Source organism: Melopsittacus undulatus, chromosome 1, assembly GCF_012275295.1.
Source record: "Melopsittacus undulatus isolate bMelUnd1 chromosome 1, bMelUnd1.mat.Z, whole genome shotgun sequence".
NCBI classification, from domain to species: domain Eukaryota; kingdom Metazoa; phylum Chordata; class Aves; order Psittaciformes; family Psittaculidae; genus Melopsittacus; species Melopsittacus undulatus.
The window spans coordinates 130,184,895-130,329,073 of NC_047527.1; the positions used below are offsets into that span (position 1 = coordinate 130,184,895).

Genomic DNA, 144,179 nt, shown 5'->3' on the forward strand with positions numbered 1-144,179 from the left:
CCAGAAGTATTTCATGGTATTACTATAGCCATGTATGTAGGGTGCCACCACACAACTCTCCAGTGTGGAATGGTGGTTATTGTAGGTGTAGAGGTAGACAGCACTTAAGCCAGAGGAAGACTTACCTTCTTTAGATTTTGTTGCATAACTCAGCTGCCACCCCCACGGCAGAAAAGAGCAGGACTGCAGGGTAGGGCTCTGCACGGCATCAGTAAAAGCCTGCTGGGCTGCAGAGCTCTTTTTTCAGGTTGGGGGGGGGGGGGGTGTTCCCTCTGAAAAGAGGGAATCACCTCTATGTAAAGCAGCTGTTCCCATACAGGTGAGTTCCACTCCATACAGAGAGCTATGCTGACCACAAAGCAAACTGCACCCACCTGCTACCTATCACCTTCACACTACTCCTCACAGGCCTCTCTAATCACTTCAATTAAAACTAAAGTCCATTGAGCGGCTCAAATTGAAGGTCTTTGCCAATACAGGTCTTTTTGGTTGACTGAATAGAGAAGCCCTTCTCTGAATCAAGATGGTCTGAACGGACACCTTCTGCAGTGCAACAGCCTCTTCTTGTGGCTCTTCTAGCATAGCTAGAGCTGTAAGACAGCTATCCTCAGCTCTACCCTTCCCATCTGCAAATTGTTTTAAAGCTTTCATCACTCTAGCTTCTCAAGACAACCTTCCAGCAAAGGTAATGGACTTTTTTGCAAAATGAGCTGCTTGCATTCACATGTGGCTGGAAGTAATCCAGCTAACTGCAACAGGTTAGGAGATACTCCCCAGGTCTGCTTCTGGGCTACACTGTAGGGAGCAGTGATGAAATACTGGGACTGGAAGTTCTTCGGCTTGCACAGCTGGACCTGGAAAAGGATGCCTGCCTTTATACAGCTTTATACAGCTGTGTCAATAATTTGGGCTTCTACTGTTTTAATTATTACAGTTAAAATTCACCCTACCTGTACATTAACACTGGCACAAATGCTTTGTAGGTCATCCTTAGAGGGTTAAGTACTGCCTATTTGTAAAGCACTTTGATCAGATGTCAGGCTGTAGATACCAAGTGTTATTCCTGTGTGAAAGAGCCAGACAGTCTGACTTAGTGGTTCCCAGGGTTTGCAAGCGGCAAGGTTGGAAGTACAGGACAAGCCTCAGCTGCATTACAGCGTGATACATCATGAACTCTGCCTTCCCTGCTGCAGACAAGTGAAGAGAGAGGAAACCACACCAGCAGGGATGTCTGGTGACAAGCAAAAGCATTAATTGTCTTCAGTAAGAAGATCAAGTTCTGATAAACAGACTCCAGGGTATATGAAGACAGATAAGATAGATTTACTCCTCCCCTCTCGCACTGGGACTTCTCATGGTGGCTCCAGGCCACTCTTAGACTGTGTGTCGTGGTTTAAAACCAGCCATGCAGCTCATTCACTCACACCCCCCTTTGCTCCAACTCCCGGAGAGTTAGGAAGGAGAATCCAAAGAATGTAGCCCCCACGGGTTGAGACAAGAACAGTTTAATAACTAAAGCATAACATAAATCACTACTGCTACTACTATTACTACTACAAATAATAATGATAAAGCAAGTAACAAGTGAAGAGAATACAACACCTCACCAGCCACCGACCCATAACTCACCCTGCCTGACTGAGCACCGACTGATACCTCCTCCAACCCCCCAGAGCACTAGCCCTTCCGGGTAACTCCCGGTTACCTCCTGGGTATAACATGCTATGGTATGGAATATCTCTTTGGCTAGCCTGGGTCAGGTGTCCTGTCTTTGCCCTCCTCTCGGCCTCTCTCCTTCCCTGGCAGAGCATGAGCTCAGAAAAGGCCTCAGACAAATCAAACATTTGAGCAGTAACTCAAAACATTGGTGCTATCAGCAATCGTTCCCAGCCCAAAAGTCAAAACACAGCACTGCACCAGCTACCAAGAAGGAGAAAAAATGACTGCTACTGCTGAACCCAGGACACTGTGTTGTGATGATAGGGCACAGCTGAGACCCCATTAACATCATCCCTGCTTCTGAAACATTGGTACCAGCAAGTGGAGATATATGACAGCTCTGAATGGGGTCAGGCTCCTAAACCTTCACATGAGTTTACACCCACCTTGTAAGTGCAGCAAGGGTTCACAGAACTGAATGACTGGAAGTAAAATATTCCAGTTAGGAACAATAAAGACAGTAGGAACAACTAGTACATGGGATAGACATGAAGGCACAGAGCCCAGATTTCATTAAGGTAGTTTTTATATTTTGAAAAGCAATATTAAAAAACACTGGAAAATGCAAGATAAATGTAACAGTTGCTTCTACAAGTTTTAACCTTGTATTGCTTGGCCATTTTGACATATAAATTATTGCTTACTAGCTCTCATAAATGCACAACACAATAATATGTACAGAGGCAGACAAGCATGAAATATGAAAAGGAAAACATTGGCAACATTGATCCTGGTAAATCAGATTATTTCATACATACCACGTCTCATAATGGTGGATAACTCCTAGCTGTAGTCCCTGAGAAGTTAGGTAAATACCTTAATCTGGGGTTTTCTATTTTATTACTTCTAATGCAAGCTGACAGCCTTATGGCAGTCAGAACAAACAAACAGGTGTTCTTACCTCAGCTCATTGCCTTCGTCCCAATATTTAACAGTGTATAAGATGATAATATATAGGCTATGCAAACAAATATTACTCTGATAAATGTTTGTATATACATCTTTCTGTAATTTTATAGCAGCATGTCTTATTTCTGCTAACACCTTTTCTTTTTTGCCACTGTCATGAAAATGCAATTTATTGCTATCCATGATGGGGCTGGAATCAAAAAGCTATGTCATCAAAACATCTAAATTTGATGCAAAAAATCCCACATCAAAGAGGTATAAAGTGACCAAGCTTTTTCTGTTGTTCTAATTACTCCTCCTAGCTACTAAATAAAATATGCAGAGTATTTAACCACAGGTGTGACTGCAATAAACTGAATTTACAAGATTAATGGATTTTATCCTATGTAAGCTAATTGCATTATTGAAGGTTTGAAAGAAAATCGTGTAATATCACTAGTGCTGAACCCTGGCAGAGGCTGTATAATGTCCTCCTTCCCTTTCACAGGGCTTACTTTTGGTCTTCCCCCCAACTACAACACCTTCAAACTGCTTGCCAGTCTGCAGCCCAGCTCTGCAATTCTCCACCTGTTAAACAATGGGCTTTTTTTTTTCCTATTAGACATAGCTACAGATTTGGGCTATTTGCCTTTCCTTCATGGTAGCAATTATGAGGTCCATATTTTCAATGTAAAACTGATGCACCCACGTTAGCCCCTCAGACCAGAAATTAATATTGGAATTATACAGGCCCCTACGAAAACTAGTTTGTAAAGTTTTAAACAGTAGTCTAAGTAGCCACAACACACATAGTGAGCTTAATGCTGGCTATGTGCCTTCAAACTGGCTTTATGCCAGCAGTGTTGAAACACCTGATTTAGTATAAAAGTTGCAGCAATACAGGTAGCCAGAACCTCAGCTGGCTGAAAGACTACTGGTACAACAATCCATCCACCTACTTAAACCATTACCATACCATTACTTAAACCACTTAATCCAAACTGGCAATGAGGTGCCTTCAAGGGGTCTCTAGCACATTTTCAAATCAAAGCCAGAGCACAAAGTAATTTTTCTTCCTTCAGTTTTCTCTTTCTTTTTTTCCCTCCTTTCATGTCTTTCATTCTTCTCTGGCACTGCTGCTGGTTTACCAGTGGTAACTACCAAAACCATCACAAAGCCAAATGCAGTGAACTGAGAAACAGCCCCACTCTCTCACCCTGAATGCCTTCCTATGCTCCCTCTCCTACACATTTCAAGAGAATCATAGAGTCATAGGGTAGTTCAGGTTGGAAGGATGATCTCAAAGCTCATCTAGTCCAACCCCCCTGCAATGTGCAGGGACATCTTCAACTAGATGAAGAACAACTCGAGGACTACAGTGTTACACCACATGAGCTGAAGCATGCAGGCTAGTCTACATACAGGCTCCAAAAAATAATGCCACAGTAAAAAAAAAAAAGGATTTCACAAGGGGAAGCTCAAGAACAAGCAAACCATCCAGGTAATGCAGCTAGGGTGGGAATTCCTCGAGTGCTGTAGCCAGAAGAACTGCAATAACACAAGCAGCAAATTGCATCTGGTTCGTGTTCTTACACTGTAAAAAGGAGCCCACCGCAGCTAGTATCCTCATCTGAACAGTTTTGGTCTGTTTGCACAAAAGAGTTATTTACAATATGTGCAGTCACATCCACAGAAAAACATAGGAAATTTTTACTCCATGGCCAGCAAGAGTTTATTTTTTTCTTTTTACTGAGTAAAAAGATTTTTTTTCAAAAAAAAATCATATAGTATTTGATAGTAACAAAGTACAAGCAAATACATTTCTGAAACATCTGTTTCCTTTACAATAGATCTACACAGTATTTCACAGACGGGAAAACCAAATGCATTCTACAGATTCCCAGAGACTACTTGTTAAAGCTGTTTCTCTTTTAATCCCTTTAAACCAGAGATAACACAATTATGAAGAGCATGCTGCTTCAGTATTCCCACATTTCAGTAAAGGAGCATTTTCTTGAAAGCCTTCCTCATGTGGAAAACATACAACAGAGATGGGCAAACAGTGCAATGTACTCTCCCTGCTCTGCAAAGGGACTGTTGTCGTAAGTCAGTGTACAAATGCACGCCAGACTGCCACGTTGCCTGTGGCATTCACTAGATTATTTCAGGGCAACTTCTGAGCACTGAAAACCAGAGCTATGGTGATCGGTGATGGTGGTGCTTAGATGTAGGTCAGCTGTAGACAAGACTTTAGAAATGCTGTCTCAGTACATGCCCAGAAGTAGTACTTTTACCTACATGAGAGTTGGCGTGGGGAGGGGTGTGAGAGGGGTGGAAGCAATAAAAGGACTCTGAACTGAGAGCCCAGTCTATATGCAGGTAATTACACTGGTACCCTGTAAGGTGTACCCTTTAGTTCTTTAAATACTAGAAGCATGTGCAAGTTAGGTGAAGTTTTACCTGCTGAAGTAGTATTTCCAGGAGGTGAATTAGGAATGTAGGTGAATCTAGGCATTGCCTCTGAGTAGGCACCAAGGAGGCTGTAATCCAAGCAGAAAACAAAGCTCCTGCTATCATAATTTACAAAAGATTAACTGCAGGAGCTGGTGCTAAATCTCAGATAACTGAAAAGGAAGAAAATAACACGTTTTCAGTGTACAAACAATTGTGTCCATAAATTGCAACAAAAGTGGATTGGCTCTTTCAGTGTGTTTTATAAAGCAGATTCTTAATGGGCCATAACAGTGCTAACTGTTGTTTATTGCTGACTTTCACAACGCACTCTTGAGTTTCATCTGGTGTGCTGTCTTTCTATATTCTCAGTCTTGGTTGTCAGCACTTATCTCAAATAAGATGTTCCAGTGGACTCTGGGGAGCTGCACGGATTGCCCAGTATTTTTGTCAACAATACTTTGGCAGCCTTGAATTAGTGAAGTACATACTGTGGTGAACTGACAATCAATCCCCTTGTGGCATGTTGCTTGCTGAAATGTTTTGCTGCTGCAACACGACCATTCCTTTCATTCTAATACTGGCAGAATCTACATTGAAAGTTACACTGGACCAAACAATATTTTCACACAAACCAAGCTTGTGAGCTCAAAGGATGCTGCTCCACTCCCTCTGGTGCTACTGACCAGTGGGGATGGCACCAATCTCACTCTGCAACTCTGTGAGCAGCTCCTTTGCTGGCTCTTACCTGATTTTCCTGCACATGTTGTATGAGCTACTGATAAAACTCAGTAAACTGTTCTTACATAGGGAAGCAACATGCTTGGCATAAACATTCACTTAATTCAAAGTGCTGGAGTTACAAGGTTGTATGAAGCTGTGTACGCTCACACTCTCGGCTCTATCCTGTGAGAAAGCTCAAACAGAGCTTGCTGGTTGTCAATGACATGCAGGTAATGGACGTATGGCTTCAGCTCGTGATGCTCTTTTGAAGGAACTTCATTGCCTGCAAGACAGGAGAAAGTGGATGGATCAGAAAGCCATGCCTTGCCTGCTTCTCTGTCCTGTGCATTACAAAATCCCTGGTGTGCCAACCTGTCTGGTGCTAGACGGTCACAAGAAACACAGCCAGTAATCCAAGGTACCTGCTGTTTTAAGTGCAGTTCCTGAGGAAACAGCTAGATACAGAGAAGGGGAGAAGAAAGAAAGAAAGCAGCAATGCTGGGCAGCCAGTGTGCACAAAGCAGGGACAAGTGGACTTCAAGAAGCTGACTCTTCCCAAGTGGAAGATTTACTCCTCCCATCTTCTGTAAGGGTGGTTAAAAGTTTTCTTTGTGCTGCTCTAGCAGCACAACAGGACATTGAGCAGGGGTGGGTGGCCCAGCCTGTAACTTTTAAACAACCTTAGCACAAGTACACAAGACAGCAGGCCTTGGATAACTTCCTTTAGAGCAGCTGAAAGGTGACAGTGGAGCAGACAGATATGAAAACTGTTCAAAGCTGCCCTGACAGGCCCCCACCTTTTGATCTATTCTGCTTTTGATTTCTGGTATAGTAACAGAGATGAGAGTCATGCTGTCATTTCATGGGAGTTTACACGGAAAGAGGAATTAGCTGTGTAACAGGCAAATTGAAAGGTGGCTGGAATAGCAGATGTCTTCTGTTATAAGCTTTATGCCTGACATTGGCTTGTGGGAACTTGCTGGCTGTGAAACCCTCTGGTGACCAGCAGAAGTGCAAAAGGAAAAGCTAAAACCATGGCCACCAGACCCACCAAGAAAGGCAGACAAGGCAGTGTTTGCCAAAAAACATTGCTGACTGCTGACAAACAAGTGAAAGTTGGAGAGCTCCATCCTAGTCCATGTCCTCAAGCAATTTTAAACAATATTATCCTAAATTAAAGAAGAAAACCCCTCAAAATTTCCCAAACCAATCAGCTTAATTCCCACACTTCCTCTCTCTCCTTTTTTATATTATCATCCTTTTCTCCATACTCTCCAGCTACACAAGAAGCTTTCCAGAAACTGACCATCCCTTTTGTTTCTGATGACAGCTGTATGATGATGCAGGGGTAATGTGGGATGTCGATACGGCCAGTTCCGTGTGCAGCTGCTAATGGGGCTCCTGGCCAGCTATTTTTAAGAGTTATTTCTGGGCAGCTATCTAACTTGAGAAATGTAGGAGAGAACAGGACACGATGAATTTGTGTTAGGATACAGAGATGACCTTTTTGTTTTGAGGGAACAGAATCCCAGCAGCTGTGCTGAATGTACTGAAAAACATTTATATTTCTCATTAACACCTGAAATAACAAAAGTTTGAATTATATTATTTTCTCAGGCTGCTTTGCCTGTTTTTGGAAATGCTATTATTTGTTTTCAGGATTTAGTGTATAAAAGTGTTATTTCTGTTAAAAAGGCATTTCAGTCTTGCTTGGAACCAAGCCAGTTTCTTAAGCTTAATACACATGATACAGTCCACAAACAATAATAATATTCCTTGCTTAGTTTTGTTTGAATTCTTTCCTACAGTGAGACATCTGATGTTTTTAGACCAGTCTGGAAATTGATGCAGTAGAAAGATTCACATTCCTGAGGGCAAAATAAGCCCACTAGAAAAGGCAACTGTCCGTTAAGTCTCAATAAATGTTCAGTGAATTCATTTTATGCCTAAATGAATTTAAGAAAAAAAAGTGCCTAGAGGGATGTCTGTATAAGCTGCTTTTTAAATGCCAGCTTTACAATAAATCAAGTCTGTGGTAAAGTAAAACAACAACCGGGTACTTCAAACTATCAGATAGGTAAACCTTAGGTATTAACCTTAGATTTATGCTGCAACACTTACAAAACCAATGGGGAAAAAAAAGGCAAAAATGGGATGAAAGATTTGCAGAGAAGCTGGAAAAAAAAATTCACATCATTAAAAGGAACCAATGCTACATTTTATGACACCAAATAAGAGACATTCTAACTTACAGAGGCATTGTTTGAATTAGTCACTATTTCCTTCACTATCTTGTTTCACACAATAAAAACAAAAGGTACGTCCTTCTCCCTTTCCCTCTCTTATACATATTGTCGTGGTTTAAACCAAGTCCCCCAACTCCTGGAGAGTTAGGAAGGAGAATCCAAGGAATGTAGCCCTCACGGATTGAGATAAGAACGGTTTAATAGCTAAGGCATAACACAATAATAATGATACAGCCAATAACAAGCGAAAACAATACAACACCCCACCAGCCACCGACCCATAACTCACTCCACCCTGCCCGGCCGAGCACCGCGTGCTCCCTCCTCCATTTTCCTCTAGAGCTCCCCCTCCAGCTTTCTCCTTCCCAGTATGCATCCTGGGCATCACGTGCTATGGTATGGAATACCTCATTGGTCAGGTGTCCTGTCTCTCCTTCTTCCCGGACTCCCCTCCTCCACCTGGCTGGAAAAAACCTTGAACAAAAACACCCTCAAAAACATGCTCAAACCATGACATTATCCACCCCTTATTCCATACCATTCACGTCATGCCCAGATCCCACATTTTCAATACACCATCACTCTTAAGTCCACCCCTCGATCATGAGACATCTCTATGTTGCATCTCTGGACTGATGGCCTGAAGTATCTGGGCCCACCAGGCTCAAAATCATTCACTGTCCCCTTCAGCAGTTCTACAGCTTGCTGCTGGGGACTCCATACAGCTGCCTTCCACCTCCAATGCTTCCAATCACTGGAGGGGCCCAGTGGATCAGATACCTGGCCATACTCTCCCACATGCCCTGCCACTCATGACTGTCCAGCCTTGGGGACAGTCTCCTGGTGCTCCTATATCCTTGTCTAACCCTAGACAAGACCCAAACCTGACTCTGCTTAACTTTTGGGATCAGACAAAATGATTGTGGATAGAACACACTCTGTGTGTGTGCCACCATGCTGATCCCTATCACAATCAGCAGGCAGGTCCCAAAGGCACCCAAAAGCCATTCATAACCGTCAGAACTCTCAGGTGCTGCTGCTGCACTTGTTACTGGGGCTGATGTAGCTGCCCTGCTTGCCAGTTCTCCCACCACCAGCTTCTCTTCTCCTGAGTCCGGATCTTCCTTCTCTGCCTTGCTGGGAAGTGCTGCGTGGTCTCCTGTATCCTGCTGGGGGTCGGCGGGCGACTTCCGGGGGACACTCTCGGCCATCGGAGGGTCGGGAACGGCCGCGGGACTCACCTCCCCCACTGCCTGATCCTGCTGCTCAGCTACCGCCCTGCTCCGCTCCTCCCCCGCCTGCTCCCGCTGCTCTGCCACAGCCGTTTGGCTCCCCGTGCCGCTCTCCCTGGCAGCCTCAGCTGCCGGCAGCTCCCGGGGCCGCTCCTTCCTGGCTTCACGCAGCCTCACACAGACGACGACGAGGATAAGGACAAGGACGGCGAAGAGCAGCGGGACGACCTGGTACAAGTCCAAGTCCATGGCCACGTCCATCCCCCCCTGCTGCCGGAGCCCCACCGTATTACAAGCCTCCGACACAAAGTACAGTGAAACAAAAGCTTTAGCCCAAGCCTCAAACACATCCAATCCATACACAAAGTACCCGGCAAAATCCCGAAACAGCGAGATCCAGAGAAAAACCTGTAAGAGCCAATAAATCAGCATTGTGACAAGAGACCATAAATCCGCTCAGATCTGTTCTTATCTCAATCCCTCAGGCCCCACGTTGGGCGCCAAAAATGTCGTGGTTTAAACCAAGTCCCCAACTCCTGGAGAGTTAGGAAGGAGAATCCAAGGAACGTAGCCCTCACGGATTGAGATAAGAACGGTTTAATAGCTAAGGCATAACACAATAATAATGATACAGCCAATAACAAGCGAAAACAATACAACACCCCACCAGCCACCGACCCATAACTCACTCCACCCTGCCCGGCCTCGCGAGGCGGCTCCCTCCGAGGGGGCGCTGCGGCCGCAGTAGCGCTTGGGCGGCGGCGGTGGAGGTGGCCGGCGGCGATGGGCTCCGCGCTGCACTTCCCGTTCCTGCTCCTGCTGGGGCTTGCCGGCCCCGCGGCCACGCTCGCCGGGTACATCGAGGTGCTCGCAGCCAATGCTGGGGCAGGCTTCGCGGTGGCAGAGCCTCAGGTTGCCGTGTTCTGTGGGAAGCTCAATAGGCACGTGAACATCCAGACTCGGAAATGGGAGCCTGACCCTTCTGGGACCAAGAGCTGCTTTGGAAGAAAGGAAGAGATCCTGCAGTACTGCCAGGAGATGTATCCAGACCTACAGATCACGAACGTGGTGGAAGCCAACCAACCCGTCAGCATCGACAGCTGGTGCAAGAGGGGGAGAGCTAGAGGAAAATGGAGGAGGGAGCACGCGGTGCTCGGCCAGGCAGGGTGGAGTGAGTTTATGGGTCGGTGGCTGGTGGGGTGTTGTATTCTTTTCACTTGCTGTTTGCTGTATCATTATTATTTGTAGTAGTAAATGGCAGTAGGGGTTTTGTGTTATGCCTTAGCAATTAAACCGTTCTTATCTCAATCCGTGGGGGCTACAGTCTTTGGATTCTCCTTCCTAACTCTCCGGGAGTTGGGGGATTTGGTTTAAACCACGACACATATGTATCTCAAAATAACACAAGAACCATAATACTGGGCAGCCTTTGTTTGAAAAATAGACTGTACAGACATATGGTAATTCTGAATAAATATTCAGCAAAGCTCTTAACAATGCCTGTCATTCTCCAAGGTACATGAATTCATACACAAAAGTATTATTACCATTATTCTTTTTGTGGGAATCCATGTTGAGAACTGCTGAAAATTCAGCTCAAAAAAAGAAGCAATTCAAACCCTTTTTATTTCCCCCCAAGGTTACAGCACAGTTCTGAACTTCTCTTTGGAAAAGAAGCTTTAGTGGCCTCAATAAATTACACGTTTAGTGGGTTTAGCTCAAAAACTAACCAATTCCTAAAGCAGTGTTGTGTTTTCCCCTTTCCTGTGTTTAACCTCTCCATAGAGAATAAGAAATACTGAGGAGAAAAACAAGGTTTCTCTTCTGTAAGCAGCAGAACAAAGTGGGCTGGGGTCTTCTGGCATGGTCCCTTAGGGCTGGATTCTCTGGTGGTTTATGAGGTGGAAACACAGAAAAAAAAGGAACCTTTTGTGCAGCTGATGCACTTGTGGCCATTCCTAAAAATGTAGCTCCTCCACTGTCTAAAGCAGGCAGAGCTCTATTAGCAGAGGTACTAACATGACTCCCTCTTTTCTACCTAGTCAGCAACTTTGATGAAACTCACAAGATCTTGGTATCTTCAAGACTTCTACCATTTTGTGAAATGTCCTTGAGAACCCAAACTAAGCAAACAGTTGCTCTCTGTGGAAAGCCAAATGAAAAGCTGTGGTGACAAATACCATCTTTTAGCTACTGGAAGCCAAGACAGCTGTGAATCCATTACCAAAGCAGCCTAGCAGGGGACTGAGGTAACTCAGTTATAATTGGAAAAGTGAAAAACAAAGCATACACCACAGGCCTTCGTGATTAAGAGCAGTTGTCACAGATCTTAACATGGTATTTTGAAAAGTTGATAATTTTTGCAGGAAAACAATTTGTAAAGATTTTGGAAGCTGTTTCTACAAATATTTTGTAAAGGAAAACTCCATCCAACTGTGGTTTCTGCTATGCGGACCTTACAACAATGATGCCCCCTCTTGCCAACTTGTTCAATAATTGTTGACCACATTTTCCTGCTGTAGTAAACCTGAGCAAGCGGAAAGAAAGCAGAGAAAAAAAACCCACAAAACTTCAAGGCTGTACAAAGGCAAACTAAGTAGCAAATTTTGCCTACTCACCAAGCTGGTTGTTTCTGCAATGTCTCAATGACCGAACAGTATCTGCAATCATGTGCTGCAAAGACAAGATATAAAACATCAGTGCAAAAATCTGACATGGATTTTGGCACTAGAAAAACCTGGAAAAAAATCTCCTTGCCTACACTGTACAGGAGAAAAAGCCCCAGTAGTAAGGTAGAAAATGAAGACAGCAGGAAAGAGACTTTGCTCTTTGTCTTAGTGATAATAAGCCAAGCCACCAACATATGATGAAACAGGGTTTAGAAGATCCTTACTGATATCACACAGATTATATGAAAACAACTCCCTAAGAGCCCATAGAAAGTGGTAATGAAAAACTGCCAAGCAAACAATTGCCTATTTTTGTTCCTGTGACTTTTACTAAAATGAAAGCCTGCAGCAGCATATTTGTATAATGTCTTGCACGATCAGGCAGTTTTCTGCAGTATGATAACCAACACAAAAAGTTCCCCAGCCCATAGCCTAAATACTGCAGAGCAAGTACCCTGACACCTCTACAGGCATGTATCACATAAGACTATTCTGTACGTATACTATGTTAAAAAAAGCTGGTGCTAACACAGATACTGAATGTTTGCATAGATTAAGCAGAGAAAATAAAAGGTTTAAGTTTGGTTTCCTGTTTAGGCTCAGGTCTTAAACTTACGTGAACTGGAATTGCTCACTGTAAATCATTGCAGTGTACTAATTTTCACTAAATGTCGCTCATAAAATTCATAAGGCATTACTTTTTTTTCTTTATTTGACTGTTTTCTGTGGCAACTCTTCATGAAATCTAGTAATTTAAGCAGTTTTCAGTTAGCAGGAATGATTTAATAGCTCATGTAAACAGCTGATGCTCTTTTCATAACTCTCTCAAAAATAATCAAAGGAGGAAAGGATTAAATATCTTGAGCAGAATATGTTTAAGACCAGAATGACACAAAACAGCCCTCTCAACACCCTGGAAGTGGCTTACAAGACTCCTCCACAGAAAAACTTATCACGTTTACCAGAAAATTCATATTACTTTAATCAGTCAATCAAAATAATTTTTGTTACCCGTTGTGCTTCACATGCCATGATATCCTGCAATCTTTTGTGCTGATGTACTTGCACTGATTATAATAAAGTTCTGTGAGATCTAGATTTCATGATCAATACTGTATTAGGAGAGCTAAACCATATCAGAGCTTCTGCTATGCTTTGCATTTGGCTTTTAGAAGTAAGAGAGATCCCAGTATTGCACACAGTCATTCTTTGCTGTTTCTCCATTGTAGTGAGCATGAGGATACATCACCTGAAGGTGATGCTCTGGCAATGGAAGAATCTTTTTGTGTAACACTCTTAAAGCAGAACTCCAAATCCCTTGGCTTTAGTAGCCTAATTAGGCATTTCTCTCTGTGTGTTTTCAACTCTCTGGGATCCAACTGTAATACTGAAAATCAGCCAATTCCAACTGCAAAACAAATTACACTTTCTGACTGTTTGAGCAGGTGCTTGCATACCTTTAGTGTGATGAGTAACACACATTTCTTGAGGCCTTTCAGCCTACCAGCTACCTGGGATCATTAGCACTCCTTTAACTGAGGAAAACAAAAACTCAGGCTTGGGAGTTGCACAGATATTTTGGGGGATGGGGCTTGTGAACCCCCAGTCCTTAGAGCTGAAGGCCCTAGGTAAGAAGGTGTTATCTAAGCTGCTAATGGCCACTGACCTGTATTCAAGTTGGCTGGAGTGTGGCTAAAACATGTCATTGCTAGGATATGGGTGATGGCTGACTGGATTAAAAACCTGAAGAAGCCACATTTTAGTGAATCAGCTCAGTAAATATACTGGAAATACCTTGAAATGCAACAGTGTAATACCATATTTTCATTTATTCCTTCAGATTTAGTTGAGGAAGTGGGTATGCTACTGTATATTGATCTAACACTATCTAGACTAGAGTTTACCCAATACAGAGTTAAATAAACCACTGCAATCCCTTAAACTTTAGTTAAAATTAGGCAATATTCCTAAAACAAATGATTTTTTCACTTTCTTCTATTTGCAAATTCCCTTCTTTATATTTTGAATTAACTTTCTCTTCACTGCAAATATCTCATGTCAAACCAAGTTCAGTCACGTAGGATTGCTGAGGCCAAGATGGTCTAAGACTATAAAAAAAAAGCAGGAACTGGAGGGAGAGAGAATATCTTGTACTAAACTAGCTGATACAGGTGGAAAAAAAACAATGGTTCAGACTAAAAGTGTGTCCTTCGGGTGAGAAGTTTAATGAGAAATTAAATATTTGCAAATACTGATCCAAATAGAGACACAAAAAACCATCTTTGCTTTGGAATTTGTAAGTAGAAATTATATGCATTTATGACAGTACCTTTCTTCCCCTAAGCAGTAACCTGCTATGGTAGAATAATTCTTTTCCTCTTTTTCTGCAACAGCAAATTTGCAGGTGAGTTTCAGTGGCTCGATTCAAAACAAGCAGGAGCCAGTATCAATCCTAATTTTTCTCAGCAGAGGCCAGAAAGTGCTCATCACCCAGGACGGAACACTGAGGAAGACATTCTTCCTTGCTACAAAGCCCTTATAATGACCATGTGTCATGCATCTTGTTAATAAGTTAACGTCCATTGACTAAATGACTTAGCATCCAAATGAACCAGCTTAATACATGTACTGCCTGAGTTTCCACTACACTCATATTTAAATCTCTCCTAAATCCCTGCTTCATAAGCTTGTACTATTGCCTGCATTCATATGTATTCGGGGCTCTATGAAACAGCATGCTCCTGAGGGTATGATCTGACTAATAAAATAGAGGAAGTGTCAATCTGAACAACCCTAATGCCAGCATCATCACCTCAGACTCTCCCCTCTGCCATTTAAAATGCCCATTATCTATTTGCATGGAAAAGGTGAAATCCTGGCTCACTGAAGTCAATTTGCAAAGCTGCCACTGCCTCTGGAAACACAGTGGTGACAGAAAGGATGGGAAATCTTAGCCAGCAAGCCCAGCATACATTAAACACATAAATGATTAAACAACAAACAAATGAGCAAGGTCTGACTAAGAGTGGAATAAGAATCAGATCCTACATATTCACTAAATAAATATATGGGTCAGTGGGGGGATTTTAGTAACAATTACTGTGTATTAAGGGCTAGTTTAATTTACACGTTAATTGGACGTACTTCCAAGAGACAATGAAGAAGAATATGCTAATGCATTTTATGCAGACACTTAAAGGTCGTACAGTTAATGGACTTGGGACCAGAAAACCTTCCATTAAATGCAAATGCTTGTTCTTGGTAACTCTGCAACAAGAAAAGGTACAGAAATAAAAAAGAAGACACAAAAAAAAGCTCAGGTTCAAAAGTCAAAGTCTACATCTGTTTGCAAGTTGAAAAACAACATATAGTATGACAGGATGTGAAAATAAGTTCAGCATCTGATTTGTGAATAAGCCCATGTTTGCATGTTCATTCTCAAACAAGTGTAAGCACATGGAGAAAATAGTTGGGAATGATTCACGAGGCATAGCCATCTGGACTAACAGTCCCGTGGCACATATAGAGCAATTGGGAAGAACATTTCTTTTCAAATACTCCAGGCCAACCAAAAAAAATATTCAAAGTTTCTCTACTCCTCCACTGTTCAGATATACAAACTGTGGATTTCAGTGCTATGAAAATGTTATCAACAAAGAAATAAAATATGAAAGCTAAAGAAATCAAACCTCTATCTGTAATACGCCAGAGTAGGTGTCATCTGATGTCTAGAGTAGATGTGGTTAAAGATACAATGTCAGTAAGCGCCTTCTACATAAAGTTAGTATAATGGCATTTGCAGTCAGTTTAATCCATATTTTAGGCATTATTTTCTTCATCAACTAACCCAGATCAACAATTTTATTTTAATTTAAGATCCCTGGAATTACCGTACCAGTAGCAAGTGATTAAACTAGAAAAACCTTTTCTTCAGTGCCTTGAGGGGGAAAAAAAGGGAAACCCAATTCAAGGAAAGCTAAAACAGGAGAACTCAACTGAAGAGAAATAGTCTATGAGGTGGTGAAAAGAAGTAGACAACACGGGGGAAAAGAAATGGCTGTAGTATGTGGCAGTGATGCTGGCCATTACTGGCTTAGCCAATTACACGAAAGTAGGGGAGAAAGGAGTGAGAAGTGAGAAGAGCAGAGGAAAAGGACAGGGAAACAGTGCTGGCTGTTATATCCTGATTGTTCTTTTGTATCCCTGATTCATCCATAACAAAGCCTTTTTAGTCTTACAAGATAAGGAAGGGAAAAGGAAAAAGGAACATGAATCTCTTTGAAAAACAGGAAGTACAAAATTTGCTTACCAGCTTCTCAAAGTTAACAAGGTTATCCAGAAAAGTTTTATTTCCTTCATGGATGAATGTTACATCTGAAAAAAAAAAGGAAAAATAATTATTTTTCATGGCTTTGTTATACAAAGAAATAAAATTAATAAACAGCAACAAAAAAGCCTGGTATAATGATGACATGAAGAGATTCTTAGATAACACTATGTACGTGTAGCCCCAGCTGGGACCGGACAGTCCCTGAGCCCAGAGCTCTGTGGGGACATAGGTACCAGATGCTGGAGAAGACTCTGACACCCCTTCATCTCTCTCTGTGAGACACAATGATTCTGAAGTCGTCCCCAGAGACAAAGGGCTACAGCAGCAGCCAGCTGGGGAGGTTAAACACAAGCCACTGAACTGAAGTTCAAAGCTTTGAAATAAGCTTTATGGCTAGGGAAGAAATGCTTTTTCATAGTGTTGTAGGAGAGATTTTGCAAAGGCAACAAAAAGGTCAGTGAGAGGAAAAGGCTTATGTTTGGCTCCTGGAAGGGAAATGAACACAGTGTAATGAACTGGGGTGCACAGGGAGGTGAAGGAATAACAGGCAAAACAAAACAAATGTTGCTAAATCAAGATTATAATTAAAACAGTAGCTTGAGGTCATTTTCTCCACTTAGGACACAAAGTGAGACCTATCTTGGACATGAAGTACCAAGGACATGGATAGACTCCCCATGGTGACTGAAGCTGCTTTGACTCCAGTAATGCATCCTCCTGGTTACTGAAAATACCTGGATACTAGGAGTATCAATATTCAAGTACTACTCCATACTACAAGCATCGCCTGTCATGTCCCTGTCAGCTCTCTCCTGGATGTGCAAATCTCCAGGAGTACCAGGAGGAGAGAGCAGTACTGTAATACCTTTGCTTCTTAAAAGTCACAGTTGTGTCTGCCAGCAGGTAAATGGTACACAGTACATGTGAAACACCTCCTTCTCATCAGAGGTGCCAACCTCATCTCTAGGTCTCCCTCTGATGCCCACTTGGTCTTCCTAGTTTCATGGGACTTTAGAGCACCCCTGCAGCTAATGCTGGGGTTTGGTTTGTAACCCCCCAACCACCTTCATTCTTCCCCATAATGGCCAACCTGACTTATTTCCTTCTGATTCAAAGACTCACTCTGGATCTGAGAGGCATTTTGTAACCCTTCAGAATGGAAATGTTAATGGCTTCATATGCTGGTGGAAACCGGGAGCTTGGACTCATAAGGCAGAGCTCTGTGAAAGGTGATGGAGAGTTCCTGTGCCCTCAGGGCAGATGGGCTGGGGTCTGCCTCAAGGCACCCCAAGCCCAGCTCCAACTTCTGAGCAAGGGGAGCAAGCACTAAGCAGGGCAAAAGGAGGAAGTGGGGCCCTCTACACCTCCTCTGCTTTGAGGCAGACAGGGAAAGGGACAGAGAAAGGACACAGATTCAGGACACATACATTACTTGTCTCTGTATCACTGCAGTTAAAAACTATCCATCTCTTCCAACAAAAAACTTACACAGGAAGCAGAAATTTCCAGAGAGCTTTTTAAGTCAGTAACAACAATGTGTGTATCTCTGAGGGTGGAAGGAACAGAAATTTGCTTTGCGGCCACAACTGACAGTCTAGATAAATTCAGCAGAGCAGCGGAGCATCTGAGCTTGGTTATAAGAGTACATCACAGTACTTTATTACACATTTGAAAAATCTGCCTGATTTTCCAAAGCTGAGAGAGAGCTCTGCATTTAAATTTAATTAACTTTGAAAGAAAACTCTAAGGTTATTTTTCATAATCAAAGAAAGGTTATTCATGATTTTCAGTTTTTTTCTTGAAGCTACTTTTGTTTGTTTTGTGTTGAAATGCAGTGATTTGTTGAGTTACTAATGATTTCTCTGCTACCCATGCTTATTTTATTGGTCTTGGAAATAATGTTAATAATGTTAATACAAATGTGCTTGACATGGAATAAAGTCCTAGGTACTATGTGATACTTTGGGAACTACCAAACTTGGCAATATCTCCTTATGGATCACTGTACTTGTCCTGGGTTCAGCAGTAGCAGTCATTTTTTCTCTTTCTTAGTAGCTGGTGCAGTGCTGTGTTTTTGACTTGCAGCCTGGGAACAGTGCTGATAACACCAATGTTCTTAGTTGTTGCTCAAATGTTTAGTCTGATCAAGGACTTTCTGAGCCTCATGCTCTGCCAGGGAGGAGGGGAAGCCGGGAGGAAGCAGAGACAGGACACCTGATCCAAACTAGCCAAAGAGGTATTCCATACCACAGCACATCATGCCCAGGATGTAAACTGAGAGTTACCTGGAAGGGCTAGTTCTCTGCTGGGTCGGGCAAGGTATCAGTTGGGCTGGGTATCACCAGGTGGTGAGCAGTTGTATTCTCTTCCTGTGTTATTTCCCTTATCATTATTATTACTAGTGGTAGCAGTAGTGGTTTGTGTTATACCTTAGTTACTGAACTGTTCTTATCTCAACCCTTCATGCCCCATGTTGGGCAACAAAAAGAACTGTCGTGGTTTAAGTGCAGTCAGTAACTCAGACCCATGCAGGCCATTTGCTCACTCCCCCCCTTCCACCCCACCCTGCTCCCAGAGGGATGGGGAGGAGGATCAAAAGAATTTTAGTCCCATGGGTTGAGAAAAACACAGCGCTGCACCAGCTACTAAGAAGAAAAAATGATTGCTACTGCTAAACCCAGGACAGTACTGAGGAAAATTATTGTATTAATTTGCGAAGTCTCCTTGTTATTTCCAATACATTTTAAGAGACATAAATGCTGCTCACGTGCATGTTTTTATACACTATATTGTACTGCTGTGCAAACGTCATTGCTACAAGTTACTTGTTTATGTTTGCTGCCTTTTGTTTGCAGGCAAGACATACTCGAGAACACAAAGAAAATATTGATTTTGAAGCCTTGATAATTGTATCCATCTGAATTAATGCAAACTCCTTTGATATGTGCAAAGAGGGGAAATGCCTGATGGCTCCTGAGCTGTCACCGACCGATCTGGAGAGCTGCCTTCAAACATTTAAAACTCATAGCAGCAGCAGCAGCAGTTTGGAATAAACAGCCTAAAGAGAACATTTTTGGAATACAGGAATAATCAAATAGATTTGCCATGTTCAAAGACAATCAATTCATAATTTATGATTCCAAGACAACAGAATATTTGAAATGCCTACCATTTAACCAGCTGCCCAGCTCACTGCATTAGGCACATCGCTGTGTTTTATTTTAATGATTTTGTAAAAATATTTTTTTAAATTGTAAGATTTTGTCTCTTTCAGAACTATAAAAGACTTGAAACACCCTTGTTCTCAGCAGAAAGACAGGGCAGGTTCTGCCTTCAGGGTGACAGAGGGTAGGTTCACCCTGTCCAGGCAGAACAAGCATCACAGAACAGCAGCATGACTGAGGCTGCTTCCATGGGTGCAGCCAGCACAGCTGGGCATTCAAGGGTTGCAAGGTCTCACTTCTCCACTGAAGAGCATGTGGCCAAAGCAATGGCACACTGCTCTATCCACAACTGGCAGGAAGATACTGAAAACCTGTGTGAAAATTGCCATCTTCCCCCTGTATTAGTAAAAAGCAGACGTTTATTATCCAGACCATGTGCTACCTTGTAGACACCACTACATATGCCACATGGTTATCATAAGGCCACCTGCAGGAAAGATTACCTTGCACTTATTTTAATTAACCACAATGAATAAGAGCAGCCAAGTTTTAACATTACCTTTCAGAAGTAAGGGCATGAAGGGGATTTTTGGTGATTTCATTTTCTTGAATGCATCTCTGTAAGCTTTGTGATTCAAAGAAGGGTCCTGCAAAACCATTAGGGTAATAGAGAGTAAAATCAATATGCTATAAAAAGAGCAATTCTAAATCCATTAAGGGCTTATGATCTGAACATAATTTAGATACAAAAGGTTTCTTTAGAAACAAGGTAGATAAAGTGACTAGATAGGTGACTTACTAAACTGAACAGGAAATGTAAACAGTGAAAGGAACAAAAACAATTGCATTCTTCTAGATGAAGCAGCGCTGAAATAGGAGTAAGCTGCAGAATAGATTCCACTTGCACTGCTCTGTAATTTCCCCACAAATTCCTGTTAGCAAAATCTCTTGTGCTTACTACCTAGCACAAAATATATCTCTGAAAGTATTACTGATCAATTTTGTCTTTGAAAAAAGACAAAGCCAACAACAAACATCACTGAACAAGAAAATCCCAACAAAAACTGATCTCAGATCAGTGGAGCATATTAGAGATTTCAAAAGAAAGTAAGAGCATATGTTTCAGTGGTGTTGTGTAAGTAATTCAAAAAGGCATCTCCATTTCCCATATAAACAAACATTTTTGTGCACAAGCTCATACACAATCTTGAAAACACATTAATTTATAAAAGACTCTTCAGTACAGAAGCATGGACAGCCATTGGAAGGCTAGGTCTTGTGTTCTCCGCACCAGGCAGCGATCTCACCAGGCATCCGCCTTCATGACAGCCAGAGGAAACACTTGTTTATTCAGCTTTGATAATGCTGACAATGGCCTTGGATTTTGATTTTTTTTTCCAACATCAGCTGTTCTCCTTTTCTCCTGATCCGCAGCATGTTGCTTCAGATAAAGGCCGATTAACCACCAGAGTAAAAGAACAGCATCCAAATTGATGCTGGGGAACCAACACTACATTCACCTCCCTGCCTTTCTTCCAGCTGTCAGGAATACAGCTGCTTTCTTTTTGTGTGTTGAGAGAGCTGCGTGGCCTTCAGCAAATCACAGATCTGACATGACAAGCTCCAGCTCCAGACAACAACAGGCAGCCTCCAAATAAATTAGGCAGAAGGAAGACAGGTAAATGCAAGCAATGCTGTTCTGCTCTCAACACTGTACTTACTGTCAAACTTTCAAGCTCAGTGAAAAGTTTCTTGAACTTCCCAGGAATTTTCTGAAGTGGGGAAAACAGAGAGGAAAAAAAGGAAAGTTGATTTAGGCAGAAAAATGCTGATGTATTTTTATGCCATGAGATTGCCGTGGTTAAGTGCCTGCTTAAAGTACCAACAGGCAGTTAACCTCCACTCCTCAGCTCCAAGAGCCCTAATTACAGACTATGTTATGTTCAATGCCAGTGAGGCTGTGGAGCCTAGAGCCTCATCTCAGGGATCTGCATCCTTCTCTCATGGAAACTGCTTGTTATCAGCTGTTTTAATTTTCTTCCTTAGCTTCTATGTCTGCTGTGTTTACCTTAATATCCGTATCAAGACAGAAGCAGTAACACAGGCTGAGAATTCAGATACTGTGATTACATCCAGGTTAAAAATATTGTTATCAGTCTTTCCTTAAAACAAGGGTTCTAGAAATTAATAGCCATCATGCTTGGTGCTGTTTGTTACACCATCCCCAGTGCTGACCGGTGCTAGTGCTGGCACATGCTCGTGCCAGAGAGAGGTAATTTCTTAACAAACAATTAATTCATCTTCGATTTCTCATCCTAATCCTACAGGGAGGTGCACAAAACACCTTCCAAGAGAGCTCAGACACAGACTATCTTCTTGCCTTACATGCTAACACCTGCTCTACTCTACAAGCATCCGCTTCCTTTATCTCTAAGATGTTTTAATGGATTCACCTCACTGTACTCAAAGCAACTGTTCTTCTCCAACTTGAATTTTGCTGCTATTATTTCAGATTTGAAGTAGGGTGTGTAGACCCTTCAAGCCTATTTTTTTCCAACCATACTAGTTAGTCTAGTAAAAGATACCCCTCTTACTACAAATCCTATCTTGTCTGTACTTAGACTCTGACAGCCACAGTGACCCTAAGAGAAAAGAGATTTAGAACAATAAAGATTAAATGGATGTGCTGTACGATTAAAATGCTAAAATAACAGAACATGGAATTGCAATTGCACATTTTTAACATCTTCAATCAGGGAAAGTTAGGCTCATTAGAACACTGCATAATATCACAGAAAAAGAAAAGGCAGAAGAGGGAGTTTGGGAGGATACTACTTGTTTTAAGAATTCAGGTGCAGAGCCAATGTAGTTTACCGTCTAAATGGTTGCTTAAATTTAGATTGTTTCATTTACAAGTGTAAGTTAATTATAATTAATTTATAAATATTGCTCTACTTCCTAGAAGTCACATTACTAATGCAAATAACCTTCTGCTTTTGAAATTTCCAGTGCAATAAAGTTGTGGGGTTTTGGTTTTTTTTTTTTTTTTTTAATGCATATGTCTTCATAACTATTTTACACACAGAACCATGGCATATTTAAAACAATACGTATGCATATGCACTCCTTGTTCTGACAAGCAGTATATTCCACTCTTCCTGAGAGAACTCCACCAGCAGCGCATGATCTTCAGAGGTCTCATCACACAGCAGAGTTCTACATGTTTCTTTGCGGGACAGATCTACGCCATTGCCACGAGGTGCCTTTGAGACATTACTTAAAAAATTCCACTCTCCTACCAAAGCCCAGAAAAATGGAATGAAGGCAACCCATAAGAGTAGGCAATGGCATGTCCCCTAGAGAGGCATTTTAGAAATAGGAAAGACAAGGGGTTTCTGTATCGTCCTCAGGTGTGTATTTTCTCTAACATTTTTGCTTCACCTGTTATGTAAAGTTTGCTCCTCTTTGCCTATCTAAGTCCCTGGAAAATCGTCCCTGCAGAAGCAGTCACTGCCCTTGCTTCTCCATGTGCCAAAGCCACTGACTTACACAGCAATATTTCCATAGGCATGATTTCAGCTAAGGGGGAAGGCTTTGCCTGGACAGTGGTCAGCAGGTTTGTAAGTCTCTGATAGCCATTTGCCTTCAGCTGCTGGTGTTCACAAATCTCCAAGGCAAGAGATCACAGCCATTCTCTGTCACTTTGTATTACAGATTAGTATTTTTTGAGTACTGCCCACTTGTGGTGTTGGGGATGTGGGGGAGGGATAGGGCTTCACCCCATCACACTAAATTGCTCCTTCCCTAATTTTCAGTTCATCAGCAGATATAGTAAGATTGCAGACACTACCACTCAACAATTTACTTGATAGAAAAAAAATAAATCCACAATACAAGCACAGATACCAGTGGGACCCTCCTCTAAATATCCCATGCTCTGTGTAGGCACCAGTAGCTTCTTTAGCAGATAATGTCTGTGCTCCAGTATGCTCCTTATTCATGGCCCATTTCCTAACTTTGCTGTCAAGATGAGCAGCTGCAAAAGAGCTGATAAAGCAGAATTAAAGAGGGTTTATTTCTACTTTGTGGGGTTTGGTTGGTTGGTTGGTTTAGGTTTAAAATTAAATTATTCCACGATTGCTTGTTTTGAGCCACCTTTATGAGACTTTCTGTTCTGACATCTACTTAAAATGCTAGGATTTTTATTTCATCTTTTAGAGGGTAAGATCTCCTTGCTTTGTTCTTACTTAAAAGCTCTGGAAGGACAGTTTTATTTGAATAACTCTGTAGCTGAAGTTTCAGGTCACAAAGAAATTTCTCTGCTAACACTCACTCCATGTTTAATTTCAGCATAAAAAACCCCAATAATTAGACAGAAAGGGTATTTCACCAGTATACAGCCTTTGTGAGAAATGGTTTTGACAGGGTCTAAAAGATTCAAAGATGCATCTTACCTCCCAGGTCTGAGACAGCCGGCTGACAGATGCAGTATTGAGACCCATAACAATAGCGAAGAATGAATTCAGATTTCTTTGGGCTTTACAGCTGTGGAATAAAGATATGAATGTTGTATTCTGATTTTTTGTACTCAGAATTATAGATAAATGGAAAGCACAGGTATCCTAGGTTACTGAGTCTCATTTCAACCCTCAGCACTAACATACAATCATCTTCCACATAATGAACTCATTAAATGTCCTCTCATGACCACCTGCAGTCTAGGCGATGGGGTCTTTCAGAAGTTTTTTAGCAAATGTTCTACTGTCTCATCAACCCTGTTGTTGGCAGGTTATTTTTTCCCTTTGCTGTCAAAAGTAATTTTCCCTTTTCAATGTTTAAGTTACTCTCAGCTGTCCTTTACCATACAGAATAATTGACCTCTATTCTGCTGTATTATAAATATTTTCACCCCCTTTTACATCTTCTCTGTAAACTGCACATCATCAGTTCCTTCAATTCTCCCTGTGATCATGGCCTGCAATCTACTTTTCCATGTTGTTATTATCTTTCATTGAATTCTTGCAACTTATTTTAACTTTTCTTCCATTTGTTTCCTTCTTACCAAGGAGATACAGTGAGACAGTGGGGAGAGAAGGAGAAACTTACTGGTTTGGCTCTAATTTCTCACACCTTTCTTCTGTGCAAGTGAAAAACAAATAGCAAATTATTTATTTGGAACAGCATCACACTTTGTCCTTGCCTTTAATTTGTCATCTATTATCACCCAAGGACCTCTGTCACAGTACTATCCTTTACCATCATGCATTTATTTCTTCATCTCAGTATTAGCATTGCCTAGCTGAATTACTTTGCATCTATCTAAATTAAATCTTATCCTACTGTTGTTTGCACATGCCACTAGACTCCTCAGATCATTCTTTTTTTTTTCTATTCTCCGCAGCATTTGCAATCCCTCATCACTTCTATTGTCTAAAAATTTGAGTAATGTTCAATTTATATATCCCTATAAATCAGTTGCAGTTAGCACTGGTTCCAATACAGGTCCCTACAGAATTTGCTTGATACATCTATGCTTTGACATTTTACTATATACAATCAGACCCTGCTTATTTCTAGATAATTAGGATATTTGAAATCCTGAAATATTGAGTCCTTTTCAAACAAGATTCCCCTTTCCCTTGCAGATTCTTGAAGACCACAATAAACATATGTGTGCATGTGTGTGTGAGTGAGAATCCTCTTTGAAGATAATTTTACATACAAACGAATCCACTGCTTTCACTGGGATTTATCAAAGAAAAGCACATGCCAAGGCCTTAGTCTGGAAATTTTCCAGCACTTCTTACAAGTTTTATAAAAATTGCACTATTGTACTATCTTGAGACTGTATTTCTCACCTCACTTCAGCTGTCTTAAAGTTAATCATAACATTGTTGCTCAGACTCCTTCTATCATTCAACTCAGACAGCTCTCAAATGTAATTTGTTTTGAAACAAGAAAGGTGTCCAACACAGCTCAAATAAACTGTCTGTTGGGTGGGCCCATTTCACACAACGAACTGTGGAGAGGAGGCACATCTTTTCAAGTCAGCCACTGCTTGGCAAGCGAGAAGGCTGCTGTTTTATTCCACTTATTCTAACCCTTCTTGACCTGTTTCTGTAACTGTTAATTTCTAACAACATGCTGATTAATTTTCTTTATTAAATCACTTGTTTTCTATTTTAGGCTAGCTCATCAACAGAAGAGTATGCATCTGTGTTTCAAAAACTCCATCTCCCTTTTATGTACTGACACACTTATGTAAAAGCCTTCATCTTCTTCTCATATTCAGCAGTAAAGTACACAAACATTCAACATGAGGTGTTAGTCCTGGTGCCTTCCTGACAAGCTGAGAGTCATAGACAATGATTCCTGGCCAAATCTGGGAGCAGAGAACAGGAAGCAGCCAGAGCTGCTCACAGATCCCTACCTCTGCCTTAGCCAAAACCAAAATAGCAGGGCTTCTTAGCTTGTGACTCATGATGAGAGTCCTGTGCTAAGCACACTGCCCTTCTACTCTAATTGTTCCTCTTTTATCAACTCTTCCAGAATTTATAAGATATGATAATGTCTTCTTTTAGAAAGCTGCTTTTCTGATTACAAAAGATCCCAAGCAAACCACATACCCACTTATTCGTGTATCCATTATTTCATCATCTATAGGCTACAATGACGCAATGCACTGGGAAAGCCAGTCTGCTCTTTACTGACAACTGTATTTAGTCTCCATAGCTTTGGCTTTCCACTTAATAGAGATAGGATTCAAATAAAGCAACATTTTAGTCTGGTAACGAATATATCCCTATTCATGTAGAACAGACATAAAACTTTTCCTGGAATGCAAATTAATGCTACTGTGGTGCAAGCAAGACACACAGAACCAACCAATCTTGACATAATTTGACCAAACTTATCCATTGATAAGGCAGAAAATGAACCATATGGATACCATACAACTTGCAAACTAAATTAATCACATTTATGAGTTACACTAGATCAGATTAGAAGAATTCATTTCACCAAAGGCACTGCTTCAGAAGAGAACAGTCTTTTGTATATAACTGCCTTGCAAATTAAAACAATGCAGTCGATGAAGGGAATAAATTACACATTTTCCATGAACATGTACATTCAAATATTACAGAAGACCTACAAGTGGAAAGAGAGGCAAGGAGAATGGTTGCACATATTTAAACTGCTCAATTTCCCTGGTTACTAAAATAAGAGTGATTACAGAGAAAAGAACTCTCTGTATAGTATATATTTTTATTCTGTTCAAAGGCATAGAAGAAACGCCAGCACTATTTAGTAGCAGCACAAGAATATACTATCAAACCTAATTAATAAAGACCCTGACCTCCAATAAATTAATGAATAGTCCAGAGAAGACTGCATAGGGCAGCAGCTTATTGTAGCTAGTTTCCTCTAATGGATTATTTTTGGTTTCCATGTAATCTTTGGTGAACAACAGTGTTGCTGCTCAAACAGTTTTGTAATATGGTCCTCAGGTTATCTCTGCTAAGAAAGAAGATATCTGCACCACCAGGGATTTTGCAGTTGATCCTGCAGATACAGTGGCTAAGTTTCTGGGGAAGACTTGAGCAGCATATATTCTGCCATGTCTCGTTTTGGCCAGTATTTATTGTTATTTATGGACTGTTTTATCTAGGTGTGCTTACAACACTATTAAAATACAAGGTGACAAATTAGTTTCCTTTCTTTGCTTTTGCACCTACTCCCACCAAACAAAAGATGTGAATTCAAGTATTTTTGTTGCTTTGCAATGTTAGTAACTTACTGGGCGGCAATCTTGATGAACTTTTTGACTAGCTGTACACGTTTGCAGAGCTGGCTGCAGAGGAGTATCTCAGTGGCAACCCAAAGTTGGACCTCGTTGCATCTTTGAAGCAGAAGACTGAGATTCTCAGTGTTTTCAGTACTGCCCTGTCTGCCAAATGTGAAGCATATCAGCTCTTGCTGGAAGACATTGGCAACATTATTATGGATATAAAAAAGAATTAAATGTAAATTAATTACAAATTATTTAGAACTATGTTTTTGAAACAAGACTTGGGTATAAAAGGTGATCAAGGAAAGCACATGATGAGAAGCAAGAGAATTTCCCCTTCATTTTCTCAGAAAGCCAACATGCTTTTCAGTGAATGGTATTTTTAAGTGACATTTTGTGCTGTTAACTGTGTATTTTAGTCAGCAGCTCACACCACAGGCTATAAAAGTAATTGAAACAACCCAGTGGACACTGAAGTGGGCCACTATCCCATTTTATAACGCCTACCCAGTATTTTTTATCTCACTGAAGCCTAACAAGAATAATAATGTGACCATCTAAATTGCTGAAATGGTGATTTTTAATTTTTTTTTTTTTGTGGTTAAACGGATATCAAATACACCTATTTGTGGAGTCCTTTATTTACTGGAACATTATCCAGTGCAAAAGACAATTGGCATATACAACATATTCGTACAGGCCAGTCTTAGAGAATAACCATGCTCTTCTACTCTCTTTAGGCAAATCTCAATAAAACCCACCAGATACAGAGGGAACATAAGAGATGCTCCAGTATAGGGAAGTTACAAACTTTTCACAGTTCTTTTCTTTTCAGTGTCATGGATTGCAACACATCTCTTGGACCCGACTCAATACCACCACTACTGAGTGCTGCCAAATCATTCTGTCTTGATGGTGAACTGAACATCAAGGAATACCAGTGCTTCTAAATGCACCACAATGATGCATAACAGTAATATACCTGGAGGCATTTCTTACCTCATGAATTGCATTGAAGAGGCTCCAGTCAAAGTTCGTTAGTTCTAAGGCAAGATCCCAGGTGTTGATTCCCAAAATTCTTACAGACCTTTGCTGCAATTCCTCATTTTCACCAAACGGATGCTAAATCAAGAGCAAAGAATCCTTAGCAAATTCTAAAAGTTCTGCACTGAAGGAGCTACAGGACCAAGGTACAAAACAGAGCTGAGTAAGTAATCTTCTCTAAGTGCACTCTGAGGGATTTTCCCCAAACTAATCAAAATCAAGAGTTATAGCCTATTTAATAAACAGCTTGAAACAGAAAATGGGTCAACAGGATCAATGATTTGCTACTGGATTAGGCCTTCTCCCTCCCTCTCTAAACCTTGAATATAAAACACTGACCAAGCAGAGAGCATAATGAAAATCAAATCCCCAAAACATTCAGAAAACAAAATCTGAATTAAGACACCAGGAAATTTTTGTATTGTAAGATAAAGGAATCATTCTGCAAACACACAGGATTTAGAATAAATACATATAACTTGCCCGCCAATCCACCTTTACAAATAACATAAATACATGCATTTTATGATTAATTTACTCCAAATGTAATCACCAAACAGTAAAGTACTGTGGGTCCAGATTCATTAAAGTTACTTAGCATATTACTGTGAAATGCACTGGCACTGCTGGTGTTAAGGATCATTTGACATTTCCTTTATTTTATTGAATTTTCAAAAGTTTGCATTTCTCTTGCCTTTTTTTTTTTTGATTTTTACCTTGTTAGGCTAAAACTTGGCACATGAACCATCTGCCATGATAAAAGAGTACTCTTACTAGTTAAGCCATTACTTTGATGCTATATGTCTGACAGTTACAACAAGATTTGTGAATTTTGTTATGTAACTAATGAAACTAGATTGGCTGTCACCCGTCTGTGCTGGAAACCTTCCCTTGATATCCTCATTTTTGGAGGTGGCTAGAATGCCAGAGATAATGGGGATGACAGATTACAATGATAGCAACATGTCAGCTCTTCAGGGCACATTGATCCAACAAAATGTAAATAGACATTTTTCATCCCTAGGATAAATGCACAGAATCTTGGTGGTACTGTCAACACAGAAGTCAACTGCAATACCATCCCTGCACTTTCCTTGGAACATCTGCATAACTAGCAGTAAACTATTGAAAGAGTAATTGTTTGAGTGCCTGACTGCTCCTGCCTCACTGAGGTTTTGGGAAATCATGATCAGAGAGAATATTCAATCCTGGTTTCTGAGGACAGCCCTCCCCAGCACCAGCGGGAGGATGGGAAGACAAGACAGACAGGAGGAAGGGAAGAGAACACAACACCAGTGATAAATGCCAGCCACAGACTGACCATGTGGCTGCCACAGCACTGGGGTTGCACTGATGTACAGTAATTTTGGTAGAACTCACACAACAACCATATTTACAAATAGTAATTCCATGGAGTTTGTCCATCACCTTGTATGATTATGTACTGGCCACTTTAAGTGTTACAAAGGCAAAAGGGAGATTTTGGGGGGGGGGGGGGGACGAAGGAAAAAAAGAAAAAAAAGTCACACAGGCCCTGAATAATCCTCATCCCATCCATTTCTGTACAAGCACAAGTCAGCTGTTCCAGGCTGATGTAGACTGAAAGATTTAAGCTGTACAGAACCTTTGGTCTACATGAAATTAGTAAATAAATTCCATTACTGTTGAATCAAATAAGTGCTGTTAATGCATGATACTTTTTATAGAGCTAAGCTCACTAAGCTTTACTAAGGAAGCAAAAAATAAATTCTGCATTGAAAAAGCCCTCTTGAATTAGACAAATAAAAACTGGGAGGTAAACAATACAGATTCTTACCAAAGAATCAGTCAGATCTTTCCTGTAGACAAACATACGACTGGATGACTCCAAAGATTTTGAGATAGCCAAGTCATTTGGCTGTAGCTCATGTTTTTCTGTAAAAACAGAAAATCAAACACAAAAGCTACAGACAAGGTGTAAAAGCTGTATAAGAGAAGAAAATTACAAATGTATTTGTGCAGCCACATCAAGTTTCTAAAATGTAACTACACATCAGATCCACTCCCTGTGGGGACCTGCATCTCCACACTATTTCAGGCACAATAAAGGAAAGATGTCTCTGATGCTGGACTAGAGCACAAAACCTTCCAGTGTCTGCTTTCAAAGTGTACTTCACATTGGATAGAACAGAAAGAAACCCTTGAACCATCCATTCTAACCTCCTATAAATTACAGAACATTCAATTTCAACCCAGTGTAGCTACTGTACATGTAGAGACTTTTGTTGGAACAAATTGTTTCGGCCTCCAGAGACTGAGCTGTTCTGTACCATTAGCAGACAAGAACAGGAGTGGAGATGTAGCCACACTCATTTGATGGGAGGAGAAGTTTAAAGGATCTCAGCACCATGAAATTCACCCCACAGAGCAGGGCTGAAGAGTCCTTTATAGTACAGTATTTACATAACTTCCTCTAGGCATAGAGTAAGTCAGTTAGGAAACACCTGAGTAAAAGAGCAGGACATACCAAACTGGTAGCAAAGAGAAAAGACTCCACTTCAGAGTAGTGGTTCAGTTCTGGGCAAGCTTGGATGCACCAGAGAAAGGTGTTGGGAAAAATAAAGCAAAAAGGTAAAGCAGAACACAGCTAAAATCTGCCCTAGGAAAACTGCCTCTTCCTTCAGGCTCCAAGACCTGACACATGAGATTTGATTACAGTGTCTGTATTATGGAGACCCAAAATCACTACAATCATGTTGACAGCTACCTTGGACTTCACATTACCCATGACAGAGGAGTAGGACCAGGAAGAGTCTGAGAGCCAAACACCATTTCAGACTGTTTTGCCTCTTATCTGTGTTCACACTGATACCAGATACATTTATGCTGGTAAATGTACTAGTATGCTTTTTTAAGGTAATTTTGAACAAAAAGAGCTTGCTTGTTCATTTCAGGAGTACAGTAAAAATTAATTCGCCAGTGCTCACACTGCTGCCCTCCAAGTGGATGGCAGATGACAGTTCTGAGTCATGCAAACACAACAAAAATACAAAGGAAAAGAGAGAAAAGCATGGCAGACTCATATATTATCGCTTGCCGCACAGGACAGACAATGATAAGAACAAAGATACTAAAACTGTGTTATCTCAAATTAATTCAGGCAATATGACTACCATTTTAAGGGTTACAGTGGTCATGAACAAATGACAATCCTATTGTACCTCTATTTTAATAATTATTTCTTATTGAACAGCCACGTGGCAACCACTTCTATTCTGTAGCTTTCTTGGGAATCAGTGTGGTCTAAAGATAATAGTGTGTTTCATTATTTATGAATTGTTGGTTTTCTTTAGCTAAGTAGGCATTTAGCACCAGATTTATTGCTACCAAAGTAAAACTTGCTCTGCTCTTGAACAGGAGCACAAGACCTGAAAAACAGCAGCAGCCCAGTGATTTTGCAATGCTGTAAAATGTACTGGAATGGGCACACACCACGGTAAAATGGGTATGTCTGTAAATGATGTTGCTCAGCTGGTCAGGACATCTACATGTAATGCTGCTCTGTGACTGCTCCGTGCCCAGCCTTTCCATAGCCAGAGCAGTGCACCATTTTCCTGCCACCCACACTGGTGCCCTGCAAAAAAATGGTTATTGAATTGAGCTCAGCGTGGGGGAGAAAAAATGTGACCTTCCACTTCTGAATCAAATAAATACACAGTAAAAGCCAGCATTTGTGTATAGTTAATTGACTAAGAAGTAGCAAAGGTGCATCCTTTGCCCCAGAGGATTGATACCAGCGTTATCTGAGAACACGGTCAAGTATTCTACACTCTTAGCCCCTTTTTGTAGATTCAGCTTCTCATTTCTATGTGCCTAGTTAAATTGCTTTCTTATATACTCTAAGAGCCAAAAGATACCATAATGAGCAAAACAATTTCAAACAGCTTGAGACCTTTTAGACATATAAGGAAATACCTGGGGGGTTGGCTGGTCCTTAGTATCAGCCTACGATCAGTCTAGTTTTCCTTGAAAAAGACAATAAGCCTTTCTGTTCAATGAGAAACACTAAAATAATATGCAAAAAATGTCAGTTGTAAGCAAAACTGCTTACAAAATATTGCTTAGATTGCTCTTAGTATCGCAACTGTGCAAATACATGTCTCCCTCCTTTCTGCTAGGAATATTCATTACCCATGTTGTAAATGAGTAAACAGACACACATATAGTATTTGCTATTCCCTTCATTTTTAAAGCAAACCATGCCTCATTGCCTTCGAAATTAATTTAAATATGAAAGTAGGAGATTTATGTGTGGGGAACAAATAAAATCTTGCAATAGTACTGGAGACTGAAAGTCCTTTGCACTCCCTTCCGAAAAAGGAGATGCCATACCCAATGGTACCCAAGAATGAGCTGTTGCCATGGAAACTACTCTCTCAGAAGCAGCTCCTCATTGTTCCCGTGGTCATCCAGCTGTGGGCCTGCAGAGGAACAGCTGCATCCTTGCACTAGAAAATGTCACCTCTCCCCTACACGATGCACTAAAAGGTGAGTAATCAGATGAAGGGGGTTTATTTACCACCAGAGAATGTGACTGCCACCAGCACCAGCTCTTCCTCCACATACTGGATCTTTTCTGCTACAATCTTCAGTATGTCTAGAGCTGAAGTGGATACTTGAGCTTTCACACTGATATAGGAGTGTTCTGTTATATACACACGGCAGAAAACTGCACAAAGGAAGAAAGACACATTCAGCATTAGACAGAGACATCTGACAGAGCCAGGAGAATCTTGCAGACCCAACCCTGGCAATGCCTCGGCTGCCTGGCTGCTGCAGCTCCTTACCCTGTTGGCATATTTTCTCCCTGCCTTTTAGGTTCAGATAAATCACCATCCTTTCAATACCTTTCATATCTACTGCAGAAATTCTTTTGGACCTCCACTTCCACCTGGAACAAGAACCACTCTCCCTGATTTTCAACATCCCCAATCTTCAACTGCTCCTGCTACCTTACCTGGATAGACATCTAAACTACTTTCATTGCCAGTGTATTTTAGCACCAGTAGAGGCTGCCCAAACAGCAATGCAATTAGTTCTGACAACTCTTTCCCTGAATCACTTGCAGCACATATAAAAGAAACTGGGTTGACGAAATTCTCTAGGTTCATCACTTCCACTGAAGAGCATGAATAGGTTAGGCTCTGGAAGGGAGATTCTCAGCAGCAATGCTATGGTCAGCTCAGATAGTACAGTTTCTGTTACAAAAAGGATGTACGCTCTCTCTGCTTGCCAGAATTTTGTGTTTACACCTTTTGCTTAGTTTGCTGTAGCCAGTTATTTGAAATACAGCTGACATAATGTCCTGGGTTGAACAGTGGCAGTCATTTTTTCTCTTTCTTAGTAGCTGGTGCAGTGCTGTGTTTTTGACTTGCAGCCTGGGAACAGCGCTGATAACACCGATGCTTTTAGTTACTGCTCAAATGTTTAGTCTGAACAAGGACTTTCTGCTCTGCCAGGGAGGAGGGGAAGCCGGGAGGAAGCAGAGACAGGACACCTGACCCAAAGTAGCCAAAGAGGTATTCCATACCACAGCACATCATGCCCAGGATGTAAACTGAGAGTTACCTGGAAGGGCTAGTTCTCTGCTGGGTCGGGCAAGGTATCAGTTGGGCTGGACTTCGGTGGGTGGTGAGCAGTTGTATTCTCTTCCCTTGTTATTTCCTTTATCATTATTATTACTGGTGGTAGCAGCAGTGGTTTGTGTTATACCTTAGTTACTGGGCTGTTCTTATCTCAACCCATGGGAGTTACATTCTTTTGATTTTCCTCCCTGTCCCTCCCGGAGAGGGGGCGGGGGGAGGGGAAGGAGAAAGAGGGGGAAGTGAGTGAGCTGGCTGCGTGGGTTACTGACTGCACTTAAACCACGACAGTTCTTTTTGGCAACCAGCGTGGGGCGGGAAGGGTTGAGATAATGACAGATCTGATCAGAGTGTGTCTAATCATATCTCTGATAAGCATTCATTGTTTTGAATTAATAGTCACTCATCACAATGCTGATTTATTGGCTCTCAAAGTTGTTGTTCCTGATCTCACAGTTTCAGTATGTCGTACCTTACAGCCAGTATTTGCTATGTTAGTGTTTATCAGGTGGGGGGCTTGCGCTAAGGTTCTTGTCTCATTGTACTTTATGATAATGACTTGTAATACAACAGAATCATTGATCCAGAAACTGATCTGGCTTATTTTCCCAGTGTGGTCACCACCTTTATACTTTGGGAGGTATATAATAGAAGTGCTTAGCAATTACACATCTTTTTTCTCCTTCTCCGGTGGTCAGCCTGTGAAGGAGACATTTTCTTATCCTCCCAGCCCGTCCCCACCCCCCAGACCATTTACAGCATCGTTTGAGAGTTCTGAAGGTTTTGAATGGCCTTTAAATACCCTTGGGACCTGCCTGCTGATTATGAAGGGGATCACCATGTTGGCACACATACAGAGTGTGTTTTATCCATGACCATTTTGTCTGATCTCAAAAGTTAAGCACAGTTAGGTTTGGGTCTTGTCTAGGGTTAGACAACAATATAGGAGGACCAAGAAGTTTTCCCCAAGGCTGGAGAGTCATGAATGGCAGGGTGTGCGGGACAATACGGGCGAGTACCTAGTCCACTGGGCCCCTCCAGTGCTTTGGAAGCGTCAGAGATGGAAGGCAGCTGTATGGAGTCCCCAGTGACAAGTTGCAGAAACTGCTGAAGGGGAAGGTGAATTATTTTGAGCCTGGTGGGCCCATGACACTTCAGGCATCAGGGCAGAGATGCAACATACAGATGGACTCATGATCAATGGGTGGACTTAACACTTTGCCCAGGTTATTCATGAGTGTGAACACTGCACACCGTCTCTCCTGCTCTGAAAGACTGTACAAGAGATGGAGCCCAACATCATATACTGAATGGACTCAGCAGCTTCCATGCACTAAGGAATGATCTCTCTCTGTCTGTCAGTGTGTGTGTGTATGTGTATACATGTATATATGTAAGAGCGATGGTATATTGAAAATGTGGGATCTGAGCATGATGTGAATGGTATGGAATAAGGGTGGATACTGTCCTGGGTTCAGCAGTAGCAGACATTTTTTTTCCTTCTTAGTAGCTGGTGCAGTGCTGTTTTTTTTTTACTTTCAGCCTGGGAACAATTCTGATAACACCGATGTTTTTAATCACTGCTCAAATGTTTCGTCTGACCAAGGACTTTCTGAGTCTCATGCTCTGCCAGGCAGGAGGGGAAGCTGGGAGGAAGCAGAGACAGGACACCTGACCCAAACTAGCCAAAGGGGTATTCCATACCACAGCATGTCATGCCTACTATATAAACTGGAGGCAGTTACCCTGAAGGGCTAGATCACTGCTCAGGTTGGGCTGGGTATTGATTGGCTGGTCGTGAGAGGTTCTATTCTCTTCCCTTGTTATTTTCCTTATCATTATTATGATTGGTGGCAGCAGCAGTGGTTTTGTGTTATACCTTAGTTACTGGGCTGTTCTTATCTCAACCCATGGGAGTTACATTCTTTTGATTCTCCTCCCCATCCCTCTGGGAGCAGGGGGAGGGAAGTAGGGGGGGAATGAGAGAGAGACTGCGCGGCTGATTGGGTTTAAACCATGACAAATAATTAAAAGGGAAGAAACAGGGCTGCAGACTTGCTTAAATATTTCAAAGATTAAATCTGATAGTAAGAATTGCCAGAACTTTTGACTTCATACTTACTTCAGTGCTTAATTAAACTTTAAATTTCTTTCTACTCTAGCACTTCTTACTACAATAAAGCTGCTACCATACAGGTATAAGACAAAAATTTTCTTCTCCAAAAGTGCTGGGTTTTAAATGACTTTCATTGATAGATGTATATAGCTCTGTGCTTGTCCTACAAATCTTCATGGCTTCAGGGCACTTTCATTAATGGAAACCATGCCAGAAGCAGTTAGGAACTCTATCCTCAGGAATACCTTTCTTTTTTGTATTGTACTAAAGAAGAAACGCAGATGATAAGGAAGAAAGAACTTAACATATGGCATTGGGGAAGAAAAGTAATTTGATTTTATAATGTTTTCTTAACCTGCCTATGCTTACAGACAGTAAATCAGACGCTCATCCTATGGCAGATTCTCTCTTCAGAATGGTTATAACTCATGAAAAGATAGAGACATCAAAATGCACACTAAATTACTAGGTAGGAAAATAAATTTTAAGAACACTGACAGGAATATTCAGACTCCATGTGCAGTGTGCAACACAGCTTGCTTACAGTGAGTTTGACTGAAATCTCCTCTGTCATTTGGAAGGGAATGATGACAGCGATGTTCATTTATATCCTTTGTTTAACATGGATATGGATATTTGACAGCTGGATGGGCTGCCAGCACTCTTGGGAAGCACACAGTCCAACTACAGGGCTGCTGGAAGAACCAGACAGGGCAAAACCCCCTTGAAAAACTTCATTGTCAAACCCCTGCAGAGTAGGAAGCAGGAAGCTAACTCTACACAGGCAAATCTTCTTCTGTAGCCTTAAGGTGCTGTTCAGAAGTTGTATGGTAGTTAAAAAAAATTACATTATAGGCAGCCCTTGAGAAACAATTGCCCTGTTTTGGAGTTTTTTCTCCACTCTTTCAATCATACTTACTTTCTTCTATTTCATTTATGGTTCCTCTGTGCTGCAGCCAGTTCTCCTTTAGACTGAACTGGTGGAAAAATGTTTTATTCTGTAAGGGAGTTGGAAAAAAAAAGAAATAACATTGACTCTTTGCATCCCTGCCCTTTACAAAGTCATAATTCACAGAACACAGTATTCAGCCTATATGTCTGTCCTAAAAGGTTTCTGTGTAGGACATCTACCCACCCTTTCTTGGATCAGTAAACTGGGAGTTGCCTTACTATATCATGGCCAAGGTGGGATTTTGTTTTGGAGGAAGCAGGACACGCCAAGGCTAAGCAGCAGGCATAATTCAAGGTTCTCTGTAGTAATGTTCAAAGCCCATTTCTTATATACATCTACATACATTTTCTATGTACCAATCAGCCTATTTAGCAATTTCACTGCAATCTCATGTTCTGCCTTCCACACTTCTGCAGCAACATTTTAAGCTTATTACACACTTCAGCTTCAGCCCTGTAAATTTTATGAGCACAGCAAGTCACTTCTGTTCAATTCGTACATCAAATTTCTCCTTTTGCATTTTATCCCTCCAATTAAATAGACAGATTTATGTCCCTCTCTTTCTTTCTCTTTCCCTGTCACAACAAATCCCCCCTACTCTGTCTACTTGATATCCATGTCAATGCCTATGCTCAGCCTGGTTTGTCCAGATTGCTACATCTCTCCAGCCCAGTAGGGAACTCAGTCCCAGGCCTCTCCTGAATTCTGACATCTCAGAGCATCATGTTAAGATGCTAAAATGTCATAGGTTAGCTCACATAGCTGATATCCAGGCTCCAATGGCAGGAAATAAACACTCCTTATGCAATATTGCGGGTCTAACCTCACTGATGTATCCTGTCATATTTTTGGCCACCTGACATTTTCAGTGGAGAAGCCAAGAAAAGAAAGGGAAGTGGGCAGAGGGAAAGAAAGTGCGATAGTATGTTATTTTTCAACCACCAACAATCAGGTTTGCATTACCTTTCGGTGAGGTGAATACTCATCTACAGTGCTGAAATAAAAAGGAAAAGCCAGATTGTTATCTCCAGCCAAAGCTTAGGAAAATTAAGTTATAGCTATTATAAACATCAGAAAACTTTTATTATTAAATAGTCACCACAGACTGGCTGCAGAGCTCCTTCAGGAAAAGCAAGGGTGTCTGGCTTAGCCAGAAAACTTTTCTGTGATTTGCACAATGGATGTAGTGATGAGCAATGCTGCCAACCTGTGAGCTGCTGGAGAACATGGATGCAGCTCAGGCGCTTTGAGTAACCAGTCAGGGTCACCCTCAGGGACATCCACTTCCCCAGTTCCACACCATGGAAATGAACTCCATTTGTTTGCAAAAATTGCCAAGGAAGTACCTTTTACAAAATGCACCACTGTTAGTAAAATAATAACCCCAAGATGACTATTGCAAGAGATTTGCTTCTCAGTACCACAGACTGCAGAGAGAAAATGAGAATGAAGGTACCATCTCAAGTCACAGACTCAACTTCGGAGGGAAATTTTGCTATCTTTTCCTCAAAGTATCACTCTACTTGCAAGTCATCCCAACCAAAATGGATAGAAGTGACTGTTCAAACACACACCACCCAACAAACATCAGAGAAGACTGAATAATCTAGCTTTAGTTTAAAGAAGAGATTGTTTGTAAAAATGAATATAGTACTAGCTTTACTGAATTATAGCAAGATGACAACAAAAATAAATTACACTCTAAGTAAAAGGAGACTTGATCACAAATATAATCATACTCACTGACGACGATGCACTCCCAGAATCTTCTGAAATTCTTTCAGGTCCTTCTCAAGAATCGGATATTCATACACATCATCTAACACATTCCTGTATATTGTCTACAAAATAAAACAGTATCTGTAAACATCTGATAATTCAAACATAAATTTAAGACACCACATCAGCAGTATAAATCAATACAGCCACTAGCTTGCTAAAGCTAATTTCATCACTATATTTACACAAGGGCTATGTAGACAGAATTTTCCTGTTAAAATTTTTAGACTGATCCATATTCAGCTTCCCTTTGGAGAAACAATCTTTATAAGATCACCAAGCAAGAAGGCAAAATGTTAACACTTTTGACTACACACACAAAGATTTAAAACAACACTTGTGGCTGTTACACAAAATCTAGGTTAGGTCAGAAGAAAACATTCTGAACCTTGAGAACAGACTACACCATGATCACCTATCCAAAAGTATAACAAACAGGTTAATTTCATTAAGACTTCCAAAACTGAGAATTTTCTCCTTCACTTTTTCTCATGTTTGCATGCATTTTAAATTCTGTTGCTGTCTCTCAGAAACAACTAACAATATAATCCTAGTTGTAAGCCAATAACCAAATAAATAAACTCTACTTATTTTAGGGGGAGGTATTGGCTGAATGCCATGAATCAGGAACCTCACTCAAACATGAAAGGCACTACCCCAGACAAAAGGTAAATAAACTGAGTAAGTTTTTATGACTGAAATTGTAGGAAGTATTTTCTCTGTACTTTTTCAGAACCTGTGCATAGAGCCTTCTCCTTCCCTTCCAAGAATATGAGGATCATATGTATGAGCTGAATCATCCGGTTTGTTTGATCCAATTAACGCGCCTACATTCATAAAGTTCAGCATGAATGATTCTGGCTTACAATCCTACATACTGGTTTTGCACATCTAACTTCAACTACCATTAACATTACTGCTGCTAAATATTGTACAGAAGCTTCAAGCAGAGAAACTGTGTGACAATACACATGTCCAGAAAAGACAAGCCCCATAACCTTAACTGATGGCTGGAATGATGTCCACTTTCCAGTATAACACTAGTGCCAAATAGCAAAAATCCAAATGTCTCTGCTTCCATATGCAGTGTGTCCTACTCCAAAACCAAAACAATACCTAAAAAAAATGAAGCTCAAGACTTTCTCCAAATTCAGTTCAATATTTTATCCCTTTGTCTTGAATGAAAGATTGAAAAGAACAGTTTCAGACAAAGAATCTCACTAGGAAAGGTGGAAGATCCTGCATAGGCTCCTCAAACACTTTCGTCTTCCAAGCAGCAAGGGGAAAGCAAACAACAAAAAAAACAACCAAAAAACCCCAACCAGGTGGATCCTGGGTCAGCGATGACATGGCTATTTGCAAATTTACAGCAGAATCATAAAACCCTCTGGAGCTCATTCAGAAAGATCAGAAAATCCTCTCTATGAAGTAAATACATATTTTCATTTATTAAAAATACATAAAGCTTTGCTCCTCTTCGTGTACACCTGACAAACACTGTGGAATAGCATTACACTCCTCAAAGTAGCATCTCTTACAAGGACCTCAAAACTTCCTCTTCATCCACAATCCTCTGCGTGCTGACTGTAGCCCCTCTTTTGGCAGACACAATCAGTGTGTCCAAGGAACCTCCACATCTTTGTAGTTTTATTTCTTACCTTCACTCTCTAACTTTTCCAATTTTCTAGAAAGCATGGAGTTCTGTAAGTTTCATATCTGAAAGCAATGTTTTTGACATTGAGTGTATTGACACTAAAGGTCTTCTGTTCAAACTGACTATCTGTAAGGCATTCAAGGAAGACACAGGTAAATAATTTCATATTCTAGATTTTGTGTATAAAATTTAAGTATGAAAAATTATAGATTTGGCTGTTGCAACTTTTTAGACACAGTATGTTAATTAAACAGTGCTGAAATGCACCATAAAGTATTTCATTACCTTTAAAAATTGTTTTAAATGCTCATCTTCATGCAACCAGTCTTTGTAGAGAGAAGTCCACTGTGACACCAAATGCAAGACTTTTCGTTTCCTACAGGACACATCAGAGTCATCTTCTTTACCTTGGTGGTTCTTAGCACAATAGGTACAGCAGGTTAAGGAACAAATAATAAGGTCTCACTGAAAGTTAAGAATTAAGTGGTAAAAAGACTTTGGAATCATCTCACTTGCTAATGAAAGATCTTGTTGTTTTTATTTTTTTTTCCCACATTGCTCAGTTTAAAATGTTTTATCTTATCTGAAAATTTAGGAGTTTCATCAACTTTTTTGAATTAAATTCTCAGTAATAGAAATGTCAGTTCATCTTCTGTGCCAACAGGATTTTTCTCCTTTATAGATTAGAGAGGAGAGCCTAAAAAAGTAAAATCAATTCAACAGGAAGTATGCAATGTTGAGTCATATCTTTTCTGCAGAACTGGGAATGAACCTTTGTCCTGATAACATGAATGTCTGTGGGAAGGAGAGAATCGTTAACAACAAAAATCCCAGGCAGAGGAAGTCAATCTCTTTTTCCCTGCACAAGTTGTATTATCTGAAGAAATTACACTATTAAAATAATTTAAAGGAAGAAGTGAAAGAATCCGTTTCTATCATTGTTCTCTATTCACAAAGCAGTAGCACCAAATGACAGAAGATACCCACTTTGTACATTGTTCCTGTCCCTTTGCTATTCTTTCTTTTATTAGGTCAAAAGATGATGTTTTCACTACAAAAGGTAAAGCTGAAAAAAGAAAAGAAAAAAAAGGTAAACTCATTTTATAGCTACAAGTTCATTCAAACAATGCTCCACAGTGTATGGAAGTAATTGAAAATACAAGAAAAAAAATCTTTTATCTCAGAATGATTAAGATACTGCATCACATGATAAAAGGAGCTGAGATTGTAAAAAACTTATTCTCCATTTTTTTTCTTCACATATTCTGAAATGTATTACACAAATATAGGCATTCTAAGAATTAACATATATGTCTTGATAAGTTTTAACCCTACTTTCAATGTTACTCTTTAACAGTAACAAGAGTTTATCTTTAAACAAATACAGCAGACACAAGATTGCATTGTTGCTATAAGTTAGGTGTCTCTTTCAATACATTTTTCAAGCATTCTTGTGAAGTTAAGTATGCACATACACAAATGTGTGTGTTTTGGATGCAGGTTTATTCAGAGGCACCTTTAGCTTTGTATGTTTCCTCGTATCTAACACAAAACAGTTTTACAGCAATTTAATCTCACCACCTCTTGTGGTGGTGACATCAATATGGGAAGAGGTCCTTCTGTTCCTTTCCTTCCTCCTTAGGTACCTGAAAACTGTCCAGTTTATAGTTTCTTTTTTTTCCAGTAAAACAATCCCAATTCTTTCAATTTGTATTTGTAGGTCTTTTTCTCTAGGATACTGGTAATTCCAATTGCTCTCCTGAAATGCCTCCTGTTCATGCATTTCTTGGGGTTTGATGCCAAAAACTCAGGTGCAGTCCAACTTCTAAGCATGTCACAGTAAATACTTGACAATTGTTCTCTTTTCTCACCACTTTTACACACAACCTCAAAAATAATGAAATAGGTTGTATTTCAATAACATCAACATTCAAAGAACAAAACTAAGTATCCCAGGCATGCAATTTACATTTGATGTAAGGTTTGACAATAGATAAGCCTAGTTCTAAGCATGTGACCCATTAATGCAACATTTAGTAAAAAGGATATTGCCTCAGAAGTGCCTGGCACAAGTCATCGGTTGTCATGAAGACTGTGTACGTGAGAAGGAAGTCGTCCAGGAGAGTTTCTGCACAGGAAGACAAAAAAGCCCAAGGGACAGTACATTAGTGAGGGGAAGAACAGAGTATCTACTCTTGTTAGCATGCCTGGCAGCGATAAGACACCCCTTTCTTCCTCTCCCCAAAAAACCAAAAAAGTCCAGAGCATACAGAATACCTCAAACTTCAAGTTTCAAACAATCAGCAGTATGTTACCACTGGAGAGATCAGATCCTTGATTTAACAAGCACATCCCCTCTTCTCAAAGAGCCAACAAGCACAACTATGCACACAGTAATCCACAGTTTGGGAATCAGAGTCCAGAGAAAGAGTCCTTATCACAAACACCTCTTGGCTCTGCTGCATGCAAAGCAACTTTGCCACCAAGTTGCTCTGGAAATTCAGAAGAAAAGCTTTTAGTAATAGGAAAGAGAGAAAACTGTGATAGCCATAGGCTGTGATTAACATCTACACACAGTAGCTCAGAACCATGAAATAAATAGACTGAAATCTTTAGCTGGTTATCTTATGGGAATCACTATTATGCACTGATAAACCTTCTTTAAGATTTATTTAATTACATTATGGGAGGTGTTTTCATCCACCTGGTTTCTATCAGTGTTATAAAAATGGGCTGAAGATATTAATGAACAGACCATTGTAACTCATTGCAATTGTAGCACCTCAGGTTGCCAGGAGAAACAGCACTGTCAATTTGGAACCCTGTGTAACTTTCTCCTTCCTCATTCCTTTGCTACACCAGTTTTGGGATTTTCCCAAATCTTTACTGCACATAGCAGGAGGCTGGAAGACTAGGTTTGCTCTAGGATGAAGGGCTCAGGTAATTTTACAGTGATCTTAACAACCCAGTGGCAGAGCAGAAATAAGACAGACTTCTCCTGGAGGTGTGCAGTAAAATTATGCGGGCCAACCACCAGAGACTGCACCAAAGGAAAATTTGTCTAAATACAGGGTTTGGGGTGTTTACCTCCTGTGAGGAGGGTCAACCACCAGGCCAGGCTGCTTAGACAGACTGCAAAATCTCCAACATCAGGTATATTCAGGAATTGCCTGGTTAAAGCTCTGAGCATCTTGATCTTAATAGACCTGTTTTGAGCAGAGTTTGGACCAGATGCCTTCACAGATCCCTTCCAAGGAAATTATTCTACAATTCTTGAACAAGTTTGCTTCCAATTTTATTAAACTATTCACGTATGATGTATGATCTAGGAATGAATTTGTATTTGGTTCACAAACATCAAAATCTTTAGTTCTCCAAACAGGCAAGAGAATGATATTGCTCTTTTTAACCCCAAAACAAGAATGTTTGTGTTTTTATTTTTTTCTTCCCAACATGGTAATATTTTCCTCAAGTTTTATGGAGTTCCTGGTCACTGTATTTCTTTGAATTCCAGCAGGTATATTGTGTTCCCTTTAACAAGAAAACAGGTTTGCAACACCTGCATTCTCAGATAAGAACAGGAGCAGAAGCTGAATAAAAGCAGAACTTATTCCAGTTATATAGCAGAGCAAAAAATGTTTTACCAGTATAACTTGTTAGTTGTTAGTATCAGTTAATCAGTTGTGATTTAAGTGGTGGTTTACAACTGTGAAAACTACAACTACAAACAATACCTCAAATGAGAAAGACAAGGTTGAGTCGTGATTTCCGTATCCTGAGTTTCTCACTGTTTGTTTGCAATCTATCTGTTCTAGTCCAAGCTAGTCCTTGTGTACAAGCATGCAACTGAGAGCATCCCAGGAGCTTTTCATGCCAAGGCTGCAATTTCACAATAATTTAGACCAATTTCAGTTACACCTGCCTTGTACGTCCTTGTCTGTGAATTATTGACCTCATAGCTGCAGTGTAGGATGGCAATAAGAATTCACCTGCACATCATTCAAAACCAGATATTATGGGGATATCACATGGATGGATAGCTAATGACATCCCACCCTGTGAGCATGGGATTCAAAATATCTCCACTGTTCTTAAAAGAAAAATAAATCTAGCTAGATCAGTGTATTTAACCAGCTCATCTAGAAAGAGTCCTGACCCAAAGACAAACAGCTAAACCCCTTTACACTCAGGATCAAAACAATTAAATTCTTTATATTTCACCAACATTGTTAAAAAATGGTGGAAATTATTAGCTCTGCATAAAAATAGTATTTTGTCCTGGTAAATGAAAAGACATTGTGGACAGCTTGTTCTCTATCTGAAAGGTCATCTATTCATTCTGTTGCACATCTTTTGGATGATACAATGCCGATATTAAAGTTGGAGGTTTCACAAACATTTATTTGGAATTCACTGATCCTTGAGTCAACAACCACATTTTAGTTCTTTACTAAAATGTGACTGTGCAGTGATTCTCATGAAGTCAGAGATATTTACAACAAATTATTTCCCTGGCTTTCTGTATAGGGGATATCTGAGTTTCAGGAATACATAGCCATGTGTTCAGAAAAGAAATTGAGTACAGATGAAGCAAAACTGCGATGCTTATCAATGAGCTTCTGCAACTGATTTCTTTTTTCTTCTAAATGCAGAAGAAAAGTTCATAAATTGTGATTCCTGTAGCTTGTATATGGGCTAGATCTCTTCAAATTGTCCCTGAACTTGCTTAGAAATTTAAACCCTGAAGGAATGTTTGGAACAAAAAAAAAGTCTGAATTCTATATATGGTACATTTATAGCATCGCTCACCTGTTAAATTACTTTAACAAGTAACCAATGAAAGTGCTTTTGCTAGATTAAATATCTATTACAAGGAGATTTATATTTTTATATATATAATATATATTATGATTTTTTATATATATTTACCTAAAGACTTTACAATAATACTCATATTTTCAAATGCCTGCACTACCTTGAAGTTATTTCCCTGAAGTCCTACTGTTCACTGTAACTATCTTCTGCATTTTCTTCCTAAATGCACTGTAATTTAAAATCATTGCAGAATGGTTTTTCATGCCATAGAAAGGACACAAAACCTGAGGGTGTAGTGATTCTTCAAAAGGAATTTGTTCAAAACAAACAATTGGACACTCCTCAGATATTTTTGGACACGTCCAAAATACATGTCCACAAATAGCGATTTTCTGGTTTTAACCTGCAGAGAGAAAGCCAAAGTGTGAGATAATTTATTCACAGCAAATTATTAATTCTGCTACTAATGGCCACTAAGAGCAGTAAATTTGAATGAGGAAGGGCTCTGAGTATACCAGTTGGGCTGATAATTAGGAACACAGGTCTTTACAGGGTTTTTCTGTCTAGTCACATTTGATTTAAGAATTAAAGAAGAAAAAAAGACAATTCCACTCAAATCATTATCTATTTACAGTGCACCATACCCCCAGAATGGCAGTGAAATACATACCTACCCCTGATTTTAAATGTCACTGTGTCCCAGTTTCTGCATTAACTTGCAATCATCTTCCCCATTCCCATTAAAAAAACTTTCTTTTCTCTTTATAGCAAACAGGGAGAATAAAACGCATAGTAACAGTTGGAAAAGAAAAGCTCCCACTGCAAAAACCTGTGAAGTTATGCTATATTTTTAATTCCCCTCCTTAATGTATTTTTTATTTAATAATTTTCTTCTAGCCATCAATCTAATTTTTCTTTGTTAATCACAATTTTCTTTTATTTGGCTAAGCAATTATTACAAAGTATGCAGTTAGCTTGCAGCTATGGGATATTTAATTTCAAAGGCAACTTTAAGCATTCTAAAGCTTCATAAGGACATGAAACAGAAACATCGTGAGTCCAATGGGCTCTTGTTCTTGCAGCATTTTGGTGGCAGCCCTAGGCAATAATCTGAAACCACACTGAATGTGTACAAGTACCACAGGCATAAAAATAATAAAAAGGCAGGCACTGTGCTTGTTTGTCATTAAATAATCAATTCATGCCAGGTTCTGCTGAGACAGTTTCTCATGGGCTGTATGTGTCCACTCCTTTCACCAGGTGAAATAAGGCAGCATGGACACCAGCTTCACTAGGAGCAGCTGAGTACAGCTCATCCCATTTTTCTGCCATGTACAAGTCCTTCTGCAAGATATATTCAGGGTGGCTGTGAGATGGAAAGAGAATATATATACATGGGATGTTCTCACACATATGAATTTCTGGGGGAACACCTGTTTTCAGCTGGTAACTACAGGACCCTAAAAGAGGATAGATTTAGATTAACTATCAGGAAGAAGTTCTTCACTATGAGGGTGGTGAGATACTGGAACAGGTTGCTCTGAGAAGTGGTGGCTGCCCCATCCCTGGAAGTGTTCAAGGTCAGGTTGGATGGCGCTTTGAGCAACCTGGTGTACTTGAAAGGTGTCCTTGTCCATGGCAGGGGGGTTGGAACTAGACAGTCTTTAAGGTTTCTTCCAACCCAGACCATTCTATGACCCAGCAATTTGTCTGCATGAGAGGTTGTAAGTGTATTGCGTGTGTAAGGTGATGATGATGACAGCAAACAGTAACGATGTGTGTATTTGGTGTGGAAGGGGGATCTAGAGTCTCAGAGACAGTAAATAGTCATATATTTGGATAAACAACACACCATATATGTCCATGTACTTTAAAAATCCAGAAGATTCCCTGCTGCTTTCCATATGCCCATTTACCTCTCTAACCAGTTCATACCCTTTCTCTGAGATGGCAACTCTGCAAATATTAGCTCAATATGATAGCACAATTGTAAATGCCAGGAGGGTAGAATGGGTTTCTTACATGGAATTATATACCAAATTTGATTTTTCAGTGGTTTCTTTTCTCCCTTCTCCACCCTCTTCTCTAAACAGGGTATCAGTTACCAAGCCTTGGGATAGAAACTAATACAGATTTGTAGAGAGAAAATGTCTGTGATGCACATTTAACAAATTGGGACAGGCAGTACGCTTCGTGGTGTTGCCAAGTCTAACATCTGTGAGCTCTTCTCAAACTTTAGCATTTTCTTAAACTACCACAGTGGTACAAAGGCATCAGTGTAGCAGTCTCACATTAATAACTTCTTACATAAACATGAAAAGAGACTTAATCTAAACAAAAGGCCTTTGTCAAATGGAGTAAAAAATTCTTTTAATTAGATATATTTGAGGGCAGTTTTTTAAAAACAAATATTTCAGTTTAGCTATCACATAGAATGAGCAAAGAACAAAAACTAGGGAAATATTTCAATGTTACAGAGAGATATATCTCTGTAACTACCCACCACACAATTTGTATGTCCACATATTATATACTGGTAAGCACATGTACCAACCAGCATCTTTAAACCATACTGTATACACATTTACATTACAAAGATGTTAAATGGATCAAACTGTATTCAGAACATACCTATTGCTCTATTGCTAACATTAGACACCCTGTCCAGCTAAGCCAGCTATAATTATTCCTAATGCCAGTCTTGAGTCATTAATCCCTTTATACCCACAAGAAGAGATAACCTGAGGCCAAATTCCAGTTTGTCCTGGTTTTCTGATCACCCTGTTACATCCTGAATAGTTTTTGCAATCAGGATTTTAAATATGCAGTGCATCAATATTTTTTTCCTATAATTACATGGTTTATGAAAGATAACTTCCTTTATACAGAGGAGTAGAAAAATACAGACTCTATATTGTTTAACTTACAGATCTTCTATGTCACGTACTGTGAGCTGGGGAGAGGATACTGATAGTGAAATCTGTTAAATTGCGAAGAAAAACAACTAATCTGTTTGGGTTTTCCAAACTTATCACCATTCTGAACCCAAATCTCTTCCACTCTGCACAGTAAAAATTCATTATGAATGGCTGTGTAAGAATTGCAGAAAGATTTAAGGGGGTTTCAGGCTTGTATTCCACACTGAATCGGATTATATGAAAATATAGATAAAAGTACTGGAATGCAAGTCTTTTTCCACTTTACGCAAAATAGCTGTTCAGCTTTCTCCAGAAATTTGCTGGAGAAGGACAAACTTGTACGGAGATTGAAAGAAAAAAAGTGGGGAAAAAAAAAGATTGCCTGAATGAACAAGCCACTGGAATTCACAATTAACTCATGAGTTAAAATTACTCTTACTGCAAATTTGTATTGTCAATTTGGCAACCCTCACTCATGCTACACAAGAGTTGTTTTCACCATGAGAGAATTAAACTGAGTAAAAGGATGAAAACTCACGTATTGAAATAAAAATACTACTCCCTAAACTCTGTTTTCCAATCTACTGCTCATTTACCATTCAGAAACATAACAAATAGAAAGAGAAATCTTCTTCATCTTAAAGCATGTTAGAACCTGAGCACTGGTGGGCAGCGTGTAGGAACTCCAGCAGCATGAAATGTGAGCAAGGGTTAGACACACATTTTTAAAACATCAATGCAAAATCTGAGGTTTGTGTCTTAATGAGATGTCTTTAGGCTTACTAAAGGAGGATAAGCGATTGAGAAAGAACAAGTCTGAGAAATAGATGTATTTTAGACAACATTCAAGAAATTCTAAAATTCTTTAGCTATACCATTCCCCTTTTGTGATCACGGCAAAGACAACAGGGTGACCATATAGTCAGCTCCTGACATCCCCTTATGTTAATACACTTACCAGCATCAGCCAGAATTCCAAATTTAAAAATCACCAACAACTTGAAAATTTGCTCTCATTTACATTCACTGCATCATCCCTACGTTGCAGGACCAGCCACTTCTCTCTCACATTTAGTGAGGCTCATTGTCTAGAGTAATTATGGGAGGAAAATAATACCCAAAACCCAACTGAATCCTTTGGGGGTTTTATCTTCCTGCATATGACTGAAAAACTGGGGTCAATAATGCTAATGTACTTAGTGACTTCAAAGCACACACTGGAAATGATTTTTCAAAATATAATACTCATTGATGGGGTTAGCAACTGTCTGCTCAGAAACAGTTAAAACCTGCATTTCTCACAGTCATCAAGAAAAGCAGCCCTATGAGATGGGGTTACAGCTGGGTAAACTGACAGATGAGCTCCCTGTGCCTGAGTAAAATGGATGCTCATTACTTACTATTCTATAGGGAATAGACATTTTCTTCTATTTTAAATATTCACTCATTGTGTTCAAATTAAACTGAGGGCTAAAGCAAAGCATTATCAAGTTTTTCAGTCTCTCAGTGCTGAAAGCTCTTAAGCTTGATAAATTCTTGTCACCTCTCTTACTCCTTTCTGTAAAATGAGAAAAATTATAATCACAGCTCAAGGCAAACAGTGCTACATGTAGATTTCTTGCATGTTTTGATTCATGTATTACTATGCAATGCTCTGAAACCTTTCAGGAATGCAAACACAGGTCTAGAGAGTTGTAGTTGTAATGGGAAAACTGCTTGTTCTGCAGAAATAGAAAAACTATTTGAGGGCAACTGTTTTCAAAGATAGGAGTTCCTCAACAATCTGTAATTCCACAGTAATTTACTAAAAATGTCAGGATGTCTTTGAGTACAAACAGTAAATGCAAATTGCTGTCATTACTATCTGATCTAGCAAGGTATTGCTCATGTCTGAGAGAGTGCTAAGTGGCCCCAGATCTTCCTTGCATTCACCAGATGGCAATGGCACTCAGGACCTTGCAGGATTAGCCCTTAATTCAATATCAGGTCATATAATAATGCTATGCCACCATGGACACAGCATGAAGGAAAAAAAAAAAGAAAAAAAGAAAATTACACTGGAAAAGAAGGTCAATGGAAAAAGGAACATCTATAAATAATGTGCTGCTAATGTATTAAAACAATTACAGTACTTATGTCATCTAACCACTGAAGCACTGAGAAATCAATGCACAAAGGAATAAAGAACAAGTCATTTATTTCTGGCATAACGCTAGAAAAAGGAAAAATACAAGTGCAAGATGTTTAACCTGTGCAACCAGATTCCTTATTAGAGCATAAAAGTGAAAACTAGGAATAATTTCTAAGGCATCTCCCAGAAATTTCTGGCAGAATTTTAACATCTGCAGAACAAATTAAACACATTCTGTCTGGTAAGGTCAAAGATCCTTCTAAAGGTGCATAACAGTTGCTGCTATCACATGTACTGGAGCAGTTCCTTATTTCATCTGAGGGACAGAAAGCCCTGAGAAACCAGAGGCAGAGAGAAAATGTCAAACTTTTCAAGCTTTAACGAGGCACTAATATTTCCACACAGAAATTTGAAGCTCTTTCTTTTTTTTTCCTCCAGGTATGAGGGAGCCCTGGTGATTAATGTGCAGCTATAATGGTCAGGGTTATTTGAAATTATTGGACAAGTCCACTATGTCTTATACATTTTGAAGTATCAGAAATATTGCCTATAGCAGTCACTATTTTGTGACTTTTTGTCAAAAAAAACCCTTCACTACTGCAAATAAAACACTCAAGCTTTCCATGCAGTGAAACCTTGCTTGACAGTAAACTGAGGTATTTTAACATACACATAACGTCCTCATACAAGCCTCACAGCAAGAGGCAGCCACTCCTTGTGCATCAAGCATCTCTCAAAGTACTTTAGGAGAAAAACCCATCCTCCCTTTCCATTGATTGCTTAAAATAAGCCAGCCAAGCCAGGATTGCCTGGAGCAGCAGGACAAAAGATAAAATATTTAATGGTTCCCTTTCATCCTTCTGCCCTGGGGTCCAGCTGTGTTATGGGGCAGGAAATATGGCCATGCAGCAGTAAGGGTCTGCTACTGGTCTGACCTCATGGGTTTTCACCTCCAGCATGCACACCACCTGGCACTCCAGTGTGTCAAAACTGTACGAGCAAGTGCAGGCAAGTTTCTACTTTTCTGCTTCTGTCTTGCACCTGGATGGACTTTTTTGCATCCTTTCAATTACCCTCTTCTTCAGGCACCCAAAGAGATGCAATGCTCTCCAGTCCAGACCCCTCAATGACATGACTTCCAGGTGCCACCAGGAACTGCCACTGCCTCAGCAGCACCATTAAGACCTTTTGTTGCCTGATGGCAGCACAGTTGTCATGCACAGCCATCCTGCAGCAACAGACAGCAGTACATACAAAGGGGCTGCATCACCTGCCCCTCTCCTACTGCAAGCCTGGTCCTTCCAACTGAGTGCTCACAGCTGCTCAAGCCTTTTCCCAGGTCCACAGCTCAGCATAAATTTGAGTCTTTAAAAATACACTAGACATTCAACTTTCTGAAAGTTAATGTAAAGGAAGATGTACTGAATCTTCATTCTTTGCACCTTTGCTGTCCCACACTCGTTAGACAGGAACTGGCATTGAAGAAGAACAAAGTTTCAAGTTCAGCATGTCTTTCTCACTGCTGAATTGGAATAACTATCCCTAAGAAACAATAATCTTCAAATCTAATATTGTATTCAAATATAGAAATATCATTGTATCTTCAAAACTGGCTACGGATGTTAAAGATAACAGGAAGGGATTCTACAGGAATGTAGCGGCTAAAAAACAAACTAGGGACAATGTAGGCCCTCTCTGGAAGCTATCAGAACTGGCTACCCTGGATTTGGAGAAGGTTGAGGTTCTGAATGACTTCTTTGCCTCAGTCTTCACTGGCAAAGGCTCTGACCACACCACCCAAGTCTTGGAAGGCAGATGCAGGCACTGTGAAAATTAAGAACTTGGGCCCACTGTACGAGACAATCTGGTTCGAGACCATCTTAAGAACCTGAATGTACACAAGTCCATGGGACCTGATGAAATCCATCTGTGGGTCCTGAAGGAGCTGGGAAATGAAGTTGCTAAGCTACTGGCCATCATATTTGAAAAATCCTGGCAGTCAGGTGAAGTTCCCTACGACTGGAAAAAGGGAAATATAACCCCCATTTTCAAGAAGGGGAAAATGGATGATCCAGGGAATTACAGACCAGTCAGTCTCACCTCTGTGCCTGGCAAAATCTTGGAGTAGATTCTCCTGGAAGGCATGCTAGGGCACATGAAAAACAACAACGAGCTTGGTGACAGCCAGCACGGCTTCCCTATGAGGAAATGCTCCCTGGCAATTTGGTGGCCTTCTATGATGGGGCTACAGAAATGATGGACAGGGGTAGAGCAACTGATGTCATCTACCTGGACTTGTGCAAAGCGTTCGACACTGTCCCACATGACATCCTTGTCTCTAAATTGGAGAGACATCAATTTGATAGGTGGACCACTTGGTGGATAAAGAACTGGCTGGATGGCTGCACACAAAGAGTTGTGGTCAATGGCTCAATGTCTGGCTGGAGACCAGTAACGAGTGGTGTTCCTCAGGGATCGAAGTTGGGACTGGTCTTGTTTAACATCTTTGTTGGTAACATGGACAGTGGGATTGAGTGCACCCTCAGCAAGTTTGCCGATGACACCAAGTTGCGTGGTTCCATTCATACGCTGGAGGGAAGGAATGCCATCCAGATGGATCTTGACACACTTGTGAGGTGGGCTGATGCCAGCCTCATGAAGTTTAACTACGACAAGTGCAAGGTCCTACACATGGGTTGGAGCAATCCCAGGCACAGCTACAGGTTGGGCAAAGAAGAGATTAAGAGCAGCCCTCCGGAGAAGGACTTGGGGGTGTTGGTCAATGAGAACATGAGCCGGCAGTGTGTGCTTGCAGCCCAGAAAGCCAACCATATCCTGGGCTGCATCAAAAGAAGTGTGACCAGCAGGTCGAAGGAGGTGATCCTGCCCCTCTACTCTGCTCTTCTGAGACCTCACCTGGAGTATTGTGTGCAGTTCTGGTGACCTCAACATAAAAAGGACATGGAACTGTTAGAACAAGTCCAGAGGAAGGCCACAAGGATGATCAGGGGACTGGAGCACCTCCCGTATGAAGAGAAGCTGAGAAAGCTGGGGCTATTCATTCTGGAGAAGACTGCATGGAGACCTCATAGCAGCCTTCCAGTACCTGAAGGGGGCCTATAGAGATGCTGGTGAGGGACTATTCGTTAGGGACTGTAGGGATAGGACAAGGGATAACGGGTTAAAACTTAAACAGGGGAGGTTTAGATTGGATATAAGGAAGAAATTCTTTACTGTGAGGGTGGTGAGGTACGGGAATGGGTTGCCCAGGGAGGTTGTGAGTGCTCCATCCTTCGCAGTGTTCAAAGTGTTGGATGAAGCCTTGGTGACATGGTTTAGTGTGAGGTGTCCCTGCCCATGGCAGGGGGGTTAGAACTAGATGATCTTAAAGTCCTTTCCAACCCTATGAGTCTAAAACAAGATTTTGAATTATTAATTTCTGGGTCTTCAACTTGAAGTACTTTTAAAAAGCCCACTTTTTAGTGACATTTCTGAGAACATGAACTAAAATTTTCTGTTTACACCCCCAAAATATCATGCATATGTATATATATATATATATATATATATATATATATATATAATAAATCTTAACTGGCATTATTTTCAAATAAATTAGGAGTATTAGCCACAAAAGTTTTAACTTCGGTACCTAATGACAGGCTCCAAAATCTACTGTATTTGAACAACATCCAGTCCAGCAGATTATGACAACTGCAGTACAGTGACCAGAATATGTTCCACACTGGTACATAATATGGATGAAGAACAGGTCAAACTACATGTGGCAACGCCACATCAAAAGCTTTGCAGGTCAGGTGCAATGCCTAGACTTCAGTGTGCAGTCTTATCCCCATCACCTGCTGCTAACTGCTTTCCATACCACCCAGAGGGATAGGTCCCTTAAGGGAACAGAAATGTACAGATCTGCACTGTGGATTTTTAAAAGTGTTTAGCAAGAAGCTTTGATTTATTATTTTCCCCCTACAAAGCAGCAAGGGGAAATTTCTTTGTGTTTCGGCACAGGGAAAGAGATATAAGAAAAATGTTGCTTGCCCCTGGGAACCAAATTATCATAAATATGCTAAGCAGTGCAAGCTCCCCAACATATGGCACTGGAGCATGTGCAGAAAACACCAGAGAGGCTCTTCAGGGAAGCCTAGCACAACAAAGCATCCATTGGCGAAACACTCCTGGCTTCTGCAGATTCGGCAGAACTGCCTACAAAGGGAATGACGGCATTTCATCTTAGCAAGAACTATTGGGTATCTCAGCGTAAGATGGCAATAACATGCACTAGACTAACGTACAGACCACGCACTTCATCCAGCACACAGAAGAGAAAAAGCATTGGGTCAAGTGGTAGGACACTTTTGGTGCATTGGGTTGCACACACTAGGTTAGGGTCTTGCATAGGCAGCTGTGGCCCATTACCATGTAACTGCAGAAGCAGTGACGCATTTGCCACCATCTTCTGACATATGGAGGCAAAAGGCCCAGCAAGGGAGCTGCATGGCTGCAATGTGTTACAAGCTAAACTGGCCAGGGGGCAAGGAGGAGGAGTGAATACATCTTGCAAACCTCACAAGAGACTCATACAGGCATTACCATACTGCAATGCCACTGCAGTGCTTAGGGATGCCAGTTCCAGTATTTTGCCTAGGGGTGTACAGTACTTGAAGCTGATGGGCACACACTTCTCAGACCTCTCTGAGCTATTTAATTTATGCAGTACATGAACACCTACCACACACAGCAGAGACCTCCTTGTACTGGCAGAAGAGACACAGCACCCAAAAGAACCCCAAAACCAAACAGGGCCATATCTACATTTGACATTTCCACGCTTGCCTTCCTCACTGCTCGCTGGTGCAGTAAAGAACAGCTTCATTGCATAAAACCAGAACAGGCATCAGAGCACTCGTAAGGCAGCTGCATTTTGCTTCCTCATGTGGTGAATGGGTTAAAAAAAAAACCTGCTGAGTTTCATGATGGTGGTGTTAAAATACAATGTTACATTAATTTTAGATTTATTTACATGATCTATATCCTTAAATTATGAGGCCAAATTGTACTTGCTATACTGAGACACCCGAATTATTCCAATGACAGGTTAACATGTAATTAAAGTAATTAAAGACAGCTTTTCTCATTATTACAACTTAATGGAAGACAGCAATGCATAGTCTGTATATGTATTAAGAACATCTAACAACTTCAAACTATTGAGTTTGTCAGTACAACCCTGCGTTGACCCCAGAATGAAAGAAATAACAGAGGCTCCTCCCTGCACAGCTTAAAGATCATACATGGGTAATATATGAAGAACAGGCATTATCCAGACCTGGATAATGCTTGCGAGTATTAAAATATCTGCATGGGCATATTTCCCTGTGGCAGCAGACCATGTTCTTGCACAAGGACCTTCAATGGTTTGCAATACACAGTAGTTCCACATTATGCTTTTGAGAAAGAACACCTTTATTTTGATAATTCTCAGACTATTCTCTCTCATTGGGGAGCTTAGCATTAGATCTTTGATGCAGCTGTACCATAATTACTCAGGGATTTTATTTGATAGCCTAGCTTATTTCGGTTAAATAAAGTGGAGGCATTAAGCAATTACTGGCTGAAAGCCCAGTGGGGTAATTTTCTAAAGGTATATATTCACTTTTGGCATTATTTAGTGTTATTTATTGATTTTGTGACCAAAAATACACGCAGAATAGAACTGTCTGATAGGTACAACTTTGGACTGGCATAATCCAGTTTTCTTCATTTGTATATTTGTTTCCCAAGTCTTACAAGATACTGTATCTTTCATACACACACTGAAAAGCATCTAATGCAAGAGATGCATTCTCTACCTTGTAAAAAGTGGTTGTTCAGCTTTGCAGGCACAGAGGAATCTCCTCGGTCAAGATGTAAACCCTACCTTTTTGCAAAAGCATACACGAATTTGATGCAGCATTTAGGACAAAGGTAAAAAGAAAATCACAAAGTGCAGTAACAGATAGGACACTGTATTGAACTGGGCCTCTTGGGTCATCTACTCCATGTTTCACCACTACACATGAAAACATCCAGCTGTGACTAGCACTTGCTGCTATCTTTCATTTCTATAGCTCTTTTAGGCCATAAGTGCCAGCACAGCTTTTATAATGCATGCTTTATTTTTCCAGTGTATGGAGAAAGAGAAGGAGACACAGGCTCATCAGGGGCAGAAGGTACCTGCCAGGGCTGAGACTACAAACTCAGTGTCCTCACTCTCATTCTGCTCATCTCTCCACAGCCCCATCCAGATAATACCAGTACATTTGGCCTCCTGACAGTGAGGCAAACACCATCAAATGTGAGATTCAGATGGTGATCCCACTGTGAATCACCCTTCCTTATCAAATTGCCAAACCCTCTTCAAATTAAATACTCTAACAGCAGCATACTTTCTACTTCAGAATTCCTTCTTTTTTCTTGTTCCCCAAAGGAAAACATCTTTTGCAACCGAACTGTCTGTCCAACTGTCCATCAATCTTCCTCCCCTTTAGCTCTGTAACCTTTGAATCTGTTGACAAATTTCAAGCACATTTGAGACAGCGCAGCAAATTCTCAGACCCTATAGTCCTGTAAGTAATGGGAATAAGGGCATCTGTAGGTGATGAGTGAGAAATTATTGTCTCACTGAAGTAAAGGCTGCCATTAAGCACAGCTACGTTTGTAGACCTAAAATAGCTTAGCCAAAGGAGATGCAGAGACAGTGCCTCCAGCTGCTGCTTTATGTATAGGGTTTTTTGATTAAAATATACAATCTTAAACACTAGAACTACTAACATCACTGAGATACCCTCCTTATTTAAAATTATGCAGACTCTGTCCATAACCAGTTTCTCTAACAAGGCCTTCCTGTCACTGCTGCTCCTGTCTCTCTGTTGCGCTGGGTTGCTGGGTCTTCTCTTAGTGGACCCTTCAAATTCTAGGGCAGAGCAATGTCTCTTACTTTGTGTTTGTGTATCACTAGTCATGCATTGTGGCTTCTGAATGCCTCTATATATGTAAAATGATAACTCATCATCTTTCCATATTTGTTTCTGCAAATAAGGGTTTGGATTTTTTTTCATTAAACTGTTTTGTTTATTCAGTAAGTCATTAAGGCCAACTACAAAAAGACATTTTTTTTTTCTGACTAAGAAGCATTATTCTTTCTGTATCAGCCCTGGCTAGTCTATAGAAAATTATCAATTACTTGATGTCTGTCTCAAACTGCAATTACTTGGTAGTCCATGGCTGCATATGCGTAGACACTTCTGCTGGTGCAACACTTCCTATAGCTTCTTTCAGGTTACAAAATTGTAAGCCTGTATTTATTTTTACTAAAGAATGCCTCTCAGAGAAGGTAGAAAAGCATCTTAAAGGAAGACTTCTAGGATAACTTACCAGTCTTCAGCTAGCTAGATACTCCCTATATAAGAACATACATTTAAAAGCAATTTTCCAAATCAGTTTTTAGAAACACATCACCGGTTACAGTAAATATATAGAAGCTGGAATTGATTCCATTAGGAGATGCTATTTTAAAGATACAACAGCCCACATCCCAGAAGAACAATGAAGTATAATATTCAAGCTCATTTAATCACTATATCCAATTACAAGAAATAAATCATCACACACATGCCTACATCTGCATTTTAAAATATAAGTAAATCATGAGTAGCCAAGCTAAATGCTGTGCATCTCTGGATTCACAGATTTGCATGGGAAGTGGTGCATTCACTTCCCATTTGAAATGAGATCATCTGAAAACTATTAACATCTAATAATCTTAAGGTAGTTCAAAACCTGCCCTTTTTTGTTCAGTTTGGAACTTGGTCATACAGATCTGCCATTCTCTGCAGTAGAGAACACAATCCTAATCCTGTCAAATACTGAACCTCAGCAGAGCTTGTATATGGCCTAATGACAGACTTTGGTAATCTCTCTACCTTCATTATCTAGGGCTCCCCTAAATCACAGGGATTCAGAAGAGGAGCTAGCCTTCTTGCTAACACTACAAATAGCAGCAGTTCCTGCCTGTTGTAGGTCTCTCATCACAGACTGACATGACTGTCCCCTCTAGGAGGATCTCAATGCTCTCCATCTATCAAGAAAATCCAATACTGCCATTTCTTGCAAAGCTGATGGCATTTTCATGTTTTTCAGACACTTTTACAAATCTGTTATGAAAGATTTAGCGTTCTTTGTAATCACAAACATGGGTGTAACTTCAGAAATTGTGTCTTACTAACCTTGACTCCCTAAACAAATTTTCAATCCTTTAACCTGAGATGTTAAATCAAATGCCCTGTATCCCATCTGCATGTCAAAATCCTCAAGCAAGTAGATCAGATTCCCATTAACACTAATACAGTCTGTATGTACACATCAAAGAAAAATAAATAAAATGTTCAAAACATTTATATAAGCTGCACAAGCAACCCATAAGATGTACCAAAACACATCACACTGGAGACATTGCCTCAACCCACTAACACCACCTCAGGATAGACCTCAGGAAAGTGCTTTCTTGCTGCTTTGCAACAGAAGAGAAATATCTGGGAGAGTACTAAAGGTCTGGAGAACATATGTGAGAGACCAAGCTTCAGCTGGCAGAGACCCTCCCCGGCCTAAAGGTTTAGACTTGGCTTGCCCAACATGCCAAGGTTCCCCAACTGCCCAGATCCCAAAATCTTGTGTGTGTTTTGGGGCTTCTGTCACAGCAAACCTCAGGGGTCCAGGGGGCCACACAATGGCAAAGTGATGGATGTGTGAACCCCCCAAGGTCTCACACTGCCCTGGGGAAAGACTCCTTCATCACCAAGAAGCCCCGCTGGGCAGAGCACACGAAGCACGTATAGATACCACTTTCAAAGCATTTGCAACCTGTGTATGGCCCAAGAGTCCTACATGGCTATCACAAAGAGAGCAAGGCAGGAGGAGGCAGCTTCCCTTTGCTTCCCAGGCTCTGCTCAGGGTGGACATTCTTTCTCTAGGTTGGAGGAAGAGGACAGTGAGGAGCCTGCAGCATTGCCAGGGCTGCTTCCTCACAGTCAGGCTGGGCTTGAGCAGGCCAGAGGTCTGCATCTGTTTGCCTCTCATAAGAGAAGAATCTGTAGTTGCCTTAATAGGCAAAATGTTTGCATTTGCTTGTTACTGGTGGTTTCCATGCTTTGGGGCAGTGCTGCATGCTCACTGCTGCTTTAAGACTGAGTGAAAAACCTCTTGACAAAACGGATCTGACAAATGCTATTTGTAGTTGCTTTTCACTGTTGTTTGTTTGCTTCCAGCTTGTTGCTGTAAATCACCTATGATGTACTAACAGTAACAACAAACAAGACCCCATGGACAAGATTCTGTCGGGGAGGGAAACGAAAGTCAACAAGGGTTTCATTATTATATTGATTCCAGGGCTCTGAATTCACAACTGGGAAAGAACAAAGGCAGTATCTGGCTTTCTGATTTTAGCTGTGGTGGTTCTTAGAGAGTTCAACTAGCCCTAAATCCTAAGAAGTGGAGGTGGGGAGGGTTAAAGAAAGGCTGCTTGGGTAATTGGTAGACCCTTGTGGGTGGGAGGAGGGCTAATGGCAGGAGGGGGATTCAGGCTGCAGAAAAAAAGAAAATAAATTGAAAAGCAATAGAAGGTGAAGTATAAATGCCTCCAGCACTCCCAGGTCAGACAGCATGATTTCTCCATGATTACATCCCTGATTCTGGCAATTTATATTTCCATCAAAGCTCAAGTTCAAGCAAAGGAATAAAATCACAGTTCATCCCTACTGCTGTCAAAAGAAAGACAAAGGTTTTGATTATTAGCTTTCATCAAAATTAGATGCATCAACACTGTCACTTTATTTACATTGATCTATTTTCCCTGTCCTCTCACCCCAGAATGTTTTTGAGTTCAGTGTCCTTGAAAACAAGCCATCATATTTTCACTTCAGAGAGAGTACTGATTTGGTTTCAGATGGATCTCACAAGCTTTTCTGAGCTGAGACACGGTCATCCCATGATCTCAGCCTGGCTCAGAAGACAGTGATGTGAGCTGCTGCCACAGCTACAACTCACATCAGTATTTTTCACCTTGTCTAAAAGATGGGACAAGCAATTTACTTTATTGCAGTAACTGATGCTATTCCGAGAAGCTCTTTCTGCCAGAACCAGCTATACTTCATGAAGGTAAGTGACATCTCACAAAAACCCTCTGGCTGTCAAAGTGCTGTAATTCTACTCGTATTTCAATCTCTGAAAGGATCAAAATTGACTTTTAAAAAATCAAGCAGGATTATCTCCAATGCCAACCACATGTTGGCACAACAGCTCTCCTAAAAGGTCTTATATACCCTAACTGAAACTAAACTGGATGAAGCTTTCCTTTCTGAAAAAAGTGACAGCAATTTAAAGCCTGCATTACAAGCTTACTGATTGCAGTTAATGCATGAAGCTTCTGAATTTTTGCCAAGCACAATCTGCTCCATTATCTCCTTTTTAGACAGTTCCCTCTGCTCTCATAAAAATATTCCTACTACAACCATCTATTCCTACATGTAACAGCCAATCTCCTGATTCACCCATTAGAATGGAAACCTAGCAAGATAACACAACACAGCAGAATCCCCTACCAACCTCATTCAGCACAGGGCAAACCCAGCCTTCAGTAGCTGCTGCCACAGCTGCTCTTTCCCTTCTTATTTCCTCAGACACGATAAAGACACCAGTCAGCATTAGGGCAAGGCAGAGCGGAGCTTTGCTGCACTTGGTAATCCAGGGTATGTTGGCATCAGTTTGCCAACGTCACAGGCAGGCTTTCTCAAGCAATTGAGTTTATTCAGCTACACAGCAAGTGGAAGAGTTTGTTGCTGTAATGCAGCTCAGGGTTCACAGATATGAGGGAGATCTTAAGAGCCCACAGAAAGCCTTATCAACACTACACATTGGGAAACGGGCAGAAATGTATTCCAATTGATGGTTCACAAATAGGTCTTCTGTGGTGGCTTTTTGTTCTTAATTTCCATGGGTGTGCTCTGAGGACAAGGATTTACAGAAAATGGTAAGATGGGGAAGAAAATAACTGCCTCAGCACACTATACAATGAAGTGTCACCAAAGGGTAGTAACAGGCCGCATGACAGTGAGCTTAGTTTGGCTATAGCCAAAACAGTCCCTTTCTTGCTCACAAAAAGACTAGGGCTGCTACTTTCATAGGACCGTGAAACCATCTGAACTCAGGGCATGTGAAGAAGAATTGTGTGGGAAGGAGGCATTAACAGCATGAGAGTAAATTTAGTTCACAAGGGAGAAAAAAAGCAGCTTTGAAGAACACATTTCTTTCAGATTCTTAATACACAACCTCAAAGCACAGGTCTTCAGTGAATCTATCCTTCTACCCTGCAGTCAGAGAATGAATACACTCTTTATATTCCTCAGATAATGTTAATCTCACAAGCAAATCATTGTATTTTTGAGCCATATAAATTCTGAGCACTGGAAACACTAGAATTCAAACCCAGAAGACAGTGCACAAACTGTATTCTTGGACTCAAAGATGTAACAAGTATGTGAACGTAAATTTTTATGTTTTCAGCATTCTCACAGAAAAACTCCTCCACTTTTCAAAAGTTTCCTTCCAAAAAGTCTGAATTCAGAGCACCATCTCCATGTTTTACAACATTACAGAGAGTCTGCTCTTGGGAAGGAGTGCTTTGTTGTATCCTAAGAACAAGCTTTCAACTTAATAGCCATAGCACTAAGTGCTAATAGCAACACAGAAGTTATTAACAGACAAACACCCCTATTTATGCCGGCAGGTGGTGACTCTTTATGTTGTAGAAAAGCAACCCATAAAAGAGAGCACTGAAGACAACATCCAGTTTTTCAAGGTAGATAGTAGAAAGCCTTAAGAAGGAAGGAAAGGAAAACAAGGCTTAGTGGTGGGAATGAGGAAATAGGTAATATGGGAGATCCATGGTGAAGGACACCACAGTTGAGGTTCCTGATGGTCTGTGGCTCCTGCTGAAGGAACAGGACATGCAGAGCCTTTCTAAGAAGCAGACAACACTGATATTTCAGCCTTTCATTTCCAGTTCCTACTCTTACAGTTAACTGACCTGCCAACCCACACACCATCTGCTGCTGTTCCTCTTACACTACTCCCTTACAAATCAGGTCTCACTTTTCCTCTATTAGAAACAGCAGCTTTGAGGTAACTCTGTTTTATAATTAGTCAGCTATGAGCCACATCCTGGGAAATCAGGAAGACAGAGCTGAGAGGATCTAGAAAGTTGTCTCACCTTCACACTTCGTGGTTTGACCCCACTGCTGCAGAGGAATGATCTCCTGGAGACTGAAGTCAGTAAGAGTTACTATTATTTAGACATATTTCAGAATTTAGCTATGACTTTTTGCTAAGCTGATGTTGATTGACTTTGTTTTTGACATTCTTATGGCTCACTGGTTGCAACAGAACAGACCTGGACTGCTTTATCTCCAGACTTGCAGCCATGGAACTGACTCAACCACCAGTGTAGTGTTTAAGCCAGACAGAGAATCAACCCAAGTGGCTGGTGTACTTCTAAGACATCCCCTTTGTTGAGATATCTTTGGCATCACCACTCTGCAGTGACTCAGTTTTCCTTGGTGCCTTTATGGCCCTCAGTCCCACCCTTCTGACCCTGGAACACAAATAATTTCTGCTAGATTTAATGCTGACCAGATACACTCAAGCAATTAGAAAAGCAAAAGGCAGAAACTAAAAGACAACCTCTGCTACTCTTTTTATCTCCAAAACACAAGCATTTTTATAAAACAAAACCCTGGAAGCATTTTTTTAATCCCTTCCATACTCAGTTCCTGGCTTAACACCATCAGAAAATCAGTAAATATCAAAAGCAACATTCTGAAAAAAGTTCCACAGAAAAATTTCTCAAATACACTAACACGTCTCTTTGTAATCTCAGCTACTTACTGTATCTGTTAATTTAGAGATAAATATGACCATATATCCTTTCATATATTTGAAATACTTAACTCCACTGGTTTGATAATTCGTATCACCCAGAATTCCAATGTCATCAGGGCAAAAGTGATTTTAAAAATAACTGATTATAATGTTTTAGGGTCACATTAGGTTTCCAGAAACCTTACCAAATTCCCAGTATCAAAACAACTTGCCTTCCAAATGTTTTATCACATTTTTTATATCAGTCAGGTCTATTTTGCAGTACAACAAATTAACACATTCTGCCTTTTCTTACTTTAAAAAAATAAAAAAACTAAAAGCCTTTTTCACTGACAAAAGAAAATTATTGATCTTCAACCTTAAAAACATTCTCCTGCTAGAAGTGTGCTTCCCAATTCTTTCCTGTTTAAGCCACTAAGATCATCAAACACCCCTATATTGTCTACAGTGCCCAACTTCATAATAAATGGTTTCACACTAGGCTTTCATGCCGGCTCCTTATCACTTTCTCACATAGCAAAAGGTGACAACTAGGTATAATGATCCCCATAATTACAAAGGAAAGACTGAGGAACTAAGAATACTATGATCTAATTGACTATAATGGTAGCTTTTTCTTCTGCAAATTTGACTCAAACACAAACCACTTTAAACTCTTAGGGCCCTATCATCATCACCTCAAGATATTCTTCCACAGGATATGAAAGAAATCTATTTAGGTGCCTGAGGTGCCCAAAGGTGCCTAGGCATTCCTAGGCATACTGAAACCATGTGTTTGTCTGATGGATAACTCAGTACCTTTTCCTCCTTGAAAGGGCCTGCTTTGCTAGGTGTCCTTACACCATGAGAAGTATTTGTGGTGGTGAACTGAAAAAATACCCTCAGTACCTAGAGTCCTGATAATGAAGACAGCACCCTGATCACTAGATGCTCACCATTCCTCATGCTGTCTCTAGTTTTCCAGTCATTTAATATGACAATCCAGGAGCCTCATCCCCAAACTCTGCCTTTCTGAAGTTTGCCCTAACAAGCCTTAATGCCCAAGTGCAAAAAAAAAAAAGCCACTCTTTTTCAGGTTCTGAGTCCTAATTTCTCAGAAATAACTGCCTGAGTGCCTGGCAAGAGACAGTATCTCAGACCTATTCCCCTTGCTGGCATTTCCTATTAGCTTAACCACCACAGCGTGTGACAGGTTGCCTGTAGTGAATCTCAGGCATGGCACTGTCTGCAAGCTGATTCAGCTCGCTAATGTGACAGAAAGAAGCTCCTGCTTCTCTTGTCCTAGCTCCAGCCCCCACCATGACATTTGCAAAGCCTATCAGCAGAAAACTGTTTGCTGTCTGCTGCCAACTGAACTGATAACTTGGGAAGGAACTAATACCATATTTTAACCTCAGATTCTGATTAATTGCTTCCAAATTGCAATGGGCTTCTTGCAGTACGCTGGGTCACCTCAAACATCCCCATACAATAGAACTAGATGTTTAGTAAGAGGCCAACAGAGGATGCCCAGGGGAAGAAATAAAACAAGAAAAAGACAGAGTTATCATTCTCTGATACATTGTCCTAGCTTCCAGCAACTGACAGTGGAGGCTTTCCAAACAGGAAGTTGTTATCAACCTCACTGCAGCAATGCAGTTTCTGCAAAGATTTTGCCTGATTTGTTTTTGAACCCTTCCAATATTTGGTTACCACAAAATCCTCACAGTAATAAGTTTCACATTTTAGCTGTGCACCATATCAGAAAAGAACTCCTTTTTATTAGTTATAACCCCAGAAATTTGACTGTTAAAAAAACCACTTCCCACATTATGAGAAACAATGAATAATTTTTCTATATTCACCCTCCCCATACAATTCATAGTCCCATAGATCACTATATGCCTCCTTTACAGAAACTATTTTTCTAAGATGACAAAACCTACACTATTCATTCTTAGATGTATTTCACCTATACTTCTAATTAACCTTGCTGCCCTTTTCAAGTTTTCTTTAGTTCATTTACAACCTTTTTGAGCTGGGGCATTAGAAGGAACCATATTATACATACCATATTACACAGTTACACAATTGTATAACTGTGGCTCTTGCTTGTCCTAATTGTCTGAAATAGTTTTGTCTTTTTAATCAATTATGATAAAAAATTTCCAAGAACTATCTTCTCTATCTCTAAAGACCTATTTTCTGCATGATATTAGCCAATTCAGCACCTCTGCTGAATATATATAAGGATTTCCTTTCTCTGGGTTAGAAAATGCACTACTTGCATTTTTTAAATTTGGATCTCATCTGCAATTTTATCATGCAGATTTTTATTCCTTTCATCCTTCTTCAGGCACAGGGCTGGTTTGAGGAGGAACGCTCCTAACTCCTAAAGTATCTTCCCAGTCCTAGACTGCCCTGTTCTTACTACTTCCATGAGGATATTTTTGAGTTAGATCTGTTTCCTATTCTAACTCACCTTGCAGTGACAACCTAAGTTTGTCAATATGGTAACAGGACAACACAACAGCTCAAACAGGCAGTCAGAGGTGGGATAACAAGGTCTACAAGAACATACTCTTGAATGGCCACCAATTTACTATGGTTTCACTTACTACAAGACCCCTAGCCATTTAATATTATCGTCAGATGCCATTACCTCAGTTTTCATCCCACACTCAGCAGCACCTAGTCTTAAATGGCAGCTTCTCTCCATTTTAAACACTGGCAATTTACTCTTACTTTTCATTTTCTCTCTTTTAAGTCATTATCAGTCCTGAAAAGCGTTTTCTTCTTTATTAAAAGGATCCTTACATTTCTTTTAGGATTTTTGGCAAGGGACTTTATCAAAAGCAATGTGGAAATACAAATATAAGATACAGGCACACCAGACCATATACACCCTCATACCCCTTCAAATCTTTAACAGCTCTACAGGCTACGCAAAATCTGACTTATCTCTGAAAAAAACCAAACACCACATTTCCCTTCCCTTAGTATAATATTTCTGCATGCATTTCTTCCTTCTGCTTTTACTCTTTTGCCAGTCAATTTACTAGCATAAAGGCATAGCTTTATACTGCAGTTTTGCATCTAACCAAACTCCCGCAAGCAAGTCCAGCTTCTGAAGGCAAGAGTCCATCTCTCCTGCTATCCCCACCTGCTCACCTCCCATTCCCTGCCACCTTCTCCCTGTATCAAGGCAAACTTTGTGACACTGACAGATAGAGAGGATCAGGAAACTGATCTGCCTTAAAACTAAAAATTGGTATTTCCTACATCAGTATCAACTAGGACTAACTCCCTGCTCATTCTGTTACAGAATCACATGACAGGCTGTCACCTGGAGACTGCACCAAGGGACCAGTGCAGCAACAGCAGTGAGTGGCCAGTGAAGGCTGAGCTGGTTCTTTTGACTACAGTGCCACTTTATGCTGGAATAATGTATTGGTAAAATTACAACCTTATTGCTTAGATGTTCCCCAAATAGAACCACTACTTTTAATTGGCATCACATTTTTCCCCTTCCTCTGTCACTCAAGATGATTTTATGATAGATTACAAACTACTGTTAGGAGCTCAGAAATTTCATATTTGAGCTACTTTAGAAGTCTTTGGGGAGTAACATCTGATCCTGGTGATTTATTACTATTCATTTTATTGATTTATTCTAAACCTACTTCTACTGGCTCTCCAATTTGAAACAGTTTAGACTCATGCTCAATGAAGCAATGGTTCCGCACAAGATCCTTCCCAGGTTCTCTCACACTGAAGACTGAGATAAATGATTATTTTAGCTTTTCTGCTATTCTTCGATAATGTTGCTCCATGCAGTCTGCTAAACTCTTATTCCTCTCCTATAGGCATAACGGTAATATGCATTTAGCCCACTCAGTTTACCCAGTTTTCCTAAGACTTTATTGAAAAGCTTACAAAATCCTCAAAATGATAACAGGCATCATTTTATTATAAAGAACTAGTAAGAGGAAGGGCTAGCAAGCATTTATTTCCTCCATCCTAAAAGCTGGAAGATAGGATCATGAAGTGTGGGGCAAATATTCATTCTTCTTGGCATCAGTCCACGTGCATCAGGTTGTGAGACAATCACAGGAGTACATTTTTTAAAACCTTTTACTCATCAGTAATAAAGCACAGTGAGCAAAACTCCTAACAATGTCATTTATAGCTAAGAAACAAAAAAACAAAATATCAAAAAGCAATCAGATATTTTTTTCTTGGATTATTAAACAAAAAACACACCTAGAAAAGGCCAAGCTGTAACCTTTTTTCACATCATTTAGCAGCTGACTACAATCAGCTGATGCAAGGCAGTACCATTCCTCTAAAAGGTCACATAAAGTTCTGCAGAGGATGCCACTACCCAACATCAAAGTAGATGGGTAGAAATTGAAAGGATTAAACGAAAGTAACCCTCACTCTAGGACAGACGTGGTCTGGAGGCCCTTTCTAAATCCTAAAGCTAAAACTGCTTCTGTGTAAGAGAGAATAATTCTCACTAATTCAAGGATCATGCACTGTCCCAGGTAAGGTGACACAGCATGGTACAAAGGTCACTATTCCTTAATTTTCCTATTCCTAAGAAATCCAGACCATACTTACACCTTTCTGCATGATTTAGCTACATCATTAGGATTCATACTCTTATTCTGTTCCTTCAGTCTTCTTGGGGCTTGGTACATTGCAGGTTAGAATAGGTCTGTGAGAGGAAAACTTTCTCCCTTTGAGATGGAAGGCTGGCAAGCCTTTGTTACTGGCAAGCCCAAATGATGCATTTCGTCACTTGCCATCCTAACTTCCATGATAGCCTAACAAAAGTGTCATGCCTTCCCTCTGCTACAATAATTCTCATCCAGTGCACTAGCCAGACACATCAGTTCAGACCAACAACATCATATTGTTCCAGTCATACCATTCCTCACTTATATCCTTGATAAGGATTAGCTCAGGAGATATGCCTTGCATTTTCTGCCTGGATACTGACATATTTGAAGTGTATTACTTTGTTAAACTCTTAAAACTTCAAACTGCCCTCTAAAGTACACACTTAGCAGAGATTCCCCAGTGATTCCAACAACCTTAGAGATGACTCAGAAAAGCTGTTGGTCAGAGAAATTTAAAATTTCCATCCATGTCATGGTAGGAAACAGAAACAATCTTCTTGGGGGTGGGACACTGAAGGTTATAGTAACTCAGGAAATGAAAACTTTCTCCCTCTGAGATGGCTGGCTGGCAAGCCTTCGTTACTGGCAAGCCCAAATTTAAGATGGCACCACAAGAACTCGCATATACTCCCTGGCTTTGTCACCACCAAAACCAAAAACCCAACCTCAGTAATTAAACAGTATTAAGTATGTTAAGTTCAAAGAGTCTTACAAACCTCAGGCTTTCAAAACATCCTTCCCTACAGAAGTCATCTGAGCAATAGACTAGTCTAGCTATACACACTCCAGTGTCCTCTTTAGTGTCCTCGATTGCTATAACATCACAGACAATGGGACGACTCTTCAATCCAGGTCTCCACCTATTTATTATAGCAGAGGATGTCACAGCAGAGTTCTCAAGATATCTTGTTATAGGTTTAACAGAGCTGAAGGGAGCCTTGAGGTCTGGGCTGAACCCCAGTTACATTTATTCTAGACCAGATCCAAAACTTCCCTTTCACTCTCCCAGCTTCAAGAGGTACCTGCTGACTTAGGCTGGAAAATGGTGGATGGCTGGAAGTAATACATGGTGTATCATTCAGTCACTGTCAGTATTCGTAAGAAGTAGTGTTCCATTACCACACTAGCCTCAGGAGATAGGGGATTTTATTTTTATTTTTTTTTAATGACTGTAGAGAGTTACAGTTACGATTTATTATACAAAGAGTGGGAATGAAAACATGCAGAGAATCCCTCTTTGGGAAGCAGTGCAAAGGGTCAAAGAGAACAACAGCCTCCCATGCACCAGCATATTTAAGAACTGCTCCTTCTCGTGTTCTTTATAGACACAAATAAGCAAAACAGTTTGGGGACTGCAGGAAAAGCAGGAGGCCAACAGATTAATCCTGGAACTGGCAAACTGACAACATGAGCAGCAGCTGGGTACAACAGCATTGTCCTTTTATGTTCTGCAAAGCTATGCCTGCTAAAACACAAGTCTGCAGGACTCTGCAACACGACCGTCCTCTGAGATGGGCCAGACTGGAACTACAGAAAATGCAAAGAGCAAAATCAAACACACAGTCAGCAGAAGGATGCCTTCAGGTGCACACACAAAAAGGTACACATATACAGTCAATATCCCATACTTCCTCATGCCAAATGCCACTAGGTATGCAAAACAGATTGATAAAAAAAATATTACAGGGGCATCTGCCACATAGAACATTGTGAAACAGAATTCCCAAAATCTTCCATTTTGACAAAGTTCTATATTACCAGCTTAATAAAGTCAGAAAAAAAAAACAGTAAGTGAGGAACTACCCTTGAGGAAGTGGAAGGCTGCTGGGCAAGGTTTGGCACACTTTGTGATGGCAAAAAACTGAAGCTACATCTATTTTGTTCTGCCTCTGGGATCCAGTTAACCCTGGCTACAGGGCAGAGCTAATTACTTCTTTCTAAAAGGTCTTAGGATAAGGCAGAAGAGGTGAAGGAAAGCCAATCAACCTTCAAATACATTACCATCTGCTAACAACCAGGCCAAGTAATGGTTTAGCATTTATTTTGAGGGCAGTTTAGCAGTCCCTCTCTGCAACAATGATAACAGGCTTATGAACAATCTCCCGGTGATGGGAGGGAGGGCAGCAAAGAGAAAAGAAAGAAAAGATAGTACACCTGAGGATGCATACAGCATCTAATGCTTCATGTAAGGAATCTTTCATATTTACAAACCCTAAAACATAATGCATATTGCTAGTGAAAATCACATTGTTTTCCAGCAGGTTTGTGAGCTTATAAAGAAGAAAGATGAAGCAGACCAGGAAGGCAGGCAGCTAATGTCTCTCAATTTGCATTTCATAAACATTAATGGGAAATATTCTGGATCCAACATTTGACCTTAAAGGGCCAGGGGAAGACCCTCACTACACTGCCTGAGATCTGGCTCAAGTAAATTGCTCCCAGAACTAGTCTGAGGGCATCTGTGGAAGGAAAAAGATCACACCTTCTCTCTGCACTAAATATTAATGTCTAGGTACACAAAAGCAGCACTAGGAATACTGTAATAATACCACCAACAGACACCCTATATGTTTCTTCGGAGCATTCACACATCAGCATTACGAATATGCCTATTGTCCCACATTAAACTAACAACTTGTTCAGAGACATTTGTCTGGGAATCGCAGATGTTATTTATATTCTCAGTCACTTAAAAGGATTAAAGTGTGTTTATTCTCAGTAATCTCATTTGTAGAGAGATATATATATATAGGCAGCAGCATACATTTTAACCCTGTTGGGAACGATCAAATGCAGAGTGCCATTTAGAGCCAGCTGCCTTCTTCTTGTTGTCAGTATTGGGGAACTCCAAAAGTCTCACCAGCCTGGCCACTTTTATTAAAACTATTTATACGAACTGCAGGTTGCTGGCACTTGTGATAAACAACTTCAGGAGCTCTCGGTGACAATACATACATACATACATCTTGGTGCGTACAGCCAAGAGACCCACCTGAAAATTAAACCACATGCCAAGCAGCCAGATCATAATATTGCTTTAGGCTGGACAAACTACAGTCTCTGGTTGAAGACACAGAAGTACAGCATCCAGCTATACACTGTGCCCTGAGTTATAAGGAAATTTCTAAGCCGGGCTTGAGAAACGGAAGGTGTGCCAAAGTATTGGGGTGGTGGCAAAACGAGTAGTTGGCCAGCAGACTGAAGCGCAGAGCGAGTATTCTGATCAAAATAGTCATAGATTCAGGCTGTGAGGAATGGTAGCCTCTGCCTGAGGAGACACGGGTGCAGGGCAAGGCAGGCCGCAGCCGGCGGCAGCGACAACCCGAGATAAAAAAAGGCTCAAGTTGCGCTAAGTGTGCGGCTGGGGAGCGGCCCTGCTCACCACCGGCACACCTGCCCCGGGCGTCGCGCTTGGACACCTCCCGGTTGCCACACGCTCGCGGTTTTCTCTTGACGTTGCCCCAGACTGAACATCAGGCTAGCAGCCGGCTCTCGGGCGAGGGTGCCTGGGAGAGACCACCGCACAGACCCCTCCGCCGGCACCGGGACCTCTTCCCCTCTCCCGCCCGGGGCCGGGCGCTTCCCCAGACGCCGCCTCCCCGTGGGAGTTGCTCCTTACCGGTTTCTTTGTCCTGGGCGGCTTCCAGGTGTAGGTCGCTGAGTAGATGCTCCAAAATCCTCTCCGGCGTCCCAGACACCACCACGTATCTGTCAGAAAGCAGAGAGTCCCCGGAGTCATCCTCGGTGGAGGACTGCGAGCGGCTGCTCCACTCGTCCTCCTCATCCTCTTCGTCGATGTACTTGAAGTAAGGCACGTCGAAGGTGGGCAGCGGCCGCTGCTCGCCGCGGCCCGCCAGCGCCTCGGGAACCCGCACCCTGCCGCTCCCCATGGCCCCGCTCCCGCCGCACTGCCCCCCTTAGGCACGCCCCGCGGGGGCCATTGCCCAGCCGGGGGCCGCAGCCCCTCCCGCCCCACCGCCGCTGCCGCGGAGCCCGGCCCGGCCGACCAAGACCCGTGCTCCCGAAGCCGCGGAAGCCTTACCTCCCGCGCCGCTCAGGGGCCGGGCTGCGTGACCACACCTTCCGCAGCACCAGCGCTGCGCCGGCCTCCTCCCGCGCTCGCTCGCCACCGCCTCCATCGTCCGCCTTCCGTGCGCAAGGGGGAGAGCAATACGGAGATCGCGGTCATTGCCCAGGGCCGCCCCACACCTCAGGTATCTGAGGGGCAGAGGGGAGGAACCAGCTCCCCTTCGGGAGCAGTACTCAGCAACTTGCGCTGGATTTTAACTCGCAAGAGCCAGGTTTGGGGTGCGGATTTCCGTGTCTCCGAGGTGATGGCTTGTTTAACGCCCAGCCGATCAAATAAAGCAGCGGACAAGTAGCAATAGTCAGAAAGCGGCAAGCGCTCCCAGCACTCCAGTAATACAGAGTCAGAGCACACATTCTGTAAATTTCCTGTACTCCGACAAAGACAATAAACCTAGTGGGATAGGTGTGCAATGTGTGAGCATCTCTTTAAATAATCCCTACGAATCCCTACAAACAACTTTTAAACTTGGAAAACAAGCACCCCACAGAAATTAAGCCCAGTGACCACCCAGTGCGTGAACCTCAGCTAAACTGGGATTTGAACACTGACTTTCTCCCCCTCGGCTTCCTGAAACGGAAGGGAGCTGAACAATCATCCATTTCTGCACACACAGCCCATATCCACAGAGCTGCTAATGCCAGCTGACTGAGCACCGCAGGAGATGAGGGTTTGCTGCTGACTGAGCAGGGCACATTGACACATGGAGATCACCAAAGAGTGGCTCACAGTTCCCTGTGAGACCCTCCCGCCAGTTTCAGTTACCAGAGGGTGAGCAGCATAAAAGAGTTGTGTTTCTACACAAGTACATCCAGTAGTTGCTGTTCCTCTAATTCTGACCTGGTTTATATTTTTCAGTATGTTAAACACACGTATGAAGGCATGTACTACTCAAAGGAGGAAAACCAGCATTTGTGCATCAAATGTAGAGTATCTGGCAGTGACAAAGACTTCAAGAGGGGTAGAAATTGCCGAGGAACAGAGCTTGGCAAAACAAGGGAGAGAAACCACTTCATGGTCCCTCTTTCTATTATTTTATTTCTTATTCCAAAACCAGTGAGTCTGATTGCTGCTTCTGATTGTCACAGGGGTGAAGGTATGTCCAAAGGTGCAGCCCTTGCCCTGAAGAAGTTTTATCAGTAAACAACATGTAGAATTGAGCTGTTAAATTTCTGCAAGGTCAGACACACAGGTACTGAGCCAATTAATGTCAGATATTCATTGTAACACTCCCAGGGGACATTACTGAGCAGCCACAGGAATACTGATGCATAATTGTAATCTTCCATTTCACCGGACATGGGGTTTTTGTTGCCCACATATTAGATAAGATGAAAGTAGCAGCAAAAGAAGAGAGGAAGAACAAGAAACAGGTGCCACATTAAAGCAATTCAGTAACAGGGAGATTTATTCAAACAAATAAATCTTTCAATTTCCCTGCCTTTCCTCTGACATCCTCTGAAATAGCTCAAAACCTCATTCCCCTGTGCCCTCTGAGATTCCCAAATGGAGCACATATGGGGCATGTATGTGATGTATTTGTACAAACCATCTCTTTCCACATATATGAGAATGAATTTTAAGTGTATCCATACATACATTAAATACTCAAGCAGCTGGCAGCAAGTCAACTGGGAGCGCTGGGAGTGCGAAAGCTCTCTCATATTGAAAGGACATTAACAATGGTTATTCTGGAAGACGGTGTTCCCCCTTCAGCATCTCACCAAGCAGACACATTCTCAAAAACCCTTCTAAAAAACAAAGTTCGGCCTTTCAGTTAATTAAAAGAGGAACCAACACTCAGAATCTGTTGCCTCTGCTCTTCCTGTGAGAAGCACTCACTGCTAGAAATAAGAAAGCTGCTCTGCTTTCTAACAGGAAAAAAAAAAAAAAACAAAAAAACATGCTCTACAATGGACATAGTATACTCAGAAGCTGGCTTCACTGAATAGAAGTAGCATTTTCACATAATTCCTCCACAGGACTGGACACCTCTGCAAGGATTTATTTACTTATCTTACCAGTACTGAAGCACCCATTTGGTTGCAACACTGCTAGTTACCAATGCAAACTATGCACTTCCCAATGACAGAACTCTTCTTCAACATCTCCCCACCTACTTTTTTGTTAAGAGACCAGAGTCAGAGCTACTCCAGCAAACCCCAGATCCAGGGACTCTCACATTGATGGTTTCTATGGGTAAAGAAGCAATACAGCTATTAAGAGATAACCTATAAGGCACCTATAGACTTAAGAGAGCATGGAAAATTCAGTCTGCAGACAGATTTTCCTGCTGCCAACCAAGCAAAGGCAAAGAGACTCTTCTTTGGACAACATGCAACAAAGCAAACTTTACACAGGCTACCTGCTTTGAAATCACATTAAGTAACAAAGAAATTGCCTCCTCTAGGAGTTATGGAGGGCAGGAAAATTTTGTTTCCATAGCATAATTTGGTAGAACTAATTCAGCACAATCAGATAATTCCTATCACTTCTGCCTCTATGTCTTCTGATGCTGGTGCCAGGGCATGCCGTTGAAAGGTAGGGGGAAAGGCATACATGAAGGATTCCTGCCTTTGTTTGTGTTCTGGAGACAAGACTGCTCCCCTCAGTGAATTCCTGGAACTTCCCCTCAGACGTGGGAATATGTCCATGTAGGAGGTGTGAAATACAAAAGCTGAGGCAGGAAGGGGCTGAGAAGCACAAGTCTGGAGGGGCTGCCACTGCAGCACAGAGAATGCACTCAAATAGATGAGAGAGCAGGACAAAAGCCACAAAATAACAAGTTCCTCATTTCAGAAGACTAATTGTTTTCCTAGGCAGGTATATTTTTGCTTGACTATTATAATCAATTCCTGGCACATATTAGCAAATGAAGAATTAGGACACTATTAAGACAGAAAGGTCAAGTCTGAACACTGGGAAACACTGAGATATTCTTTAATTTAGCTCCATCCCTACAGCTCTACCTTCATATGCATATGAATGCATATAGCTCTACCTTCAGTTCAGCATATGCTGAGGCTTTGCTTTGGGACTGGGTCCAGGCAGAGACAAAAGGTCCTTGTCTGTTGTACCCTGCTGTACCCATGGCAAAGGTTGGAAGCAACTGCCTCCTCAGTGGGACACTGAGGTCCCCAAACCTGCCCACTGAGACCTAGCCTGGACACAGCAAAATTTATAGAGGTACAGCTGCTTTACGTCAGAGCTCCATCCAGGCTCAATACATCCTACATCATAACAGCTGGGAGATACAGCTATAAAGAAAAGCCTTCACAGCTCAGGCTGTAGCGTGCTCAGAGCTTAGTGAGCCTTCAAATACTAATCTGCAGAGCTCTAGAAACTCTTCACAGAGCATGTACAAACTGCATTTTTTGGCCTCTAACTTGGGCCAGATTTGGGCAGATATTTATGAAGATGGCAAAAACCCAAAGACTCTTTCCCAACAGGATTTCAGATCCCACTTCAGAAGTACAAGGGCACCAGAAAACTACTGACAGAATTCTTTTTAACACAGCAAAACAGTATTTATGCCTAACCTTATGCTTAGCAGCTTCTGAACCAAAATGACTGCATCTTTCATTAAAAAAAAATTAAATAGGCAGAGGGAGACATCTTTCAGAATAAGTAAATAAGATGCAACAACTCTTAGAAACAATAGAAAAAGAAGTCTTACAGTGTGATGCATTTGCCAGTAATAATAGTAGACAGTGAGATGAGTCCTGGCTGTAAAATAGAAATTTATTTATATTACAAACATAAAGAAGAAAACCCCAACATTTTATTAACAGCTCCTCCCGTAAGAAACAATCTTCCAGGCAGCTTCTATCCAAGATTAATGGTGATTGCCTGCTTATAGTTCACTATGTTTTTCCTTGGAATCTGCTATTGTGCAGACTGCAGAATTAGATTTAAAGTCACCAAAGTACAAACAGATGTACAAAAATTACTCTATTCTTTACAGGTTATTCCTTTTTATTTGACAAGGAAAAGGAAATGAACACATGAAAAAGTGCAGATGGACAATAATATATCTCTGACCTTTCTGGATAATCCATCTCAGAAAATGTTGCTGTATTTCACACAGTTTTGAGTGAGACCAAAATCTACATTAAGAGGTTTGATTCACTATCAACTACAGCAGGAGAAAAGCATTTCAAAGTCACCAGCATGGCTTAACCCAGCTATATAAGGAGACTGGTCTTCTTTTCTGCAGTGGTTACTCTCTCTTTATTCTAGAAAGATAAAATAAAAATATCTACGATTCCACCTGTATTTAAAATATCACAGCACAAAATATTTTCAATGGGGTTTCCTATTTTGCAGTCAGTTGCATGACCATTGCTTTTCCCAAATTTCAGGGGAAAATTACTTTACAGGACTGCAGGAACATCAACAGCAGCTTTTCATGTGGCAATTCTTAAGAATCAAAAAATTCTTACATAAGACTGTATTATTTTATTTCACTATAAAATACAGCTCATAGCATATACATATTACATTTATTATTTTTCTCATCTGATGAACTTTTTCCACTTATTCTATCTCTGTTTCTCTCTTCAGTCAATCTACTTTCATAAGCATGTGCTAATTCACAGTATACTGTGAGAAACAGAAATACACTAAGGATATTAAAATGCCTTATGCAGTGATGTTGTTTTGACTCTCAGTGACTTCTGACCAGTCTATAAAACCATAAAATGCTTTAAATGATTCAACCACCACATCTGCCACCAAAGGGCACTCAGGGATCACATCAAAACTTCCCAGTGGTCTCATGCTGAGCTATCTGTCTTGTAGATGCAAAACAAAGGGCCGACATTTGGCTCAAACCAATCTCCTCTGAATTTGTCAGCATTGCAAACAGTGGTAAAATGAGCATGAGCCACATCATGGGAAAAAAATAAATCAAAATCCTTTGTTGCTGAAGCCAATTCCGAATACCACATCTGATAATGGACAGAACAAGTCCTTTTAGAAAAATTGTTGGGGCTGTCATCTACATACCGAGTATCTGCAACAAAGACAACGTTAATAATAACTTATCCTTGTAGAGGAGTCAAAAGGACAGTGCTGGTAAGAGATGACAGACAACAAGCTTCAAGGAAAAGATCAATATCCCTACACAGTCATATATCAAGGAACTCAATTTCTGCCTGTAATCCCCAAACTGCTGAGAGTAGGATTATTTCTGCTTTCCCTATTACTAAGAAAAAAGAAACTGCTCATGGGAATAGGGCACTGCTAAAGAGTCTTTATGTGAGCAAAAGGCTGTGATTAAGTCCTAGGGCAAAAAGAAAAAGCTCAGTCATGCAACACTTCCAAGTGGTGATCCAATTGCAAATGAGGCTGGGGTTTCATTGCACAGGTCACATAAAAAATAGGAAAAAATCTGTGTAGTTCAAGAAAGGCAAAAGGAGCAGGAAAAGAGGAGCCTCATGTGGCACTTCATAGAAGTTTAGTATCACGAAATGCTCTATATCAAGACCAAATTGCCCATGCCCCTGATTGGCCCCCACTTACATCCAAATATCACCATTTAAGTTGAGAGCACTTTTATGGATAGGGCTTTAATGAAAAGAAGTGACAGGTCTAACACACAGCAAAGGGCACATCTAAAATAACATGAAAAAAAATCATTACTGGTGTCACAACCACTGATATAATGATAACATAACCTTAACACTCTGCAACTCTGTCAGATAATGAAAAATGTCTTTTTAAGACAACTGAAGGCTATGAATTTCAGTTTTTCCCTTCTTGGAGCACACACTCTTCATAGTTATTAGGAGGTAAGATTGACAGCCTGACAGAGAGCTCCCACCTTGGCAAGGACGGCTTAGGAGAACTTCTCTCTGTAACTGTACAAAAGAGGAGGTGAAAAAGAAAGAGAGGGTGAAGTGTGGAGAGAGAGACAAAAGAAGTGAGGATGGTATTAATACTGTTATCATTCTCTCACAGCTGGCAGCGCAGCACTTAAAAAATACGGGGATATGGAAGAATTGCAGGCCTAGAGCATGTGCATTTGTAGAAAAGCAGGATAGGACAGGACAGATAGATGAAGCAACAGTTAAATCACTTCAGCCACCAAACATTGTTTTCCAGTGATGTCAGTGGAAGCAGACCAAGCTTTAGCTGCAGTGAAAAGTATGAAGAAAATTATATAAGAACTGCAGGACTTATGCCTGAGCCACGAAAAGAGGAATGCCAAGGATTCAAGGAGGACTGCACACTTAACCTAGATAGCCCATGACTGATAACAGATACTACTATTACCATATGCCTCAGGAAAAGAAAAATTGAAGATGTTTGACTGGATATACAGAACTTATACTTGAGAATAATCTTAACATCAGAAAGAGGAAATTCTAGAAATTACTGGGATACAAGGAGAACTAGGTAACAACTTGATTAATGTTAAACAGGGATGGAATTTGGCTTTTATGGCAGCCCCCATACAGCATTCACACAAGAAAAAAAGCTGCAGAAGGTAGCTCACTAATATTAGTGGATATAATTTATTAATGTAGACTAATATTCACCATGGTAAGGACACATTTACCAAAGCCTTACAACCATTATATGGCAGTAGCAACAACTAAAGTCTCCTGAAGGAATGGAGGAGAGATGGCAGTAAATATACAACACTTTCAGCCTTATATTGGTCTAATTACTAGTGCTGGACACATACAACTTCTAAGTCAAACAGACAAGACTGCTGATCCCTTACTTCGCCTTTCATTCCAGTTTATACCTGGTGTGAAGTAAAATATTTAAGAAACCTGGCTTAGCCACATAGTGTGTACCAAAGAAACCTTTGTCTCTTGCCTTATGTCCATAACACCTCGGAATGCTGCCAATTTTATTACTCTAATAAAAATAAAATAAAATTAAATATATACACTATCCACATTACAAGCCATAAATCCAACTAGACTAAAACTTGTCTATTAAACTGAGGTGCTGTTCATCACATTTATCACTGTAAGGCATGTATCTTTTAGTGGATGCATTATGCTCACAGAAGAATGCACCTGATTTTTCATGAGAGACTACTCAGCAAAGGCAGGAGGTGGTTCAGGCCTCCCAAAAGGTTTAAGATGAACTCTAAACCAAAGAATACTATATAAAGCCCAAACTTAGGAACTCCAGAATCAAATTCTCTCAAATGTACTGACATTTAAACCAATTCTTCAAACAAGTGTGAAAAAGCACTGAGTAAAGGAGAAAAAAAAAAATCCAAAGTTCACATTTAAAATAAAACAAATTTATCTAACTTCTAGACCAAGAGTACACATGACAAAGTAGAGTTTATATCCCGTGGTTTGGTGGTTGTTTTCAACTAAGTTAGATATAATGCACTGATTTTTCTTTAGAGAAAAGCATAAATCACTACAACTACAATTTTCTTGGGTTTGAATGATGATTTTAATTCCCTCCAAAATAGCCTGAAATGACCAGCCTTTTTACTAATGCTTCCTAATGGCTCTTTTCTTGCTAATTAATTCACGCACCTAAATCACTCAAAACCAGATAAGCCACTAATCACTAGAAGACTTGATAATGTATCCTAAGTAGACACGAATGCATAGAGCATGCAATAACGCTGCCAGAATGAAAATAAAAGGGGTTAGAAAGAAAAATAAAACTCACTCCTTCTGCCTAATAGTCTGCTGTGTAGGATAAAATGCTCACTGATGTCAATGAAGAAAATGATATTTTCTAATGTTGCATGCACAGGAACAAATTAACACAAGAAATAAAGAAATTTTATTGCAATATTACAACAAGGAAAAGAAGTGCTTTCTTGCATGCCTACATAAGGACACTGTAAAATGATAAATGTAAACAAATTTTCATGTACTGAAGAAAACCGAAGTGTCACACACAATAAAAATTACAGTTATACAGTGCCAGTCACCACATTATGAAGTAACTTTTTATATTTCTTTCATTTTGTGATTTTAAGTAATCACGTATTTTATTTTATTTCAGATGGAATCATTTACCTGCTTCTTGACTAGCTACATGTTTAAAAAATTTATTTCAGTATGAATACTGAGAGATTCCTCTCTGCTTTCTTCAGATAATACAAGCATGCCCAGCTTCAGGAAGGAGGTAAGTTAGTTACACTAAAGGCAATTTCAACATTTATTCAAGTTATGGAATGATAAAATGCGTTGTTACCATGGCAACTGTTAAATCACATGATTTCCGCAATGAGATGCAGGGCATTTCGAATAAAGGCATCTGTGTGCTTGCGTGGCTTCCTCTGCACAGAATTTTGTTCCTCCTTTGTGGAGGAACATGCACAGGAGTGTGACATAGTCCAGATTTCACTGTCTATTCTAAAAAACTTGTTAGAAGCAATCCAATATGTTATTTTTGCATGGGGTGATCGATCATTAGAGTAAGAAGAAATACTGAAAAGATCAAATACTCAATGTTTTGCTAGGATTCACCTCAGTCAGGACTGTGAAACCTTATAAATGACAGTGTAGCTCTCAAACTCACTTTCTACCCTGGGATCAGAAGACTGTTCACAACAGCAGTAGAATAAAAAGTCTTCCTGACAGTATGAAGAGCTGCCACATGTACAGTAGCACATTGCAGTGGGGCAGCTGGAGCTTTTACTGCCTTCAGCCATCTTCCCCACCCTTCTGATGGCTGCTGCCACCCCCAAAACACAGATATCTGATCTATCCTTGAATCAGCCCTGAACCAGGCTGCTGCATGTCTTGCTGGGCTCTGATATTATCATCAGCTAATATACAACCTCTCCCTAAGAGGGCCTCCTCTCTACTCTTAACAATATAACTCTCTCCAGAACAATCCCCTCAAATCATACTGATCTACTACCAGTCCCATTCATAAAGCATTAAATATCCACAAGTCGCTAGGCTTCGACTGTACTTCCCTGTGGCATTTTTCTAGCTCTTCTTTTTCAGCCACTATCATGCCCACACGAGGCTCCTTCCCTATCCTTTTAATTCACCCTTAGGAGCAGCATTGACACCAGATTCCCGCATTAATCTCCCTTGGATCACTCCCTTTCTCCTCCCTCAAAATATCTCCTCCTTCATCTCCTGAGCAACCTGAGTGATGTTATCTAGAGGGAGAGAGAAATAGTCATACTGTGAAACCACTTGCCAGCTTCTGGTATCATGCTGTATCACAGTGGTTTCTTCAGCCAGCAAGGGCTTCACCTGCAGATGAAAATGCCCAGTGACACCTATAATCTCCTGATCCCATTCTCTTCCTCACACCACATCCCATTACCATCAGACAGCATAGTACAGACTACTCAAACACTCCAAAAACCTATGATGTCACCCAATAGATATCAAAACCCTCATGTGTCTCTGATCCTGATCTCTATTTCTGACCCAGACCCCATTTCTGGCTTCAACTCCTGCCTGACTTCCATAGCTTTCTACATGTTACATACCTTTCTACAGGTTGATACTCTTTTTGTGTAGAACTTTGGGATCTCATCTAACCAACTTCCTCCTCCTTATTCAGGAAATACATTTTTGAGTCATATGTCTCAGAAAGTTATTTTATCTCATAAGTCTTTCCAGTAATGACTTCTTAAATCTGTTTCTTTTGTCATTGCTGGGCTCTTCCTTCCCACCTGGTTGATCATTTGCTATTTGAGCTGAACTTTGACAGGTAAGGATATTCTGTGTTTGAAGAGACACAATCTGGAATTCATCAGCTGTCACAGAGCATTTGAGTAAAAGAAAGATAAAATGAGAAGTGTGAACAAATGACCAGGTCTTAACTCCCTGACAGAACCCTGGGGAGAGAGTTACAATACCCAAGTACTCCAGGGAAATAACTAATGATCCTTCCTTCAGTTTAGTCATGCTTCAAGAAGCAATTGCCTGAGTTACTAAGTGCTCAAGACTGCCTCAGTAATTGTAATGATTTATTTTATGCATCATCATAACTACAGCACTAGGTCAGGAGGACGTGTGCCTTATGGATATGTTGAATTTTAACACAGGCATTGGAGGATTAGGAGACTGCAAGGAGAGAGCACAGTGATTTGACTGGGGTGGAAAGGTGGCGGGGCAGGGGGAAGATAAAGTCTTTAAAATCCTAGGCATCTGAAACACTAGGCTTATGTTAGATTTTTAATTAAATTAATGATACTTTCAGGTGTTTCTAAGCAGAAGTTGCTTACATTTTCCTTTGCTCCCTTAAAAAGCAAGTGATGACAATTTCATGTTCTCAAAGATCTCTGCTAGGATTTTTTCCAGTATAAGTTAAGAATGTGCAGTTTACAGTGCAACTACCCACTCAGTAAAGACAAAGAAACCCTGTCATCTTTGCCTTACATGGCTACCTGTTCCAGAGGAAACTCTCCCTGTGCAAAGCACCTTTAATCTGTATTGGCGCAGTGGCTACCTGTTAACAACCAGTAAAGAGGGGGACGAGACCTTAGGCTCATGAGCATTTACTTGACATAAGAAGTATAACCCTTACACATACTACTCACCTGACCTACCAAACAGTGATGTGCCAAAGGATATTTTGTGAAGACACAGGAGTATGTTTGCACAGCAACAAAAGGGTTTGATTAGCAGCTTCTCAGGCATCTCCATCCTCCTCACATTACTTAAATCCCCTTCCGCAGTCATCTTTCCCTTTAGCTATACGAGACTTCACTGGCACAGAAGGACATTTTTAGGATAATGATAAAGTGTCATCACCAGAGCTTTCAGGCAATTAGAGGCAATTCCCACCAACCTCCATAAACTTCAGACTGTTGCTCCTTGATGACTGAAGTAATTCTTCAAATTACTGTGTTTCAAGGTTAGCAATGTGTAAACATAGTTTCTAAAGTCAAAATAAAAAATGCAGCAATGGTAATCCACAATAACTAATTCATTTGGTATTTAGGACATATTCTTTCTGAATATCAAATCATAAAATCATTGTAAATTCATCAGATTTTCAGCTTTAGCTTATTAAACATTAGATGATGCTAAAAATAAAATGCAGTTTTTAATTTGATCTTATTAGCATGTTTCTGTACAGCATGATCTAAGCCTCTAATTATCTATATTTCTATATTATCTCAGTTGCTGTTTCAATATAAGCAAATGTGTAACTCCATTTTAATGGAAAAAATTCATATTCTAAAAAGTGTTAAAGCAATAGAAGAAGCTGAATGTCAAGATGCTAAAAATGAAAATGCTTCTCTACCTTGTGTGTATCAGGAAAGAAAGAGCTCACACAACATTTGGCAGTGATTTCCCATGATGAAGCAACTCTATGGGGCTTTTCATTTTCGTAAAAGCCCTAGCCTATTTAGACCTAGCTGCTACCTCCTTGCCCTTAATGCAGTACAGATAAAGTTCATTAAACAGATTGTCTGAGGTAGGAAAGAAGTTTTGCTGTAGTAAGCATTTGATAAGTGCATGGCAAATCAGAAGGGGAAAAAAAGGTAAAAAGGATTGGAATAAATTGTTATGAAAGCAAAAGTGATATTGGCATACTGATATTACATGTTGTGCTGCATTAGCAAAATTGCTCAAATGAAGAATCCCCAGAATGGGAAATATTATTAGATCTTCATCAGCAGGATCTTTTTCAAGCTGGCTGGGTACCCAACCATTTGATGCAGATCTTTTCCATGCATGAGAGCACTGGAACTGCAGCATTAATGAATTACAAGTAAAATTGCAAAATACTATGATTTTATAGTTAATTTTCACATTATAATGGTCAAGCAATTTTCACAGCATCTTGATATTTCTGCTGGAATGCTAAACCTTTATTTCTTCTTGCAGGAGGTAAGACATGAATTTATATCATAATTAAATGAGTAAACTGCTGATTTTTTTATTGTTTCTATTCTTAGGGGATCCTTAATGCATATTGAACATCATACGAATTAAAAACTAATGCCATTTTAAAACAGCAGTTATACACAATTTATTGTATAGCTTTTGTCTAATACAAATATTTATTATTTACATGTCACTGCAATGAAAACAGTATGTGTCAATTGATTAACTAGTAAATATTAGACAGAATTTATGTGCATTGCTACAGCAGCTGAGAAGGAAAAAGGTATAGTGGAATTGTAATCTTTTTCCCTAAATAGTACAAAGCTAAGTTTTGCACTACTTATATGTAGTGCATCTGTGTGACAGCTGAAGGTGGGAGAATGAGAACAGACAAATCATAGGGAGCAGTTGGCCACCCAGTGAATGAACAGAGCAACTCCCTTATATGGATGGCTGAGATCCCCCACAAATTAGGACAGATACCCACAACTCTGTTGTAAAATTGCAGTATGCTCCTTCAGTTCCTTAGTATGTTCCTAGAAGAAGATGTCTAAAATGAAACCATTTTTAGGGGTCTCCTGAAATGAAGGCTATAGCTAGCCCTCTTTAAATAAATAAATAGATAAATAAATAAATAAAATGGGTAACGTTTAAGAAAGTACCTGATATTGGGATTCCCTACTAAAAATCCGTCACCTGAAGCAATCTTTTCAGACTTTGAAAGGGAAGTTGCTTCAACTTAGCTATGGCATCCATCATCCAGCCAGTGAATCCTAACTACTCAAACACCACAACAGTGAGGAAGAGCATCCCGAGAGCCTCTGTTCACAATGCTCCTGAAAGTAGGGAAGCAGCACTTAATGTACCAATGATGATCTGAGACAGAGAGGTTTGGTCATTCACCAACATCTCAGAGAAAGCCTGCACAGGACAGGGAACTCCTGAGTCCCCATCTGACACCCTGACTCCACCATCCCCCTTCTTCTCCAGGGAGGCATCTGTGGTAAAATGTGCCTACAAAGAGTTATCTGCAAGATAAGCCAATGAAGAGACAGCCTGGATCTATATTTTTTTCTGTGAGCAGTAGAAATTCACTGACATTCACAGCCCTGATGTGCCCAACGTAGGGACACAGAAGTTTGTACAAGTCTCAAATCCAGTACCTGAGGTTCAGGTTTTGATCTGAATAACTGAAAAGGAGGTCAAAACTTTTCAGAAACTCCTAGACAAAAACCCGTTGCAATCTGAAGAGGATGAGAGAAGTGCCAGAACAAATGGGTCACCAGGAGAAATTAACTTTTTTATGTTACCAAAACTATGTAAATGGGTGGTTATTTCTAGAATGTGAAAAAAGGTTTCATAAGTAGTCCCCATAAGAAATTAACTTGGCTTTAGCAAGGTTTTCAGACTGCTTAATAAATAAATATGCACAGCACTCGCACACATAGGAGCTCCTTCTAAAGAAGGAGCACCCCAAGTTCCTTGGTTGCGGGGGATTCTGCCATACCCTTGGTGATCAGATGCCATTACCTGCAATGTGCAGGATTTGATAGGTCCCCAGTGGGGCACTGGGAACTGCTCAAACTTCTCTGGAAAGTCTTTCAATGCTAGTAATATAGCAGGTAGGACAATCTTCCACACAAGCTTAATTTACTACTTTTGCCTTTATGGGAATAGAAGTAAAGAACTTAATGCAAAAGAGGTTTTGTTTAGAAGCCACATGCTTCTTTTACACAAGCTCATCAAATCTATGAAACAAAAAAGAGATCAATATAGCCCTGTGGAGAGAGTGTTCTCACAGGAGAATGAATATTTGGTACATGAGCTCTGAATAACTCCAAGGGATACAGCAAGGCCGTGGGAGGCCCGAGGAAGCCTAAGCAAGCAAGATAAGAAGAAGGTGGGATTCACTGAGTTATGAGAACTGTGGACTGTTGGCAAGTGTTCGAGGTCAAGTTCTCACACCTGTGTTTAACCAATTATATGTTAGTCACTAAGGGTCTTCAAGACAAGTATCCAATCATGATATGCCATATTGCTGTAGGTGTGTGTAAGCAATAGTATATAAGGAGTTAATGCTTTGCAATAAATGGCTTTTTGTCTGATCATATTGGTCTCTGACTGAGTCCGTTCTGCGGCATAGCCCATTGATTAGCTTGCTATAGGTAGTGTACAGACTGACAGATAATTTAGACAGACTGAATCAATGTGTTGATTCCACTGAAAAGATTCAGGTTTCACACATGACAAGACAAAGCTGGACTGTCAGCATACTTTCCAGCTATCTACCATCCACACAAGGAAACCCAGGCCTGAATGTATCTGGATTTTAGTTCAAAGCCTGAACAAACAGGTTTTACATGTGAGAAATGAACCTCTGGCCTCTTCACTGCAGCCAGCTCAGATTAGCATCTTCCTCTCTGATGCTGACCACATCAATTTCCTCTATCAATCTACTAAATATTGCCAAACAGCATAAACTGCAAACAATAAATCAATTTAACAGTTGCATTTGTATCCACATATATGTTTTTAAAGTTCCTGTGGTGGATAATTCCCTACTTGCAATGTCAAAAATATTTTATGAAATGGCCTAAACTGATATTGTATTCATTGAACAAATACTAGTGCCTATAAAAAGGAAAGAGACACTGTGATATTGCAACTGAATCTAAAAGGTGGTATTTGCATTCTGTGCTTGTCTCCTACTCTACTGAAAGAACAAATTCTCCTTTGCTCCTCCCAGCACTGGGCTAAGTTGAAATGTTGCTTCTAATAAAGCATGTACAGGTCTACTCCCCTCACATCCCAGAGAAAATGGAAATGAATTAGGAGATGGTGCTCTCAGTCCAGTTACTCCAGGTGAGACAGCAGTGACAGCCAGGCTGGTAGGGGACAGAACTGATGCAGAGCAGCCAACAAAGGGATGTGAGCTGTATGTCTTTCCCTTGATCAAACAGGGCTGTGTAGTTGTGTCACCCCCTGTTCAGGGCTTACCCTTGTTCAGAGCTTGGAAATCCATCCAAGATTTAATCTTCAGTAAGATGTTATAGGAAATACCAGATGCTATTCATGTTGTTCCTGAGTTAGGTCATTCTATTAATTTCTAAGTCACCAAATGAGGCTGAAGTACTTTTTCCTGCAACCATCAACTGCGGCTGCTCCCACATGTCAGAGCCTTCCCTGCTTGGATGTGCACATTGGAGTCAGTGACAAAAAAAGCTGGGAACTGCCTGCCACATGGTATCAGAAAATGTATTTGAGGAAGGCCACAAAGTCATTGCTAATTTCCAACCCTGTTTCATGTTTTCCACATGAAACATGTTTCATGTTTCCACATGAAACATCTAATTAAAACTTCGCACTGGATAGTTAATAGTTATAGTGCATATGCACTTGAGATCTCATTTTCAGGTGCTGTGAATTAGAATACAGGAGGTGCTGCACACAGCGGTAGGAACCCTAAACAAGAAAGGAGAGGAGAATACCTGCTTTGATTTAGAGAAGATAGCAAAAATACCACTGGGTTTTCATTCCTTTGCTCTTTGAGCTGCCACATACAGCCAAGAAAAATGAATCCAAGTGGTGTATTAACTGCTATCAAATCAGGATTCTCCACAGGTCAAGCACATAGTGCAAAATGCCACCACCTTGCAAGTCTACAGTGTGATGAAATCTTTAGACCCTAAGGGCTATACCCTGCTTTCACCAAAATATACTTATTAACATCAGCAGGTGCTGAATTAAGCTTTAAAATGCAGGTAGAGTGAGTGACAAAATGGCCATAGCAAACAGACAAGCTCTGGGGTTTTTAGGGATCATTAAAATAAATGAATCCTGGGGAAACATAAGCCTACAGAAATATAGAAGGTCAAGTTGTCCTTACTTTCTTGCTGTGGAGGAGGCTTCAGCAGGAGGTAGATAAACACTTTACAGCTCCCCTTTTTCCAGAAAGCCCCCAGTACATATAGCCTGACTCTGACACAGGGGAGGCAGCTGAGTGCACAGAAAAGTCTGAGATTCCACACCAACATGCTCCAGGTGGTCTCCAGAGCCTGCCTGCAGGAAGAAGTGCATTTACGTCAGAGATCCTGACCCAGACTGTCAGACGTTTGCAGAAAGCTAGGTGCCCTGGCAGTTGGGGAGGGCTGTGCTGCCAGCCCTGCAGCACTGAAATCACTGACTCCAGAGCATCCTGCCACTGGAACCACACTGACCCTAGCACAGAGTGCAGATTGTACTACACAATTTGCTCTTTTGGTACAGTTTCTACTTCAAACAGGAGTAAACCTTGACTTGTAGAAACTTTTTCACCTGTTTAATGACACTAGCCACATATCTGCTGCATTATCAACCCAAATCTCCACTTCAATGAAACTGAAGATTTTTCCTAAACTTAAAAAAAGAAGAATCAAAGCACCGAATCTTTTTTACATGACTGATCTCTGGGCAGGCTACCAAATCTTAGACAGCTTCCAAAGAGGATGATGTGGTGGACACCCATCAGCCTCTGGTTCATCAGCAAGGTTTTCCAGTTATCTTGACTGTTTATTCTTACCCAGGTCCATGCTATAACCTAAAGCCAGATAACCTTGATTGGTTTCAATTCCAAGAGAAAAGTCTAGTAAAACAATGTATTACTTATAAGATCTGCATCATTGAAAGGTGAAGAACAAAATTACTTTTCTTGAATTTCAGAAATTGCTTGGAAATTCTGACTTAAGTTTGCATGGCACATATTCAAAGCATTATCAACTTTTCTTTTTAATCTTGCTGAATTTAGATAATAAGTCCCCTAACTCGACAGAGAGATCCAAAACTTATTCAGAGTTCCCAGGACAAGTGTAGAAGTAACTCTGTGGAAGCAGATGGCAGGATACTGTCACAGTTTTATCAGCATAACTAGGAGTTTATTGATGTCATAAATCAGAAAATTGAGAAAAGAACATTCAGAATGTCATCCAATGTACTGGTCACACAAAGAGAGGGTCAGACAGTAAATGTAAACCATTAAAATTTCTACTTCTTTAAAGGAAGAAAATGATAGATCAATTCTATGTAAGTCTTTGGACAGTTTAGAAACATAAGCAGGTAAGTGGTCCAGAATCTGTAGAGAAATAAAGAAGTAGAGGACGGGAACAACCTGCAGATTACAGCGTTCAGAGAGTTTTTCTGCTTTTTCAAATTGATAAATGGAGCAGAAGACAGAATCAAGGAACCATGTTTCCAGTTTTGGTGCTACTAAGAACTGTGTAGTCCCACTGCCTATGAAAAACATCACTCCTGTCCTCTCTCTGCTCCTGGATGATGACCTCCACTCATCATTCACCCCCTTTTTTGTGCATGTAAGCCTCATGAAGCCACCTGGTGAAGTACAGAGTCCAGATTAAAATTATGCCAACCAAAACATTGCATGGACATTTAATTTGACCCAGTTCAGTTTCTGGATTTGGTTAAATAGCTTTTGTCAACAAGAATCTCTGACACCATGTCTCATTCTCACCCCATATCTATATCCCTATACCAGAAAAGAAACTGATCCAATTGGAAAACAATCCCACAATTAATGTGTATTTATTTCATTTTTTAGCTGAATTATTCCGTGTCTCTTCTCAGAGCAGCCCAGGGCTGAGGATAAGCAGCTGGGGCAGAGATGATGTCAATGACACAGCCATGAAAGTGATTCCCAAGGACCCAGAGGCTGTGCAGTGACTGTCTGGCCTCAGCTATGCTCTGGCTTTTATAAAATAACCCCTTTGCCCCCAGCAGTTCAAAGTCCAGCCCACTTCCAGCTTTCTGGGATCTCCAAATCACCTCTCATGGATCTCAAAGCAATTTATCAACATTCATTAACCACTGCAGTTTTATAGCACCCTTCAATGTTCTACATATTTAAGACCCCATTTTATACCTGGGTAGACAAAGATGCAGGGAAGTGACATAATTTGAAGGTTACTTATTAAATAACTGATGGAGTCAAAAATAAAAATTCAGTGTTCTGGCTCACAGTTTTTGGCTTGCTAAATACCATGTGCCCTTTTTACCCCTTTTAGCCCAGTAGCTAAAGTATTGTCCCATACAAGAATGAGTCACTGTTCCACACTAAAGAAAGCCCAGCATGCAAATTGTGTATGTGGAATTTCCTTCTATACAAAGTAGTTTAGTGTTACAGAATAAATCAAAGAGGGGAAAATTAGGCTTTCTTTTCTTTCAAACACTAGGCCGAACATCTGGAGGAAAGGAAGTATTATGGGAATATGTAACATAAAGGAAACAAGTGAGCTTCCCGCTTGACATGTTCCTATACTATGATCACAGCAAATCATAGGAGAACAGGCATGACTCCTCTCAAGTGCTTTATTTTTACAGAAAGACAGATCATGTAATTTCACTGCTCTTTTGCACTCCTGGCAAGAGAGCATACACCTCAAAAATTCTGGCCACATTAAATAGACTCAACAAAAGGAATAGTAAGTCCTCTTAAAAGTATATAGTAAATAAACATACTTTTCTTATTATTTTAACAAACGCATTACAAGAGACTGGAACAAAGTTTTTTCTAGCAGCCAAATAATTGCAGTCCTACATCTGAGCAAGAGAATCCTTATCTCTGGCAAAGTTTTCCATTTCAAAAAGATGCCTGTGCCTGTTCTGCACAGGAAAAAAAAAAAAGTCCTAGGACCTGAAGAAGACATTTTTTCTTAGAAGAAGTTGGTTTATGAAGAACAGGTGACCACCTGGGGCTATGCATTCATTCCAGCAGATGAAAGATCAGCTGTCTGGAATAGGACACTCCAGAACACAACAGAACTATGTTCAAGTCCCTGTTCCTCCTGATTCAGACCAAAGACTTGAACTTCGGGTTCTCTACCTCTGACGTACCTACCTCTTAATTACTTGCTCTTACTCAACATGAAGCTATAAACTGACAAACTCATTGATAGACTCAATTTTTTATTGACTTGTAGTTGAAGACTAAGTCAAAAATTGCAAACTCTCCTCATCCTGGTAGAGCTCTCTGCTAATGCTGGTGGATCTAAGAGGTACGAAGGGAAACAGCAAACTCCTGTGCTGTTGTGCTAAATCCATTCTGTTTCACTGACTTCAGACATCTATTCCACCTCACAGCTATTCAAGCCACAAAAGTATCTGCAAAAAATTTTAGTGTGCTATAGTCTTTAGGTTCACTTGATTATAGTCGCTAGGTTCATGTTGATTCTGCAAGAGATGCAGTATAGGCTCCAAAAGCCAAAAGCAGTGAATCTGCCGTCAAGCTATCCAACAGATCTGTCCCAGGCAGAGCAGATACAACAAAAGCAGTGAAGATTTTCTTAAGAAAAGCACAGATTTCAGACATTTGATGTCAGCATTTTACCAGAGCTCTAATTACTGACCATGAATTCAATAGTACATCGGTGCAAGGCCACAGTTTTGCCAAGCTAACAAAAACTGCAGCTCTGGATATGTCCCGATGTTAGTTCTTGTCTCCATGCAGGTGTCCACCTGGACAAGTAGGTGCACCCTAAAATAACCTTGATAAATTATGGCTGGAACTTCCTGAAGAAATTCCTCTGTTGTGAGTAATCTGTAGGACCCGAGGCTCTAAACTGTTAATCTTCTTTTGTAAGCCTTTTAACAACTTCAGCCCCACCACTAACCTGCTTCAATGAGCAAATCATCTGTCTTCTTAATGAGAACACTGATTACAAAAGTAAATTAGCAGAACTGTTCTTCAGTGTCTGTTGTCCTCTGAAAACATACCTGCCATGGCTGTATCTCTTTCATTTTTAACTAGCTAAGTCACCGAATCAGTACATTCAAGCTATATGTACTTATATACTTTTAAACAGTTCATAACTCTAATACATATATTAAACTCTAAAGGTATTACAAGGTGGATTTAGGAAACATTTCCCTCCTCATTGGTGCACAGAAGTACCAGAAGACCCCCAGCCTAGAATATTATTTGTATAGTTAAATAAGGAAATTCATATTCTCTTGCTCTCTAATGAACTTATTAGAGAATCTTAAATTTTATTTGAACATTAGTGTCAATTTATAGAAATTTATTCAGTTGATTTGACTATGGAAATGGTACTATATATAATCTAAAGAATATTTCCCCTCTGTTGCTGAGGTGAAAGGCACTTTTGCAAGTTTGCTAAGACAATAAAACTATAAACAGATGTGATTTAATTAATGAGTGCAATGCTTCATTGAAATAATATCTGGAAACACTGTACAAACTATCACATCTATTACAAAGGCTGAATTTAATTAAGCTGTAGTTGCTCAAAAAGAATTAAAAAAATGCAATTGAGTGCAGGTGTGCCTCAAATGCATCTCAAATGCATGCTTCAGCAAAAAAAGCTATGACAAATTACTTCAAATGGCTACAGGCAGAAGTTGCTTTCTACATGTTACGTAATTCTAACAGTAAGCAAACTTTTCAGCAGGTTCATTTCATAACAATATTTCAATACAGATTTTTCACCTATTTTCTGTCAAAGAAATTGGTTTAAGGGGATGAAACATTTAAATAACATACAAATACAAATATCCAGTTTTACATTTTCCTATGCATATGTGTGATTTGCACGTAATGATAAAATTAGAACTGTAAGCTTGCACAGTTATTTTTACTGTCACCCACATTTGATATTAAAATAATTTTTGTGGATTTTAGACAACCATTTCATTTTATTTATTTATCAATACATTGAATATAATTGTAGGAATGCAACAGTACAGAGAAGAAGCTTATCTGCCTATTTAGAAGTTTATTTATTACTATTTACTTTCTACCCATTAGCAAAACTGAAGTTTTAGGAAACCTAACACATATGGTAGGTTCAGTGCCTTAATTAAGAACCTCATTCTAACACATTAGCAAGTGGGACTGGGGAAAAAAATCACTCTTAGTTTTTGTGCTCCTCTACAAGTCTGTGAGCAACATTAAAGTTAGACATTACTCTGTAAACACTATATTCACCAAAGAAAAAAATTGGTAGAGTGCCACAGAACGCCAATTCCAATATACCAGTCTAACCTGACCACAGCAAGCTTGCAGTACCAAAACCAAATAAGAAGCTCACATAGAATCAGAACACAAAACTTTATAAATTACAGCACTTTTGGTGACACCTTTCTTATCCAGACCATAAAACTGAAAAGAATGATAACATTCTAGAAACCTGAAACAAAAGCAGTATGGACTTTCTGACTTGGGTACTAAAAGTATTAAGTAAATATGTAGCCATGTACAAAATCATCATATATACTATGAGGAAATAACTAGGTGGAGGGATGATGGTAGAGTGGTAGATACAGTTTTTCTTGATTTCAGTAAGGCATTTGATACTGTCTCCCACAGCATCCTCATAGATAAGCTAAGAAAGTGTGGGCTTGATGATCAGGTAGTGAGGTGGATCAAGAACTGGTTGGAAGGAAGAAGGCAGAGAGTTGTGGTCAATGGGGCAGGATCTAGCTGGAGATCTGTGACTAGTGGAGTCCCTCAGGGGTCGGTGCTGGGACCAGTGCTGTTTAGTATTTTCATCAACAACCTGGATGAGGGAACCAAGTGTACCCTCAGCAAGTTCACCGATGACACTAAACTGGGAGGAGTGGCTGACACACCAGAAGGCTGTGTTGCCATTCAGCGAGACCTGGACAGGCTGGAGAGTTCATCGGGGAGAAACTTGATGCAATTCAACAAGAGCAAGTGTAGAGTCTTGCATGTGGGGAAGAACAACCCCATGTATCAGTACAGGTTGGGGGTTGACCTGCTGGAAAGTAGTGAAAGGGACCTGGGGGTCGTGATGGACAGGAGGATGACCATGAGCCAGCAATGTGCCCTTGTGGCCAAGAAGGCCAATGGCATCCTAGGGTGCATTAGAAAGGGTGTGGTTAGTAGGGCAAGAGGGGCTCTCCTCCCCCTCTCCTCTGCCTTGGTGAGGCTGCATCTGGAACACTGTGTCCAGTTCTGGGCCCCTCCGTTCAAGATGGACAGGGAATTGCTTGAAAGAGTCCAGCGCAGAGCCACAAAGATGATTAAGGGAGTGGAATGTCTCCCTTATGAGGGGAGGCTGAGGGAGCTGGGTCTCTTTAGCTTGGAGAAGAGGAGACTGAGGGGTGACCTCATCAGTGTTTACAAATATGTAAAGGGTGGGTGTCAGGATGATGGGGCTAGGCTTTTTTCAGTGATGTCCAGTGATAGGACAAGGGGCAATGGGTGTAAACTGGAGTATAGTAGGTTCCACGTTAACATCAGAAAGAACTTCTTTACTGTGAGAGTGACAGAGCACTGGAACAGGTTGCCCAGGGGGTTTGTGGAGATATTCAAGGCCCGCCTGGACAAGTTCCTGTGTGATGTGCTCTAGGTTACCCATCTCTTGCAGGGGGGTTGGACTAGATGATCTTTCGAGGTCCCTTCCAACCCTTTGGATTCTGTGATTCTTTGATACCCTAATTTTAGACCCTCCAGAACACATGCAAACTGAAGCAGTCCCTTCTCTCTCCCACCACAGTTCCAGAACTTTTCTCCAGTGAACCACCCAGCTGTCACGTATTTTCCCTCTTCTAGATTATCCGTTTTTTTTCTGAGAAATAATAATTACATTTCATCTCCTTCCAAACCAGCAACCCAAACCAATCCATGCTTTACCTGCCCACTGCAGGCCACAGACCTCCAACACCAGGTATGTCATCTGCCCAAAAACCTCTGGAAGACCAGGCTTGGGCATCCATATCATCTACCTTTCCTATGGTAGTCATTATGTTCTGTACTCAAACTCAGACAAAGATGGTGATTTTTTATTTGAATGATAGGAGGGCTCACCAGTCTTCCTCACAGCCTAGGTCTCTGTCATAATATGCTTGTACATATAGCCCAATTATACTATGCTTGTGTTTGCTGCTAATGTTGGAAAACATGAGGTTATACTAATCTGAAGAGATCTGCTTTAGAAACACAGTGGATAGCATCAGGGGAGCCCCAACTCCAATTCCCATTATGTGCATGGGATACAGTACATGCAGAGAGAAATTGTGTATTCCTAAAGGAGAACAAACTAGAACTCTGCTTTCAGCAAAAATTCCCCCTTGGCCATCTTGGAAAGAGCAGCTTCACTTCCAAGTGGGTTACAATTTCCCTAGCCCCAAACAGAAACACCACCCTGGGCTGACTGACAAACACAGCTCTGCAAACCAGCAGCATTTCTGCTTTGAGATGGGCTGCCAAGAGGCCAGCCCAGCTCACCAGCTCTCCAAGTGTAGGGAGAGGAGCCTGGCAGGATGTTCAGACATCTCATTTACTGACCAAACACCATTTCCTTTGGGGAAGGCAGATCCACCGTGAAAGCAAAGTTTGAGCCCCAGGAGGGAAAGCTGGTGAAAGCTTTAGGGCAGAGATACTTGCTGAGAAATGAGGGTCCTGTGGAGAACAGAGAGCTGCTCCATTTTACTGCCTAGATCAAGGGCTTATTACTCTCTGTTTCTAAGAAAGTAATATAAGAGTGAGCTATGCTTTATTTTTTTTTTTAAGAAGAAAGATGAACATGATACACATAATTTTGTAAGGACACTACACCCTGAACATGCTATTCCTCTAACATTTACAGCAGGCACAAGGGACTGGGCAGTAAGTTGATGCCAATGAATCTGCCATCACTTTCATAGCAGCAGGATGAGATGGGAAGGTCTGAAAGCCTGCATTTGAGTGGTACTTACTACAACCCAGCCTGCTGCTTTTCTCCTTGGAGATGACATGGAACAGCTCCCTGGAGCAGTGAACTCTGCCCAGCCAGCCAGATCCTGCCACCTGCACATGTACCAGGGCAGCTCTTAAGACCACAAGGAAGGAAGGGAGGGGAGGAAGGGATGGAAGCTCACAGCTTCCTGAATGTATGCAACCCACCCCCACCACAGTAAGGCCTATTTTTTTTCCAGTGAAAGTAAATTACCTGAGTCAGCTAAACTCAGAACCCTATGACAGACCTTCCCTATGTTTCATAATGCCTTCTGGGTGACTATTCCTAATGAAATCAGTAGACTGACTGTGGGCTTAGCAAATACACCCTGAGGACTGCAAGTTTGTCTTACATCTGGGCATGGGCTGCCTGGACCATCAGGAAATTCCACGTCACCCCCACCTTATAGAACAGGGTGGAAGAGGGAGGGAAGCAACCATAATTTGTAATTGCCAGCTCGAGCTGTAACATATTCCCCTCCCAGAAATAAGGGGCATATGAGGAATGACATGGTCTTCTGCAGTCTCAGGCAACATTTCTCTTTTCTGTCACCTCCTAAGCATAAAGGCACATCCTTGCCCAAGAGCAGTAATTGCTGTGTTAATACTGCTCAGTATGGATATGAACAGCTTGCTCTAGCTCTCACTAAACTGAAGTCACTCATGTCCTAAATAGCAGCAATTGCTAAGTACCATACTTTTCAAAGAAGAAAAGCTGAGAACTTCTTTCCATTTTTGGAATTGTAGTGTAATCTGTGCAGACTACAGAGCTGCAGCTGACACCACAGCACCCTTTGCAATGACTGAAGTAAGAAGCAAAAGTATCCACTGAATTTTCAGAGTATCAGCCTCAACATTCCATTCTCCCTTATGCCCACAGCACCTGTAATCTTGCTTCCAAATCCTGAAACACAATAGAAACCTTCCCTGGCTTAAAATCTTATTTACTTAAGCACCTAAACTTTTAATTGCACTTTGCAGATACGGTTTAAAGATACATGGAAATTCTGCCAGATGTCCACGGCTAGTGGATCAGCTGAGGAACAATTCAATCTCAGGTATCTGAGCCTAGCTAATTACCTTCCTCCCTCCTGTACACCTACTGATATAATTACATATTTAATTACACCAGACTATACCTTAAATGCTGCCAAACAGAACAGTATGAAGTTCTGAAGTAAGATTTCATCTTTCTCTTTTCCTTCGCACAACCTTATTTCAGTAGGAATAAGTTTGCAGATGAGCTGAAAAATCTTTTCTAAAATATGTGCTTTCTTTCTACTGTCCAGTGAGCAGCAAATGGAATAAATTACATATCCATAATAGCAAGACATATGAGGACTACATGGGATTTTTGTTGTTTCTTGCACTTATTATCCTGGGCATCTTTAGATGAATATGCAATCAGAATAGACATCTTTACTAGGAGAACAAAATTACAATACATTGTGCTATAAGCGGAACTGTGAAATTTTACTGCATTTTCAATCCAGTTATTAACATCTGAATGAGTACTTTCAGACACATTAAACAGAATGCTGCTTTCTTCAGTGTAACTTCTGGTTGAAAACATTTTTTTAAAAGAAACTGATGAATTGCCTATCCACACCATTCTTTTTAACTCTCACTGAAACATGCCAGCCAATATTTGCATCCAAATATACTAGCAGCAAAGTAATTTTAAGACAATTTAAAGTACTTGAAGCACTCATATAACTTATACATTATTTAAATACATCTTAAACCCCAAGTATTTCATAATCACTAAAAACAACTTGGTAGAAAGCATCCTGAAATCAACCACTATTTCCTATGTGTACTGACATTAATAACAGTAACTGACAGTTAGTGACAACTTAGTAATTTAACTGTGTCGACAATTATTGAACTGAACACACTTCAGAGAAATATAAATGCCAGAGGACAGCATCTACAGCTCCATGACTAACATGTGCCCTGGATTCTGACCATCAGATATGCTATTTCAGTTTAGTAACCTAAATCTCCTTTCCCTACCAGAAAAAAACCAAATACCTAAACAAGAAATGTCTTACTTGTTCTGCCTTCTTCAGTGGTTTTCTATCCGCCTGCATAAACTGGCCATTTTCTCTTGCCAGCTTCTGGACCAGCTCAATCTGTCCGATGTTATCTCTTCCCTGGAGCTTGCACAAAACCCCTGCCTTAAGGGTGGGAGAAAGAGCAAAGAGATACTTAAATCCACAGTCCCAAGACATGACACCGCCACAGATTTCAACCTTAAAAGAAATGCATCTGTTTTCTCATATTTGCGGTACTTTGGTGCCACTTGCGGAACACAAACAAATCACTGCTTCCTGGAAAACAACTGGAGACGAGCTGAGGCACATCTGAATCTCTAAATGTATCTACTTTGGAGGAACGAAGGCAGGGCTAACTAAATCAACCGTTCTTCTAAGCATGACTATTATATACCCTGTGTTTTATTTATTCTTGTCAGCCTGTTTCCTGTTACGTAAGAGAACAAGAGCAAGAGGTTAAAAACTCCTGGGAAAGTTAGCCAGGAACAACCCTGGAAAAAGAATGAAGCGCAAAACAGGTCACTCCTAAAAATAACAGCCTACAACTCCATCTGCTCCCACTCCAAATATTTTTCATGTATGCAAGCCTGAAGATTTTGAAGAGAGTTGAACCATGTTTATTTATTCTGTAAATAACAAAGCAGTGTCTCCTGATTTTGTTTAGGTACAAAATTAGATTTGCTTTAAAATCTACATTAGAGCTACTTTTTCTTTTTTTTTATATAGTATTCTGACAAGTTATTCAAACTATGCTGACAGTGTTTCATCAAAACATTCAGCACTAGTTGTTTTATAAAAATACCATGTGTATATGCAAAGATGGATTCACACTTGCACACAGGCATACCAGACGCATCACAAAGTTAGTTGATGAGGGCTAAATTGTTGCCTGCAACATCAGTGGCTAACATCACTCTCCATGATCTGGTCTGCGTAACCAAGACATGGCTCAATGATGTCAAACAGCTTTTATTAGACCAGATGTTTCCTGATGGGACAGTGTATGCCTTGGGAGAGCATGGCAATGTGGCATGGCCAGGGTATTGCTAAATTACTTTAAAGGCAATATGCAAATAAACCTTTTTCCCCACTTCCTCCACCCTTTTCTTTCTGCTGTTCATCCTGAGTTTACCTGAATCAGTAGCTACTCCAAAATTCACAAAACATATAGTGAGTCAGGACCAAAAGCCAGAGATAACCTTACTGCTAACCCATAGTGCCATGCAGGCTCAAATCCTTTGTCCGTGAGAAACTCCGGCTCGTGACAGCTGAAGGTGTAAGACTGCGCACCTGAACCATCCTACTGTGTGCTGGTTTCTCTACAAGATGAAGGAAACGTGGAATAATGTTTCTTCAGCTGAGGAGGAGAACAAATCTGCTTTCTAAATAAGTGTTTTAACACTTACGGAAAAAATCAGGTTCCATGACTGAGTCCAAAGAGTCACCCTTACCAAATTATTTGAAAGACATTTTTACATACCTACATTGATCCAGTCTAGATGAAGGCATCTCCTCACAAACCTAAATCAGGCACTTATACGGATTGGGGGTTGACCTGCTGGAAAGTAGTGAAAGGGACCTGGGGGTCGTGATGGATAGGAGGATGACCATGAGCCAGCAATGTGCCCTTGTGGCCAAGAAGGCCAATGGCATCCTAGGGTGCATTAGAAAGGGTGTGGTTAGTAGGGCAAGAGGGGCTCTCCTCCCCCTCTCCTCTGCCTTGGTGAGGCTGCATCTGGAATACTGTGTCCAGTTCTGGGCCCCTCCGTTCAAGAAGGACAGGGAATTGCTTGAAAGAGTCCAGCACCGAGCCACAAAGATGATTAAGGGAGTGGAATGTCTCCCTTATGAGGGGAGGCTGAGGGAGCTGGGTCTCTTTAGCTTGGAGGAGACTGAGGGGTGACCTCATCAGTGTTTACAAATATGTAAAGGGTGGGTGTCAGGATGATGGAGCTAGGCTTTTTTCAGTGATGTCCAGTGATAAGACAAGGGGCAATGGGTGTAAACTGGAGTATAGTAGGTTCCACGTTAACATCAGAAAGAACGTCTTTACTGTGAGAGTGCCAGAGCACTGGAACAGGTTGCCCAGGAGGGTTGTGGAGTCTCCTACATTGGAGATATTCAAGGCCCGCCTGGACAAGTTCCTGTGTGATGTACTCTAGGTTACCCATCTCTTGCAGGGGGGTTGGACTAGATGATCTTTCGAGGTCCCTTCCAACCCTTGGGATTTTGTGATCCTGTGATTCTGTGATTTGTGCTCTGCAGAAGAATTTCAGATGCAGTCTCTGGTTTGCATGTTCTATGTTTAGTGCCCAGATTCCTGAGGAACTCAACTTTCCCACATAAGTAACCTACACACTGGTTTGAAGATCAGAAATCCACCAAAAAAATTATGAATTGCAGCGCCTAACCCAAAAGTCCTTACATTTTCCATGAGATTAGCTCCTTATCTTTAAATTATAGAACGACAGAATTGTTTAGGTTGGAAAAGACCTTTAAGATCTTTGAGTCCCACCCTTAACTTAGCACTGTTAAGTCTACTACTAACCATGTCCCTAAGCACACACCTATAAAAGACACAGATTTATACAGGAGTTCTGACACACAATTATCACCTGCAGATCAGGAGTGAGACTGATTTTATCAAATGTGGAAGAATATACTGAAATAGTTGTCCAAACTTGTAAACAGAAAAATATTTTACTCTACACTAGATATTTAAAAATTATCAGATGAGTTGTTTCATAGCATTCTCCTTTTTCTCCAGGAATTTATACAGGGAATGTAGGTAATTCTCACAGACTTTGCCGAAGTCTGATGTCTGCACTTCATAGCTGGGGATATTAACTACAGCCAAACTTGCTTATTTCATGGCTTTGGGATGCTTCTAGCACAGAGTATGACAAGCCCCAGGACAACTCAAAGTGTTACAGCCTATTAGGATTTTTGGGACTATAAAGATTTATAGTCTCTTTGATTTATGTGACCTTAGTACTGCAGGGGCACTTTTCACACCTTGTTGTGCCCAGACAAGTCAGACCATGAGTGACATAGATGGCTATGAGTTCCTGTACTGCAAATGTCAGATGGACATAGACAATGCAGTGTTCACTCTGCTGAACAAATACTTACTGATCTTCAGTGTATGAAGCAAAGCCCAGTGGTTAAAACCACTTATGCTAAGATGAGGAAGGGGACTTCAATTTTGGGGTAACAGCTGGATTCAAATAGAAGAAACATCCCAGAGAAAGACAATTTTTTTAACACATGGGCCTCACTATTTTTCACCCCTTGCCCTTTGCCTGTGTACAGATAGAGCATACTATTGCTTTCCGCATGGATGAGCACCCCAGGGAAGAAGTTACTCTAGATACAAAAACCCATTAGCCCTGACACAAATATGTTCTGTATTCACACTGGCATTCAAACATTAAAGAATCATATTGTCCCATTTCAAATAAGAAAGATATCTTGCATTTTAACATGTGCCCTCCTCCTTCAACTATTTTTTAATTCAAAAGAATTGCAGAGAACATAAAAAATGTATTTATTTTGTTGGGTTTTCAGAGGACAAAAGGTCAACTAAAACATTTCTGGAAGGGCTAAGGTACTACTACGTTAATTGTACATACATGTCTCTGGCAGTAAGAAATGTACTTGAAATACAAATGCTTTTTCCTAATTAAGAAGAAAAATATTAATCATTTTGAATTCTGATTTCCTCAATTATGCTGACTTTCCATGATAAAACTTTCTGCTAAATACTTATAAGAAAGCACACAGGTCAACTAATGAAGTAATTGATGACAGCTTCCAAAAGCTGGCTGGGAAGATGTTGTCAGAGTCTCCTATAACTGGTTATTTTCACTTGTCAATACAAATTTAATTTGCAAGCAATACCTTTGAAGCTATTAGACAGAAACTTCAAGCCAAGTTGCTCTACTTGTAATTTCAATTTGTATTTTGTGTGGGCACACACCTTCCAAAGACCCATATGCCCAGATGTTGATGCTTAGTTCTCTGATTTATGTACCTCAACAGACACAAGGACTAACTTATGTGAAGGTGAAAATAATGAAGTTGCATATTTTAACTGGCTTTAATTTAATGAATGATAAAAGAATGTAGGAGCTTTATAGTACTGTTTTAGTACCATTCCTGGCCCCAAATTACTATAATTAAACGTATTTATGAAATGAAATAAAATGTTTAATGAGAAGGAGTAAATTAGTCACTACTAAGGTTGAAAAAGCAGAGATGCTGAAAACAAATTTTCTGTTTCAGCACATCCATTGGAAAATACTCCCCCTGCAAAGTCCATAAACAAATATGCTAGCAGTGACACAAAGGTGAATTAAGACATCCCTAGGCAGACAGGATGGGATTTTTTATTTACATTATTTACATTGTTTACAACATTCTTCCTTTTAAAAACCGCTGTACTGAATTCTTTCCACATTTCTAACAGTTTTGTCAACTAATTCCAATGTAAGGGAAGCCTCTGTCATGCAAAGCAGTATTCAGAGCAGGCACCACACCACAAAAGGTTTGCAGTGGTGGTTTGGCTTTTTAACACTGCACTTTTGTCTCCTGTGTCTGGTGAAAACAACGTAATTATTACAGGCTTCACCTTTGACCAACCTGACAACTTAAAACCATATGTCACTGCCTCAAAAGATCAGTTGCTTTGCTCCAGTCACATGCCCAGCCTCACTAGATTGAAAAAATAAAATAAAATCATTCACACCAATAAACCAAACTGTATTGGGTGAGCACAGGATGTCATTTTTATGGCACTGACAAACAAACTGGAGCAACAGCTGCTTGGATAACACTCTCACTCTCCTCTCTGTTGGGCACATGGTTATTTTTAAATTGCTTACTTAATGAATGTTTAATTTTAAATGTATTTCAGATTCTTTCAAATTTTAGAAGATGGTTTCCAGGCAAATAAAAGCTGAGCAAATCAATATCCCAATAATAAATTCTCATAGGTTTTTATAATCTGCCCATGTAATCTTATTAGCTGGCTACTTAGGAGCTTTGAGCATACATGTCATAGCCTTTCTTTTTACATCTCTGCCATAAACATAAGCAAACATTTTCAAAAAATAATAATTACAACAATAATCAAGTAGAACTGAGTACTATAAAACCTGAAAAAGGAAACAGAAGGCAATATTTCCCCCTGGGTCTTTTCTACAGCTCTAGAAGCCTGCTCCTCAACCTCATGCTGATGTGAATTAGGAATCAGTCAGGTAACAAAATTTTCACATACTAGGGCTCCTACTACTTTTTTTTTTCTTTTTTAATAGATTTGAAACTATGTGCAGTTAAGAAAAGAGCAGGCCATTCCCAAACATGTTGCTTGAGCATTACTCCATAGCGTGAGCTAGAAAAGGCCAGACACATATTGATGTAGTAGGCATACCTGAATGGTCCCCACCTTCTGCCTGCACTCTCCAGGTGTCTGCCATATCCCAGCCCTCTACAGCTACTCCTGGCCTCACTGTGGCTGAGACAGCCCCTACCTTTAGAAAGATAGAGGTGCTGCTCACTTAGCTACATGGCTTGTACACCTTCAGCTAGGTTTGCTCACAGACAGTGCTACAAATCCTGTCTTTCTTGCACACCGCTTTTTAGCGGGCAAGGTTTTAGAAGATAAATCAGAGGCAGGAACTGCAAGCTGCACATTCAGGAAGGAGAAAGGTGGCAACTGGTCGGAAACACAAGATTTGCAAGAGGAACAGAGAGAAAAAAAATAGCCAAAACTAGGAAAAATCAATTTTAAACTAAAAGCAATAATCAGCACCATTACAATGAGCAGTATAGTTACGCTTGCACAGTTTGAATGAATGAACAGAATGATTAAATGAACTAGAGAGTAATCAAAAAAGATTCACAGAGTTACAAAGGGCAACCAATTCCACAAAAAATACTCTAAGAGGCAGTTAAGTTTCTTCTGAGTAATATCTAGAAGTATGATTTGGTTGTAAATGAGGCCATTTAGGGAGGGAAAGAAAAAGGTTGTTACACTTCAGTGACTTATAAGTATCTTCACTTCATTGCATGTCTGCTTACAGTGATTAAAATTCAATCAAAATGGCACATGCTCTTGCTTTCTAAAATACATCTAATTTTATTTTCACATCTGGTACTCGCTATGTATTATCTAAACAGAAAGATAGCTGAAAAATGCTGTCAAATTGCAACATCATGGGTTTAATTCCCAGAGTAATCATCAATCTTATCTAAATAATCACACAAGACAAGATCCAGCAGACATTCTCCTTCCTACAGCCCCCCTGCACAGAACATTGAGGAAAATCCATTTCCCAGAGCTACTGGAAGCAGATCCTTCGACTTGTAGATCCAAAAAAGTTCCCAAGACACCATTAATCTTACACATTTACCTGAGTGTCAGAGGTATCCTTGAGCTCTTCTAGTGCTCTTATGTCTTGACTGCCATTTTCTTCATTTTGATGAATTACTAAAATAAGGAAGAGGGAATGTATTGGAAACAGTTTAAATCACAAGAAGCAGCAAAACAAAGGGCCCAGTTTAGATCAGATAGGATGACCATTCAAGAAGCCTCATTCCAAGTTTAGCTTTCTAGTTAACTCCTTGAGTGGACAAATACTGTAAGGTGTAACTTATTCTTCCCAGGAAGTAAAATGCAGTACTAAATAGTTATATTCCTGCTACTGTTAGTCTTGATAAAAAAGTGATGCTTAGGGAAATGCCACTTTTGCATACATTATAGCAAGAACTGATAAGCCATAGAGAAAAAAAGAAAATCAGATTTCCCTTTAGGTTCATTACATTGCAGAAGGTCAACCCAGACTAAACAAAATAAAGAGCTTTAGCCCTCATCTCAGACTTGGAAAATTCTTTGTAAGCAAAGTGATCTCAATCTTAACAAACACCACCACAATCCATGAAAGCCATCTCCAGAAATGAATGGTAGCAGAAGATGCTACCATTGCTACCATGAAGGCCATTTGCTGTTGGCACAATCAGAGAAACCAGTGACTTAGCTCAATTAACACTGCTTAACACAAGTAAGTTTTGCCAGACTTTAACGAAAAAAAGTTTTGGATCAAACTTGTAATCTCCAGAAGGGTCAAAACTAGAGTTGTCTGTTTACCTAGCTAAAGAAACAAGGACCACTTTTGAAGGGACACGTCAGACTTCTGTATTGCTAACAGCTATATCTATAAGTATTTTTACTAGATAAAGCCCAACATACCTTTCCAGTCAACACACCCACCTGCTATATTTTGGTGGGACATTAAGCCCTCATACATTCAGAAATGTGAGACATAGCAGGTTAGGAGGGTCAGACCAAATGAAACACAATCAGAGTGACTTTACCTTACACTGTACTTGTTTACTTACAAGCACCATACTCAAATATCATCAGCCTTGTGTATACATCAAAACATTTGCCAGTGTAGCCATAGCAGTTGTGACAACAAAAGCATCCTTGAAGCAGTAGAGCTGGCAAATCCATTTCCTGAACACCAGGCTCATGGCTTTGACGGATGGGCATGAGGGTTCTGTTTGTGTGCTTCCTCCTCTCCTTCGTCTCTGGGTACCCGAGCTGACTGATCATCAGTCTGCACCTGAACAGCCACAGCCCACAGCACACTGTTTTTAGACAAGGATCACCAGTCCCGTTTTGCCTTAAAACTATGTCTGTGAGCTGAGGAAGCCCAGGATTTGATTGATAAATTGATAGTCTGTCGAACGAGCAGGAGGAAGGGCTGGCAGGAGCCAGCTCTTAGGTGAAACCTTCACGTAAGCTCTCCCCAGCCCTCAGCTTGAATCTTTAGGCATACAACCACGTTATCACAGCTGAACTACATGCAACATGAGCCATGAGGTCTAGCTTCATGTGTCTGTGTGGTTGCTCAGGGTCTGCTGTAGACGAAAAGCAGCCTAACCTTAGGCAGCATCCAGCAACTAAAAATAAAAGTAACTTCAGACTGTCCTTGCTCTATAGCATAAAGCATACAGATTTATTTTCCTTTGACTGCAGAATTTCTGCTGATACTGCTATGTCATATAAGGTATAATTCTTCTTTCTTCCCCTCCAGTTATGCTATCAAGAAAGCAAACCAAACAAACAAGTGAGTAATAAAAATGCAATTACAAAAGGGGGAAAAAGTAATTTTGTCAATACAGTTTATTCCATTCAGGGATATTTTTAAATCCATTATCAAAAACAGAGGTCTGGTATAAATTTTCACTAGTGTCTTTGCTGGCATCACCTTACCAGTGAGCCTCTGAAATTCAAGGTGAATGCTGAAAACACAGGGTCATTCTATAGCTGTAACACAACGCATGTGTAACAGGGGTTATATCCCAGCAGCATTTAAAGCTAGGAGAAATCTGAACATACCTGGGATATTGTGGCATATCTCTGCCCCAGGCTTGAAAAATAACCCAATGAAGTAACCAGAGTGATTGCTTCAACACTTTGGCCCCTGCTTTCCTAGTGTAGGTTAGGGTTTCCTAAAGCAACTTACTCTATCCAACCAGGATGGGGGCTTTGTGCAGTCTCTTTCTTTGTAACCCACCTCCCAGCCTTCCACCTCAAGAGCTGCCTCATCCTCCTGCACATTCTCACACATGCATGACCACATTCTACCCATTCTCACTGCAGGAGACACAAAGCATTCAGGACATCCATTTGATGAACACTAGTCAGATCAGCATGAGATGGGAACATTGCAACACCAGAAGGCTTTACTGAATGGTAAAAAACAGCTATTTGAGCAATTGCAAATTTCTAAAGCCTGTGGCTGCATTAGCAGAAACACATTTCCCCAACTCTCCTTTCAATTTTCTGATTTCTTCTAAAATCAATTTGCTGTAGCTACTGATAGGCAAAACGTCCCCACAGACGCTGACTATTAATCACAGCATTTAAAGAAGTGGCACCTAGCTACTAACAAGACCACGGGTCCAGGTTTAAGCAATTTACATTGATCCAGCCAGCTTTTCAAACAAGTCTGAGCAGATGGACACTCCGCAAACAGCTGCGCCAGGGGAAAAGGTTAGTGGCTGCCAACCGGTTTCTTGTCACTGGCCCCTATTACAAGTGTCCCCTTCACTGACCAGTGCCAGGGCAAGCACCCAAGAGCATCCTCAAACAAATCAAACAGACGGGCCTTCAAGGAGCAGCATGCTGTTGGGCTGGGCTAGCAGATTAGCAAGTGGATGGTATCTGGCTGGGGAGCTAACGACAAGTAGCAAACAAACTGTAATATCTCTTACCTGGCACAAAGGGAAAGAGGATATATGTCCACAATGCAATGGATACAGGTATCCTTGGGTGTCAAACAATTTTAACATGAGAAACTTTAAAGATCATGAGAAAATGATCTCAGTTTAGATGTACTGTGAATGACCAAAACAAAAAAAAAAAAAAAAGGAAATTGAAAAGCTATTTTTATCAGCAGTTTCACAGCTCAACTCTGAAAAAGATTAAAAACTTCATAATCCAAACCCAGCTCTCTTTGGCTTCAATGTTGTTTAGACTATGTAAGGAATGTAGAAAAGAACCAATAAATATTTTCTTAAAGGAAAAAAAATCCCAGACCTCACACTGACATTCTCACAGCCCTCTTGGGACAGAGGGAGGAGTTGGCCTCTTTTTCATCTAATTTCCATCACAAATTTGAGTTTTGTGTCCTCTCTGACTCTTACCCAAAGCCCTAAGAACCAACCACAGCTGAATGATTTAACTACACCTAGGGAGCAATACTCAAGGAAACACGCCACCTCATACAATTTTTTTCATCACAGGAACATAGTTCCATGAAGGCTGAAGTGGCCACACAGACAAATAACAATCCTTAATTACATTTTCTTGTTTTCTCTATGAAAAAGTTACTACATATTTGTCTATAAAATACAGAAAAAATGGATTTCTTAAAATATTTCAGAATAATACTCAGAAATCTATGTTACAGGGGATCATCACACACAGAGAAGAATACAACTGTTGTATTTCTATACTCAGTGTGTCAGAATTGTCCCAGGCACTCATGAGCTCTTGTGCACACAGTACAATTCTTTCACAAAATGTAACCATTCAATGAGAATTTCCCACTTACAGTCAGTTGGCTGGTTATTTCTTAATAAAAAAGCTTGAAATTGCAAATACAACCATAGGAAAAGTGAACAGAAGGTTAGGGTGAGATAGGAAACTAATTCCCATGCAAGCATTGATTCCAGGACAGTTCCCCAAAACCTTTACATGTACATACAAAAAAGTTGTGAACTTCAAAGCTGGGCCAAACCCTTCTCCCTCTGCCAGTATAAACTGGCTTTTCTCCCTGATACATCCCCAGCACATCTTACAAAGCAGTAACACCAGAGAAAGGCAAAGGTGCTTTACCCTGATCTATATGTATCTATTTAATGTCATGTTGAGACCTCACCTGCAGTACTGTGTTTGGCTCTGGTGCTCCCAATACAAGAGGGGTGTGGACCTGTTGGGATGAGTCCTGAGGAGGCTTAGAGGGCTTAGATGCTTAGAGGGCTGGAGCACCTCTGCTATGAAGACAGGCTGAGAGAGTTGGACTTATTCAGCCTGGGGAACAGAAAGCTCAAAGGAGACCTTAGAGCAACTTCCAGTGCCTAAAGGGAGCCTACAAGAAATCTGGAAAGGGACTTCTTACAAGGGCCTGTAGACACAGGACAAGGGGGAATGCATTGAACTAAAAGAGAAAATTTAGATGAGACATTATGAAATAATTCTTCTCTGTGAGGGTTGTGAGGCATTGGCACAAGTTGCCCAGAGAAGATGTGGCTGCCCCATTCCTGGCAGTGTTCAAGGCCAGGCTGGATGGGGCTTGGAGCAACCTGGTCTACCGGAAGGTGTCCCTGCCCATAGCAGTGGTTGGAAATGCATGAGCCTTAAGGTCCCTTCCAATTCAAACCATTTTGTGATTCCATGTTTGGGTTCAGGTTTGAGACCAGAGACAAAAAAAAAAAAGCAAAACATAGACTGACCTGTTCCCTTTCCTAGCTGCATCTTTTTTCCTCCTTTGGAGGGGAGGTCACCACAAATGAAAGAAAAAGATGTTAAATGAGTTTGCTAATGTGCAGTTCAAATGTGCCCATCTGCAAATTAGCCTAGGGATTCAGGATGTTAACATTTTATGGTCACTTAAAATCACACGAGCCATCATCTGATTAAAGTTGCTTATGCCCCACAGACCAGAGCTGAGAGTTTGCTAGCAGATGCTTCTGTAAAAGAATGTTGGAACAGAGCATTCTTGTGGGGGAGAGGCTTGTCCTTTAGAAATCCTATTTCAGTTAATTAAATTAGCAGAAAAAACACAAAGAAATAAGAAACAAAAGTAAATAATGTTGTACTAGCTACCACAGCAGAATCAGCAGAATCAGGGGGGTTTGAAGGGAAAGGGAACATAACCATCACTCACACTGGATCCACCACAACTTTTGTGCTATCATTACCCACCAACAGTGCTCCCCCTACTTTTACTGCCATGCTACAAATTTTAACATAGATTTAAGATATCCTAAGATATCTTCCTCAGCAGCATGATCTTTACAGGCATGCTAAAGGACTCACCTTAGCTAAATAGATGGGCATGCAATGAGGATCACCAGACACCTGTGGCACTATGGTAATCCATGGAAGAATCCTGCCATACATGTCAGGGTTACCCACAGGGCTGTGTCTCCACAATCTGCTGTTCTGTATGTCCCCAAACATGAAGGTAAATTTATTACATTTGATGAGTAAGATTTTCATAAGTCACATAATACAATACACATTATTTCAATTTAATACCTTGCCTTACTCAATAGAGAAGAATCTTTTCCCCAACTGAAAAAGGAAAGGACAGTTATAAAACAAAAAATAAATAAAATCCACACATAAAGCAACTCCTGGAACCCAGAGCACTGCAATCTTCCCCAAGGCTTTGCTGTATTGTGCTTTCTTCCTTTTCTATAAATGAAGTTTCTACTTTCTACTCCTCTGGCTACAAAGATAACCTTTACAACACAAACCAAGGCACTAGCATCATTCTGCTGCTAAAGCCAGCCAGACTGGAACAATAACACCAGGAGAGGTGTGAACTTCCTCTCTTTGGTTTAATAGGGTGTTAACTTTGAAAGCTAATTATTTAATTTCCTAAAAGAGGACTGCCATCACAGTTAACCACTTTGCTGCTGAATAGCAGGCAGGGACATCTGTCCATCCACAGGGAACTTATTCTGGGTGAATCACAGAATACCAGGTTAGAAGGGACCTCAAGTATCACCTGGTCCAACCTTTCTAGGCAAAGCATGACCAAGACTACATGTCCCAGCACCCTGTCCAACTGAATCTTTAAAGTTTCCAACAGTGGGAAGTTCATTACTTCCCTCGGGAAATTATTCCAATGTCTGATTGTTCTCATTGTGGAAGATTTTCCTCTAGTGTCCAACCAGAATCTCCCTGGAAGTAACTTGTGCTCATTGCCCCTCATCTTTTCCATGTGACTCCTTGTAAAAAGGGAGTCTCCATCTTCTTTATAGCCACCCTCTAAATACTGGAACATGGTGATAAGGTCTTTATGGTAATTGTAAGGACAGAAAACCAACTTAGCTCCCCATCACCGCTGGCTGTCCCACACCTCCTGCACTTACTATACCCTCTCTGTACTACCATAATGCATTTGAGGTTTGTGGATTGGCAAAGGATTACTTTTAACCTGGCTCAGTTAGCTGACCTGGTTGAGAACAGAGCCTCAGGAAACAGAAAGGGCAGGAGAAGGGACAGGGCATCCTAAAAGTAGGCACTGCTACCAAACTCCTTGCGTCACACAATTTCAGCTCCTCTTCTATGACGGGGCTACAGAAATGATGGACAGGGGTGGAGCAGTTGACATCATCTACCTGGACTTGTGCAAAGCGTTCGACACTGTCCCACATGACATCCTTGTCTCTAAAATGGAGAGTCATCAATTTGATAAGTGAACCACTTGGTGGATAAAGAACTGGCTGGATGGCTGCACACAAAGAGTTGTAGTCAATGGCTCAAGGTCCGTCTGGAGACCAATAACAAGTGGTGTCCCTCAGGGATGGGAGTTGGGACCGGTCTTGTTTAACATCTTTGTCGCTGACATGGACAGTGGGATTGAATGTGCCCTTAGGAAGTTTGCCGATGACACCAAGCTGCGTGGTTCAGTTGATACGCTGGAAGGAAGGAATGCCATGAGCTGATGCCAACCTCATGAAGTTTAACCATGCCAAGTGTAAGGTCCTGCACCTGGGTCGGAACAATCCCAGGCACAACTATAGGTTGAAAATTCCGAGCAGCCCTCCGGAGAAGGACTTGGGGGTGTTGGTCGATGAGAAAATGAACATGAGCCAGCAGTGTGCACTCACAGCCCAGAAAGCCAACCGTATTCTGGGCTGCATCAAAAGAAGCATGGCCAGCAGGTCAAAGAAGGCGATCCTGCCCCTCTACTCTGCTCTTGTGAGACCTCACCTGGAGTATTGTGTGCAGTTCTGGTGCCCTCAACATAAAAAGGGCATGGAACTGTTAGAACAAGTCCAGAGGAGGTCCACGAGGATGATCAGGGGACAGGAGCACCTCCCTTATGAAGACAGGCTGAGAAAGTTGGGGCTGTTCAGCCTGGAGAAGAGAAGGCTGCATGGACACCTCATAGCAGCCTTTCAGTATCTGAAGGGGGCCTACAGGGATGCTGGTGAGGGACTATTCATTAGGGACGGTAGTGATAGGACAAGGGGTAATGGGTTGAAACTTAAACAGCAGAGGTTTAGACTGGATATAAGGAAGAAATTCTTTACTGTGAGGGTGGTGAGGTAGTGGAATGGGTTTCCCAGGGAGCTTGTGAGTGCTCCATCCCTGGCAGTGTCCAAGACCAGGCTGGATGAAGCCTTGGGGGATATGGTTTAGTGTGAGGTGTCCCTGCCCATGGCAGGGGGGTTGGAACTAGATGATCGTAAGGTCCTTTCCAACCCTTAACTATTCTATGATTCTGTGATTCTATGATTCAGTTTGCTTTGATGTCCAGCTGTGGACCAGGACTGCCTGCCTTTTGGGGGCTTCTGCCCATAAACATTGTCCTTGGCAAACATGCAGTTTATCTCTGCGCTGCCCTTGGCTGCTCCCAAGACTGAACTTGCTTCGATGTTGCAAAGCCTCAGGCATAGCCTTGGGATCCAGGCATCCAGCCTGTGCACAGGCTGGATGGGGGCTTCACTGCCCCACAGCTGCTCCAGAGGCAGCTCCACTTGCTGTACAAAGCTCCATCAGCCCTTAGGCTAAGTCCCCCATGTTCTCATCAATGCTCCTTCATTTCAAATGGGGATATTCATTTATTATTTAGTCTTCTTTAACCTGCTTGACATCCTAGAACATCAAACTACTCTGCCCTTTGTAAGACTGCAAGCCTCTCAGTACTGTGTGACCAAAATTCATGCATGCATTTTTTTCTAGCTAGGAAGCAAAAGGCACCTATATGCCCTCTACAGATAGAAGACACATACTACCCTGCAAGTAGTAAAGAGCCTACTTCTGAACAGAACTTTGTTTATTTGATAAGCCATTAGATTCTCAATGTCTCGTCCCTGCTGGATGGTTATAGCCTGTTTTTCTGTCCCTGTCAAACCATCACTGTTGAAAAGACCTCAGAAATCTGCAAGAATATTCCCCTGGGGAAGACTCCAGTGCTCTGAACTGCCAACAGCCTGCCCCAGTTGATTGTCATTTTCTGGGAAGCTCACAACTTCTAGCTTTCTTCTTACATCCCAAATTTTTTAAGATGCATGTTTCTTTTCTGGCTTTTTTCCAAAGAAAGTTGCTAGCATGAAGCTTTTCAGACACAAACAGCAGAAAAGCTTATTTATTTTTTTTTAATCACATAATTCTAAGCTAATTTCATGATTTTTGAAAACTTTTTTGTTATTTTGAGCAATGGTGCTTGTGGTATCCTATCATTGTGGAGATTATACACAGAGTTCTAGAGATGGTGGTTACTATGATAGGCCTAAGGTGTTTGACAGCATCATAATGTTTGATGATGCTTATTAATTTATGAGAGTGGAAAAACTTTTTATAGCTCGTTCTGATACTACTGGGGAAATTAAAAGCCAGATCCCATAGGTTATATAAGGCAAGTAAATGCTTTAACAACCTCAGATTTGGGGACCCATTTTAAGCCAGACGAGGTCTTCATATGTAATCCTGTGTTTTCCAAGTCCTATTTCCAAATTAAAGGGGGAAAACCAACCAGCACTGAATATCTCTGAATCCCCAAAAACTCAATATAAGAGACAGTGATAATCCCAAGAATAAAACCCTCCAACTGAGAACTTGCTCCTTATTTACCATGAAACTGTAATCTTTTCCCAGAAATTACTGAAAAGAGAAAGCTTTTTAAGCTCATCCTTAACATGTTTCCTTTTACTAGCAGTACAAAAATTGCCTTTGAGCTTTCTCATTCATTCCCACTATTTCTGCATATATATATATACATATATATGCAAATTACTGTACAGACTTCCCTTCACTGAGTGCACTACATGTCTCTGAAACAGTTGGCAGATCCCTTGGGGGTGTTGCCCAGACTGCTGTGCAATCAGCTGAGTAAATCAGATAATTAAAGAAACAAAGAAAATGCAAAAATTATTAAAGACAGACTCTCCCACTTACAGCATTGTTCAGCACCTCTGTATCTACAAAAGCACAGCAAGTATGGGATGGAATAAAGGTGCTTGTAAATTGGGGAATGAAATACGGTGCAAGTGACAATGCCATTTTCTCTCAAACATCAATCTGGGATTCATGATATTTATGCTTTGTAGTTTAAATCAATTTAAAATAAATTGCTCCAACATTTCACTTCATTTTAAAATTACAAAAGCATGAAATACAATGTTGGTTTCATAAGTGACTTTTACGTAAAAAAATGGTCATTAACTTCTGCTTGCCCTTAGATCTAGAACTAATATTGAATTTGCACAGAGGGTACTCACTTTGCTGATCTACTTTCCACACATAAAAATAAGTTCCCAAGTGTCCTAGTGCTACAAGCCACTTCTCAGATCTCAAATAGGAAATGAGACTCCCAAAAATGATGCAAAGACATTTCCTCTCATTGCAGAGTTTATCAAAAAGAACAGATAACAGCAAGGGTAGGAATCTGCAATCTAAACAGAGTAGTGCCAGTGTAGCAAAAAAGAAGGCTGACAAATGTAGCTTTGATCTTCCTCATCCGCACACCATTATGGCACCGTTCCTTTCCACTGCATCTGAATGACCAGAGGAAGGACAAACCTCAGTTTAAATGAGACTCAGGCCCACCTACATTATATAGCCATTGTAAATTAAAAAATGAGCATACCAAGTAAAGCTACCAATATTTCACAACTCAGATTACGGTCAGGAGCTTTTGCTGCTATTCTTTTCACATTATCGTTCAGCTGGCATTGTTAGGAAGTTCTGCTTATTTTGTTATCAGAATTGAAGCATTTCATCTGAGTTTGAAAGCCCTTATTTCATTCAAGGTTGTGGTGCATTAGAAATACATGATTTGTAAAACACCTCTGGCTAAACAAGAGAGGTATTTTTTAATAGATAATCAACTCCTGTCAATTCATGTGGCCAGGGGAAGTTTGATTTTCAATGCCTGGCACTTTGTGATACATACAAAGGAAAGCCACATTGTACACCCACTCTATGAACACGCACTCACATGATTTTTTATCATGCAGAAAAAAAGTGGAAAACAAGTTGCAAACACTGTAGGATTATTACAAGGACAGACAAAATCAATGTTTCTGTAGCAATAGCAGCTCAAGGAAAACCATTTGGCGGCTGAATGCAGAAAGTTTTAACTGCAACCCAGTGCTTTTAGATATTTATTCTCATGTACACGGTGTTTAAAATTAAAAATAAATAAATAAATAAATAATGTGGCAGTGAATGTATCTATAGCAGAGTTGCCCGAAACATGATGATGAAAGAGTATAGAAGAACCCATTATATAATCAGCAGGCATGGGGAGAATGATTGCTGAGAACTGATCAAACAATGAGGTACAGACAGTCACTGAGGAGGCTGGTGCAAAGGAGAAGACGACTCTATTCCATAGAAATGTCCTCTGGGCATGGCTGGGAAAGGAGCAGGAAACAAAGAGGACACTGAACAAATAAATTCTTTCAACTGTCTGGAAGTGCCTCTCCCAAAGAACTGGATACAAAACATTCACCTGGGAATTGAGGTTTTTTGGTACAATTGCTGTCTTTCTGACTTTGCCAAGTGATCTCTTTTTGTGCAAAATATCAGTCACCTACATAGCTATTCTCCATGGCTCATTTCTTCTGTGCAAGTGCCTTATAGATTACACAGAAAGAACTATGCCTGAAGTTCTGCAACAACTGCAAAAACCAGACTTTACGCTGCCATAATCCCTCTCTGTAATTGCCACCAGAGAGCTCTTGGGAGCTATTTTCCTTCCAACACTCAGAGTCCATTCTGCTTTACATCAGCTGTTGAATACACAAAGGCTGGTGAGCATAACTGTGTAGTGTGTTCACTGATGCTGTCCAGGTCACTTCCTAATCCCAGCATTGCTCAGAGTGGGCACAAAGCAAGTGGTTGCCAATGCAGTTACAGAACAGCAGAACTCTGTGTGTGTGTGACATACATGGTATTCCTGACTGTTCAACACAATGAGCAACATTCCCCAGGGCTAGAAGCAGTCTGATCTTATACTTTTCAAGCATTGCTAGTTTACTGGTACGCCTGATCTCAGAAGTAATAGAAGAGTCTCATGGGACGAAGCAAAACATTGTTGGGCATTCCCTTCAATAAGGAATAAAATGTTTAAAAAGGATCTCTTAAAGAAGACACACAAGTACCTACCTTACTTCAAGGCATGAAATCCTTAAGGCACAATATAATTTTTAAAATATTCCGATGTTTTAATATAGAACTTTTATTTTGAACCACATTTCAAGGGACAAAGGAAAAGTAAAGATAAAGCGACTGAGACCTACTACCAGCATGATACTCCTGCACCTTTACTTTGACTGGTTATTTCTCCAGAATGAATGGTACGAGTAACATTTGCAAAAGAACTCTTATTCCACACCTTTTGTTAAGTTTTACTCTTGTGTCATGGTTTAAGCCTGGCTGGTAACTCAGAGCCACGCAGCTACTCGCACACTCCCCCCTTCTTGTTCCCCCCACTTCTAGAGGGAAGAAGAATCAAAAGTATGTAACTCCCACGGACTGAGATAAGAACAGTCCAGTAACTAAGGTATAACACAAACCACTACTGCTACCACCAATAATAATAACGAAAAGTGAAATAACAAGGGAAGAGAACACAACCACTCACCACCTGCTAACTGACACCCAGCCTGACCAAAGCAGTGATCTGGCCCTTCCAGGTAACTGCCCCCAGTTTATATACTGAACAAGATATGCTGTGGTATGGAATACCCCTTTGGTTAGTTTGGGTCAGGTGTCCTGTCTCTGCTTCCCCTCAACTTCCCCTCCTCCCTGGCAGACCATTAAACTCAGAAAGTCCTTGGTCAGAGTAAACCAAGCAACAACTAAAAACATTGGTGTTATCAGGTTGTTCCCAGGCTGAAAGTCAAAACCACATAATTGCACCAGCTACTAAGAAGGAGATAAATGACTGCTACTGCTGAACCCAGAACATCTTGCTTTAAAGAAGGGAATGCTTGGAGGAATTGAAGTTGTAATGAAATAAGATCTTACTTAAGTAAATAAACCCATTGAAGGGACATAACAGGACACAGAAAACAGTGAGATCCTACTGATATTAACCTTCTCCCACTCTTCAAACTTTCAACTTTCCAACAAAGGAAAATGCACACCTCTCTGACATAATTGTCACTTTATTCTGTAGAAAGGGTCAAGTTTTTTTCACCCCTCTTTATGCCCTTTTTCAGTAGCAGAAAATATATGATAATAAACTGTGCACGTTGTATACCAGAAATATATCTGCTTGTTTACAAAACCTGTACATTAAAAGGGTACTTAATATGTTTGAGATTTAAACACAGCATAGAATTGCTCCATTCTTGAATGATCTTTTATAATTTTTTAACTATGCATACAAATCTAATTAAAATTCATAATTATTTCCATTGTCTATGTAACAACTCTGCTCTACAAGTAAATAAAACTAACGACATAACATAGGACATTCATATTGTTCCAAATGACAGTTTTTGCTAATTATTGTGAAGCAAAATTATCAAGAAGTCTCACAAGGATTTATGCTACTTGAGGAAAAGGGCTAAATGGTAAAGTTGCAGTTCCTTGAGTTAACTAAGCTGATAAAAGAGCTTAATGCTGCCAATACTCCTTCTCATATCCAACCACCTCCCTACTCTGATAAGAAATTGCCACCCTCACTTTGTGCCAACTCCAGCACATACTGCTGCCCCATCTCGAAAACAATATAATAGATGTGGCAAAGATGATAAAATTTAATGGAATAGAATTTGTATGATGAATGAGTAGTGATTTAGCCTGGAAATGAGACAACTCCCAGGGGCATGACAGAGGTGCACAAAATCCTGAATAGTACGATGTTGAACTGGGCATGGATTATTCACCATTTTCCATCAGCAGAAAGCTGTATCACAACAGAATGAGTTGTGGGGAATGTATTTAAAACAAGTGAAAAACGTGTTTTCACATACCACACACATGAATTGTGGGACTTGCCACCACAAGAAATGATGAAGGTCAGGAGTATAAGCAGGCTTAAAAAGCAATTCAGTGAATTAATAGAGAAAAGGTCCAGAAAGGCTACATAACACAGCAGTGTGGGTACAGCAAAATCCCTCTAGCACAGACTGGTAGATTCTGAGTACACACATCAGAAGGAGGACTATAAGGAGGACTGTAAGAAGGACTGTACTTGCTCTGTTTCTTTATTCTAAGCATCCCCTACTCATCACTCACAGTAGGACTGCAGCTGGATGGACTTTTAACCTGATTCAGCCTGGCTGTCCTCAGGTTTTTAACTGGGCTGACATTGCCTGGAGTGTGTTCGAGTTGAGTCATGCAATCAGCTCTGACAGAGTGCTGTAGAGGTGGCACAGTGGCTGGGGAAAGGAATAGCTGTTCACAGCTTGATTTTCGTTCATGTCAGCAAAGTGCGAGCCCCAGTGACTGCTTCATACTGAATTGCCTAAAATAAAAATGCTAAGCAAATCACATAGGCAGTTAGGTCCTGACAGCAGCAATACAAAAGAAAAGGGGAAGGGTGGATATACATACATAGATGTCAGAATAGGGTGGAGGTAATCCAGAAGGTCTCAAATATAAAGTTAATACATTACAGAAGTTATATTATTATAAATAAAACGTAAATGACCCATTTAAAAAAAAAATCAATACAGCATATCAATTTAAGAATGGCCTGACTAAAAAGTATCTAACTATATTTTGGAAACCTGAATACCATTCTTAAGAGGGAGCAAAACCACACATGTGCTAGACTTCTTTTGGCTGCCCTGCCCTTCACAGGGGAAGATGCACCCACAGCCCTGCTGCTGCTCCTGCAATGCCTGAAGAGAAACTGCAGTCATCCTCTTCCTACCTTATTGATATGTCAGCTGCTATCTTAATTAGGCCCTGTATTCAGAAACACAAGGATCAGAACCATGCTCTAACTAATGGCTCTTTGCATGAATAAAGTTATAGAAATTCCTTTAGATATAAAGTTAATGGGTGATGCCATGGGGTGCAGCTAGGTTCATGCACGGAAATGCAAAGTGCCTTGTTTGGGAGGGGAGGGGATTAGCAACAGTTCAGAGCATCTCCCTGACAGATTTTGATCAGTTCAGATGTACCTGTGTAGCTATGCCACTGGCTAAAGCCTCCAGCCTTAGGCTATTTGCTGCTTTTTATCTTTGTTTTAGCTACCATCTCTAACTCATAAGAAACATGCCATGAGCCATGACATGCAATTGAAATAAATGCCAACCCTTGTAAACTTTCATATGAGAGGCTGCATTTCTGATACATTTCAGCACATTTGCAGAAGCCATAAGAAGCCAGCAAGGTACAAATACACACAATTCTAATGCCAAGTGCCTACAATTGAAAGCAAAGTTCTCTTCTGCTCCAGTTACTTGCTTTCCAAAGACCTTTTACCAAATCAAGGAGGACAGCATCTAATATATTTATTTCTAAGGTTAAGTAAGAACATTTCTTTATGCATTTTTATAAGCCACAGAGAAGTGCGTAAGGTCATTTCCCTCTCTTATGTCACCTTTATAATGAGAGCTTTATTCTAATGAAATATAAATGTGCCTTCTAGTCAAGTGTTACTGAGGCCCATCAAAGCCTCAGGATTACAGACATTCATTTTAACTTTTTTTTCTTTTGTAGTTTTATCTGCAAAGAAACCTCTGCATGACGGCTCTCAAGTACCTATTACCTTGTGCCTCACTATCAGAGTGGTATACCTGAAATACATGTCTGAAATATGAAAATAGTGCTTTTTTCGACAGTGCAAAAGTTTTTTCAATTTTCAGGTTCTGCATTTTTCCTTCAGCCACCTGTCAGTTTTATGTGTTTCTCCTATTCTTCCACCCCACAGTAAAAACATAAGAACACATCTTGGGATAAGGCATTCTTATCCTGCTGGCTTTTTATTTTCTGGTAGCCAGCATTCTTCAAGTCAGATCCTGCACTAGCAAGAATTTGATACTCTGCCTTACCCCACAGCTGGCTCAGGTCTCCGCCTTGGTTTTCAAAGCATTTTGTCAGTAGAAACAGTGTTTAAATCTCTTTAATATCAGTTCTGGCCCAAGAACTGAAATAGTTATAATTACTACTCTTCATATATATATACACTAGGTAGAAGATCCAAGCTTCATGTAAACAAAACAAAACTGTTTCACCTGGGTAACCAAAGGCAACGTTTCCCCCTTCTCCAAGAATAGCAAACCTTCCTAGCTGGAGCCTCTTCCTCTCTTGCAGAGGGAGCTGTGGTGTTTATGTGCTTGTGATGTTTATGTGCTTGTACAGCTTTTTCCATGTGAATCACTTTTCCAACGATTACTACAACAATCCTAGACAAGTAATATGGAAGCTTTAATCATCCAGGTTTTCTAGTACAATTAAATGACTGTGAAGTGCCTCTCTAAGGGCAGAGGTACATCCAGAAATTAAAGTAATTCAGGAAAAGTTATACAGTCTTCACATTAAGCAAAAATACATTTTGCTCTTACTGGTAGCATGTTGTGGTTTAAGCCCAGCCAGTAACTCAGAACCACACAGCAGCTCACTCACTCCCCTTCTTATACTTCTTATAAGTATACGCTCACTTCTGTGTGGATCAGATGGCCTGGCACATCAGTCCCACAGAAGTATAAGGCTCTAGTAGATACTGGTACCCTGATGCCATCAAGATGTCAAGGGGTGGAACCCATTTATATTTCTGGAGTGACAGGAGGATCCCAAGAGTTGATTGTACTGGAGGCTAAAATCAGCCTGGCTGGGAGGAAGTGGCAAAAGTGACAAGTACAGCAGCTACTCGAACTCAGAACAGAACAGACAACGCAGCTACTCTAACTCCAAATACAGCAGCTATACCAACCCTAGTGACAAGTACAGCAGCTACTCAAACTCTGACAGCAACAGATAATGCAGCTACTCCAACTCCAAGTACAGCAACTATACCAACCCCAGCAAAAAGAGGATTCATGGGTAAGCTTGCAGCAATTGCACCAAATTAAATCAAAAAGCTGTGCTGTTCATAGGTAAGCTATTGAATAAAACAAGTTGGAGACAGAAGTGTACAAGGTGTTAGAAGCTGTCATCAGTGTGGTTAATTTTATACCAAGGTGACCTTTAAGTAGTCCTATGAGGTGGGGAGTGACCATAAAAATATTTTGTACCACACACAGGTTCACCAGCTATCTCATGGGAAAGTGTATTGAAGGATTTTCAAACTCAAAGATGAATTACACATTTTTCTTTCACTAGAAGTGTTCAAAATTTGCTCACCTTTTCTGTGATAAGTGGCTGACAGTTGAAAGAAAATGGTGATGTGGAGAAAGCCTTTTGAAAACAGGTGTTTGGAAATTATTGTTACCTGATACTGTGCCAAAAATATTATGTCACCTATAAAAATCCTCTGTACGCTTAAAAGCAAAGAACTGTCGTGGTTTAAGCCTAGCTGGTAACTCAGAAACATGCAGCGGCTCGCTCACTCCCCCCCCGCCTTCCTCCCCCCTTTCCCAGAGGGGTGAGGAGCAGAATCAAAAGAATGTAACTCCCACGGGTTGGGATAAGAACCGTTCAGTAACTAAGGTATAACACAAAACCACTTCTGCTACCACCAGTAATAATAATGAAAAGGGAAATAACAAGGGAAAATAATACTCACCACCTGCCAACTAATGCCCAGCCCGACTGGAGTAGTGATCTAGCCCTTCCAGGTAACTGCCCCCAGTTTATATACTGAACATGATATGCTGTGGTATGGAATACCCCTTTGGTTATTTTGGGTCAGGTGTCCTGTCTCTGCTTCCCACCGACTTCCCCTCCTCCCTGGCAGAGCATGAGACTCAGAAAGTCCTTGTTCAGAGTAAACATTACTTAGCAACAACTGAAAATACCGGTGTTATCAGGTTCTTCCCAGGCTGAAAGTCAAAACCTCAGTAGTGCCAGCTACTAAGGAGAAAACTGACTGCTACTGCTGAACCCAGGACATAGCGCTAACCAGCTATCTAGAGGAAATGCTTTGCAACACTCAAATTTAAAAACCACCAAACCATCAAGAACAGTGCAGGAAGTTCTACACAACAGCTTTGGTTTTCAGGCTGCCTATCTCCAGGAAAGCTTTCAGTTAATGAACCAATTATCTGCTGCAGGCAGGTTCCAGACAGCAGGTTAGGATTGTGCCCATCACCTGCACTCCCCTCTCACATATATCAGGGCAAATGAGCCAGGCACTCACTCTGCTCCCACCAGCCTAGAAGCCACCCGGGCAGCTGGCCTAATGTTCCACTCTTTTCAGGTCAAAATAAATCCTTTGTCTGATCCTTATTTCCGGGAATTATAAGGAGTCTTGGAGAGGGTTAGAAGAACAGTATATTCAAAAGATACTGTGGCTTTTAGCTCCAGAAGTACTTCCTCTGAAATACACCTCTCTTCACCAGGTACAGCACCATAGCTTGATTGCTAACAGTGACTGTTATGCTGTGAATTTAACCATCAGCAATAAAACAAAACAGCATAACCAACCACCCTAATCTACTCTACTCCTACTGTAGTAAAAGCATTAACTTAAATTAGACCTTACAGTTTTGTCTGATCATGTAGACATTTTTTACAGTCATCCAAGATGAGGCATAAAGAAATGCAGATTTCAACAACAAGCATGCACTAGTTAAACTGACTAAAGAGGTATCTTTTGTTCAGAGCTAAACTGATATTTTCAGTGTTTAATGTATTAGGAAAGGCTGGTCAGCACTTCAAAGCTCTATAGGGAACTTTGTTTATTTAAAGCTGTGATTTTTAACTAAAACCAGATTTTTAACTTTCTAACTGCTCAGTGTGGGTCACAATTACACTAGTATAAAGTAGGCTCCAAGAGCTACCCTCCTTTCTATTTTCACCTCCTGCAGCTCATTCCTAATCTAACTCCCCCCCCCCCCATTTTCTACTGACAACCATTTATATAGCCATCTACTGAAAGGAAATGAGAGGCTAAAATTCAGGTTAAAATCAATTCTTTTGGGGAATGGAGTTTTATTTATTGCCAGTAATAGTAGTAATATTTGCCAACACAACTGCCAAAAAGCAAGGAAGAGGATTTCCTAAAACCGTATAAGCCCTAAGTAAAAAGGTACCCGGCACCATATTCTTATTTTACAGAAACACTAAAGGTTACCTTGAGCTCTTCCTTACAATTGCCTGTGTTTTCCTGCACTAAACCAGAGCAGAAGCATTTCCATATTCACCTATTATAATTCAGGTGGGACAGGGATTACACCAGGTAAGGGCAAGCAGCTGAAGGGTTTTAACATCATAGACAACAGCAGTTCCAGATGCAAAGCTATTACACAGAAGCAATTTAGGTCTGAATTCACACTTAGATTTTTGTTTACTTTCTGCAGATTTACATTTACAGATGACTGTGGATATGACCTAAGGGTACATCTATTTGCATAAAAAAATGCATCAAACTGTCTAGAATATATCTGTAATGCTTACATTTTCACAAGGACATATCTGCAGCTATGCCAGACACATCTTTCTGGTACCTCCAGTTTAAAATATCATGTTATGTGTCATGTGCATGTTGTAATAACTTTTGTGCTGTACTTTTAAGCCGCAGATAGATGCAGATATTATGACACAATATTATTAGTAGGTCAGAAAATAGTTCAAAAAATGCAAGATATGTGATCTCAATTTCTAGCAATCACCAAAGATAACAAGAGATGGTCAGTGAAAATGCTCCCAAAGACCTCAGGGGCTTTGGGAACATGCCAATAATTTCAGGCAACGCCACCTCTGTTTTACTCCAGAAATATATTCAACTCTCACTTCAACATATGCAGTTTGACCTTGCTGCAGATTAACTGCACTGTACATGAAGGCATCAGAGAGTTAACTCTGTGTAGTCAGGTCTGTCCAAGTAGGTCCTGTTAGTTCCCTTGCAGTGCTTGGAAAACAGGTCTCTTGCTTCCACTCCAACTCAGGAATGCTGATACCTTCTGAAAATGGCTGTGCTATCCAACACTGATGGAGCTGAGATGGCCACATATTCCAATGCCTTTGCACTGTACCACCAGCATTTACTCTAAATCATCCATTTGACTTTCCCCTTTTACTGCCATGATAACAGAAACTTCCCTCAGCAGCAATACAGATATACAGACAAGTCCTCAGGAAAGAACACCTTCATGCACAAAGTTGTCCTTTTGCGGTTGTCCTGCCAACTGGGCAGGTTAAACACAGCAAAGATGGCACAAGATATTGGGCCATAAAAGAAAACATCGGAAAATTATCAACTTACTTGTCTTAAATGTAAGTCAAAGAAAGACAGCCTTCTTTTATAAAGTGTAAGCCCTGAGAAAACAGTGATTTGGGCAAGAAGGAGACCCAAGTTGACATTCAACTATAACACTCTGATTTGATCAGCTAGTCCATTAGATTTGATGAGCTAGGGGAAACAAAGTTTGGCGGTAATTGCATTGTGCTATATATATATACAGATTCTTCATGGAAAGAGGAAAAAGGTCTGCTCCCTTTGCTTCCCCATGTTAATAAGACAACAGTGACGATTCAAATACTTTACTAAATGACATAAGGAAATGGCAATATAAAACTCCCTCTCAGCTCCAGCCTGACTTACCTGACCTCCTTGCTTTCAAGGCAATGACAGCAGCTAGTTCTCTCTGCACCTAAAATACCAAGGAAGGAAAGGATGATTATAGTTACTAGCACAGTCAAATGAAACAAAAGGCAACACTGGTAAGATATTGGCTATCAATCCTTTGGAGCAATCAACTGCATATGGAATTATGTAGGTACTTGGTTTCGAAACTACAATCACTTTTCCTAGCAAGCCTGTTTTCTTTTCAGCTAGGAAATCTATGACAATTTTAATTTCAAGTAAATACTGCACATTCCTTGAATTCCCATGACATTAGAAAATGGGTAATTCAGTAGCCCAACCTGTAATCTGTTTGCATAGCATATCTCTTTCACAAGCACACACAAGCTTCTTCCTTTCCCTGTTAAATGTTTGGTTTTGCCTCTGCAGAGCACCCTGTAAGGCTGGATTTATGTGTGACTCCAGGATAAGAGAGCTCTCCATGCTAGGGTTTGACTGAGGTTGACATTCAGTTTTTGGAGCTTTCAGGAGAAAACAACCTCTCCTAATAGCATGGCTTCAGAACTAAAGTTTAGCTTGAGATGAACATGCAGAAGTAATCTGATTTCCAGATTTACAGGCTATTTCACTTAGCCTGTGATGAAACAGCCTTGACATGCTAGCCAGCTCCCTTCCTCAGCCTCTTGTCTCTGCACTTGTCATATTTTCTGTATAGTCTCTGCATGATCACCTATAGCCAACACAAGTCTACACCCACTTCTCTCCATAGGTCTGTTCCTTTTTCTAACAGTAAAACTCTGTACTAAGCATTATTTTTATGCTTCATATTTCCTCACTGCCATCTCCTTCCCACTGCACCCTACAGCACCATAGACACTCTCCTGCATAAAACTCAGTTCTTCCTTTCCCCTGCCCCATCCATGTTTTCAGACTTTCATACATGTCACAGCTACTTTGAATTTCCTTCATTTTACTAAGGCAGCCTGTCTTTAGTATTAACAACAAATACAGGAGATTCCAACTATTTTTCCATCTTACTTCTCTGTATGAAGTCTCCTGTAGTGTGTACTAGCCCTCTTATCTAACAGACCTATGCAAAGCTCAACGCTGCTTTACAGTGGAAGTTTTGCACCCAATTTCTGAGAGCATGTGGAATTCAAAACATCATTCACAAGACATGTGGTCTGGTCACAGTAAGTCACAAAGCCCATGGGGGATCCCCACAGTAATAAAACTACTAACCACTGTCAACACCTCACTCTCATGACTCTGAAGAAAAGTTTGAAAATCTGAAACAAGGAGAGTTAAAATAATATTGGTCTGAGCTGAAAGACAAAATCAGCCAGGACATCTCACTACAGTGGTAACTCCAGCATCCACTGATCAGGCACTCAACAGCCACACAGCAGTACACATTACATGAAGCAGAAGACAGTCATACCACAGGCCATATCCTTCTTCTGCTTACATCCTTCTTTCCCTTGTGGCAAAGGGCGAATCACAGAATCCCAAGGGGTTGGAAGGAACCTCGAAAAATCACCTAGCCCAACGCCCCTGCAAGAGCAGGGTAACCTAGAGTACATCACACAGGAACTTGTCCAGGCGGGCCTAGAATATCTCCAATGTAGGAGACTCCACAACCCTCCTGGGCAACCTGTTCCAGTGCTCTGGCACTCTCACAGTAAAGAAGTTCTTCCTGATGTTAATGTGGAACCTACTATACTCCAGTTTACACCCATTGCCGCTTGTCCTATCACTGGATATCACTGAAAAATACCTAGCTCCATCATCCTGACACCCACCCTTTACATATTTGGAAACACTGATGAGGTGTCACCCCTCAGTCTCTTCCAAGCTAAAGAGACCCAGTTCCCTCAGCCTCTCCTCATAAGGGAGACATTCCACTCCCTTAATCATCTCTGTGGCTCTGCGCTGGACTCTTTCAAGCAATTCCCTGTCCTTCTTGAACTGAGGGGCCCAGAACTGGACACAGTATTCCAGATGCAGCCTCACCAAGGCAGAGGAGAGGGGGAAGAGAGCCCCTCTTGACCTACTAACCACACCCTTTCTAATGCACCATTGTTCTTCTTGGCCACAAGGGCACATTGCTGGCTCATGGTCATCCTCCTATCCACCAGGACTCCCAGGTCCCTTTTACTACTCTCCAGCAGGTCAACCCCCAACCTGTACTGATACATGGGGTTGTTCTTCCGAGATGCAAGACTCTACACTTGCCTTTGTTGAATTGCATCAAGTTTCTCCCCCACGAGCTCTCCAGCCTGTCCAGGTCTCACTGAATGGCAACAAAGCCTTCTTGTCTGTCAGCCACTCCTCCCAGTTTAGTGTCATCAGCGAACTTGCTGAGGGTACACTCGGTTGCCTCATCCAGGTCACTGATGAAAATATTAAACAGCACTGGTCCCAGCACCGACCCCTGAGGGACTCCACTAATCACAGACCTCCAGCTAGATTCTGCTCCATTGACCACAACTCTCTCCCTTTTTCCTTTCAACAAGTTCTTGATCCACCTCACTACCTGACCGTCAAGCCCACACTTCCTTAGTTTACCTATGAGAATGCTGTGGGAGACAGTATCAAATGCCTTACTGAAATAAAGAAAAACCACATCTACCACTCCACCATCATCCCTCCACCTAGTCACTTCCTCATAGAAGGCTATAATGTTGGTCAAACATGACTTCCTCCTGGTAAAACCATGTTGGCTGTTCTTAAGGACTCCTTAATACTTGATATGTCTAGAGATGGAGTCAAGAATAAGTTGTTCCATCACCTTTCCAGGGACAGAGGTAAGACTGACCTATCTATAATTACCCGGGTCCTCCTTCTTGCCTTTCTTATAGACTGGTGTGACATTTGCCGTCTTCCGAACCTCAGGCACCTCTCCCGTTTTCCACGATTTACCAAAGATTATGGAGAGTGGCCTAGCAAGGACCTCCACCAGCTCCCTCAGCACCTGTGGGTGCATTCCATCCGGACCCATTGATTTATAGATGTCCAGATTGCATAGCTGATCCCTAACCCAATCCTCATCTACCAAAGCAAACTCCTCCTTTGTCCTTACTCCTTCTGGGGCTACAGGAATCTGGGGCCCCCAGGGAGAGTCTGCAGGAGTAAAGACAGAGGCAAAGAAGGCATTCAGCACTTCTGCCTTCTTTGTATCCTCTGTCTCCAGGGCACCCACCTCGTTCAACAGTGGGCCTATATTGCCTCTTGTGTTAGCTTTATTTGCTAGGTATTTGAAGAAGCCCTTTCTATTGTCCTTAATCCAACTTGCAAGATTAAGTTCCAAGGAGGCCTTAGCTGTCCTAATTGCCTCCCTACATCCTCTAACAGCTGTCCTGTATTCCTCCCAGGTGGCCAGCCCCTCTTTCCATAATCCATAGATTCTCCTTTTCCACATGAGTTTGCCCAGCAGCTCCTTGTTTAACCACGCTGGTCTCCTACATCACTTACTTGATTTCCTACTCATTGGGATGCTCTGATCCTGAGCTTGGAAGAAGTGGTCCTTGAGTGCTGACCAACTATCTTGAGCCCCTTTACTACCTAGTACCCTTTCCCATGTGACTTCCCTTAGCAGTTGATTGAAGAGGCCAAAGTTGGCCCTTCGGAAATCCAGAACTGTGGCCTTGCTAGGTATTCTATTCCTCCCACACAGCATCCTAAACTCCACCATCTCATGGTCACTGCAGCCAAGGCTGCCATTGACCATCACCACTTCAACCAGACCCTCCTTGTTGGTGAGTACTAAATCTAGCAGCGCTCCTCTCCTAGTTGGTTTGTCCACCATTTGCATTAAGAAGTTATCATCAGTGCACTGGGGGAACCTCCTAGACTCTGAATGATTGGCTGAGTCTTCCAGCAAATATCGTGGTAGTTAAAATCTCCCATGAGAACCAAGGCATGTAGTCGTGAGGCTACTTTCAGTTGCCTGTAGAAAGCCTCATCAACTCCTTCGTCCTGATCAGGAGGTCTATAACAGACTCCCACAACTGTATCACTCGTACCAGTCTGCCCCTTAATTCGTACTCACAGACATTCCACTTGTTCCTCATCTGCCCAGATGGACAGAACACAATACATTCTAGTTGCTCTCTCAGATAAAGAGCAACTCCACCACCTCGCTTTGCTGACCTATCTTTCCTAAAAAAGACATAGCCATCCATGACCACATTTCAGTCATGTGCGCTGTACCCCCATGTCTCTGCAATTGCCACCAGATCATAACCTTTAGACCGCACACAGACTTCTAACTCCTCCTGTTTATTCCCCATGCTGCGTGCATTGGTGTACAGGCATTTCAGGGAGCAAGCAGAGCACGCTGATGGCACCCTCGGGAGGCAGGAGGCCTTCTAGTCTTCATTAATATTAGAACTAGTTCAAACCCAGCTACAACCTCCTCACACTTTGAATCTAACCTGAAGCTCTGTGAGTGAGCTCTGCTAACTCTTGTCCTAGTACCCTTTTTCACCTGCGGGACAGGGTCTAAACTATCCTTTCCCACAAATGAAACAATAGATTGATAGTCCTCCCTAGTCCACCATCCTTCAAACCCTAGCATGTTTCTCTTGGGCTTGTCCCTAACAGGCCCAGTTAAATCCCCTCCCCCCTTCATATCTAGTTTAAAGCCCTGTCAATAAGCCCTGCTAACTCCTGCCCCAAAACCCTTTTCCCCCTCTGGGACTGGTGTATCCCACCTGCCACCAGCAAACCAGGTGTCTCATATAGCAGCCCATGATTGAAAAACCCAAAACCCTGCCTTTGGCACCAGTCACGTAGCCATACATTAATCTGCAGACTCTTCCTATTTATCTCTTCACCCTTGCTTGCAACAGGTATGGAGGCAAACACCACTTGCACTCCAGACCCTTTAACCAGCTGTCCCAGGGCCGTGAAGTCTCTCTTGTAATAATTTCATCACTGCCAACTTGAAAAACCAGCAGCGGATAGTAGTCAGAGGGCTGCACCAGATCAGAGAGTTTCTTTTTAACATCTCTAATCTGAGCTCCAGGTAGGCAGCAGACTTCCCTGTGGGATGGATCTGGTTGACAAATGGGCCCTTCTGTTCCCCTCAGAAAGGAGTCACCCACCACAATTACTCTTCTTTTCTTCTTGGTTGGGGAATTTCTAAGGCATGGGGGTGAGTGACAAGCCCTAGGTGACTCACTAGATAGATTTACCTCTCCATCTTCATTTACCTGACCCTGTAGTTCCAAGACCTCACACCTGTTATTCAAGGGCAACTGGGAGGGAGGAAGGGATTGCGAGGGTTTTCGCTGACCTCTCTGAGGAGGGACCTCCCTCCATACATCTGTGTCCCTTAAGTTCTCTCCTTCTGTCTGATGGTAGGAGGGAAGGGGATCCATCACTTGTTCAACCACTTCCCTCTGCCCCTGCCTTAGGGTGTGGCTCCACCAATCTATTTCACTTTTGCATTCCCTGATGGCTCTCAACCTTTCTACCTCCTCCCTCAGTTCAAGCACCTGCCTGAGCAGATCATTTATTTGCTCACAGCGAACACAAGCAGTGTCACTGGCTCCCTTCAAAACACGTGCCAGGCTCAGGCATTCGCTGCAGCCAGAGACCTGCACGGCCGCATGTCTTCAGGAAGGCTCAGTCTGGATACCCACATTATTCCTCACTACAGCTTTTGATCGTGTTGTAACCATGATCTATCTGGTCGATTGATCTGTCTACGTCTCTCCACACAAACAAAGCAGTCCTTCCTCCTCCTGCGCTCCAAGCGAGTCTTCTTGATGACGCAGTTATCCCGCTTGCCTGCCCACGTGAACTGCCATGCAAACTGCCTCGACCCGCTCTGTTTGTCCACTCTATTCTCCGCCCTCCTGGCCGCCGCACTCCCTTGGCAGGTTTTTAACCACTCACAGTTGGTGCCACTCCTCCTGGCTCCGCCCCCGGTGAGTCAGCTCCTCGCATGAGCTGAGCTGCCGGCTCCTGGGCAAGTCCTGTTGAGGACTTGAGGCTCCCTCCTCAGTGGCTCCTGTTGCTCTGAGGTGAGGCTCCTGGATGCTGATCTCCCCTCACTCTGCTCTGGTGTTACAGGCGTCCTCTCTAAGGGTTTTTTTTTTGCTGTCCTTGCAAGGTACAAGGATCTTTTCTACTCCTTGACTGTGCCCCACTGAGAGGGACAGCTTTCTGCCACTCCAAGCAGGTAAATGTGAATGCAGTGCCACAGTTTTCTTAAATGTTGTCCCACTTCCGGAACAATTGTGCAAGCTGGCAGTATTACCTTCCTTTCCTTCCTTCCTGTACACTCATTCCCATGTCTAGAGAACTGTTTATTATGGCTAATGTAAGCATAAACTGCAAGATGGGAAAGAACAGTTCTGTGGAAAAATAACTTGTGTGCCTGATTGCTTGCAGCACTTAATGCGCACTAGTAACAACATAGACAAGCTACCCAGAGTTAGAGCAGGATTTTCAATAAAAGCCAAAGTTGTTTCTGAACAACTTTTCATGGCTAAACTGTTCTGACCCTCTGTATTCATTAACCACAGCAATGTCAATGCCCTGATCCTGGTCTATTCTCTCAGGTTATGACAGTAAGAAACAGTGCACTAATGTCTCAAATTTATCTTTTAGCATTTAATAAATATATTGTCTTCAAGATTAGCCTGAAGATACACTACAATCTGCAACAGTTGTAAATTATACCAATTAACCCAAACAACTGAAAAATGCAAACCTCCCAGACTGTAAAGAAAAGCCCATCTTCTCAGAAGAAAAAGCAGCATTGTGGCACCCTGTGGTTATATCTACAGTATTACTTTTGCTTATTAGGTAATACTTTCCACGTTTGAAAGATAGTGCTAACATCACAGGCAATAAAAAGACTGTTTTTCTGTATTTTGTCTATGTTACACAAAATATCTGTTTGCCATCTGCCAGAAATGCACCTGGCATATTACTTAATCTGAGCAAAATCCTTAAATTAAAGCAAGAGAAAAGAATGCTCCTCTAGTTTTAATATTAAGCAAATATTCTTTCATCAGAGGGTTTCATCCTGATGCTCTGAGCTCCCTCTCATAGGACTCGCTGAAATCACAATGAATTGGTACTGCTGAGCACCCTTTTGATCTTCCCAGTGTCCCTAGATTTCATAATCTATATGCTTTTGTCTACCTTAGCATAAATGCACTTGACATCTCAGCTGGACATGCAATTCCTATACATCATTACACCAATGGAAATCCATGTACAACATTCATTCCTCACTGCACACATGCTACCCATTATCATACTTCTTCCTAATAGGATTTCAGCTACTGCCTGTTTGACAAAATCGATAGTTGCACATCACATTGAAGATAATAATGTGGACTCAAAGTAAAATACAAATTCAAAGAGGAGCTATGTCTACCACATTGAGATATTAAATACAAAAAAAAATTGGTTTATACATATAGCTTGTTACTACAAAGCTACATTATCTAAGGAGTATCCCATTTTGAGTAGCATTGCAGATATCAAAACTGATTCAGTTTAAAGGCCTGCTTACCACATATTATTTACAGAAATATTATGTGTCCGCAAGAGAACATTGTGACTATGTTGTTGGCATATTACCACATCTTAATCAGTTTTATTTTTGCACTATGAAAGAGCAAGAGTGTGCATAAAGACTGGTACTCACATATACTTCTGCTAGATTAAATACAAATGGCATATTTATAGAGTGAATTTTCTTATCTTCAAAGGACAGAGAAAGATTTTTTAAAAGTAAATGACAACTTCTGCCTTTCTTTTATCCATGAATCTGGTAATTTTATCATGGAAAGTATAACTTTACATCTAGTAGACAGTTCATATCACCTCTGCTTTTCTTCCACTCTCTTTTTTCTGCTGATACTAGTCTTTTGTGAAACAGTATTTTAGATACTATTCTGGATGCCAAATAGGACTTCAGATGTAGAGACAAAGTGGTAAGCCCTACAGAAGCTCAAAATTAAATCCTGCAACAGAAAGGTCCAAACAGCAGGGGTTTAAGAAAAGAGAGTTTAGTTCACATTTTTGCATGTCAAGTAATGATAGTTTGATGGACTTAAAAAAAAACAACGTGGTATTGGCTGACCTCTTAAAGTACCAGAAAAGCGTATTTCCCAGATTCACTGCATCCTGATATTTTCTTCTGTGCCATCACAAGGTAAGTTAAGAGCTTTGCAATGTAAACACTCATAGCCATCCCACTGTGCTCTGGTTTTAGCAGACAAGACACTGAAGCCGCTCTTTGAGACATGACACTGGATGCATGACAGCTCTGAAATGCTTCTTTAAACACAGGAGTAATCACTATATTTTCTTTAAAATTCATGACCAAAAAGATTATCCAGTGCAAACGTATTTCAAATGGCACTTTGCACCACCTGCGTGTCAGATACCTTTGCAATTTAAGTTTAATGGTGTTGTCAGTGCCTCATTGTAATGCAGCGTATGATATGAGCATATAATTCAATAGCCTCCATTCGGTTATCTTGGCTGACTCTGCTTCTTCCACTGTAGAATAAAGCATGAAGGAAAAGCAAGACCCTCAACAAGCTACTTATCTTCTGTATCTGATTCTGCTCTTAAAAGAGGTCGGTTCCATACATTAGGCATAAGTTAAGATGATAAAGAAACCTGCAATTTTTTTCCCTGCTGTCCTGACTTTGCATCATTCATACAGCTATTGCTATTACCTTCTCAATCTCCATAAACTTTGTCTAAAACCAAGAGTGCATTTCCCTAACTAATCAGTTGTAGCCTGACCAGATCATAAAAAATAATAAAAATAATTTTAAAAAATCACAAATTGACCAGTGAATGTGAAAAGAACAAGGGAAACACCACCTCGTAACAAAAAGCAGTAGGAAATGAGTAATAAAAGAAAGGCCAACAAAGAAAGCCAGGCTACAGTAAAGAAAAAAAAAGGTGGAGAGAGGAATTCACCAAACTTGTACAGATGCCTGTGTCTGTGCTAGGCACTCCGTAACTCCTTCATAGCAAGTGCATACCTTACAAATGAAATTTAAGGTATAACTGTTTTTTCCCTAAAGTAGACTTTCAAAATGAATTATATATTCATCATCCTGAAAGAGCCTATTACTGCTCCCTGCCTGTAAGGAGTGCCTGGGAAGCTAGCTCAGATGTATATGCTTGCCATATGGCTACTTTTATTTAGATTAGTTCTACCCTCTACAACAGTAATAGATTTTATAGAGTTACAGAAATATATAATTAGACCGTCTGTGCATGTATGCTTAGAGTTTTTCCCTGCAGTTTCAGATACTAAAATGGTGATTTTTCTTTTAGGCACACAGATTCCTCCAGTGTTGCTTGGGCTGGATCTTCACAATTTAGGTTTGAAAATCTAGTTCCAAAAAGAGAAAAACTGACACAGAAAAATCCTTCTAACCTGCCATGGAATGTTTTATTCCATTACAAGGAAAGCAACAAGAAAAGTAAAAGATAGGGATTTGAACATTCAAACCTAGAAATACACACAAAAGTCAACACTAATCTCTGACTGCTTTAGTGTTGGGCTGGAAATAAGGTTGGGGGTGGGTGTTTTTTCACTTCTGAAAAACTAATCTGAAGAGTACTGTATACAGGATTCTGAATTTTTAATTCTTCAAGGAAGACTGGCTTGATTCTGTACAAAATACATGCGAGCCAAAAATCAAGACAGTGTGAACACCGCAGGTTAATACCTTCACTTTTGGTTTCCAGCCTTTGCTCACAGGACCCTTTTTTCCATACAAATTCTGAAGCTGCCAGAAAAAAAAAAAAGTGAGAACCTGTATCCTGGTGAGTTCAGCCCTCTGCTGAGTGGTACAAGCTGAATGGTAGAATTCCCTCATACATATAACGCATAAGGGCTCTCCACAAACTCACAGGGAGTACTTTAGATTCCTGTCTACTATATGGAGGGAAAGCAATATTCTGGAGAGATAAGAGAGATCAAAAATTCTCCTTCCCTTCCATTTTTCAGCTATTTCAAGATAATACGTTATTCATTTTACTTAAGATAGCTTTTATCCTCCCTCATGCCTTTTTCATAGTGGTGTTACCCTGCTTGGTTCAATTTCATCTCTATACCTTCTCACACATCCAGAACAGAACTTGCACTAATTCCATGTTTTGCTGATAGCATGATTTAGGTATGATGCTTGCCAAACCATACAATCCCAGAATGGCTGAGGTAGGAAGGCATCTCTGGAAGTCACCTGATCCAAACCCCTGCTCAAAAGCAAGGTCAGCTAGAGAATGTTGTTCAGGACCATGTCCAGTCAAGTTCTGAATACCTCCAAGGAGGAAGACCACTACCTCTCTGGGTAACCTGTTCTACTGTTCAATCACTCACACAGTAATAATGTTTTTCTCATGTTTAAGTAGAATTTCTTGAATTCCAGTTTGTGCCACTGTTTCTTGTCCTGTCACAGAATCACAGAATCCCAAGGGTTGGAAGTGACCTCAAAAGATCATCTAGTCACAAGATGCCACCAACAAGAACCTGGCTTTGTCTTCTTTATTCCCTTCCATCTGATATTTATATACACTGATGAGATCCTCCAATAGCCTTCTGCTCTCCACATTTAATTCCCAGTTATCTCAGCCTCTCCTTGTAGGTCAGATATTCTACTCCCTTAATCATCTCCATGGTTATCACGTACAACTCAGTACCTCCACATGTCTCTTGCACTGGGAGTTCAGAATTGGCCCCAACATTCCAGGTATGTCACACCAGTGCTGAGCAGGGGAGAATAATCATCTTCCTCAGCCAGAGGACAATGGCCTTACAGAAGGCAGTTGGCTTTCTTTGCCACAAGGGCACATTTCTATCTCACGTTCAAAGAGGCATCTACCAAGACCCCTATGTCTTTTTCTGTAAAGTTGCTTTCAGATGGTCAGTCCCTAGGCTGCAGAAGAGCATGAAGTAGTTTCTCCCAGATGCAGGACATTGCATTGCCCTTAGTTGAAATTAATGACATTCCTGTTTGGCTCATCTCTCCAGCCTGTCAAGGACTCTCTGAATGGCAAATCTGGTATATCAACCATTCCTCCCAGTTCTGCATCACCTGGAAACTTGCTGAGGGTGCATTCTGTACCATCATGCAGCTTACATCAGATTGAGTGAATCTAGCTTAACCTTCTGAAGATGTTTCTGTCTGCTTATTAGAACAAGGATCTTAAAAGAAGATGCATCAAATTCTAATACAGACAGGATAAGCTGTTGTTTATTATGAGGGAGTTCATTGAGGCTAAATATAGCTGAGAAGACAGATACCCAGGCTTCCTGGATGGATCTCCTCAGAAGCTTATGATAATCTATGCCAGTATTGCTGGGGCCCTTTCTCTTCCTTTTATGCGCATGCCATCATTGTCTTTAAACTGGTATCAGTTGACCAAGAGGATCTGAGTGCAAGCTACCTGGCAGAAAAATCATAATGATCCTCCAAAGTGGTACCTCCTGGGCCATGAATAGCATAGTTTACAAGAGATCAGCCTGCAACAGACCTTGCTTGGACTGATTATAATAGCTTTAGAATTGCACAGTGAGAGCTCAATAAGGCTTCCTTCTTTCAGATACAAAAAGGTACTTTGCATTACAAACACCTTCTCACTAAGACCAAGTCTTTAATTTGAAAGGATCCAAAACATGACAATATTTCAAACATGATCAGTACAAACTTTGATGCAGTGACCTTACCGCAGAACTGAGACGAGAAAGAATCTCAGTACTGGTTTCTGCTGTATCTTCTATTTTGTGATCAGGCCTTAAAAAAATAAAAATAAGATTTTATTATCTCTTTCATTCTGTTTCAACATCTTTTGATTCCTGGAAAGCAAGGAACTGTGTAGCCACAGGCACTAAGGTAAAAGGGCTTTTGACATTCCACATCAAAATGCTGACTGCAACATGACAATAATTAATTGTGTCAGTAACGACAAGAATATACCCTTTGTCCTCTGCCGTCAAGAACTCTTTTGACTGGACTAGCATAAAACAATGAGAAAATTCTTGAGCTATAAAAATGTGATGAATAACTGAAGATTGCAGGACACTCTTAGCTCAGACTTGCTTATTTGAGTGCCTGTTTTGTTCTGCTAAAAAACACTCCCATCAACAGACCAAAGAGTTTTCCATCTGCACCCCTGCCACCCCAAAGTGTGGAGTAACACCTATGGAATGTAAGCTCACATAGATAAAAGCAGACAACATCAAAATCATATGACACATAAAGTTTTATATTAAATAAATAATAATGTGAATATGAAAAGAACACATCAAGAAGCCATAAATTAGCAAATTAAAGCAATGGTTGAGAACACTATTAGGTTATCTTGACAGTTACTCACAAGACAGACTTCATGTGTCTTTGCAGAAGTGGGACAGTGCAAGAAGAACCCTTCTGGAAACTGTCACAGAAGTCTGGCCATATGGGAAAAGCCACACAAAAGCTGCTGTGGACAGTATATGAGATAGGACTGTGTTTCTTTGAAATAGTTTAATTCCCATCATTACAACATCTGTGAGCCTTTCAGAAGCCAATCATAACAAAGATACCAATATGATGGGGTTATTTCTATAAGAAGAAAAAGAAAATGCCCTTGAGATCTTTACTTTTCATGGTATTCAAGAGGCATGGCATGCCAGTAAACCAAGCAAATACACAAAACTGCAGCTGCTGTAAATCCTAGGTATTAGCAGAAGCTTCTATCTTTGACTAAATTAAATAACTGTTCATATGCCTTGATGTGTTTAGGGGGAGAGCTGACAGTATGTCTGGAATATGCAGCTGGTATATTGTGGTTCTTACACCCCATGTCCAAAAATTTCTTTCCCTGATAAAAAAAATAAAATCAGAAACACAGAACAACACAAGCATTCATTCTGGGACAAGTATATTCAGACCAAAATCATAAATCAGATCAGAAACTGATTATTTTCACAACTGCCTTTCATATGCAAAGAAAAATGTGAGTTAACATTTTTAAGTGTTATAAACAACCCAAAAGAAATAAATTAATACAGTTTCATTTACAAATACTGATTTATTCAGACTTTATAACTCGGAATGAGATTAAAATAACTGACCTCTTTAGATGCTTATGTTTCCCTACACATCTGATTGCTTCTGATCTCTCAGAAGCAGGCTAGGACTTGGCTCTTCTAAATTGGAGACAGAAGATAGCTCAGTAGACACAGCCACAGATGCAATCTGTAAACTCAAAACAGCATATAGCATAGCTATTTCCATCTTGGGCCTTTATCACTTCATCTTGTGTTTAAAAATACTCCCAGCATTCATCTGCATATGAAATTCAATCCGTCTGAAACCATCAATATACCAAAAACTATAGTCCATAATCAAAGAGGAAGAGTGTATTGTGATACCCAGGCTAATGGAAAAAAAGTAAGAACGAATGGATGCAGAGGAACGGAATTGGCTCAGACACCACTCTATTTTTTCAAAAGAGGGCAGCCTAAGAGCTAGTGAGGCTGGTACAAAGCTACAAAGCCCTGGTGAACAAGCCTAAGGCTTATACAGCTTCTAGAGGCAAGTCAGGCCCCACACACTTTTTCTGGTACTGGCATAATTTTACTGGTGTACAGTAGTGCACCATGTGAAGGCAACTACAGTGCTTCCCAATCCACTGACAGAGGAAGCAACAGTGATACACCAATGGTCCTGGTCTTGGACCTCAACTTTCCAAGGCAAAGCCTCTGCATATGTCTCTATGCTGGCTTTACACTCCACCTGCAGTGACAGCAAATGAGCCATGGATACCTGAGAGTTATTTGCATTCAGCAAAAGCTTTCCAGGAACTGCATAAGACAATAACTAAATAAATATTCCCTTGTGGCTATTTATCTTAAAACCAAATTACTTTTCTGCAATTAATAAAATGTAAATTATTGCAGGAGAGAAGATACAGAATGCAGTGCAAAATATAAAGAAAATAACAAGGAACATGAGATAAAGAAAAAAAATCCCCTGTTAATATCTCTTCAAATAATTTAAAAAAGCGTTATGGGATACATTTCAATAGTCTAGGGTACCCAGTGCATTCTTGAAACGTGCATTGAGTCTACCAGTGGTTCTGGGAATTAAGTGTTGTTACAAACACCCGCATTTACAAAGAAGGATATAGAAGCATACAAAGATTAGACACCTGATACAAAGCCATTACAATCACTTGAGAAGAATCCAGGAGGTACTGGATGAGAGCCTAAGTAATCACTCAAGTTTGTAAGGAAGTCCATGGCACAGCTTTCAATACAAACCTTTTGTTTCCAGGTTACGACAATATTCAATACTTTTCTGTGAATAACAGAATAACCCTGTGATTAACAGCATGTTTAATTACCCCAAGAGGCCTCTGCATCAGTCCCATCTCATTTGACATTTACAGCTGCTCAGTCCTGTGGAATACACATAACAACATCAGCCTTCAGCTTAGTGTGAGCAGCTTTAATGTGTAGGGAATTTGCCAAAGGCAAAAGGCAACATTTATTCAGGAACTGCAAGCATGTCTCAGGCTTCAGAAGGCTATTTTCATTGTAGAACTTATTACAGTACTATATAGTAACACTACTAATATGGACCAGAAGAAAATGGAAATACATCACAGATCTGTATAGCAAGTTGAGACCAGGCCATATTTATTTAACAGGGTTTCCAGAAGAAATTCTGAAGGAATTTCCCAGAGCTGCTACTGCCTACTCAGGCCTACAGACTCCTTCATGGAAAACAGTTCCATGGTACTCCACAGAGACCCACTGATGCAGCCAGCAGTCCAGGCAAGCACAAGGCTGCTGTGGAGGAGACAGAGCTCATTTGGCTCCTGGGACCACCAGGAGATGTTCAGCATTGCCTTTTGGTGCACACACAGGCAGTCACTTCTGACTTCATCAAAAGCGGGCAATCTAATTAACAAAGTAAGTATTTCTTCATCTCTACGTATACACAAATTAATGCCTTCAATACAGTCTATGAGAAAAACTAAGAAAAATAAATACAAAAAAACCAACCAAACATAAGAAACACTATGCTTCTAGTGATATGAAAAACAGCTTATATATTTGACAAAGGACAAACACTCACTGCAACAAGAGTTTCAGAATTGCCCTCTTTCTTCATACATACATATATGAAGAGTATATAGGTTTATTTAAGGTGGTCAGATAACTTCAACAAACACCTCATCACATCTATTCCCTTCCAGATTGTGTATTATTTGCATTGAGAATGAAGAATTTTGAACCCGAAAAGCCTCCTTTCCTTTAATATTACTGTCCCTCAAGAGTGTGTCATTATTTAAAATTCAGTTCTTGTATATCCATATTTTATATATGTATAATACATATATGTGTATATATATTTATATACATTTTATGTGTATATATATATTTTATATATGTATTATACTTTTTAAAAAGCACCATCACAATCTGACAGGTAAAACCTCCATAAAATAATTCTTCAGTGACAATGCTCCCAAACTGATTACAACTTCTATGAAAATTTGAATAATGTGAGCAGAAGGAGCTGGAAATGTACATTAATGAATAACTGTTCATGTGACAGGGATCATCCTCCAGTAGAAATGACAGCTGCACTGGAATGATAAAACTGCAAGGAAGACTGTAAACTCAGACTTTAAAAGTTTTTGATGCATTTTCCTGTCCAGCATCCTTCATGTATCACATCAATATAACCTATCTGCTCTGTCCTTTGGATTCAAAGTCTTTGCATGGGAAGTCATAAACCATGAAAATTGGACTGATTTGCAGTGACAATGAGAAAATCACCCTCATATTCAAGGGACAGCCAGACTGTTTAGCACCAGCATAGGCTGTAAGACAAGAATTCCTATTTGCAAAAAAATATTCTGAGTTTTTCTCTCATATGCATTATCTGCTTAAAAAAAATTGAGTTTCTACCCTGAGCCATGCAGAGAAATTACTGAGATTTTGTTCCACCACCTCAACATGTCTGAATTTAAGAAGCTGGGCTCGAGACAGCTTACAGGGACTTTGGTGCTCCTTTAAAGTATTTCCATTGGACATTTATTTGAGAGAATGTGTTTTTAAAAATCTTATCTGTAGAGAAGGAAAGTACTTATAGAATAAAGTTTTGTCTTGACATCAAAGAGAATAAATCCTAGCACTGGCAGAGTTATAGGCCTTCACAGTATAAGTACTGGGTTTGAGGATTCATCATGCTAGGGACAATGAAGGAATTTAACCCAACTTGCCTACCCAGGCCAGCTCCTGCAGATTTGTTAATGCATGAGAGATCAGGAGCCTCCAGACCTCTCACAACGACCTTTTTACTGTATTTTGGCCTCTTATTGTGGCAGAGATAACTTGGTTTCATTCTAGCTACTCTAAATAGGCAACATTAGAGTGCAGCTGTATCAGCACAGAAGGTATAACATCCAGCATCAGGCGGAAGAGGAGACATGTAGGAAGTGAAACTCTTAAAAGGTGGATTCTGAAAAAGGAATAATGATGTGAGATTACAGAGCCCTGGCAAATGTGCAGTAGCCAGCAAAAATCAGCTACCACATTTCTACCCATTCCCTCTTTCCATATGATGGCTGATCCTGACACCACAAGGGAATCTGGTCTACCAGTCAGTCAGCTCCACAGCATGGCTGCTGCTAAATTCATGCCAAACTTCTGAATGTAAGAGAAGACAAAAAAAAAATCCATTTGCCCAGGTAATCTAGCAAGCTAGAGTCAGCAAGCTTGTGCATAAGAACCACAATATGCCAAAACCCCTGAGTTGAGTGCCCTAGTTTATCTACCCACAATTACAGAGCCCATCTCTACAAAGCTTGCCAACCCTGAAAAGAAAGCTGTTTCATTTGCACAGTGGTTTGGAGATAAACAATGTCATTGTAAGACATGACTTACAAAACAGTCAGAAAAAGTTGCAAACAGCTCTACATGAACACTTACAGATTACACATGTCAATCTTGGCAGGAGACAATGGCAGTAGTTGAAGTAGGAGCTTTACTCCATTCTTCCATCCTTCTTCTTTCTCATATTCACAGAATAGGTAGGTACATTCATCCACTGAGAACTGGTAGAAAGCATGAGTGTCTTGAAAACAGAGTTGTCTGTCCACTGTTAGGGAAAAAAGTAATATTAAATACCCTGCAAATCTTTACCATGTAAGGGTTCTGTGTCCTCACCTCATTCTGTATTGCTCTTGACCTTAATGCTGAGTTGCATCACCATACAGGGCAAAGGAATTATAAATTTGGCATAGAAGCAATTTTGCCCTGTAGTATTACTTCAGTGCACCCAAACAGGAAAACCTAAAACCTCAATTTGAAAAATTCCAGGCTCCTGAAATTCAAGCATTAAGACTGCCGAGTATTTAATCAATTCAGTTTGGAACAGTTCAGAATTAGAAGACGAAAACTGTCCATTCATCAGATTTCTGAGCTTCAATTTCCATTGGTTTCTAATCTGTCCTCATTAATGGCCAGGTACTAATAAACAAAGTTCAATAATGGAGATGCAGCCACTAACTATCCCAGCTTCTCCTCAAATTCAGGGCTGCTGTATTTGTGAACTAGACCTGGGTAAAATGACGTGCTTTAACAACAGCATCTTCCCTGGCAAAATCAGGATTGAGCTGGGATCGAAGAATTGGTCCAAAGCTAAGAGAACTATCTCCTGCTGGAAGAGTCATTCAGACCTTGCTGAGGTTGCATGATCAGACATACCATCAGAGTACGTAAGAAAAGGTTAAAGTGAACATAAGAGGAAATCTTCCATAACATCTCACCTTTCACAAGGAGAAAGCTTAAGTGTCTAGCACAGACCCCAGGGTGGGGTACGCTCTGAGCTGAGCTACCTCAGTAGCTAAAGGAACAAAGTAAAGTCCATCAGATTTCCAGAGGCTGGTTACTGGTGTAATTAATGCCAACCACATTAGCTGCACCAAACCCATAAATTTGGTTGGGAAGATGGAAGCAGCTGAGTAGAACCTGTCATCACCACCATCTCAAGGAGCTGAGGCCCCTTTCAATCCATTGTAATCTAAAACTATGAAAAACAGAGAGAGGAAGAGTGTGTCACTGATAATAGATAATGGTCCGTGGTGAAACACACAAAAATAGAAAAGTACTGTTTGGCACAGGTTGTGGGAACATAACCTGGAAAATAAGCGAGTTAACACTGCTGTTAGCAAAAGGGAGTCTTATATCAGTAAACCTCTGTTCACATGCTGGCCATGTGTGCACTGATGTTGCAACTGGTAATTTTCCACTCCAGCCCAAGGGGGGATACAAGGACCTGTGCAGAGATGGACAGGTGAGAAGGCCAGATGCACATCTTGATTCAGGGGACACCCTGATGACGCACTGCCTACCACCCCTCCAATGGGGCAACATGTTCCATCTTCTTTTCCTGCTCAGAGGTACCCCATGCAACCAGGAGTTGGAATGTATGCAACCTGCGTTTCATTAATATATGTATTTGCTTTGCACTAACAACTCAACAATAGACTAGAGGATTTGATTGTTTATATCGTGTTTGGTGTCCAGTCTTTGTACATGGGAACCCTATGAACCTGGAACAAAGGGAAAATCCCTAGGAAAGTCATCCAGTGAAGCCATGATCTGCAGCGACTGAACAGCTGCTGTCTTGTGAAAAACCCAAAAGAGCTTGCAGAGAAAAAAAAAAATAGGCTGGAAAAGACACACGTGGTTAGTAATAAGCAATTACATTTGCAAAAGAAAAAGGAAGGAAATTAGCTAAAAGAGATTCATCTTTGGTATTTATGAAATGAAAGATCACAGAGGTGAACCTACCAAAGAGATAGTAAAATAAAAAACTGGCAAGAAAATTGGATCTATCTGCATTTTTATTTAGTTTCCCTCCTTTCTCTTCCATCAAAACCATGAGTCTTATTTACCCTATACAGGAGAAATTCATAGCTTTCATCATGCAAGAAGTACTATCAAGACTGACCTGATAATATAATGCCCATATCCAGGAGGAGCTGCCACACTCCAGCTGCTGTAGATCTGCACTTAACAAACGGGCACTGCTCCAAAAGCCAGTCCACAAGTTCTGATCCAACACAGCTTCTCCTGAAAATAAGCAGAACGTCACTTCTTACACTATAGTAATGTTAGAATGCTCTTTTATAATAAAGAGCTCTTTTTTAAAGCTATTAAAAGTGAGTCATTTTGTTCAGCAGGGAAAATCCTTTATCTCAATTACTAATTTCTATAATCCTACTTATTTCAAGGAAGACATTGTTTGGCAAGCCTCACGGGATGCTCCAAGTTACAAGGGAACTAGCGTTAGATAAGTAAGTTCCCTTACATGTCTAATTCATGCAGCACACTTAACAATATGCAATATTTTTATCAATTTGTGCTGCTTACAGACAGTCATCCAAAGATGGAAAAAAGCTAAATAAAATATAGTTTTTGACCTTGGGACTTTATTTCCTTTCTAAGCACAGGCATAAGCAATACAGCTACAAAATCTATGTGCAAGACCTTGAATGTTGCTTTAGAATGTACTTCATCTTCCATATTATTGGTAAACTTATATTTTTAAAAACAAAGCTATGGCTTTTTCTTAAATATGGATATGAATGAATGGTGCTATAACAGAGACCTACACATTTTAGCAGAATTGAAAACAGAAGGAAGCATTTATATTGTAATGCAACGCAAATGGCAAATCACTTCATTACAGAAATATTCCATGGATTACATGCAAAAAATCACTGTGTAATTAAATCTTAGAAATCCAATTAATCTCTTTTATAACTCCCAGACAGGGCTGAATTTAATACTGTTTCTTTTCAGCAAAATAACAGACACAATTTTATATGAAACCATAAGCAATTAAATTGATGGACATACAATTGGGCCCCTGCTGCTTTCTGACAACTGACAAAGTAACATAAGAAAAGGCATGAAAACACATGAGTTTTTGGGGAATTTTTTAGAAAATAGTTTCAATTCTTAGTAACACACAAAATCTCGCTCTTAGAATTTACTCTCTTGTCAAGTCAGAGCATAGGCAAATGCAATTAAAACACATTTAGTTGATTAGAATCAATGATCTCAGGTTACCTGCAAATGCCAGTAAGGTACACCCTGTCTTTAATCAGGTCAGATGCTTGTAGA

The 144,179-nt window shown here is 40.7% G+C and overlaps 1 protein-coding gene across 3 annotated transcripts; it reads right to left on the bottom strand.

Moving 5' to 3' along the window:
* Window positions 1-2,227: 2,227 nt before the first annotated feature.
* RAPGEF5 (Rap guanine nucleotide exchange factor 5) lies at window positions 2,228-97,915 on the bottom strand. 3 transcript variants are annotated; one of them, XM_031052521.2, is made up of 18 exons: window positions 97,581-97,915; window positions 71,935-72,038; window positions 71,512-71,600; window positions 42,427-42,505; window positions 40,663-40,807; window positions 38,688-38,785; window positions 37,908-37,938; window positions 36,912-36,990; window positions 32,814-32,963; window positions 30,072-30,169; window positions 28,211-28,333; window positions 27,221-27,399; window positions 23,877-23,967; window positions 21,144-21,194; window positions 19,982-20,069; window positions 16,238-16,302; window positions 11,878-11,932; window positions 2,228-6,064 (listed from the first exon to the last, which is right to left on the bottom strand). In XM_031052521.2, the coding sequence occupies exons 1-18, from the start codon at window positions 97,758-97,760 to the stop codon at window positions 5,946-5,948; spliced, it is 1,824 nt and encodes a 607-aa protein (XP_030908381.1). In that variant the 5' UTR covers window positions 97,761-97,915; the 3' UTR covers window positions 2,228-5,945. The 3 variants fall into 3 exon arrangements, with proteins under 3 accessions (XP_030908381.1, XP_030908382.1, XP_033921435.1); XM_031052522.2 differs by lacking the exon at window positions 97,581-97,915 and adding an exon at window positions 62,561-62,606 and having other exon boundaries at window positions 71,935-72,270; XM_034065544.1 differs by lacking the exon at window positions 32,814-32,963.
* Between the last annotated feature and the right edge of the window lie 46,264 nt (window positions 97,916-144,179).

Excerpts from the sequence above, each read along its gene's own strand:
- RAPGEF5 (XM_031052521.2), bottom strand. The coding sequence starts at position 97,760 with ATGTCTTGGGACTGTGGATTTAAGTATCTCTTTGCTCTTTCTCCCACC. Across the intron at positions 37,939-38,687 it reads CTGGGAGTGCATCGTCGTCA|CACTGTAGATGAGTATTCAC; the intron begins GTGAGTATGATT and ends TTTTTATTTCAG. Across the intron at positions 36,991-37,907 it reads AGTATTCACCTCACCGAAAG|AATAAAACATTTTTCCACCA; the intron begins GTAATGCAAACC and ends ACTCCCTTACAG.